The 144,179-nt window shown below is 39.4% G+C and overlaps 1 long non-coding RNA gene and 3 pseudogenes across 3 annotated transcripts in view; 1 reads left to right on the top strand and 3 right to left on the bottom strand.

Moving 5' to 3' along the window:
- Window positions 1-5,565, bottom strand: part of LOC646813 (DExH-box helicase 9 pseudogene) — an 11,485-nt pseudogene extending 5,920 nt beyond the window's left edge. Inside the window, exons 1-2 of the transcript NR_024504.2 lie at window positions 5,524-5,565; window positions 5,062-5,144 (exon numbers count right to left, since the gene is read on the bottom strand). The product of NR_024504.2 is annotated as a DExH-box helicase 9 pseudogene (transcript). The remainder of the gene's footprint in view (window positions 1-5,061; window positions 5,145-5,523) is intronic.
- Window positions 5,566-51,176: 45,611 nt separating this feature from the next.
- On the bottom strand, window positions 51,177-116,149 carry LINC02750 (long intergenic non-protein coding RNA 2750). Its single transcript, NR_183624.1, has 10 exons — window positions 115,795-116,149; window positions 111,450-111,579; window positions 109,690-110,131; window positions 108,171-108,276; window positions 106,985-107,097; window positions 99,116-99,297; window positions 93,714-93,798; window positions 60,637-60,727; window positions 53,644-53,737; window positions 51,177-53,173 (listed from the first exon to the last, which is right to left on the bottom strand). It is a non-coding gene; the product is annotated as a long intergenic non-protein coding RNA 2750 (long non-coding RNA).
- GTF2IP15 (general transcription factor IIi pseudogene 15) lies at window positions 99,109-99,297 on the bottom strand (annotated as a pseudogene).
- Window positions 116,150-116,249: 100 nt separating the features above from the next.
- SEPTIN7P11 (septin 7 pseudogene 11) lies at window positions 116,250-134,884 on the top strand (annotated as a pseudogene). The gene is made up of 6 exons (NR_003034.2): window positions 116,250-116,532; window positions 119,378-119,484; window positions 121,078-121,212; window positions 126,934-127,051; window positions 129,712-129,763; window positions 134,565-134,884. The product of NR_003034.2 is annotated as a septin 7 pseudogene 11 (transcript).
- Window positions 134,885-144,179: the final 9,295 nt, after the last annotated feature.

The following is a 144,179-nucleotide window of genomic DNA, read 5'->3' as shown; positions in this document are numbered from 1 at the left end:
CATTAATCTGAATTGAGATGTACTTTAAATGTAAAACACATTTGTTCAAACCAAATGTTGAAGACATCGTATGAGAAAAAATAATGAAAAATATCTCAAACATAACTTTTAAAATTAACTGTGTGTTGTAAATACTTTAGATATTCTGGGTTAAATATGTTTAATTTCACATTTTCACCTTTTCAAATGCATTATTAGAAAAATTTAAATTATGTGGCTTACGTATTTCTTTTGGACAGCACTGTCTAGAAGATGCTTATTTATATTTTTATATTTTCTACTTCAGTGTTTGAAAAACTCTTTCATGTGTCAACACATTTAAAGTTCTCAATCTATATGGAGATGATTTTTGTACTTAGTTATGAGGTAGGGAAGTTATTTCAAATACATTGAAATAACAATTAGTTTCCAGTTCCATTTACTTAAATGCTCATTCCCTAGCTCGCTGATATGGCATGCCACCATTATCTCATAACAACGTTGCATGTAACATACAACATACAATGTGTTTTTGTGCCCTGTCTTATCCCATCTATCAACCCATGTACCTCACTGTCTCGATTATTTTAGCTTCAAAACAGGTCTTGTTATCTGTAAGGCAAGATTCTCCATTCTGTTCTTCTTTAGAAATACTGGCTACTTGGGGCCATAAATCTATCTTATTAAGTATTTACAATCACCTCATCAAGTTGTATGGAAAACCTTGCCGGTATTTTAATTAGAATTGCATTCAAAATGTGGATCAACTTGAAAATAATTGATGTTATTAAATCCTACTATATATAAACATTGTCTGCTCTTTTTCAGTGTTTTGTAATAAAATTTATTTATCTTGTAAAGATCTTGCCTGTTTTTGTTGTTTATTCTTAGGTACTGAATACTTTGACTGCTGAAGTCTATTTTCTTTTTATTTTTTCTAGCTATTCTTATAAGTATAAAAAAAGCTACTGCCTTTTTTATATTAACCTTTTATCCAGCCATACTGTTAAGTTCTATTATTTGTAGTATTGGTCTATAAGTACACTTGGGTTTTCTATGTAAGGTGACAGAACAAGGTAAGATTTATCTTGAAAGAGAACATGAAAAGTTTCTTCAGGCTGGGCAAGGTGGCTCACACCTGTAAATCCCAGCACATTGGGAGGCCAAGGCAGGCAGATAACCTGAGGTCAGGAGTTTGAGTCCAGCCTGGACAACATGGCAAAATAGTGTCGCTACAAATAATACAAAAATTAGCCAGGTGTGGTGGCAGGCACCTACAATCCCAGCTACTCATAGGCTGAGGCAGGAGAATCCCTTGAATTCTGCAGCAGAGGGTACAGTGAGCTGAGATGCAGCAACTTCACTCTAGCCTGGGCTGAAGAGTGAAACTTCAATAAAAAAGAAGACAAACCTGGGCTGAAGTGGACAAGACAGGACCAGGCCTGAAAAGCCCAGACAGGACCATACCAAACCAGACCAGACCCAACAAAACTGGACTACACTGAAATGCACTGGACCAGACTGGACCAAAGCGGACAAGACCGGGCCAGACTGCATAAGACTGGGTCAGGACTGGACTAGGCCAAACCAGACAAGACCAGTCAGGACTGGACTGAACCAGACTGGACCAGAACAAACCAGACAAGACTGGGCCGAACTGGACAAGACTGGCAAGGACCAGGCTGAACCGGCCAAGACCAGACCAAACTGGACAAGACCAGTCAGGACCGGACAAGACTGGGCCAAAATGGATAAGACTGGTCAGGACCAGATGAAAATGGACAAGACTGGACCAGACCTGGCTGAAACCTGTAAAACTGGTCAGGCCTGGAGTGAACCAGACCAGACTGGACTGAACTGGACCAAACTGCATACGACTGGACAGGACTGGACAAGACCAGATCAAACCAGACAAGACTGGGCTGAACTGGATAAGACTGGTCAGGACTGGACCAAAACAGACATACTGGACCAGACTTGACAATACTGGATAAGACTGGTCAGGACTGGACTGAACCAGACCAGAGCAGACCAAACCAGTTAAGACCAGAAGGACTGGACAAGACTGGACCAAACCGGACAAGACTGTGCTGAACTGGATAAGACTGGTCAGGACCAGATGAAACTGGACAAGCCTGGACCAGACCAGTCAGGATTGGACTGAACCAGACCAGTCCAGACCGAACCAGATAGGACAAGACTGGGCCAGACTGGATAAGACCGGACAGAACTCAACAAGACTGGACCAAACCAGACAAGACCAGGCCAAACTGGATAAGACTGGTCAGGACTGGACCGAATCAGACCAGAATGGACCAAACCAGGTAAGACTGGACAGGACTGGACAGGACCAGACCAAACTGGACAAGACCATGCAGATCTGGATAAGACTGGTCAGGACTGGACCAAACCAGAGAAGACTGGACCAGACCTGTCAGGACTGGACAGAACCAGACCAGACCAGATCAAATCCGATAGGACAAGACTGGGTCAGAACAGATAAGACCAGACAGGACTGGACAAGCCTGGACCAAACCAGACAAGAATGGGCCAATCTGGATAAGACTGGTCAGGATCAGACCAGACCAAACCAGACAAGACTGGGCCGAACTGGATAAGACTGGTCAGGAATGGACCAAACTGGACAAGACCAGGCTGGGCCAGACAAGACTGGACCAAACTGGACAAGACCAGGCTGGGCCAGACAAGACTGGACCAAACTGGACAAGACGAGATAAGACTGGTCAAGACCAGACAGAACTGGACAGAATAAGACCAGACCAAACTGGACAAGACCAGGCCAAATATGATAAGACTGGTCAGGACTGGACCCTACCAAACTGGCAGGACAGGAGCAGACCAGACCATACTGGACAAGTTTTCACAGACCCTTCCACGTTGGCTTCCCAAAGTGCTAGGATTACAGGCGTGAGCCACTGCACCTGGCCCAGACTTACATCCTAAGTTGCTTAAGCTGACCCAAACCACTTACTGTTTTAGAAAAATACCAAGGATTATCCATGACATTATTCCAGTGTTTGGAATAATTTAAACCCTAAGAACATTGCTAGATTAACAAGCAATTAAAGATAATATAGAAACATTTGTCAATTAAGTTAATTAGGAAAAACCTGTAAAGTTTCCAAGAGAATATAAAGGACAAAAGAGCAAAAATTTTGTCCTACTGAAAACTTACATAATTTACAGTCATGATAAACCATCCAAACCAGTCTTATCTGCTTCAGCTTAGCTTTGCCAAAACTCAAGATGTTTAACAAAAACTGATATAAAAGTAAGAGGAGAAAGTTTTAAGAAATGCTTTGAGGAGAGGTGGATGGATCACCTGAGGTTAGGAGTTTGAGACCAGCCAGGCCAACATGGTAAGACCCTATCTCTACTAAAAATACAAAAAATTAGCCAGGCCTGGTGGCAGGCACCTGTAATCCCACCTACTTGGGAGACTGAGGCAAGGAGAATCACTTAAATCTAGGAGGCAGAGGTTGCAGTAAGCCGAGATTGCACCATTGCACTCTAGTCTGGGTAACAAGGGTCAAAATAAAAAAAAAAAAGAAAGAGAAAGAAAAAAACAAGAATTAAAAGAAGTGTTAGAGATTATCATGAGATCTAAAACCCAAATCCTTTTATTAACCTTATTTTTAGATTAATTTTATTATATCAAAAGTGCATTAAATAATGTCACATTTCAAGCATAACAGTTAATTTTTTTGACTGCTATGCTTGAAATTTGGAAATTCCCAATCCCTGGAAACTACTGATCTGACTTTTGTCACCACATACCAGATTTGCTTTTTTCTAAAATTTCATATGCATAAAATTATATGGCAGGTATTATTGTCTCCAGTTTATTTCTTTTAGAATAATGTTTTAAAATTTATCCATACTGATGGATGAATCAGTACTTTATTTCTTTTTGTTGCTGAGTATTATTCAATTTTATGACTTGTGATATTATGAAATATATATTTGGTCTTCAACCCCCTTTCCTGGCATACAACTCTTAAAACACTTAGAAACTTGGAAGTGATGTCTTGTGTTTGCTAATTATTGACTGAACTTATGGCTAGTGGCCTGTGGGTAACTTCAGAATGGGGGTTGGGAGAAGAAAAGAAAAAAAGAAAAAAAAAATCTTTGAGTCACTGGCGGCAGTTTAAAAAGCATGCTGCCCATGCACTGAAACCTTTGTAAGGCACTGTAATACTTGGCTTGGATATAATTTCACATCATTTAATTGCATAGCAGTTAATTTTACACCAGTTTTGCCAAGGGCTAAAAGAGGGATTGGTTGGAAATAAATTATAGTTTCTTCCCAATTTTGGCATGATTCTCATTAACATCTGAAAAGATCAGAGCTGAAAACATCTGAAAAAACTCTGTTAATTATTTTAAAATAAACACTATAGGCTGGACACAATGGCTCATGCCTGTAATCTCAGCATTTTGGGAGACTAAGACAGGTGGATCACCTGAGGTCAGGAGTTCCATACCAGCCTGACCATGGTGTTGAAACCCTATCTCTACTGAAAATACAAAAATCAGTCAGGCATGGTGACGGGCGCCTGTAGATCCAGCTACTCAGGAGGCTGAGGCAGAAGAATTGTTTGAATGTGGGAGGAGGAGGTTGCTGTGAGTTGAGATTGCACCATTGCACACCAGCTTGGGTGACAGAGCAAGACTCTGTCTCAAAACAACAACAAAAAAAGCCATTATAAAATCTATCATAAACTTCCAATCCAAAGAAAAACGAATCATAAAAATTCCATCAGCTATTTAGTCATAAATCATTAGTTCAATTGCTGAAATATGCCAGCTATTACTGATCACTGCAGTTACACTTTACGACATAGGTCTTCACTTCCAGAATGCTTTCTGTAAAGTTTAACAATAAAGAAAAAAAAATTTAACAATCTTGCTAAAAAAAGATTTTCAACATCTGAGTGATTGAAGTTCGTAGTTTTGATAATGATAAAAACAGGGGAAAGGGAAAACAAATCAAAGACATTCTACTGATTTCTCTTAGAAATAGTAGAATTAGTACCTTACTGTACCTCTCAAGTTACTTACATTAATGTCTCTTTCATGTATTTCACCTACAGTTACATGACTGATTCCTCAAATGCCTGATTCTAATTTTCTTAGGAGCAGACCTTCAAAAGAAAAACAATCAACAAACTGTAGAAAAGTTCAAAGAAGCAAATGTCTGGACAGTTATCTATATTTCAACTAAGATACCCCAGCATCAATTTAAAAAATAATCACGTGTACATTTAAACTACTAAAAAGGTGATAGTACACTATGAAATATAGTTTTTTTCACCAATTTTATGATTTCATTTTCTCTAAGCTACAAGATCTAATGGGTATATCATACTTACCATGAAGGAAAAAACTGCCAAAAGTTTTATTTAAACAAGAAATCTGAGACTGAATCATTATTTCTTTCCAGTCATTCTGTTCTGCTGTCAAGTTTTCTTCACAAACACCACAACATAAACCCCAAATGAAATTTGAAAATATATTACTGACCTACAGTACAAAACGTTATACTGGCATGAAAACGAGGGAGTACAGACTCAATTCGAACAGTGTATCCACAGCTTTTTCCAGTCTCTTCTCCTCTTTCAAATGCAACTCGCTCTGCCACAGAAACTGCACTGATTCTTCTGGGCTGAGACAGTAAAAAAGAAAAGTGACTTAACAACTACAAAGTTAGATACAATTGTTTATTAGCATTTTTGGATTATTGTAGTAAATCTGTCCTACTGCCAGCTGAATAATTAACAGAAACAATAAATGTACAAAAAATACTATTGGTTTCTATGGCAGACACTTTAAAAATGTTGTTTTTAATTTTCTACTTAAAATGATTCTATAATTTGTCATTGCCTCCAACTCTTAAATAGTGTTCACAGTGATTTTCCAGTAGGGAACAGGGCATAACATACGTAGGGAGGTTTGTCTTTGTAACTGATCACCACACTAAAAACATAGTTTGAGAAAATTATTTAACTGAGACCTATGGTAATCAGAAAGATAAACAATTGCCTTTTTGCCATCTGTACTGTGACCACCTTCTGCTCACTTATTAACTCAGTAATCAAACATTCAATGCACGTTTGCATCAGATGCTAGAGATAGAAAACTGAAATCACTGTTTTTGATAAGCTCACACAGCAGGAAAAACTGTGTGTATTGCTATTTCCGACAATCAGTCTGCAAAACTCTAAGGAGAATGCTATAATATTTAAGTGAAGGACGTTTTTATGAAATCTCTTCTGAGGTGTTCCATGTCTTCTAAGTACAAAAGCAATCTATGCTTGGTGGATACTATGAGGACATGCCTAATGTATAGCTAAAAGAGATACACAAAGATCTATATACTGTATGCTTCTAAGTTGACTTGGATTTGATTTTGTCTAAAAGTTCCTGATGACAGGGTAGATTTCAGTTCCTTGCTTGAGCAAACTTTTTCTGAGTTTCATATTTACTTAAGTACCTATTTGATATCTCAGGTTAGGACATGACTAGGAAACTAGAGGCTGATGATAGAATATTTAACATAAAACATGACTTTAATTTCTATTCTCCTAATACAAGAGTTAATTAGGGTATGAGGCTAGTAACATGTACAAGTCCACTATAACCTGGCTAATATTTATCTTGCCCACAAAGATAAAAGAGATTGAAAGCTACTTTGTTGAACACACTGTGTAGAATTTTGGGAGCTTTTACTGATCACTATCTTCTTTGTACTAAACAATTCTTTCAATAATCTTATTTAGCAATGGATAAGGAATTTTCCAGCTTGTCACCATTTTTTGAAAGAAGCTCCCAAATATCCATACAAAGAATGTACAAAAAGAGTGTTTCCAAACTGTTGAATTAAAAGAAAGGTTTAACACTGTGAGGTGAATGAACACATGGCAAAGCAATTTCTCTGATAGCTTCTTTCTAGTTTTTGTCTTACGTATTCCCTTCTTCACCATTGGCCTCAATGAGGTCAAAATGTCCATTCGCAGAATGTACAAAAACAGTTTCCAAACAGCTGAATCAAAGGAAACATTTAACTCTGTGAGCTGAATGCACAAATCACAAAGCAGTTTGGCAGAAAGCTTTTTTCTAGTTTTTATCTGAAGATATTTCCTTTTTCACCATAGGCCTCAATGTGCTCCCAAATGTCCTTTCACAGATTCTATTAAAACAGTGTTTCCAAACTGCAGTATCAAATCAAAGGTTTAACTCTGTGAGATGAATGCACACATCACAAACCGGTTTCTCACATAGCATCTTTCTAGTTTTTATTTTGAGATATTTATTTTTTCACCATTCACCTCAATGAGCTCCCAAATGTCCATTCTCAGAATGTACAAAAACAGTATTTCCAAACTGCTGAATGAAAAGAAAGGTTTAACTCTGTGAGATGAATGCACATATCACACGGTAGTTTCACAGAAATCTTCTTTCTAGTTTCTATCTGAAGATATTTTCTTTTTGACCATAGGCCTCCATGTGTTCCCTAATGTCCTTATGCAGATTCTACAAAAAAAAAAAAGTGTTTCCAAACTGCTAAATCAAAAGAAAGGTTTAACTCTGTGAGAAGAATGCCCACATCACAAAGTGGTTTCTCAGATAGCTTCCTTCTAGTTTTTATCTTGGGTATTTGCTTTTCCACCATTGGCCTCAATGAGTCCCCAAATGTCCATTCAGAGATTCTACAAAAAAAGTGTTTCCAAACTGCTGAATCAAAAGAAAGGTTTAACTCTGTGAAATGAATGCACACATCAAAAAGTGGTTTCTCAGATAGCTACTTCTAGTTTTTATCTTGGGATATCCACTTTTTCACAATTGGCCTCAATGAGATCCCAAATGTCCATTTGCAGAATGTACAAAAACATTGTTTACAAACTGCTGAATCAAAAGAAAGGTTTAACTCTGTGAGATGAATGCACATATCATAAAGGGGTTTCACAGAAAGCTTCATTCTAGTTTCTATATGAAGATATTTTCCTTTTGATTGTAGCCCTCAATGTGCTCCCGTGTCCATTCGCAGAATCTACAAAACAGTATTTCCAAATTACTGAATCCAAAAAAAGGTTTAACTGAGTGAGATGAATGCATACATCTAAAGCAGTTTCTCAGATAGCTTCCTTCTAGTTTTTATCTTGAGATATACAATTTTTCACCATTGGCCTCAATGAGCCCCCAAATGTCCATTTGCAGAATGTACAAAAAGAGTGTTTCCAAACTGCTGAAACAAAAGAAAGATTTAATTTCTGTGAGATGAATGCACACACCACAAAGCAGTTTCACAGATAGCTTCTTTCTAATTTTTATCAGAAGATATTTTCTTTTTGAGCAGATGCCTCAATACACTCCCAAGTGTAAATTCACAGATTCTACAAAAACAGTGTTTACAAACTGTTAAATCAAAAGAAAGGTTTAACTCTGTGAGATGAATGCACACATCACAAAGAAGTTTCACAGAAAGCTTTTTTCTAGTTTTTATCTGAAGATATTTTATTTTTGACCATGGGCCGCAATGCACTCCCAAATGTCCTTATGCAGATTCCACAAAAACAGTGTTTCCAAACTGCTGAATCAAAAGTAAGCTTTAACACTGTAAGATGAATACACACATTACAGAGCGGTTTATCAGATAGCTTCCTTCTAGTTTTTATATTGGGATATTCATGTTTTCACCATTGGCCTCAATGAGCTCCCAAATGTCCTTTTGCAGAATGTACAAAAAGAGTATTTCCAAACTGTCAATCAAAAGAAAGGTTTAACTCTGTGAGATGACTGCACACATCAGAAAGGAGTTTCATAGAAGGATTCTTTCTAGTTTTTATATGAAAATATTTTCTTTTTGACCACAGGCCACAATGTGCTCCCAAAAGTCCTTTTGCACAATGTACAAAAACAGTGTTTCCAAACTGCTGAAACAAAACATAGGTTTAACTGTGTGAGCTTAATTCACACATACCAAAGCTGTTTCTCACATAGGTTCTTTCTTGTTTTTATTTGGGAATGTTTGCTTTTTCATCATTGGCCTCAATGAGCTCCCAAATGTCCTTCCAGAGATTCTACAAAAACAATGTTTCCACACTGCTGAATCAAAAGAAAGGTTTAACTCTGTAAAATGAATGTACACATCACAAATCAGTTTCTCAGATGGCTTCTTTCAAGTTTTTATCTGAAGATAATTGCTTTATCACCATAAGCCTCAAAGCACTCCCAAATGTCCTTTCGCATATTCTACAAAAATAGTGCTTACAAACTGCAGATTTAAAAGAATGGTGTAACTCTGTGAGATGAATGCACACATGACAAAGCAGTTTCTCAGATAGATTCTTTCTTGTTTTTGTCTGGAGATAGTTGCTTTGTCACCATAGGCCTGAATGAGCTCCCAAATGTCCTTTCTCAGATTCTACACAAACAATGTTTCCAAACCACTGAATCAAAACCTAGGTTTCACTGTGTGAGCTGAATGCACACATAACAAAATTGTTGTTCAGATAGCTTCTTTCAAGTTTTTACTAGAAGATATGTGCTTTTTCAAGATATGCCCCAAAGCGCTCCCAAATGTCCTTTCGCAGATTCTTCAAAAACAGTGTTTCCAAACTGCTGAATCAAAACATAAGTTTAACTGTGTGAGCTGAATGCACAAACAACAAATCTGTTTCTCAAATAAACTTCTTTCTAGTTTTTGTCTGGGGATATTTTCTTTTTCACTATTGGTTTCAATGAGCTCCCAAATGTTCTTTTGCAGATCCTAAAAAAATAATGTTTCCAAACTGATTAATCAAATGAAGAGTTTAACTGTGTGCAATGAATGCACACGTCACAATGCAGTTTCTCAGATAGCTTCTTTCAACTTTTTATCTGAAGACATTTGCTTTTTCTCTGTAAGCCTCAAAGTGCTCCCAAATGTTCTTTCACAGATTCTAAGAATACAGTGTTTCCAAAGTGCTGAATCAAAAGAATGGTGTAACTCTGTGAGATGAATGCACACATCACAAAGCTCTTTCTCAGATAGTTTCTTTCTTGTTTTTGTCTGCAGATATTATTTTTGTCACCATAGACCTGAATGAGCTCCCAAATGTCCTTTCTCAGATCCCACAAAAACAGTGTTTCCTAATTGCTGAATAAAAACATAGGTTTAACTGTGTGAGCTGAATGCAAAGATAACAAAGTTGTTTCTCAGATAGCTTCTTTCAAGTTTTTATCTAAAGATATTTGCTTTTTCATCATAAGCCTCAAAGCGCTCCTACATGTCCTTTTGCAGATTCCTCAAAAACAGTGTTTCCAAACTGCTGAATCAAAATATAGGTTTATCTGTGTGAGCTGAATGCACACATAAAAAGACCTGTTTCTCAAATGGCTTCTTTCTAGTTTTTATCTGGGGATATTTGCTTTTTTACCATTGGCCTCAATGAACTCCCACATGTTCTCTTGCAGATTCTACAAAAACAGTGATTCCAAACTGCTGAATGAAAAGAAAATTTTAACTCTGTGAGATGAATTCACACGTCACAATGCAGTTGCTCAGATAGCTTCTTTCATGTTTTTATGTGAAGACATTTGCTTTTTCAACATAAGCCTTGAAGCGCTCCCAAATGTCCTTTCGCAGATTCTATGAAAACAGTTTTTCCCAACTGCTGTATCCAAAGAAGGGTTTAAACCGATGAGATGAATACACACATCCCAAAGCAGTTCCTTAGATAACATCTTTCTGATTTTTAACAGGAGATATTTGCTTTCTCACCATTGGCCTGAAGGAGCTCTGAAATCTTCTTTCTCAGATTCTACAAAAACAGTGTTTCCAAACAGCTGAATCAAAACATAGGTTTAATTGTGTTAGCTGAACGCAAACATAACAATGCTGTTTCTCACATACGTTCTTTCTAGTTTTTAATCGGGATATTTCCTTTTTCACCATTGGCCTCAATGAGCTCCCAAATGTTCTTTCACAGATTCTACACAAATGGTGTTTCCAAACTGCTGAATCAAAGAAAGGTTTAACTCTGTGAGATGAATGTACACATCACAATGCAGTTTCTCACATAGCTTCTGTCAAGTTTTTACCTGAAGTTAATTGCTTTTTCACCATAAGCCTCAAAGTACTCCCAAATGTTCTTTCGCAGACTCTGCAAGAACAGTGTTTCCAAACTGATGAATCAAAAGAATGGTGTCACTCTGTGAGATGAATGCACACATCACAAAGCAATTTCTCAGATAGATTCTTTCTTGTTTTTGTCTGGAGATATTCGTTTTCACCATAGACATCAAAGCCCTCCCAAATATCCCTTCACAGATTCTACTAAAACAGTGACTCCTAAATGCTGAATCCAAAGAAAGGTTTAACTCTATGAGACGAATGCACACATCACAAAACAGTTTCTCAGAAAGCTTCTTTCTGGTTTTTAACAGGAGATGTTCACTTTTTCACCAATGGCCTGAATGAGTTTCAAAATGTCACTTCTCAGATTCTACAATAACAGTGTTTCCAAACTGCAGAATGAAAACGTAGGTTTAACTGTGTGAGCTGAATGCAAACATAAGCAAGCTGCTTCTCAAAAGGCTTCTTTCTAGTTTTTATCTGGGTTATTTGCTTTTTCACCATTGGCCTGAGAGAACCCAAATCTTCATTTGTAGATTCTACAACAACATGTTTCCTAACTGCTGAATCATAAGAAAGGTTTAACTCTGTGGGATGAAAGCACCCCTCTAAAAAACAGTTTCTCAGATAGAGTCTTTCAAGTTTTTATCTGAAGATATCAGGTTTTTCATCATAAGCCTCAAAGCACTCCCAAATGTACTTTCGCAGATTCTATGAAAACAATGTTTCCAAACTGCTGAATCCAAAGAAAGGTATAAGTTTATGAGATGAATATCACAAAGCAGTAGCTGAGATAACTTCTTTCTGGTTTTGAACTGGAGATATTCGTTTTTCTCCATAGGCCTGAATGAGCTTCCAAATGTCCTGTCTCATATTCTACAGAAACAGTGTTTCCAAACTGCTGAATCCAAACATAGGTTTAACTGTGTGAACTGAATGAACAGATAACAAAGCTGTTTCTCACATAACTTCTTACTACTTTTTGTCTGGTGACATTTGCTATTTCACCATTGAACTCCATTAGCTCTCAAATGTCCTTTCGCAGATTCTACAAAAATAGTGTTTCCAAACTGCTGAATCAAAAGAATGGTGTAACTCTTTGAGATGAATGCACACACAATAAAGCAGTTTCTCAGATAGCTTATTTCTTCTTTTTGTCTGGAGATTCTCACTTTTTCACCATATACCTGAATGAGCTCCCAAATGTCCTTTTGCAGATTCTAAGAAAACAGTGTTTCCAAACTGCTGAATCAAAACATAGATTTAACCATGTGAGCTGAATGCACACATAAAAAAGCCGTTTCTCAAATATCTTCTTTCTAGTTTTTATCTGGGGATATTTGCTTTTTCACCATTGGCCTCAATGAGCTCCCAGATGTTCTTTCACAGATTCTACAAAAACAGTGTTTGTTTACACACTATTGAATCAAAAGAAAGCTTTAAATCTGTGAGATGAATACACAAATCACAATGCAGTTTCTCAGATAGCTTCTTTTGAGTTTTTTTGTGAAGACATTTTCTTTTTCACTGTAAGCCTCAAAGTGCAAACGAATGTCCTTTTGTAGATTCTATAAGAACAGTGTTTCCAAATTACTGAATCAAGAAAATAGTGCAACCCTGTGAGGTGAATGCATACATCAAAAAGCAGTTTCTCACATAGCTTCTTTCTTGTTTTTGCCTGGAGATATTTGCTTGTTCACCATAGGCCTCAATGCACTCCCAAATGTCCCTTTAGGGAATCTACAAAAACAGTGTTTCCACACTGCTGAATCCACAGAAATGTTTAACTCTATGAGATGAATGCACACAAAACAAAGCCATTTTTCAGGTAACTTCTTCTGGTGTTTAACTGGAGATATTCACTTTTTCACAGTAGGCCTGAATGAGCTTCCAAATATCCTTTCTCAGATTCTACAAGAACAGTGTTTCCAAACTACTGAATTAAAACATAGCTTTTACTGTGTGAGCTGAATGCACACATAACAAAGTTGTTGCTCAGACAGCTTCTTTCAAGTTTTTATCTGAAGATATTTGCTTTTTCACTATAAGCCTCAAAGCACTTCCAAATGTCCTCTCGCAGATTCTATGAAAACAGTGTTTCCAAACTGCTGAATTAAAACAGTGGTGTAACTCTGTGAGATAAATGCGCACATCACAAATCAGTTTCTCAGATAGCTTCTTTTTTGTTTTTGTCGAGATATTTGCTTGTTCAACATACGCCCCAATACACTCCCAAATGTCTCTTCATGGATTCTACAAAAACAGTGTTTCCAAACTGCTGAATACAAAGAAAAGTTTAACTATATGAGACGAATATTACACTGCAGTTTTTCAGGTAACTTCTTTCCGGTCTTTAACTGGAGATATTCACTTTTTCACCATTGGTCTGAATGAGTTTCCAAATGTCATTTCTCAGATTCTACAAAAACAGTGTTTCCAAACTGCTGTATGAAAACATAGGATTAAGTGTGCAAGCTGAATGCATGCACACATAACAAAGCTGTTTCTCACATAGCTTCTTTCTAGTTTATGTCTCTGGATATTTGCTTTTTCACCATTGGCCTCAATGAGCTCCCAAATGTTCTTTCACAGATTCTACAAAAACAGTGTTTCCAAACTGATGAATCAAAAGAGTGGTGTAACTCTGTGAGATGATATCGTAGGAACCCACCCCCACTATTTCAACATAGGTTCTTTCTATTTTCCATAAGTGTCAGTCAGTCTGAGATATAAAGAAAAAGAGTACAAAGAGAGGAATTTTATAACTGGGCCAACAGGGGTGATGTCACATATTGGTAGGACCTTGATGCCCACCTGAGCCACAAATCCAGCAGGTTTTATTAAGGATTTCAAAAGGGGAGGGGTGTAAGAACAGGGAGTAGGTCACAAAGATCACATGTTTCAAAGGGCAAAAAGGAGAACAAAGATGACATGCTTCAGAGGAAACACAGCAAGGGCAAAATCAGAAACTCCTGATAAGGGTCTATGTTCAGCAGTGCACGTATTGTCTTGATAAACATCTTAACAAAAGAAAACAGGGTTTGAGAGCAGAGAACCGGTTTGACCTCAAATTTACCAGGGTGAGGTTTTTCCCCACCCTACTAAGCCTGAGGGTACTGCAGGAGACCAGGGCATATCTAGTCCTTACCTCAACCGCATAGAACAGACATTCCCAGAGTGGCCATTTATAGACCTCCCCCAGAAATGGAATTCTTTTCCCAGAGCATTAATATCAATATTCCTTGCTAGGAAAAGAATTTATCATTATCTTCCCTACTTGCACATCCTTTTATAGGCTCTCTGCAAGAAGAAAAATATGGCTCTTTTTGCCTGACCATGCAGGTAGTCAAACCTTATGGTTTTCTTTCCTTGTTCCCTAAAATTCGCTGTTATTCTGTTCTTTTTCAAGGTGCACTGATTTCATATTCTTCCAACACACATATTTTACAGTCAATTTGTACAGATTACACAATTATCATAGTGATCCTGAGGTGATGTACATCCTCAGCTTATGAAGATAACAGGATTAAGAGATTAAAGTAAGACAAGCATAAGAAATTATGAAAGTTTTATTTGGGAACTGAATAATTGTCCATGAAATCTTCACAATTTACTTTCTTCTGCATGGCTCCAGCTGGTCCCTCCATTCAGGGTTCCTGACTTCCCACAACAAGATAAATGCACACATCACAAAGCAGTTTTTCAGAGACCATCTCTCTTGTTTTTGTCTGGAGATACTTGCTTTTTCACCCTAGGCCTCAGTGTGCTACCAAATGGCCCTTCACGGTTTCTACAAAAACAGCGTTTCCAAACTGCTGAATCCAAAGATAAGGTTAACTCTCTGACATCAATACACACATCACAAAGCAGTTTCTCAGATAATTTCTTTCTGGTATTTAACTGGAGATATTTGCTTTTTCACCAAAGACCTGAATGAGCTCCAAAATGCCCTTTATCAGATCCTACAAAAACAGTGTTTCCAAACTGCTGAATCAAAACATAGGTTTAACTGTGTGAGCTGAATGCACACATAACAAAGCTGTTTCTCTCAGCTTGTTTCTAGTTTCTAACTGGGGATATTTGCTTTTTCACCATTGGCCTCAATGAGCTCCCAAATGTTCTTTCACAGATTCTATGAAACCAGTGTTTCCAAACTTCTGAGTCAAAAGAAAGGTTTAACTCTGTGAGTTGAATGCACATATCACAATGCAGTTTCTCAGATAGCTTCTCTCAAGTTTTTATCTGAAGACATTTGCTTTTTCACCATTAGCCTCAAAGCAATCTCAAATGTCCTTTTGCAGATTCTACAAAAACAGTTTTTCCAACCTGCTGAAATAAAATAATGGTGTAACTCTGTGAGAAGAATGCACACATCACAAAGCAGTTTCTCAGATAGCTTCTTTGCTATTTTTGTGTGGAGATATTTGCTTGTTCACCTCAGGCCTCAAAGCACTCCCAAATGTCCCTTCAGGGATTCTACAAAAACAGTGTTTACACACTGCTGAACCCAAACAAAGGTTTAACACTATGAGATGAATACACATTTTGCAAAGCAATTTTAGATAACTTCTCTCTGGTTTTTAACTGAAGATATTTGCTTTTTCACCATAGGCCTGAAGTAGCTCCCAAATGTCCTTTCTCAGATTCTACAAAAACAGGGTTTCCAAACTGCTGAATCAAAACATAGGTTTAACTGTGTGAGCTGAATGCACACAAAACAAAGCTGTTTCTCTCATAGTTTTTTTCTACCTTTTATCTGGTGATATTTTGCTTTTTCACCATTGAACTCTATTAGCTCCCTAATGTCCTTTTGCTGATTCTATGAAAACAGTGTTTCCAAACTGCTTAATCAAATCAAAAGAATGGTATAATTCTGTGAGATGAATGCAAACATCACAAAGCAGTTTCTCAGATATCTTCTTTCTTGTTTTTGTTTGGATATATTCACTTTTTCACCATTGCCCTGAAAGCACTCCCAAATGTCCTTCATGGATCCTACAAAAACAGTGTTTCCAAAAAGGTGAATCAAAACATAGGTTTCACTGTGTGAGATGAATGCACACATAACAAAGATGTTTTTCTCATAGCTTCCTTCTACTTTTTATCTGGTGATATCTGCATTTTCACCATTGAACTCTATTAGCTCCCAAATGTCCTTTCACAGATTCTATGAAAACACTCTTTCAAAATGCTGGATCAAAAGAAAGCTTTAACTCTGTGAGATGAAAGCACACATCACAGATCAGTTTCTCATAGCTTATTTCTTGTTTTTGTCTGGAGATATTAACTTTTTCACCATAGGCATCAATGCCCTCCAAAATATCCCTTCACATATTCTACAAAAATTGTGTTTCCAAACTGCTGAATCCAAAGAAAGTTTTAACAATATGAGGTGAATACACATGTCACAAAGCAGTTTATCAGGTAAAATCTTTGTGGTTTTTAAGAACAGATATTTTCTTTTTCACCATAGGCCTGAATGACCTCCCAAATGTCCTTTCTCAGATTCTACAAAAACAGTGTCTCCAAACTGCTGAATCAAAAGAATGGTGTAACTATGTACGATGTATGCACACATCACAAAGCAGTTTCTCAAAGAGCTTCTTTTTAGTTTTTATCTGGGGATATTTGCTTTTTCACCATTGGCCTCAATGAGCTCTGAAATGTTCATTCACAGAATGGACAAAAACAGTGTTTCCAAACTGCTGAATGGAAACATAGGTTTAAATGTGTGAGATGAATGCACATGTCACAATGCTGTTTCTCAGATAGCTTCTTTCAAGATTTTATCTGAAGACATATGCTTTTTCACCATAAGCCTCGAAGTGCTCCCAAATGTCCTTTTGCAGATTCAATGAAAACAGTGTTTCCAAGCTGCTGAATTAAAAGAATGGTGTAACTCTGTGAGATGAATGCACACATCACAAAACAGTTTCTCAGATTACTTCTTTCTTATTTTTTTCTGTAGATATTCCCTTGTTCACCATAGGCCTCACTGCACTACAGAATGCCCTTATAGGGATTCTATAAAAACAGTGTTTCCAAACTGCAGAATCTAAAGAAAGGTTTAACTCTATGAGATGAATACACACATCACAAAGCAATTTCTCAGATAACTTCTTTCTAGTTTTCAACCAGAAATTTTTTATTCTGGTTTTGAACTTGAGATATTTGCTTTTTCACCATTGGCCTGAAGGAGCTCTCAAATGTCCTTTCTCAGATTCTACAAAAACAGTGTTTCCAAACTGCTGAATCAAAACATAGTTTTAACTGTGTGAGCTGGATGCACACATAACAAAGCTGTTTCTCAGATAGCTTATCTGAAGACTTTTGCTTTTTCACCATAATCCTCAAAGTGCTCCCAAATGTCCTTTCACAGATTCTACGAAAACAGTGTTTCCAAACTGCTGAATCAAAAACATAGTTTAATTGTGTGAGCTGAATGCACACATAACAAAGCTGCTCCTCAAATAAGCTTCTTTCTAGTTTTTATCTGGGGATAACTGCTTTTGCAACATTGTCCTCAATGAGCTCCCAAATGTTCTTTGGCAGACACTATAAAACAGTGTTTCCAAATGGTGTTACCAAACTGCTGAATTAAACATAGTTTTAATTGTATGAGCTGAATGCACACATAACAAAACTGCTTCTCAAATAATTTCTTTCTAGTTTTTATCTTGAGATAACTGCTTTCTCACCATTGTCCTCAAAGCGCTCCCAAATGTCCTTTCGCAGATTCTATGAAAACAGTGTTTCCAAACTGCTGATTCAAAAGAATGGTGAAACTCTGTGAGATGAATGCACACATCACTAAACAGTTTCTCAGATAGCTTCTTTCTTGTTTTTGTCTGGAGATATTTGCTTTTTCACCATAGGCCTCAAAGCACTACAAAATGTCCCTTCACATATTCCACAAAAACAGTGTTTCTAAACTGATGAATCCAAAGAAATGTTTAACTCTATGAGATGAATACACACATCACAAGACAGTTTCTCAGATAACTTCTTTCTGTTTTTTAACTAGAGATATTTGCTTTTTCACCATTGGCCTGAATGAGCTCCCAAATGTACTTTCTCACGTTCCACAATAACAGTGTTACCAAACTGCTTCATCAAAACATACGTTTAACTATGAGAACTGAATGCACACATAACAAAGCTGTTTCTCACATAGGTTCTTTCCAGTTTTTTTTTTCTGGGGAAATTTCCTTTTTCACTATTGGTCTCAATGAGCTCCCAAATGTTCTTTTGCAGACTCTAGAAAACAGTGTTTCCAAACTGCTGAATCAAAAGAGAGGTTTAACTCTGTGAGAAGAATGCACAAGTCACAAAGCAGATTCTCAGATAGCTTCTTTCAAGTTTTTATCTGAAGATATTTGCTTTTTCACCATAAGCCTCAAAGCGCTCCCAAATGTCCTTTCACAGATTCCATGAAAACAGTGTTTCCAAACTGGTGAATCAAAAGAATGGTGTAACACTGTGAGATAAATACACATGTCACAAAGCAGATTCTCAGATAGCTTCTTTCAAGTTTTTATCTGAAGATATTTGCTTTTTCACCATAAGCCTCAAAGCGCTCCCAAATGTCTTTTCACAGATTCTACAAAAAAAAGTTTCCAAACTGTTGAATCAAAAGAATGGTGTAACTGTGTGAGATGAATATACACATCACAAAGCACTTTGTCAGATAGCTTCTTTCAAATTTTTATCTGAAGATATTTGCTTTTTCACCATAGGCCTCAATGCACTCCCAAATGTCTTTTCACAGATTCTTCAAAAGCAGTGTTTCCAAATTGCTGAATGAAAAAAAACTTTTAACTCATTGAGATGAATGCACACCTCAGAAAGCAGTTTCTCAGATAGCTTCTTTCAAGCTTTTACCTGAAGATACCAGCTTTTACACCATAGGTCTCAATGGGCTCCCTAATACCCTTATGCAGATTCTATGAAAACAGTCTTTCCAAAGTGCTGAATCAAAACAAAGGTTTAACTCCATGAGATGAGGGCACACATCACAAAGTAGTTTCTCAGATGGCTTCTTTTAAGTTTTTATCTGGAAATATTTGTTTTTTCACCATTGGCCTCAATGAACTTCCAAATGTCCCTTTCCAGATACCAAAAACAGTGTTTTCAAACTGCTGATTCAAAAGAATGGTTTAACTCTGTGAGATGAGTGAACACACCACAAAGGAGTTTCTCAGATAGCTTCTTTCAGGTTTTTATCTGAAGATATTGGCTTTTTCACAATAGGCATCAATGCGCTCCCAAATGTCTTTTGCAGATTGTACAAAAGTGTGTTTCCAAACTGCTGAATCAAAAGAAAGGTTTAACTCTATGAGACAAATACCTGCATCACAAACCAGTTTCTCAGATAGCTTCTTGCTAGTTTTCATCTGGGGATATTTGCTTTTTCACCATAGGCCTCAATGCTGTCCTAAATGTCCTTTCTAGGATTTTACATAAAGAGTGTTTCCAAACTGTTGAATCAAAAGAAAGGTTTAACTCTGTGACATAAATCCCTGAATCACAAGCAGTCTCTTAGATAGATTCTTTCTAGTTTTTACATGGAAATATTCACTTTTTCACCACTGGACTCACTGCACTCCCAAATGTCCTCTCTCAGATTCTACAAAAGAAGTGTTAACAAACTGCTGAATCAAAAGAAAGGTTTAGCTATGTGAGATGAATATATACATCATAAAGCAGTTTCTCAGATAGCGTCTTCCTAGTTTTCATCTGTGGATATTCGCCTTTTCACCATAGGCCTCAATGTGCTCCCAAATGTCCTTCATCAGAGTCTATGAAAACAATATTTCCAAACTGCTGAATCAAAAGAAAGATTTAGCTCTGTGAAATGAATGCACACATCACAAAGCCGTTTCTCAGATAGCTTATTTCAAAGTGTTATCTGAAAATATTTGCTTTTTCACCATAGGCCTCAAAGTGCTTTCAAATGTCCTTTGGCAGATAATATAAAAACTGTCTTTCCAAGCTACTGAATGAAAAGTAAGATTTAAGCCTGTGAGTTGAATGAACAAATCACACAGTAGTTTCTCAGATGGCTTCTTTCTAGTTTTTTTATGGAAATATTCACTTTTTCACCACAGGCCTCAATTCGCTCCCCAACGTCCCTTTGCAGATTCTGCAGAAACAGTGTTTCCAAAGTGCTGAATGAAAACAAAGATTTAACTCTGTCAAATGAATGCACATATCACAAAGCACTTTTTCGTATAGCTTCTTTCTAGCTTTTATCTGAAAATATTTGCTTTATCACCATAGTCCTCAATGCATTCCCAAATGTCTTTTCCTAGATTCTACAAAAACAGTGTTTCCATCCTGCTGAATCAAAAGATAGGTTTAACTCTGTAAGATGAATGCAGACACCACAAAGCAGTTTCTCAGATACATTGTTTCAAACTTTTATGTGAAGATATTTGCTTTTTCACCATAGGACCCAAGGTGCTCCCTAATGTTCTTACGCAGATTCTACAAAAACAGTCTTTCCAAACTGCTGAATCAAAAGAAAGGTTTAACTCTGAGAGATGAATGAATACATCACAAAGCAGTTTCTCAGAGAGCTTCTTTCAAGTTTTTATCTGACGATATTAGCTTTTTCACTAAAGGTGTCAATGTGCTCGCAGTGTCCTTTGCAGGTTGTACAAAAATTGTGTTTCCAAACTAGTGAATAAAGAGAAAGGTTTAAGTCTCTGAGATAAATGCACACATCACAAAGCAGTGTCTGAGATAGCTTCTTGCTAATTTTCATCTGGAGATATTCACTTTTTCAACTTAGGCTTCAATGCTGTCCCAAATGTCCTTTCTAGGATTCTACATAAAGAGTGTTTCCAAAGTGCTGAATCACAAGAAAGGTTTAACTCTGTGAGATGAATGTACACATCACAAAGCAGTTTCTCAGATATCTTCTTTCTGCTTTTCATATGGAAATATGTGCCTTTTCACCATAGGCTTCAATGCATTCCCAAATGTCCTATCTCAGATTCTACAGAAAAAGTTTCCAAAGTGGTGAATCAAAAGAAACGTTTAATTCTGTGAGATGAATGCAAACTTCATTAAGAAGTTTCTCAGGTAGATTCTTTCAAGTTTTTCTCTGAGGATATTTGCTTTTTCACCATAGGCCTCAATGCGCTCCCTAATGTCCTTAACACAGATTCCACAAAAGCAATGTTTCCAAAGTGCTGAATCGAAACAAATGTTACCTCCATGAGATGAATGCAAACATCACAAATCAGTTTCTCAGACTGCTTCTTCTAGTTTTTCTCTGGAAATATTCACTTTTTCACCATAGGCCACAATGCGCTCCCAAATATCCTTTAGCAGATTCAAAAAAAAAAAAAAGTTTCCAAATCCTGAAAGAAAAGAAAGGTTTAACACTGTGAGACGAATGCACACATCACAAAGCAGTTTCTCTGATAGCTTCTTTCTAGTTTTTCTCAAAATATTTGCTTTTTCACTACTGGCCTCAATGAACTCCCGCATGTCCTTTTGCAGATTCTGCAAAAACAGTGTTTCCAAACAGCTGAAGCAAAAGAAAGGATAACTCTGTGAGATGAATGCACACAGCATGAAGCAGTTTCTCAGAAAGCTTCTTTCAAATTTTTATCTGAAGATATTTGCTTTTTCACCATAGGCCTTAAGGCACTCCCAAAAGTCTTTTTGCAGATTCTTCAAAAGCAGTGTTTCCAAACTGCTTAATCAAAACATAGGTTTAATTCTGTGAGATGAATGCAAACAACACAAAGCAGTTTCTCAGATAGCTTCTTTCCAGTTTTTATCGGGAAATATTCACTTTTTCACCATTGGCCTCAATGCGCTCCCTAATATCCCTTCGCAGATACAGCAAAAACAGTGTTTCCAAACTGCTGAATGAAAACAAAGGTTCAACTCTATGAGATGAATGAACACATCCCACAACAGTTTCTCAGATAGCTTATTTCTACTCTTCATCTGGGGATATTTGCTTTTTCACCATGGGCCTTGATGCTGTCCCAAATGTCCTTTCTAGGATTTTACATAAACAGTGTTTCCAAACTGCCGAATAAAACGATAGGTTTAACTCTGTGAGATGAATGCAAACATCACAAAGCAGTTTCTCAGATAGCTTCTTTCTAGTTTTTATATGGAAATATTCACTTTTTCACCATAGGTCGCAATGCTCTCCCAAATGTCCTTTCACAGATTTTACAAAAAAAGTGTATCCAAATTGCTGAATCAAAAGAAAGGTTTATCTCTGTGAGATGAATGCAAGCAACCCAAAGCAGTTTCTCAGACAACTTCTTTGAAGTGTTTATCTGAAGATATTTTCTTTTTCACCACAGGACTCAAACCGCTCCCTAATGTCCTTATGCAGATTCTACAAAAACAGTGTTTCCAAAGTACTGAATCAAAACAAAGGTTTAACTCTGTGAGATGAATGCACACATTACAAAGCAGTTTCTCTGATAGTTTCTTCATACTCTTTATCTGTAAATTATCCCTTTTTCACCGTTGACCTCAATGAGCTCCCAAGTGTCCCTTTGCAGATTCTGCAAAAACAGTGTTTCCAAACTATTGAATCAAAAAATAGGTTTAACTCTGTGAGATAAATGCACACATTACAAAGCAGTTTCTCAGATAGCTTCTTTCTAGTTTTAATCTGGGGATATTCAGTTTTACACTTTAGGCCTCAATGTGCTCCCAAATGTCCTTTGGCTGATTCTAAAAAGCAGTGCTTCCAACCTGCTGAATCAAAAGAAAGATTTACCTCTGTTAGATGAATGCACACATCACAAAGCAGTTTCTCAGATAGCTTCTTTCTAGTTTTTATCTGGAAATATTCACTTTTTTGCCATTGGCCTCAATGAGCTCCCAAATGTCCCTTTGCAGATACAGCAAAAACAGTGTTTGCAAACTGCTGAATCAAAAGAAAGGTTTAACTCTGTGAGATGAATGAACACATCACAAAGCAGTTTCTCAGATAGCTTTTTTTAAGTTTTTATCTGAAGATTTTTCCTTTTTCTCCATAGGCCTCAATGTGCTCCCAAATGTCCTTTTGCAGATTTTGCAAAAATGGTGTTTTCAAACTGCTGAATCAAAAGAAAGGTTTAACTTTGAGACTAATCCACAGAGCACAAAGCAGTTTCTCAGATAGCCTCTTTCAAATTTTTACCTGAAGATATTTGCTTTTTCACCATGGGGCTCAAAACACTACAAAATTTTTTTGCAGGTTCTACAAAAACAGTTTGTTTCCAAACTACTGAATCAAAAGAAAAGTTTAACTCTGTGAGATGAATGCACACTTCACAAAGCAGTTTCTCAGATAGCTAGTTTCAGGCTTTTATCTTAAGATATTTTATTTTTCACCATAGGTCTCAAGGCGCCAACTAATGTCCTTACACAGATCCTACAAAAACAGTGTTTCCAAAATGCTTAGCCAAAACAAATGTTTAACTCCATGAGATGAATGCATACATCACATATCAGTTTCTCAGACAGCTTCTTTCTAGTTTTTATCTGGAAATATTCACTTTTTCACCATTGGTCTCAATGACCTCCCAAATGTCACATCACAAATTCTGCAAAAACAGTGTTTCAAAACTGCTGAATTAAAAGACAGTTTTAACTCTGTCAACTGAGTGAACACATCACTCAGTTCCTCAGATAGATTCTTTCAAATTTTTATCAGAAAATTTATGCTTTTTGCCAAAGGCCTCAGTGTACTCTCAAATGTTCTTTCGCAGATTATACAAAAACTGTGTTTCTAAACTGCTGGATCAAAACATAGATTTAACTCTGTGAGCTGAATGCACACATAACAAAGCTGTTTCTCACATACATTCTTTCTAGTTTTTAATCTGGGAATACTCACTTTTTCAACATTTGCCTCAATTAGCTCCCAAATGTCCTTTTGCATTTTCATCAAAAACAGTGTTTTCAAACTGCTGAATCAAAAGAAAGTTTTAACACTGGGAGATGAAACCACACATCACAAAGCTGTTTCTCAGGTAGCCTCCTTCAAGTTTTTGTCTGAAGATATTTTCTGTTTCACCATAAGCCTCAATGCACTCCCTAATGTCCTTATGCAGATTCTACAAAGACAGTGTTTCCAAACTGCTGAATCAAAATAAATGTCCTAATCTATTAGGTGAATGCACACATCACAAAGCAGTTTCTCTTATAGTTTCTTCCTAGTTTGCATCTGGAGATATTTGATTTTTCACCATAGCTCTCAATGCACTCCCAAATGTCCTTTCTAGGATTGTACAAAAACAGTGTTTCCAAAGTGCTGAATCAAAACAAAGATTTTACTCTGTAAGATGAACACACACTTCACAAAGCAGTTTCACAGATAGCTTTCTTTTAGTTTTTATATGGAAATATTTGTTTTTTCACCATAGACTTTCATGTGCCACCAAATGAAAGCACACATCACAAAGCAGTTTCTCAGATAGCTTCTTTCCAGTTTTCAACTGGAGATATTCACTTTTTTACCACAGCCTTCAATGAACTCCCAACTGCCTCTTAGCAGATTCTACAAAAACAAAGTTTCCAAACTGCTGCATCAAAACATGGATTTTTTTAGTATTATACTTTAAGTTCTAGGGTACATGTGCACAACATGCAGGTTTGTTACATATGTATACATGTGCCATGTTGATGTGCTGCACCCATTAACTCATCATTTACATTAGGTATATCTCCTAATGCTATACCCTCCCCCTTCCCACACCCCACAACAGGTCCTGGTGTGTGATTTTCCTCTTCCTCTATAGAAGCGTTCTTATGGTTCAATTCCCACCTATGAGTGAGAACATGCGGTGTTTGGTTTTTTTGTCCTTGGAATAATTTGCTGAGAATGATGGTTTCCAGCTTCATCCATGTCCCTACAAAGGACATGAACTCATCCTTTTTTATGGCTGCATAGTATTCCATGGTGTATATGTGCCATATTTTCTTAATCCAGTCTACCATTGTGGACATTTGGGTTGGTTCCAAATCTTTGCTATTGTGAATAGTGCCACAATAAACATACATGGGTTTGTGTGTTTATAGCAGGATGGTTTATAATCCTTTGGGTATATATCCAGTAATGGGATGGCTGTGTCAAATGGTATTTCTGGTCCTAGATCTTGAGGAATCACCACACTGTCTTCCACAGTGGTTGAACTTTGTTTACAGTCCCACCAACAGTGTAAAAGTGTTCCTATTTCTCCACATCCTCTCCAGCATCTGTTGTTTCCTGACTTGTTAATGATCTCCATTCTAACTGGTGTGAGATGGTATCTCATTGTGGTTTTGATTTGCATTTCTCTGATGGCCAGTGATGATGAGCATTTTTTCATGTGTCTCTTGTCTGCATAAGTGTCTTCTTTTGAGAAGTGTCTTTTCCTATTGTTCACCCACTTTTTGATGGGGTTGTCTGTTTTTTTTTTCTTGTAAATTTGTTTGAGTTCTTTGTAGACTCTGGATATTAGCCCTTTGTCAGAGGAGTAGATTGTAAAATTTTTTTCCCTTTCTGTAGGTTGCCTGTTCACTCTGATGCTAGTTTATTTTGCTGTGCAGAAGCTATTCAGTTTAATTAGATCCCAATTTTGGCTTTTGTTGTCAATTTTGGCTTTTCTTGCCATTGGTTTTGGTGTTTTAGATATGAAGTCATTGCCCATGACTATGTCCTGAATGGTGTTGCCTAGGTTTTCTTCTAGGGTTTTTATGGTTTTAGGTCTAAAATGTAAGTCTTTAATCCATCTTGAATTAATTTTTGCATAAGGTGTAAGGAAGGGATCCAGTTTCAGCTTTCTACATATCGCTAGCCAGTTTTCCCAGCACCATTTATTAAATAGGGAATCCTTTCCCCATTTCTTGTTTTTTGTCAGGTTTGTCAAAGATCAGATGGTTGTAGATGTGTGACATTATTTCTGAGGGCTCTCTTCTGTTGCATTGGTCTATATCTCTGTTTTGGTACCACTACCATGCTGTTTTAGTTACTGTAGACTTGTAGTATAGTTTGAAGTCAGGTAGCGTGCTGCCTCCAGCTTTGTTCTTTTGGCTAGGACTGACTTGGCAATGCAGCCTCTTTTTTGGTTCCATATGAACTTTAAAGTAGTTTTTTCCAATTCTGTGAAGAAAGTCACTGGTAGCTTGATGAGGATGGTATTGAATCTATAAACTACCTTAGGCAGTATGGCCATTTTCCCAATATTGATTCTTCCTGCCCATGAGCATGGAATGTGCTTCCACTTATTTGTGTCCTCTTCTATTTCATTGAGTAGTGGTTTGCAGTTCTCATTGAAGAACTCCTTCACATCCCTTGTAAATTGGATTCCTAGGTATTTTATTCTCTTTGAAGCAATTGTGAATAGGAGTCCACTCATGATTTAGCTATCTGTTTGTCTATTATTGGTGTATAATAATGCTTGTGATTTTTGCACATTGATTTTGCATCCAGAGACTTTGCTGAAGTTGCTTATCAGCTTAAGGAGATTTTGGGCTGAGATGATGGGGTTTTCTAGATATACAATCATGTCATCTGCAAACAGGGACAATTTGGCTTCCTCTTTTTCTTATTGAATACCCTTTATTTCCTTCACCTGCCTGATTGCCCTGGCCAGAACTTCCAACACTATGTTGAATAGGAGTAGTGAGAGAAGGCATCCTTGTCTTGTGCCAGTTTTCAAAAGGAATAGTTCCAGTTTTTTCCCATTCAGTATGATATTGGCTGTGGGTTTGTCATGAGTAGCTCTTATTATTTTGAGATATGTCCCATCAATTCCTAATTTATAGAGAGTTTTTAGCATGAAGTGTTGTAGAATTTTGTCAAAGGTCTTTTCTGCATCTATTGAGATAATCATGTGGTTTTTGTCTTTGATTTTGTTTATATGATGGATTACGTTTATTGATTTGCATATGTTGAAACAGCCTCACATCCCAGGGATGAAGCCCACTTGATCACGGTGGATAAGCTTTTTGATGCACTGCTGAATTTGGTTTGCCAGTATTTTACTGAGGACTTTTGCATCGATGTTCACCAGGGATATTGGTCTAAAATTCTCTTTTATTGTTGTGTCTCTGCCAGGCTTTGGTATCAGGATGATGCTGGTCTCATAAAATGAGTTAGGGAGGGTTCCCTCTTTTAATATTGATTGGAATATTTTCAGAAGGAATGGTACCAGCTCCTCCTTGTACCTCTGGTAGAATTCGGCTGTGAATCCATCTGGTCCTGGCCTTTTTTTAGTTGGCAGGCTCTTAATTACTGCCTCAATTTCAAAGCTTCTTATTGGTCTATTCAGGGATTCAACTTCTTCCTGGTTTAGTCTTGGGAGGTTGTATGTGTCGAGGAATTTGTCAATTTCTTCTAGATTTTCTAGTTTATTTGCATTGAGGTGTTTATAGTATTCTCTGGTGATAGTTTGTATTTCTGTAAGGTCAGTGGTGATATCCCCTTTATCATTTTTTATTACATCTATTTTATTCTTCTCTCTTTTCTTCTTTATTACTCTTGCTAGTGGTCTGTAAGTTTTGTTGATCTTTTCAAAAAACAAGCTCCTGGATTCATTGATTTTTGAAGGTTTTTTTGTGTCTCTATCTCCTTCAGTTCTGCTCTGATCTTAGTTATTTCTTGCTTTCTGCTAGCTTTTGAATGTGTTTGCTCTTGCTTCTCTAGTTCTTTTAATTGTGATGTTAGGGTGTCCATTTATTATCTTTCCTGCTTTCTCTTGTGGGCATTTAGTGCTATACATTTCCCTCTACACACTGCTTTAAATGTGTTCCCGATATTCTGGTATATTGTGTCTTTGTTCTCATTGGTTTCAAAGAACATCTTTATTTTTGCCTTCATTTTGTTATGTGCCTAGTAGTCATTCAGGAGCAGGTTTTTCAGTTTCCATGTAGTTGAGCAGTTTTGGGTGAGTTTCTTGACCCTGAGTTCTAGTTTGATTGCACTGTGGTCTGAGAGACAGTTTGTTATAATTTCTGTTGTTTTACATTTGCTGAGGAGTGCTTTAGTTCCCACTATGTGGTCAATGAGCTCCCAAATGTCCTTTTGCAGATACTTTAAAAGCAGTGTTTCCAAACTGCCAAACCAAAAGAAAGGTTTAACACTGTGAGATGAATGCACATGTAACAAAGCAGTTTCTCAAATAGCTTCTGTCAAGTTTTTATCTGAAGATATTTGCTTTTCCACCATAAGCCTCAAAGCATTCCCCAATATCCTTTCGCATATTCTACGAAGACAGTGTTTCCAATCTGCTGAATCAAAAGAAGGATTTACCTCTGTGAGATGAATGCACACATCACCAAGCAGTTTCTCAGACAGCTTCCTTCTTGTTTTTCTCTGGAGATAGTCGCTTTTTCATCATTGGCCTCAACGTGTTACCAAATGTCGTTTTGCACATTCCATAAAAATGGCATTTCCAAGCTTCCTAATCCAAAGAAAGGTTTATCTCTAAGAGATGACTCTGCACATCACAAAGCAGTTTCTCAGATTGCATCTTTCTAGTTTTTAACTAGAGATATTTGCTTTTTCACCATAAACCTCAATGTGCTTCAAATGTCTTTTAGCAGATTCTACAAAAACAGATTTTCCAATGTGCTGAATAAAAACACAGATTTATCTGTGATAGCTCAATGCAAACATAACAAATCAGTTCTCACATCACTTCTTTCTAGTTTATATCTGGGGATATTGTTTTTTTCACCATTGGCCTCAATGAGCTCCCAAATGTCTTTTTGTAGTTTCTACAAATACAGAGTTTCCAAAACGCTGAATCAAAACATAGGTGTAACTCAGTTAAATGAATGCACTCATAACAAAGCAGTTTCTTACATAGCATCTCTAGTTTTTATCTGGGGATATTGGCTTTTTCACCTTTGGCCTCAATGAGTTGCCAAATGTCCTTTCACCTATTGCACAAAAACAGTGTTTCCAAACTGCTGAATCAAAAGACAGGCTTAGCTCTGTGAGACGACTGAACACATCACAAAGGAGTTTTTCACTGAGCTTGTCTTTAGTTTCTTTCTGGAGATATTCTCTTATTCACCATAGGCCTCAATGAGCTCCCAAATGTCTCTTACCAGATTCTACAAAAACGGTTTCCAAACCACTGAACCAAAAGACATGTTTAAATCTGTGAGATGAATGAAAACATCACAAAGCAGTTTCTCAGATAGCTTCTTTCTAGCTTTTAAGTTGAGATATTAACATTTTCACCATAGGCCTGAATGAGCTCCCAAATATCCTTTCTCAGATTCTACAAGAACAGTGTTTCCAACTGCTGAATCAAAACATAGATTTAAAGGTGTGAGCCGAATGCATAAATAACAAAGCTGTTTCTCACACAACTTCTTTCTAGTTTTTATCTGGGCATATTTACTTTTTCAACAATGGCCTCAATTAGCTCCCAACTGTTCTTTTGCAGATTCTACAAAAACAGTGTTTCCAAACTGCTGAATCAAAACATAGGTTTAACTCTGTGAGATGAATTCACACATCACAAAGCAGTTTTACAGACAGTTTCTTTCTTCTTTTTATCTGGAGATATTCCCTTCATCACCTTTGGCCTCAATGAGCTCCCAAATGTCCTTTTTCAGATTCTTCAAAAACAGTGTTTCCAGAAAGCTGAATGAAAACATATTTTTAACACTGTGAGTAGAATACACACATAATGAGCAGTTTATCAGATAGCTTCCTTCCAGTTTTTATCTGGGGATATTCACTTTTTCACCATTGACCTGAATGACCTAGGAAATATCTCTCAGTGGATTCTACAAAAACAATGTTTCCAAACTGCTAAATCAAAAGATAGGTATTGGGGAACCCACCCACAATATTTCAATGTAGGTTCTTTCTATTTGCCATAAGTGTTGGCCAGCTGAGAAATAAAGAGAAAGGATACAATGAGAGGAATTTTACAGCTGGGTTGCCGAGGGTGACAGCACATAATGGAAGGACTGTGATACCCACCTGAACCTCAAACCAGCAAGTTTTTTATTAAGGGTTTCAAAAGGGGAGGGGGTGTAAGAACAGGGAGTAGGTCCCATGCTTCAAAGGGCAAAAAGTAGAACAAAGATCACATGCTTCTGAATAAACAGGACAAAGGGCAAAAGTAGAACTCCTGATAATGGTCTATGTTCAGCAGTGTATGTATAGTCTTCATAAACATCTTAAACAACAGAAAACAGGGTTTGAGAGCAGAGAACCAGTCTGACCACAAATTTACCAGGGCAGAGTTTTTCCCCACCCTAATAAGCCTGAGGGCACTACAGGATATCAGGGCATATCTCAGTCCTTATCTCAAGCCCATAGGAGAGACATTCCCAGAGCAGCCGTTTATAGACCTCCCCCCAGGAATGCATTCCTTTCTGAGTATGAATATTAATATTCTTTGCTACGAAAAGAATTTAGCAATATCTTCCCTACTTGGATGTCCATTTATAGGCTCTCTGCAGTAAGAAAAATATGGCTCTTTTGCCCAACCGTGCAGGCAGTCAGAGCTTATGGTTGTCTTCCCTTGTTTCCTAAAAATAGCTGTTATTTTGTTCTTTTACAAGGTGCACTGATTTCATATTGTTCAATCACACGTTTTACAATCAATTTGTACAGTTAACACAATTATCACAGTGGTCCTGATGTGGCATACATACTCAGCTAATGAACATAACAGGATTAAGACATTAGAATAAAGACAGGCAAAAGAAAGTATAAAAGTATTATTTGGGAACTGATAAATGTCCATATTAAAAATGAGATCTTCAAAATTTATATCCCACAGCAACAGCTTCAGCTAGTCTTTCCTTTCTGGGTCCCTGAATTCCTGCAACAGATAGGATTAACTCTGTCAGATGAATCTGCACATCACAAAACACAGTTTCACAGAGAGCTTCTCTCTAATATTTATCTGGAGATATTAGCTTCTTTATCATAGGCCTCAATGAGCTCCAAAATGTCCTTTCACAGATACTTCAAAAACAGTGTTTCCAAACTGCTGAATCAAAAGAAAGATGTAAGTCAGTGAGATGAATGCACACATCACAAAGCAGTTCCTCAGATAGCTTCCTTCTAGTTTTGCTCTGGGGATATTCGCTTTTTCACCATTGACTTCAATGAGCTCCCAACTGTCCTTTTGCAAATTTAACAGAAACAGTGTTTCCAAACTGCCGAATGAAAAGATATTTTTAACCCTGTGAGATGAATCCACACATCACAAATTAGTTTCACAGACAGCTTCTTTCTTGTTTTTTTTCTGTGGATATTTCCTTTTTCACCATTGACCTCAATTAGCTCCCAAATGTTCTTTTGCAGATTCTTCAAAAACAGTGTTTCCAAACTGCTGAATCAAAAGAAAGGTTTAACTCTGTTAGGTGAGTGAACACATCAAAAGGCAGTTTCTCAGATAGTCTCGTCTCTTTGAAGTTTTTATCTGAAGATATTAGCTTTTTCACAATAGGCCTCAATGCGTTCCTTAATGTCATTACACAGATTCTACAAAAATAGTGTTTCCAAACTGATGAATCAAAAGAAGTTTTAACTCTGTGAGATGAATGAATACATCACAAAGCAGTTTCTCAGATAGCTTCTTTCAAGGTTTTATCTGAAGATATTAGCTTTTTCACCAAAAGAGTCAATGTGCTCCCAAATGTCCTTTATATATTATACAAAAACAGTGTTTCCAAACTGCTGAATTAAAAGAAAGATTTAACTCTGTGAGATAAATCCACACATCACAAAACAGTTTCTCAGATAGCTTCTTGCTAGTTTTCATCTGGGGATATTCGCTTTTTCACCATAGGCCTCAGTGCTTTCTCAAATGTCCTTTCTAGGATTCCACTTAAACAGTGTTTCCAAACTACTGAATCAAAAGAAAGGTTTAACTCTGTGAGATGAATGCACACATCATGAAGCAGTTTTTCAGGTAGCTTCTTTATGGTTTTCATGTGGAAATACTCACTTTTTCACCTTAGGCCTCAATGCACTCCCAAATATTCTCTTGCAGATTCTACAAAAAAAAAGTGTTTTCAAACTGCTGAATCAAAAGAAACGTTTAACTCTGTGAGATGAATGCAAACTTCACAAAGAAGTTTCTCAGATAGCTTCTTTCAAGTTTCTCTCTGAAGATATTAGCTTTTTCACCATAGGACTAAATGTGTTCCCTAATGTCCTCATGCAGATTCTACAAAAACAGTGTTTCCAAAGTGCTGAATCAAAACAAAAGTTACCTCCATGAGATGAATGAAAACATCACAAAGCCATTTCTCAGATTGCTTCTTTCTAGTTTTTATCTGGAAGTATTTGCTTTTTCACCGAAGGCCTCAATGAGCTCCCAAATGTCCCTTCACAGATTCTGCAAAAACATTGTTTCCAAACTGCCGAAACAAAAGGAAAGTTTAACTCTGTGAGATGAATGAGCACATCACAAAGCAGCTTCTCAGATAGCTTCTTTCAAAGTTTTATCTGAAAATATTGGCTTTTTCACAAAAGGCCTCAATGGGCTTTCAAACGTCCTTTCATAGATTATACAAAAACTTTCTTTCCAAACTGCTGAATGAAAGGTAAGGTTTAACTCTGTGAGTTGAATGAACACATCACAGAGTAGTTTCTCGCATAGCTTCTTTCTAGTTTTTATATGGAAATGTTTGCTTTTTCACCATAGGCCTCAATGTTCTCCCAAATGTCCTTTCTGAAACAATGTTTCCAAACAGCTGAATCAAAAGAAGTGTTTATGAGATGAATGCACACATCACAAAGCATTTTATCTGATAGCTTCTTTCTAGTTTTTATCTAGAAATATTCACTTTTTCACCATTGACCTCAATGGGTTCCCATATCGCCCTTCACAGACTCTGCAAAAACAGTGTTTCCAAACTGCTGAATCAAAAGAAAGGATAACACTGTGAGATGAATGCACACAGCACAAAGCAGCTTCTCAGAAGTTTCTTTCAAATTTTTATCTGAATACGTTTGCTTTTACACCATAGGCCTAAATACACTCCCAAAAGACTTTTCACAGATACGTCAAAAGCAGTTTTTCCAAACTTCTGAATCAAAAAATATTTTTAACTCTGTGAGATGAATGCTCACATCACAAAGTAGTTTCTCAGATAGCTTCTTTCAAGCTTTTATCTGAAGATATTTTTTTCACAATAGGACTAAATGTGGTCCCTAATGTCCTTAAGCAAATTCTACAAAATCTGTGTTTCCATGGTGCTGAATCAAAACAAAAGTTTAATTCCATGAGATGAATGTCCACATGACAAAGCAGTTTCTCAGATAGCATCTTTCTAAGTTTTTATCTGGAAATATTCACTTTTTCACCATTGCCATCAATGAGATCTGAAATATCCCTTTTCATATTCTGCAGAAACAGTGTTTCCAAACTGCTAAATCAAAAGAATGGTTGAACTCTGTGATATGAATGCACACATCACGAAGTAGTTTCTCAGATACCTTCTTTCTAATTTTTAATCTGAATATATTTGCTTTTTCACCATAGGCCTCAAGCCACTTTCAAATGTCCATTCACAGATTATACAATAACTGTGTTTCCAAACGGCTGAATTAAAAGAAAGATATAACTCTGTGAGATGAATGCACACATCACAAAGCAATTTCTTAAATAGCTTTTTCTAGTTTTCATCCACAAACATTTCGTTTTTCACCATAGGCCTCAATGTGTTCCGAAATGTCTTTTCTAGAATTGTACAAAAACAGTATTTCCAAACTACTGTATCAAAAGAGAGGTTTAATGCTGTGAGATGAATGCACACATCACAAAGCAGTTTTACGGATAGCTTTTTTCTAGTTTTTATATGGAAATATTCACTTTTTCACCTTAGGCCTCAATGTGCTCCCAAATGTCCTTTTGCAGATTATGCCAAAACATGGTTTCCAAACTGCTGAATCAAAAGAAAGTTTCAACTCTGTGACATGAATGCACACATCACAAAGCAGTTTTTCTGATGGTTTCTTTCAAGTTTTTATCTGAATTTATTTTCTTTTTCACCATAGGCCTCAATGTGCTCCAAAATATCCTTTCACAGGTTCTACAAAAATAATGTTTCCAAACTGCTGAATCTAAGCAAAGATTTAATTCTGTGAGATGAAACCACACAACACAAAGCAATTTCTCAGATAGCTCCTTTCAAGTTTTTATCTGAAGACATTTACTATTTCACCATAGGAATCAATATGCACCAAAATGTCCTTTTGATGATTGTACAAAAACTGTGTTTCCAGTCTGCTGAATCAACATAAAGCTTTAACTCTGTGAGATGAATCCACACATCACAAAGCACTTTATCAGAAAGCTTCCTTCTAGTTTTTACCTGAAGATATTTTCTTTTTCACCATATGCCTCAATATACTCCCAAATGTCAATTCACAGATTTTACAAAAACAATTGTTCCAAACTTCTGACTCAAAAGTAAGGTTAAACTCTGTGAGATGAACACACACATCACATAGCAGCTTCTCAGATAGCTTCTTTCAAGCTTTTATCTGTAGATATATGCTTTTTCACCATAGGCCTCCATAAGCTATCTTATGTCCTTATGCAGATTCTACAAAACAGTGCTTCCAAAATGTTGAATGAAAACAAATGTTTAACTCCGTGGGAGAAAGCACACATCAGAAAGCATTTTCTCAGATACCTTCTTTCTACTTTTTATCTGGAAATATTCACTTTTTCACTGTTAGCTTCAATGTGCTTCATAATGTCCTTTCACAGATCTTGCAAAAACAGTGTTTCAAAACTGCCGAATCAAAAGAAAGGTTTACCTCTGTGAGACAAATGCACACATCACAAAGCAGTTTCTCAGATAGCTTCTTTCAAGTTTTTATCTGAAGATATTTGGTTTTTCACCATAGTCTCAATGCACTCCTAAATGTCCTTTCACAGATTCTCCAAAAACAGTGTTTCCAAATTGCTGAATCAACAGAAAGGTTTAACTCTGTGACATGAATGCACACATCACATGGCAGTTCTCAGATTGCTTCTTACCAGCTATTATCTCAAGATATTTGCTTTTTCACCATAGGCCTCAATGCACTCCCCAATATCATTATGCAGATACTACAAAAGCAGTGTTTCCAAAGTGCTGAATCAAAGCAAACATGTAACTCTGTGAGATGAATGCACACATGACAAGGAATTTTCTCAGATAGCTTCTTTCTAGATTTTATCATGAAAAATTTGCTTTTTTCACCATTGGCCGCATTGAGTTCCCAAATGTCTCTTTGCAGATTCTGCAAAATTAGTGTTTCCAAACTGTTAAATCAAAAGAAGGGTTTAACTCTGTGAGATGAATGCACACATCCCAAAGCAGTTTCTCAGATAGCTTCTTTCTAGTTTTCATCTGGGGTTGTTCCATTTTTCACCATAGGCCTCAATGTGCTCCGTAATGTTCTTTCTTAGATTGTACAAAAACAGGGTTTCCAATCTGCTGAATCAAAAGAAAGGTTTAACTCTGTAAGATGAATGCACACATCTCAAAGCAATTTCTCAGATAGCTTCTTTCCAGCTTTTATCTGAAGATATTGGCTTTGTATCTGAAGAAACTGTAGAATCAAAAGAAATTTTTAACTCTGTGAGATGAATGTACCCATCACAAAACAGTTTCTGAGATAACTTCTTTTAAGGTTTTATCTGAAGATATTTGCTTTTAGAGCATAGGCCTCAATGCACTCCCAAATGTCCTTTCACAAATTATACAAATACTGTATTTCCAAACTGACGAATGAAAGGTAAGGTTTGACTCTATGAGGTAAATCTACAGGTCACAAAGCAGTTTCTCAGATAGCTTCTTCCTAATTTCCTTGTGGGGATATTAATTTTTTCACCATAGACCTCAATGCAATCCCAAATGTCCTGTCTAGGGTTGTACAAAAATAGTGTTTTTTTGTACACACATTAGGAAGCAGTTTCTCATATAGCTTCTTTCTGGTTTTCATCTGGGGATATTCACTTTTTCACCATAGGCCTCAAAGCACTCCCAAATGTACTTTCACAGATTCTACAAAAACAGTGGTTCCAAACTGTTGAATCAAAACAAAGGTTTAACTTTATAAGACAAATGCACACATCACACAATAGTTTCTGAGATAACTTCTCTCAAGCTTTTATCTGAAGATATTTGCTCTTTCACCTTAGGCCTCAATGCACTCCCTAATGTCCTTATGCAGATTCTACAAAAACAGTATTTCCAAAGTGCTGAATCAAAATAAAAGTTTAACTCCATGGGGTGAATGCACACATCACAAAGCAGTATCTCAGATAGCTTCTTTCTAATTTTTATCTGGAAATATTTGCTTTTAAACTATTGGCCTCGGTGAGCTCCAAATTGTCCCTTCACATATTATGCAAAAACGATATTTCAAAACTGCTGAATCAGAAGAAAGTTTTAACACTCTGAGATGAATGAACACATCACAAAGCAGTTTCTCAGATACCTTCATTCAAGTTTTTATTTGAAGATATTTGCTTTTTCACCATACGCCTCAATGCACTCCCAAATGTCTTTTCACATATTATATAAAAATGTGTTTCCAAACTGCTGAATCAAAAGAAACGTTTAACTGTGTGAGGAGAATCCACATATCACAAAGCAGTTTCTCAGATAGGTTCTTTCTAATTTTCATCTTGGAATAATTGCTTTTTCATTATAGGCCTCAATGTACTCCCAAATGTCCTTTCTAGCATTCTACAAAAACTGTGTTTCCAAACTTCTGAGTCAAAGGAAATATTTACCTCTGCGAGATAAATGCACACTACACAAAGCAGTTTCACAGATAGCTTCTTTCAAGCTTTTTTTCTGGAAATATTTACTTTTCCACCCTAGGCCTCAATGCAATCCAAAATATCCTTTCACAGATTCTACCAAAACAGTGTTTCCAAACTGTTGAATCAAAAGAAAGGTTTAACTCTGTGAGATGAATGCATACATCACAGAGCAGCCTCTCAGATACCATTTTTCAAGCTTTTATCTGAAGATATTTGCTTTTTCATCAAGGCCTCAATGAGCTCCATAATGTACTTTCACAGATTCTACAAAAGCAGTGTTTCCAAAGTGCTGAATCAAAACAAAATTTTACTTCCATGAGATGAATGCACACATCACAAAGCTGTTTCTAAGATAGCTTCTTTCTAGATTCGTCTGGAAATATTTGCTTTTACGTCATTGGTCACAATGAGCTCCCAAATGTCAATTCACAGATTCTACAAAAACACTGTTTCCAAACTGCTGAATCAAAAGAAAGGTTTAAATCTGTGAGATTAATGCACGCATCACACAACATTTTCTCCAATAGCTTCTTTCTGGTTTTCATCTGTGGATATTTGCTTTTTCACCATAGTCCTCAATGTGCTCCCAAATGTCCTTTCTAGGATTGTACAAAAACTGTGGTTCCACTGCTGAATCAAAAGTAAGGTTTAACTCTGTGAGATTAATCCACACATCTCAAGGCAGTTTCTCAGATATCTTATTTCTTGTTTTCATCTAGGGATATTCTCTTTTTCACCATAGGCTTCAATGTGTTCCCAAATGTCCTTTCTAGGATCGTACAAAAACAGTGTTTCCAAACTGCTGAGTCAAAAGAAAGTTTTACCTCTGTGATATGAATGCACACATCACAAAGCAGTTTCACAAATAACCTCTTTCTCATTTTTATATGGAAATATTCACTTTTTCACCATAGGCCTTAAGGCGCTCCTAAACGTCCTTTTGCAGATTCCACAAAATCAGTGTTTCCAAACTGCTGAATAAAAAGAGGTTTAACTCTGTGACATGAATCCACACATCATAAAGCAGTTTCTCAGCTTCTTTATTGTTTTTATCTGGAAATTTTTGCTTTTTTGCCCAAGGCCTCAAAGCACTCCCAAATGTTCTTTCATAGATTTTACAAAAACAGGGTTTCCAAACTGATGAATCAAAAGAAAGGTTTAACTCTTTGAGATGAATGCACACTTCACAAAGCAGTTTCTCAGATAGCTTCTTTCAAGTTTTTATCTGAAGATATTTGCTTTTTCACCATAGGCCTCAGTGCACTCCTAAACGTCCTTTCACAGATTCTACAAAAAGAGTGTTTCCAAACTGCTGAAACAAAAGAAAGGTTTAACTCTGTGAGATGAATCCACACATCACAAAGCAGTTTCTCAGATATCTTCTTTCTAGTATTTATCTGAAGATATTTGGTTTTTCACCATAGGCCTCAATGCACCCCCAAATGTAATTTGCAGATTTTACAAAAACAGAGTTGCCTAAACTGATGAATGAAAAGAAAGGTTTAACTTGGTGAGATGAATGTAGACATCACAAAGCACTTTTTCATATAGCTTCTTTCAAGTTTTTGCCTGAAGATATTCAGTTTTCTATGTTAGGCCTTAATGTGCTCCCTAATGTCCTTAACGCAGATTCTACAAAAGTAGCGTTCCCAGACTGCTGAATCAAAAGAAAGGTTTAACGTTGTGAGATGAAAGCTCACATCACAAAGGGCTTTCACAGACAGCTTCTTTCTAATTTTGATCTGGAAATATTCCCTTTTTCACCATTGGCCTCAATGAGTTAGCAAATGTCAATTCACACATTCTACAAAAACAGTGTTTCTAAACTGTCAAATCAAAAGAAAAGTGTACCTCTGTAAGATTAATACACACATCACAAAGCAGTTTCACATATAGCTTCTTTCTAGTTTTTATATGGAAATATTTGCTTTTTAACCATAGGCCTTAATGCACTCCCAAATATCCTTTCACAGATTCTACAAAAAGAGTGTTTTCAAACTACTGTATCAAAAGAAAGGTTTAACTCTGTAAGATTAATCAACCCATAACAAAGCAGTCTCTCAGATAGGTTCTTTCAAGTTATTATTAAAGATTTCCTTTTTCACATGAGGACTCAACCCTTAAAAATGTCCTTATGCAGATTTTACAAAAATGGTGCTGTCAAAGTGATGAATCAAAACAAAAATTTAATTTTATGAGATGAATGTGCACATCACAATGCAGTTTCTCAAAGAGCTTCTTTCTAGTTTACATATGGAAATATTCACTTTTTCAGTATATGCCTCAATGTGCTCCTAAGTGTCCTTTCTATGATTGTACAAGAAGTTTTTCCAAACTGCTGAATAAAAAGAAAGTTTTAATTCTGTTTGATCAATGCACAAATCAGAGAGCACTTCCACAGATAACTTCTTTCTAGTTTTTATCTGGGGATATTCACTTTTTCACCATAGGCCTCAATGCGCTCCCAAACATCCTTTTACGAACTGATTTGATTTTGATTCCAAACTGCTGAATCAAAGGAAAGGTTTAACTCTTTGAGATGAGTGCATATATCACCAAGCAGTTTCTCAGATATCTTCTTTCCACTCTTTATCAGAAGATATTTGCTTTTTCACCATAGACCTCAATGAGCTACAAAATTTTTCTTTTGCAGATTCTACAAAAACAGTGTTTCCAAACTGCTGAATCAAAAGAAAAGTTTAACTCTGTGAGATGCATGCGCATATCATGAAGAAGTTTCTCAGATAGGTTCTTCCTAGTTTTTTTCTGAAGATATTTGCTTTTTCACCATAGGCCTCAATGTACTCCCTAATGTCCTTACACAGATTCTACAAAAACAGTGTTCCCAAACTGCTGAATCAAAAGAAAAGCTTATTTCTGTGAGATGAATGCATGCATCACAAAGCAGTTTCTCAGATAGCTTCTTTAAAGTTTTATCTGAAGATATTTTCTTTTTTACCATAGGCCTCAGTGTGCTCCCTAATGTCCTTAAGCTGATCCCACAAAAACCATGTTTCCAAAGCCCTGAATGCAAACCAAGGTTTAACTCTGTGAGATGAATGCTCATATCACAAAGCAGTTTCTCAGATATCTTCTTTCTTGTTTTTATAAGGAAATATTCACTTTTCACCACTGGCCTCAATGAGCTCCCAAATATCCCTTCACAGATTCTGCAAAAACAATGTTTCCAAACTGCTGAACTAAAAGAAAATTTTATCTCTATGAGATGAATACACGCATCACAGAGTAGTTTCACAAATAGCTTCTTTCTAGTTTTTATATGGAAATAATCCCTTTTTCACCATAGTCCTCAATGTGCTCCCAAATTTCCTTTCTAAGATTGTACAAAAACAGCGTTTCCAAATTGCTGAATCAAAAGAATGGTTTAACTCTGTGAGATGAATGTGCACATAACAAAGCACTTCCAAGGATAGCTTGTTTCTCTTTTTTGTCTGGGGATATTTTCTTTTTCACCGTAGGCCTCAATTGACTCCCAAATGTTCATTCACAGATTCTACAAAAACAGTGTTTCCAAACTGCTGAATCAAAAGAAAGGTTTAACTCTTTGAGATGAATCCACACATCACAAAGCAGTTTCTCAGATAGCTTCTTTCTAGGTTTTATCTGGAAATATTCACTTTATCACAATTGTCCTCAATGATCTCCCAAATATCCCTTCACAGATTCTGCAAAAACAGTTTACAAACTACTGGATCAAAAGAAAGGTTTAACTCTGTGAGTTGAATGCTCACATCACAAAGCAGTTTTTCAGATAGCTTCTTTCAAGTTTTTATATGAAGATATTTGCTTTTTCACCATAGGCCTCAATTTGCTCCCAAATTTCGTTTTGCAGATTCTACAAAACCATTGTTTCCAAACTGCTGAATGAAAAGAAACATTTAACTCTGTGAGATGAATCCACACATCACAAAGCAGTTTCTCAGATGGCTTCTTTCTAGTTTTCATCTGGGAATATTTGGTTTTTCACAATAGGCCTCAATGTGCTCCCAAATGTGCTTCTGCAGATATTACAAAAACAGTGTTTCCAAACTGCTGAATGAAAAAGAAAGGTTTAACTTTATAAGATGAATGCACACATCACAAAGGAGCTTCTCAGATGGATTGTTTCAAGTTTTTATCTTAGGATGTTTGCTTTTTCATGATAGGTCTCAACGCACTCCCAAATGTCTTTTTGAAGATTCTATAAATACAGTGTTTTCAAACTCCTGAATCAAAAGATAGGTTTAACTCTGTGACATGAATCTGAACATTATAAAGTAGTTTCACAGAGAGGTTCTTTGTAGTTTTTGTCCAAGTATATTCACTTCTTTACCATGGGCTTCAATGAGCTCCCAATGTCCCTTTGCAGATTGTATAAAAACGGTGTTTCCAAACTGCTGAATCAAAAGAAAGGTTGAACTCTGTGAGATGAGTGCATACATCACAAAGCAGTTTCTCAGATAGCTTATTTCAAGTTTTTATCTCAAGATATTTGCCTTTTCACCATAGGCCTCAATGTGCTCTGAAATGTCCTTTTGCAGATTTTACAAAAACAGGGTTTCCAAACTGCCTAATCAAAAGAAAGTTTTAACTCTTTGAGATGAATGTACACATCACAAAGCAGCTTCTCAGATAACTTCTTTCAAGTTTTTATCTGAACATATTTGCTTTTTCACCATAGGGCTCAATGCATTCCATAATGTCCTTACACAGATTCCACAAAAACTGGTTTTTTTTTCTTTTTTTTTTTTGAGATGGTGTCTCACTCTGTCACCCAGGATGGAGGGCAATGGAACAATCTCAGCTCACTGCAAAGTGTTTTCAAAGTGCTGAATCAAAATAAAGTTTTAACTCCCTGAGGTCAATGCACACATCACAAAGCAGTTTCTCAGATAGCTTCCTTTGAGTTGTTATCTGGAAATACACACGTTTTCACCTTTGGCCTCAATGAGCTCCCAAATGTGTCTTTGCAGATTCTGTAAAAACAGTGTTTCCAAACTGCTGAATCAAAAAATAGGCTTATCTCTGTGAGATGAATCCAAACATCACAATGCAGTTTTACATAGAGCTTGTTTCTAGTTTTTATCTGGGGATATTCACTTATTTAACATAGGCCACAATGAGACTCCCAAATATCCTGTCACAGAGGATATAAAAACAGTGTTTCCAAAGAGCTGAATAAAACGAAATGTTAAACAGTGTGAGATGAATCCACACATCACAAAGCAGTTTAACAGATAGTTTCTTTCTAATTTTTACCTGGGGGGATATTTGTTTTTTCACCATAGGCCTCAATGCACTCCCAAATGTTCTTTCACAGATTTTACAAAAACAGTGTTTCCAAACTGCTGAATCAAAACAAAGGCTTAACTCTGAGGGGTGAATCCACACCACACAAAACCGTTTCTCAGATAGTTCTTTCAAGTTTTTTTCTTAAGATATTTACCTTTTAACCATAGGCATCAATGCACTCCCAAATGTCTTTTAGCAGATTCTACAATAACAGTTTTTCCAAACTGCTGAATCAAAATATAGGTTTAACTCTGTGAAATGCATCCAAAATTAACAAAGCAGTTTCACAAAGAACTTCTTTCTACTTTTTATCTGGAGATATTCACTTATTTACCATAGGCTTCAATGAGTTCCCAAATGTCCCTTCACATATTCCCATAAAAATGGTGTTTCCAAACTACTGAATAAAAGGAAAGGTTTAACTCTGTGAGAAGAATCCACACATCACAAAGCAGCTTCTCAGATAGCTTCTTTCTAGTGTTTTTCTCTGGATATTCACTGTTTCATTATAGGCCTCAATGAGCTCTCCAATGTCCTTTCGCATATTCTACAAAAACAGAGTTTCCAAACTGCTGAATTGAAAGAAAGGTTAAACTCGGTGAGATAAATCCAAACATCACAAAGCAGTTTCTCATATAGGTTATTTACAGTTTTTATATGAAGATATTTGCATCTTCACCATAGTCCTCAATGAGTTCTCTAATGTCCTTATGCCGATTCTACAAAAACAGTGTTTCCAAAGTGCTGAATCAAAACAGAATTTTATCTCCATGAGATGAATGCACACATCACAAAGTAGTTTCTGAGACAGTTTCTTTCTAATTTTTTTCTGGAAATATTCACTTTCATCACTGGCCAAAATGAGATCCCTAATGTCTCTTCACAGATTCTGCAAAACATTGTTTCCAAACTGCTGAATCAAAAGAAAGGTTTAACTCTGTGAGATGAATGCACACATCACAAAGCAGTTTTTCAAATATCTTCTTTCAAGTTTGTATTTGAAGATATTTGCTTTTTCACCATATTCCTCTTAGTGCTCTTAAATGTCCTTTTGCAGATTATATGAAAACTATTTTTTGAAACTGCTGAATCAAAAGAAAGTCTGAACTCTGTAAGATGAATCCACAGATCACAAAGCTGTTTCTCATATTGCTTTCTTCTAGTTTTCATCTGGGGATATTTGCTTTTTCACCATAGGCCTCAATTCACTCCCAAATCCCCTATCTAAAATTGTGCAAATCCAGTGTTTCCAAAATGCTGAATAAAAGAAAGGTTTAACACTGTGAAGTGAATCCACACATCACAAAGCAGTTTCTCAGATAGCTTCTTTCAAGTTTTTTTCTGAAGATATTTGCTTTTTCACCATGGCCCTCAATGTGCTAATGTCCTTATGCAAATTTTACAAAAAAGGGGTTCCATAGTACTGAATCAAAAGAAATGTTTACATCGGTGAGATGAATGCACCCATCACAAAGCCTTTCATCAGATAGCTTCTTTCTAGTTTTTATCTAAAAATATTTGATTTTTCACCTTTGGCCTCAATGAGCTCCCAAATGTCCCTTCACAGAATCTGAAAGACAGAATGAAAGATAAGTTTTACTCTGTGAGATGAATCCAAACATCACAAAGCAGTTTCACAGAGAGCTTCTTTCTAGTTTTTATCTGGGGATATTCACTTCTTTACCATAGGTCTCAATGAGCTCTCAAATGTCCCTCCACAGATCCTATAAAATCTGTGTTTTCAAACTGCTGAATGAAAAGAATGGTTTAACTCTTTGAAACGAATCCACACATCACAAAGCCATTTAACAGATAGCTTCTTTCTAATTTTTAACTGGGGATATTCCTTTATTTGCCACAGGCCTCAATTTGCTACCAAATGTTCTTTCACAGATTTTACCAAAACAGTTTTTCTAAACTGCTGAATCAAAAGAAAGGCTTAACTCTGAGGGGTGAATCCACATATCACAAAGCAGTTTCTCAGTTAGCTTCTTTCAAGTTTTTATCTGAAGATATTTGCTTTTTCACCATAGGCCTCAATGCACTCCCAAATGTCCTTTTACAGATTATACAAAAAACTGCATTTCCAAACTACAAAATCAAAAGAAAGGTTTAACTCTGTAGGATAAATGCACATATCACAAAGCCATCTCTCAGATAACTTCTTTCTAATTTTCACCTGGAAATATTCACTTTTCCACCAAGGGCCTCAATCCACTTCAACATGTCTTTTGCAGATTCTACCAAGACAGTTTTTCCAACCTGCTGAATCAAAAGAAATGTTTAACTCTGTGAGATGAATCCACAAATCACAAACAGTTTCAGAAAGAGGTACTTTCTAGTTTTTTATCTGGGAATATTAACTTCTTTACAATAGGCCTCTATGAGCTCCCAAATATCACCTTGCAGATTCTACAAGAAAAAGTGTTTCTGATCTGCTAGGTCAAAAAAAAAAGGTTTAATTCTGTGAGATGAATGTGCACATCATGAAGCAGTTTTTCAGATAGCTTCTATCATGCTTAATCTGAAGATATTTACTTTGTCCTTTTGAAGATTCTACAAAAACTCTGCTTTGAAACAGCTGAATCAAAAGATATGTTCAAACCTGTGAGGTGAATTCACATATCACAAAGCAGTTTCTTAGATAGCTTCTTTCTAGTTTTCATCTGGAAATATTCACTTTTTCACCATGGGCCTCAATCCACTTCAAAATGTCTTTTGCAGATTCTACAAAAACAGTTTTTCCAACCTGCTGAAACAAAAGAAATGTTTAACTCTGTGAGTTGAATCCACAAATCACAAAGCAGTTTCAGAGAGAGGTACTTTCTAGTTTTTTATCTGGGAATATTCACTTTTTTACAATAGACCTCTATGAGCTCCGAAATATCACCTCACAGATTCTATAAAAAAAGTGTTTCTGATCTGCAAGGTCAAAAAAATGTTTAATTTTGTAAGGTGAATGCACACATCACAAAGCAGTTTTTCAGATAGCTTCTTTCATGTTTTATCTGAAGATATTTGCTTCATCTTTCTGAAGCTTCTACAGAAACTCTGCTTCCAAACTATTGAATCAAAAGAAATGTTCAACTGTGAGATGAATCCACACATCACAAAGCAGTTTCACAAATAGCTTCTTTCTACTTTTCATCTGGGGATATTCGGTTTTTCACCATAGGACTCGATGCCCTCCTAAATGTTCTTTCTAGGGTTGTACAAAAACAGTGTTTACAAACTGCTGAATCAAAAGAAAGGTTTAACTCTGCGAGATGAATGCACACATCACAAAGCATTTTCTCAGATGGCTTCTTTCTAGTTTATATATGGAGATATTCACTTTTCACCATAGACGTCAGTGTGCTCCCAAATGTCCCTACAAATATCCTAGAAAAACAGTGTTCCCAAACTGCTGAATCAAAAGAAAGGTTTAAATCTGTGAGATGAATCTATGCATCACAATGCAGTTTCTCAGAGAGCTTCCTCCAGTTTTTAACTGAAGATATTTACTTTTTCACCATAGGCCTCCATGCGCTCCCAAATATCCTTTCTAGGATTGTAGAAAAATAATGTTTCCAAATTGCTGAATCAAAAGGAAGGTTTAACTCTGTGAGATGAAGGCACACATCACAAAGCAGTTTCAAAGATAGCTTCTTTCGAGTTTTTATATAAAAATATTCGCTTTTTCACTGTAGGCCTCAATGGGCTCCCATATGTCATTTCACAGATTCTACAAAAACAGTGTTTCCAAACTGCTGAGTCAAAAGAACTGTTTAACTCTGTGAGATGAATACACACATCACAAAGCAGTTTCAGAGAGAGATTCTTTCTAGTTTTTATCTGGGAATATTCAGTTTTTTACAGTCGGCCTCTGAGAGCTCCCAAATATCCGTTCATAGATTCTACAAAAAGATTTTCCAGTCTGCTGAGTCAAAAGGAAGGTTTAACTCTGTGAGATAAATACACACACACATCACAAAGGAGTTTCACAGTTAGCATTCTTTCCAGTTTTTAAATGGAATTATATGCTTTTTCACCACAGGTCTCAATGTTCTTCCAAATGTCGTTTCACAGATTCTACAAAAACAGTGTTTCCAAAGTGCTGAATCAAAAGAAAGGTTTAATTCTGTGACATGAATCCACACTTCACAAAACAGATTCTCATATAGTTTCTTTAGGTTTCCATTTGAAGGCATTTTCTTTTTCACCATAGGCCTCAATGAGCTCCCAAATGTACTTTTGCAGATTTAACAAAAACAGTGTTTCCAACCTGCTGAATCAAAAGAACATTTTAACTCTATGAGATGAATCCACACATCTATGAGAAGAATCCACACATCCATCTATGAGATGAATCCACACATAAAAATCCAATTTTTATCTGGGGGTAATTGGTTTCTCCCCATAGGCCTCAATAAGCTCCCAAATGCCCCTTTGCAGATTCTATTAAAAGAGTGTTTCCAACCTGCAAAATCAAAACAAAGGTTTAACTCTATGAGATGAATCCACACACAAGACAAAGCAGTATCACTGATAACTTCTTTTTAGGTTTTATCTGGGGATTTTTGTTTTTTCCCCATAGGCCTCAAAACCCAAACTGTCACTTTGCAAATTATACAAAAAATGTTCCAGCCAGCAGAATGAAAAGGAAGGCTTAACTCTGTGAGACAAATCCACACTACACAAAGCAGACTCACAGATACCTTTTTTCTAGTTTTTACCTGGGGATATTCTGTATTCCCCTTAGGCCTCAATGGGCTTCAAAATATCCCGTAGCAGATTCAACAAATAGAGTGTTTCCAATGTGCTGAATCAGTAGAGAAGTATAACTCTGTGTGATGAATCTACCCATCACAAAGCAGTTTCACAGATAGCGTCTTTCTAGTTTATATCTGGGGAAATTCTGTTCTTTCCCATCAGCCTCAATGGGCTCCCAAATGTTCCTTCACAGATTCTACAAAAAGAGTGTTTCAAACCTGCTGAATCGAACAAGAGGTGTAACTCCATGAGATGAATCCACATATCACAAAGCAGTTTCACAGATACCTTCTTTTAAGTTTTTATCTGGGGATGTTAGGTTTTACTACATAGACCTTAATGGGATCCCAAGTATCCCTACACAGTTTCTACAAAAAGAGGGTCAGGAGATTGAGACCATGGTGAAACCCTGTCTCTACTAAAAATACAAAAAATTAGCCAGGCATGGTGGTGGGTGCCTGTAGTCCCAGCTACTTGGAGAGGCTGAGGCAGGAGAATGGCGTGAACCCAGGAGGCGGAGCTTGCGGTGAGCCGAGATCACGCTACTGCACTCCAGCCTGGGTGACTGAGATTCTATCAAAAAAAAAAAGAGGGTCTTCAACCTGTTGAATCAAAGGAAACCTTTAACTCTGTGAGATGAATCTGCATATCACCAAGCAGTTTCACAGATAGTTTTATTCTAGCTTTTATTTAGGGAGATTCTGTTTTTCCACATAGGTCTCTATGTGCTCTGAAATATCCCCTCTCGGAATTTACAAAAGGAGTTTTTCCATCCTGCTGAATCAAATGAAACGTTTAACTCTGGAAAATGAATCCACAAATCACAAAGCAGTCTCACAGACACTTTATTTCAAGGTTTTATCTGTAGATATTTGTTTTTTCCCCATAGGCCTTAATGGGATTGCAAATGTCCCTTTGCAGATTCTACAAAAAGAGTATTTCCAAGCTGCCAAATCAAAAGAAAGGTTTAACTTTGTGAGACGAATCCACACATCACTAAGCAGTTTCACAGATAACTTCTTTCTAGTTTTTATTTGGGGATATTCAGTTTTTCCCCTTAGGCCTCAGGGGGATTACAAACGTCCCTTCACAGATTCTATAAAGAAAGTGTTTCCAAACTGCAGAATCAAAGAGATAAATCCACACATCACAAAGCAGTTTCACAGATAGCTTCTTTCTAGTTTTCATTTGTGGATATTTGGTTTTTCCTCGTTGAACTCAATGGGCTCCAAAATGTCCTTTTGCAAACTCTACAAAAAGACTGTTTCCAAAGTGCTGAATTAAAAAAAATGGTTTAACTCTGTGTGATGAAGCCAGACATCACAAAGTAGTTCCACAGACATCTTCTTTCCCGTATTTATCTGGGGATATTGGGTTTTTCCCTATAGGCCTCAATGGGTTCCCAAATGTCCCTTTGCAGATTCTCCAAAAAGAGTCTTCCCAACCTGCTGAATCAAAAGAGAGGTTTAACTCTATGAGATGAATCCATGCATCACAAAGCAGTTTCACAGACAGATCTATTCTCTCTAGTTTGTATTTGAGGATATTTGTTTTTTCACATAAGCCCCAAAGGTCTCTCAAACGTCCCTTCACAGATTCTACAAAAAGAGTATTTCCAAACAGCTGAATCAAAAGAAAGTTTTAACTCTGTGAGATGAATCCACACATCACAAAGAAGCTTCACCGGCATCTTCTTTCAAGGTTTTATCTGGGGATATTGGTTTTTTTTCCCATAGGTCTCAATGGGATCACAAATGTCACTTCTCAGATTTTACAAAGGAGTGTTTCCTTCTGTTGAATCAATAGAAAGGTTTAACTCTGTGAGATGAATCCACACATCATTAAGCAGTTTCAAACATAGCTTCTTTCTAGTTTAAATTTGGGGATATTCAGTTTTTCCCCATAGGACTCAGTGGGCTCCCAAATGCTTCTTTGCAGATTCTACAAAAAGGGTGTTTCCATCCTGCTGAATAAAAAGAAAGGTGTAACCCTGTGAGTTGAATCCACGTATCACAAAGCAGTTTCACAGATAGTTTTTTCTAGTTTTTATCTGGGGATATTTGGTTTTTCACCATAGGCCTCAAGGGGCTCCCAAATATCCCTTCAGAGAGTCCTCAAAAATAGTTGCTAACCTGTTGAATCAAAAGGAAGGTTTAACTCTGTTACATGAATCCACTCATAACCAAGAAGTTTCACAGACAGCTTCTTTCTAGTTTTTATCTGAGGATATTCAGTTTTTCCCCTTAGGTTTCAATGGATTAAAATGTCCCTTTGCAGATTCTACAAAAAGATTGTTTCCAACCTGCTGAATCAACAGAAAGTTTTAACTCTGCAAGATGAATCCACACATTACAAAGCATTTTCACAGATAGCTTCTTTCTAGTTTTTATCTGGGCATATTCAGTTTTTTTCCACAGACCTCAGTGGGCTGAAAAACATCCCTCACAGTTTCAACAAAAATAGTATTTCCAACCTGCTGAATCAAAATAAAGGTTTGCCTCTGTGAGTTGAATCCACGTATCACCAGGCAGTTTCACATAGCATTTTTTTTTTTTTACTTTTTATCTGAGGATATTCGTTTTCTTCCCTTAAGCATCAATGGGTTCCCAAAAGTCCCTTCACAGATTCAATAAGAGTGTTTCTAACCTGCTGAATCAAGACAAAGTTTTAACTCTGTTAGATGAATCCACACATCACCAAGCAGTTTCACAGATAGCTTCTATTTTTTATCTGGGGATATTCATTTTTTTACCCATAGGCCTTAATGGGGTACCAAATATTCTTTTGCATATTCTTCATAAAGAGTGTTTTCAAAATGCAGTATCAAAAGGAAGTTTTAACTCTATAAGGTGAATCCACATATCACCAAGCAGTTTCACAGATACATTTTTCCAATTTTTATCTGGGGATAATTAGTTTCTCTCCATAGGCCTCAATAAGCTCCCAAATGGCCCTTTGCAGATTCTATTAAAAGAGTGTTTCCAACCTGCTAAATCAAAACAAAGGTTTAACTCTGTGAGATGAATCCACACATCATCCAACAGTTTCACAGATAGCTTCTTTTTAATTTTTATTTTGGGATATTCAGTTATTCCCCATAGGCATCATTGTGCTCCCAAATGTCCCTTTGAAGATACTACAAAAACAGTGCTTACCACCTGCTGAATAAAAAGAAAGGCTTAACTATTGGGTTGAATCTATACATCACCAAGCAGTTTCACAGATAGCTCCTTTCTAGTTTTTATCTCAGGATATTCGGATTATTCTTAATGCTTCAATGGGCTCCGAAATGTTCCTTTGCAGATTCTACAAAGAGAGTGTTTTCAACCTGTGAATCAAAGGGAAGTTTTAACTCTGTTAGATGAATCCACACATCACAAATCAGTTTCACAGATAGCTTCATTCAAGTTTCTATCTGGGGATATTTGATTTTTTCCCACAGGCATCAATGGACTCCAAAATGTCCCTTCACAGATTCTACAAAAAAATATTTCCAAACTGCTGAGTCAAAAGGAAGTTTTAACTCTGTGACATGAATCCACACATCACCTAGCAGTTTCACAGATAGCTTCCTTCTAGTTTTTATCTGGGGATATTTGGTTTTTTTTTTCCATAAGCATGAATGGGCTCCCAAATGTTCCTTCACAAATTCTACAAAAAGAGTGTTTTCAACCTAGTGAACCAAAGGAAAGGTTAAACTCTGTGAGATGAATCCACACATCACCAAGGAGTTTCACATATAGCTTCTTTCTAGTGTTTATCTGCAGATATTCGGTTTTTCACTATAGGCCTCAATTGGCTCCCAAATGTTTCTTCACATATTCTACAAAGAGAGTGTTTCCAACCTGCTAAATCAAAAGGAAGGTTTAACTCTGTTAATGAATCCACACATCACAAAGCTGTTTCACAGATAGCTTCTTTCTATTTTTTATCTCAGGATATTCGGTTTTTCCTTGTAGGATTCAATGGGCTTTAAAATGTCACTTCACTTATGCTACAAAAAGAGTGTTTCCAACCTGCTTAATCAAAAGAAAGGCTTAACTTTGTGAGATAAATCCACACATCACAAAGCAGCTTCACATAGGGCTTCTTTCTAGTTTTTAGCTGGGCATTTTCCATTTTTCCCCATAGGCCTCAATGGGTTCCCAAATGTCTCTTCGCAGATCCTACAAAATGTCTGTTACCAACCTGCTGAATCAAAAGAAAGGTTTAATTATGTGAGATGAATCCACACATCACAAAGCAGTTTCACAGATAACTTCTTTCCAATTTTTATTTTGGGATATGTGGTTTTTCTCCATAGGCCTAAATTGTCCCCCAAATCCCTTTCAGAGATTCTACAAAAAAAAGTGCCTACAATCTTCTGAATCAAAATAAAGGTATAACTCTGTGAGATGAAATGACAAATCACAAAGCACTTTCACAGATAGCTTTTTTTCTAGTTTTTATCTGGGGCATTCAGTTTTTCCCCATAAGCCTCGTCAGGCTCCTAAAAATCCCTTCACACAATCTACAAAAAGAGTGTTCCCAATCTACTAATCAATAGAAAGTTTTAACTCTGTGTGATGAATCCACTCATTGCTAAGCAGTTTCACAGATAACTTCTTTCTTGTTTTTATCTGAAAATATTCAGTTTTTCCTCATAGGTTTTGATGGGTTTTGAAAATTTCCTTCTCAGATTTTACAAAAAGAGTGTTTCCAACTTGCTTAATAAAAAGTAAAGTTTAACACTTTGAGATGGATCCACACATCACAAAGCAGTATCACACATAGCTTCTTTCTAGTTTTTATACGGGATAATCGTTTTTTCCCCATAGGCTTCAATGGAATCCCAAATATCCCTTTACAGAATCTACAAAAAGAGTGTTTCCAACCTGTTGAATCAAAATAAAGGTTTAACTCTGTGGGCTGAATCCACATATCACCAAGCAGTTTCACAGATAGCTTCTTTCTACTTTTTATCTGGGCCTATTCGGTTTTTCCCTGTAGGTTTCAATGGACTCCCAAATGACCCTTCACAGATTCTAAAAAAAGAATGTTTCCACGCTGCTGAGTAAAAAGAAGGATGTAATTCTGTGAGGTGAATCCACAAGTCACCCAGCAGTTTTACAGATAGCTTCCTTCTAGTTTTTATCTGGGGACATTTGGGTTTTTCCCATAGGTCTCAATGGGCTCCCAAATGCCATTTTGCAAATTCTACAAAAAAACTGTTTCCAATCTGCCGAATTCAAAGAAAAGTTTAACTCTCTAAGATTAATCCACACACCAAAAAGCAGTTTCACTAATAGCTTCATTATAGCTTTTATCTGGGAATATTCAGTTTTTTTCCATTGGACACAATGAACTCCCAAATGTACCTTCACAGATTCTACAAAAAGAGTGTTCCAACCTGCTAAATCAAAAGAAAGATTTAACTCTGTGAGATGTATCCACACATCACCAAGTAGTTTCACAGATTTCTCCCTTCTAGTTTTTACCTGGGGATATTTGGTTTTTCCCCATGGGTCAAAATGGCCTCCCAAATGTCTCCTCACAGATTCTACAAAACGAGTGTTTCCAACCTGCTGAAACAAAAGGAAGGATTAACTCTGTGAGAGGAATGCACACGCCACAAAGGAGCTTCACATATAGTTTCTTTCTACTTTTATCTGAGGATATTCATTTTTTCCCGACAGGCCTTGACAAGCTCTGAAATGTCTCTTTGCAGATTCTACAAAAAGAGTGTTTCCAACCTGCTGAATCAAAAGAAAGTTTTAACTCTGTCAGATGAATCCACACATCACCAGGCAGTTTCACAGATGGCTCCTTTCTAGTTTTTATCCGAGGATATTCTGTTTTACCCCATAGGACTCAAAGGGCTCCCAAATGTCCCTTTGCAGATTCTACAAAAAGAGTGGTTCCAATGTGCTGAATCAAAAGAAAAGTTTAACACTGTGAGATGATTCCACACATCACAAATCAGTTTCCCAGATAACTTCTTTCTAGTTTTTATCTGAGGATATTTTGTTTTTCCCCATAGGCCTCAATGGACTCCCAAATGTCCATTGGCAGATTCTACAAAATGAGTGTTTCCAACCTGTTGAATCAAAAGAAAGGTTTAATTCTGTGAGATGAATCCACACATCACAAAGCAGTTTCACAGATAGCTTCTTTCTAGTTTTTATCTGGAGATATTTGGTTTTTCCCCATAGGCCTCAAAGGGGTTTGATTTTCCCTTCACAGATTCTACAAAACGAGTCTTTCCAACCTGGTGAAACAAAAGAAAGGTTTAACTTTATGAGATGAATCCACACACAACAAAGCAGTTTCACAGATAGCTTCTTTCTAGTTTCTATCTGATGATATTTGTTTTAACCCCAGGCCTCAATGGGCCTTCAAATGTCCCTTTGCAGATTCTACAAAAAGACTGTTTCCAGCTGTTGAATCAAAAGAAAGGTTTAATTCTGTGAGATGAATCCACACATCACAAGTAGTTTCACTGATCCCTTATTTGAAGTTTTTTTTTCTGCGGATATTCTGTTTTTCCCTATAGGCCTCAATGGGCTCCAAAATGTCCCTTCACAGATTATATATATATATATATATATATATATATATATATATATATATATATATATATATATATAAAAGTGTCTCCAAACTGCTGAATCAAAAGAAAAGTTAACTCTGTGAAATGAATCCACACATGACCAGGCCATTTCACAGATAGCTTCTTACTTGTTTTTTTCTAGGGATATTTGGTTTTTCCACATAGTCCTCAATGGGTTCCAAAATGTTCCTTCATATATTCTGCAAAAAGCGTGTCTCCAACCTGCTGAATGAAAAGAAAGATTTAACACTGCGAGATGAATCTGCACATCACCAAGCAGTTTCACAGCTTCTTTCTAGTTTTCATCTGTGGATATTTGTTTTTTCTTGTAGACCTCATTGGGATCCCAAAAGTTTCTTCACAGATTTGACAAAAAGAGAGTTTCCAACCTGCTGAATCAAAGGAAATGTTTAAATCTGTGAGATGAATACACACATCAACAAGCACTTTCACAGAGGCTTCTTTCCAGTTTCTATCTGGGGAAATTCACTCTCTCCCCATAGACATCAATGGCCTCCCAAACATCCCTTTGCAGATCTTACAAAAAGAGTGTTTCCAACCTGCTGAATCAAAAGAAACATTTAACTCTGTGAGATGAGTCCACACATCACCAAGGAGTTTCACAGATAGCTTCTTTCTAGCTTTTATCTGGGGATATTCACTTTTTCCACATAGGATTCAACAGGCTCCCAAACGTCCCTTTGCAAGTTCTATAAAAAGAGTGTTTCCAACCTGCTGAATCAAAAGAAAGGCTTAACCCTTGAGGTTAATCCACACATTACAAAGCAGTTTCACAGATAGCTTTTTTCTAGTTTTTATTTTGGGATATTGTGTTTTTCCCATAGACCACAAAGGGCTCCCAAATGTCCTTCCACAAATACTACAAAAACTGTTTTTCCAACCTGCTGAATTAAAAGAAATCTTTAAATCTGTGAGATTAATCGACACATCACAAAACAGTTTCACAGACAGTTTTGTTCTAGTTTTTATTTGTGTATATTCAGATTTTCCCCAAAGGCCTCAATGGGCTCCCACATGTAAATTCGCAGATTCTACAAAATGAGTGTTTCCAACCTGTTGAATCAAAAGAAAGGTTTAATTCTGTGAGATGAATCCACATATCACAAAGCAGTTTCACACATAGCCACTTTCTAGTTTTTTCTAGGGATACTCTGTTTCTACCCATAGGTTTCAAAGGGCTTTCAAATGTCCATTTGCAGATTCTAGAAAAACAGTGTCTTCAATCAGCTGAATCAAAAGAAAGGTTTAACTCTGTAAGATGAATCCACACATCTGGCATTATATGTGAATGCTTATTATTTCAGAAATGCAGATTTGTTTATATGGTTGGAGTTTCTAAGTCCTCTGCACTATCCATTAGTGCTGTCTGTCTGGATGTGTTTCCTGATCTTTGTGTGAGGAAGTTGCCCCTGTTCAACATGACTCAAAAAGAAAATAATAGACTCATTGGAGTTTTGTCATGATGTGCCAGGGGCATCATGAATGATGTCTCCCACGAAGAATGACAGCAGCTGCCAAAGGATGCAGTAGGCAGGCACTGGCCCGATTACAGAGCAGTGAGTCAGTTTCAGGAGGCTGTGTGGAAATACAACTGATTCCTGAGGCAGTGAGGAAGGGGGAAGAGCCGGAAGAAGTTACAGGGAGAAGCAGAGGATGCTGCCTTCATTGGAGGATGCTTCGGTCCTGAGCAAAGTGGAGAAGAACTAAAGGCCATAGCACTCCCTTTGGTGAATGGTTGAATGGTTTGGAAAGGGGAAAGAGTGAAAGGGGAATGACAGTGTTACATGGGACACATTAGAAGGCAGCTGAGAAAGATGAAGAAAATTCCTCAGATTAGGGAGCCACAGAACTGGCTTCTAGCACTGGAACTCTCTCTCACTGTGTGACTTAGACAAATTATCTCCACTTTTCTTGTGGATCTTGTGTAAAATAAAATGGTCTGATGTCTTCTAAAGGTCCTTCCAACCAGAAAATGATCTGAGCAAAACAGTCTTATATGACACTGCTTCTGAGTCTATAAACACACACATTTAACTCAGACTATTTCAACTGCATGCCTGGCAAAAAGAGAAGGAGTAGGTGGAGTGGAAGGGAGAAGAGAGAGAGCCCAAGACCAAGACAGAATAAACCCATAAATGAAGCAATGATGATAATGCTGGCCCATCTTCACATCTATGAAGTGACTTAGCCAGAGTGACTTAGAAGACACTTGATTCTTCACCCCTCACATTTCATCTCAGCACCTACTGTATGAGCATCTCACCCTCTTGAAAAACACTGGTGTTTAAACATATTACTCTTATGATGAAGGAAGAAAACCTGTTTGGGTTGGGTTTAGAGAAAAATGGCACATTGAACTTTTATGTAGTGTCTTCCTAAATAATCTTCAATGACAATTCATAATATATGTGATTTTTTTCTTACCTCATGTGCTGACTCCAGAATTGTAGAATGCTACACCTACTTCCTTTTACTGTTCTGGGAATCGCAGTTGTAACTTAGGGAGTGTATTAAAGAGATCCACTAAGCCATGAAGACCTGGATGAGATCATAGTCATCATTCTTAGAGTATCTGTCTAAAAGTGATGACAGTAACAAAAATAACTAATTTGTGTCAAGGGTCTTTGTGCCATGTACCGTGTGGAACATTTTATACATATTCTCAGGTTTTCCACAACGATCTCATGGTTCGCTCAACAACTAACTTACTTTATTGCCCACTTACTACATGACAGAAAGTCTTCTCAGCTCCAGGGAGATAGTAGCAAACAAAATGAAATAAAGTTTCTGTTCTTATGATGTTGAATTCTGATGAGAGAGAGATGATAAACAAATAAATATATACAGCATCAAGTGATGAGAAGCCGTATGGAGAAAAATGAAGCAGGATAAGGATAGAGAATGTCAAAGGGAGGCTTACATCTGTAATCCCAGCACTTTGGGAGGTTGAGGCAGGAGGATCACATGAACCCAGGAGTTCAAAACCAGCCTGGGCAACATAGTGAGACCCCGTCTCTACAAAAAACTTTAAAAAATTAGCTGGATGTGGTAGCATACACCTATAGTCCCACCTACTTAGGAGGCTGCCTTGGGAAGATTGCTTGAGCCAGAGAGGTTGTGGCTGTAGTGAAATGTAATCACACCACTGGACTCCAGCCCGGGTGGCAGAGCTAACCTGTCTCAAAAATGTTTATATATATAAACATAAAAATATGATATATATAACTATATAAAAAAGACAGAGGATGCCAGAAGGAAAGGTGGGTGCAATTTAAATAGGGTGGACAGAGATGTCTCTCTGGTAAGGGTGAGCAAGCAAGGGAATGAGTCCTATGCCCAGGCCAAGAAAGCACTGGGATTGCCCTGTCTGCACATGGGGAAACCAAGCTTCCAAAGCCTCTTATTTAATAAAAGATGATGATCTCACTACATCTCAACACAGCCTCTGCTTCACATATAACCAGATACAGGTCAGAAGAGGGCTGTGACTATACGAGATTAGCAAGTCCAGTGGAAACACGAAACTCCACACGTCTCCTAGCACATCATTGCTTTGTCTGTGTAAAGCTTGATCTGGTTGATTTCTTCCTATTACATTGAAATAACAGAATGGAAAGTTGCATTGGTGTTACATAGAAAATTTATAAGTTTTCCTGATTGTTTTCTCCCTTTTACTCAATCCAGGAATAAAGAGTCAATGCAGCATGGATTCAGACATGCTCACAGAGGGTCAGGGGACTCCTCAAAGAGGTTGCAGGGACTTCTTTGTCAGGTGACAGAGATGTTCAGTGGTCAGAGCTCCAGGTTGACAACCCCTGCTTTAACCAGAGCATCAGTGACTCTGTATTATACACTGTGGCTCTGAAAATGAGATTTCTGGGACCCGCACAAAGCTTGAAAATAGTGTGCATGCGATGGCTCCTTGTGAAGAGGAAATAAAGATGTTCTTTGAGTCATCTTAAAAAACTGGCTTTAAAGTCAGGAAACAACAGGTGCTGGAGAGGATGTGGAGAAATAGGAACACTTTTACACTGTTGGTGGGACTGTAAACTAGTTCAACCATTGTGGAAGTCAGTGTGGCGATTCCTCAGGGATCTAGAACTAGAAATACCATTTGACCCAGCCATCCCATTACTGGGTATATAACCAAAGGACTATAAATCATGCTGCTATAAAGACACATGCACACGTATGTTTATTGCGGCACTATTCACAATAGCAAAGACTTGGAACCAACCCAAATGTCCAACAATGATAGACTGGATTAAGAAAATGTGGCACATATACACCATGGAATACTATGCAGCCATAAAAAATGATGAGTTCTTGTCCTTTGTAGGGACATGGATGAAATTGGAAATCATCATTCTCAGTAAACTATCGCAAGAACAAAAAACCAAACACCGCATATTCTCACTCATAGGTGGGAATTGAACAATGAGATCACATGGACACAGGAAGGGGAAAATCACACTCTGGGGACTGTGGTGGGGTGGAGGGAGGGGGGGAGGGATAGCATTGGGAGATATACCTAATGCTAGATGACGAGTTAGTGGGTGCAGCGCACCAGCATGGCACATGTATACATATGTAACTAACCTGCACAATGTGCACATATACCCTAAAACTTAAAGTATAACAAAAAAAAAAAACTGGCTTTAAATGTAAAATTTCCTTAAAAGTTTCCAGTGGAATAAAAATCATAGGTGGTAGCTTGTATGTTTTCAAAAATAAATGTTTTTTTATGTGTTTCTTGGCTGCATAAATGTCTTCTTTTGAGAAGTGTCTATTCATATCCTTTGCCCACTTTTTGATGGGGTTGTTTGTTTTTTTCTTGTAAATTTATCTGAGTTCATTGTAGATCCTGGATATTAGCCCTTTGTCAGATGAGTAGGTTGCAAAAACTTTCTCCCATTCTGTAGGTTGCCTGTTCACTCTGATGCTATTTTCTTTTGCTGTGCAGAAGCTCTTTAGTTTAATTAGATCCCATTTGTCAATTTTGGCTTTTGTTGCCATTGCTTTTGGTGTTTTAGACATGAAGTCCTTTCCCATGCCTATGTCCTGAATGGTATTGCCTAGGTTTTCTTCTAGGGTTTTTATGGCTTTAGGTCTAACATGTAAGCCTTTAATCCATCTTGAATTAATTTTTTATAGTGGCACTATTCACAACAGCAAAGACTTGGAACCAACCCAAATGTCCAACAACAATAGACTGGATTAAGAAAATGTGGCACATATACACCATGGAATACTACACAGCCATAAAACATGATGAGTTCATGTCCTTTGTAGGGACATGGATGAAACTGGAAACCATCATTCCCAGCAAACTCTCGCAAGGACAAAATACCAAACACCGCATGTTCTCAGTCATAGGTGGGAATTGAACAATGAGAACACATGGACACAGGAAGGGGAACATCACACACTGGGGACTGTTGTGGGGTTGGGGGAGAGGGGAGGGATACCATTAGGAGATATACCTAATGCTAAATGACGAGTTAAAGGGTGCAGCACACCAACATGGCACATGTATACATATGTAACAAACCTGCACGTTGTGCACATGTACCCTAAAACTTAAAGTATAATAATAATAAACTAAATAAATAAATAAATAATTAATTAAAAATAAATTATGGTACAATGGAATGTTCACCCAGACAAATTAATTATTCATTCCCTTACCCTAATTCAACAGTATTCCATACACAGCACTTATCACAGTGCTTACTCATATTTATATGTTTGTCTGAGTTTCCCTGAAAACTAGGGATTCATAAATAAATAAATAAATAAATAAATAAATAAATAAATAAATAAATGTTGTATGCAGGTATGGTATTGGGTGAGAAAGGATTTTAGGCAATTCTAATCAAAGATTTGAAGAAACAATTAAAGATCACTGCCTGACTATGCTTTTCTCTCTCATCTTTTCTGATGGATGTAATGGATATGACAGGCTCTATTTAAATACACAAACATGGGTACTTATCTATAGACTAGAGCTTTATGGGTTTTTTTTAAGGTCAGTTCTTTTTTAAATATAAACATTGAATGAGGAGGGACTTCTTCAACTCCAAACATTTCAGGAAACGTCTAATTTTCATACTGATTAAATTAGAAGTCTTACCCATTATGTGAATAAATAAAAGGAAGAACTGTAAAGAGGCATTGAAAGCCAGAGTTTCTTGTCCAATGAAGTTAATAAGAAAATAATTTCCTCATAATTTCACTGTTTGTTGCAGTTTGGTTTAAAAAAAATGGTGAATATTCAGGGCATATAGATAGATGTTGTTGGCTGTGGTGGTTATGTGTGTGTGTGTGTGTGTGTGTGTGTGTGTGTGCGTGCGTGTGTGTGCGTGTGTGTGTGTGTGTATATATGTTCAAGGGTTTGCTGAGAAAAAAAGGCCTGTCTCCCCTTTTTTCCCCCTAAAGGACCATTAAAGCAGGGAACAGCAATTATTCTCCAGTTTGCATTTGCTCTTTTCTCCTTTGAGTGATAGCCCCTCACTGCTTTTTGGCAGGTCACATGGCTGCCTATTAGAAATATTAGAAATGCTTCCCAGGAGCTAAGCGATGCTTTGTGACTAAGCTCTCACCAATGGAGCAAGAGTGGAAGTGACAGGCAGACCTGCTGAGCCACCTCCTTAAATACAATTTGTTTCCTCTTTACTTTCTCTCTTTCCTCCTCACCATGAACAGGAACTTGGATACATAGTGTGAACCATTCTTACCTAGGTAGGTGAGAAACACACTGGAGGGTGACAGAGCACCATGGGAGAAGGAAGAAGGAAGAAGTATCCACCCATGGATGCTCGGGTAATTTAGTGGAGAGGAGCTACCTACAGCATGCATCACATGCCTAACGGATCTGAGGAAAAATTAGAAGTTGACCTGGACCCAGAATACTGAATTTTTGAATCCCATTCTTTACCAGCCATCTATTATCCTTTTAGGTGCACAAGAAAATTGTATATGTAAATGAGGATTTAGTTTCAAACTCTAGTTCTCTGCTCCACTGGATCACGCAGAGCAAATGTTGCAAACCTGGTCACCAACAGGGGCTGGGCAGGTAAGTGCAAAGAAGCAAAACTTACTGAGTAGAGCTTGGTGTAGTGGAGAATGTGTGATCCACCTAAAGGACTGTTGTTCTGGGACATGGGCCTCAGCATTTCTTGATATTTTTACCTGTTTAAAAGAAAATAGAAATCCAGATTTTTTAAAAGTAGAATCCACAGACTTTTTAATTAACAAGCTAAGTTTCACAACATTTTAAAGTAAAAATACTATGCACACTGTGATACTTAATTTTATATGTCAACTTCTCTGGCCCCCAGGGGGCCAAATACCTGGTTAAAATATCTGGGAGTGTCTGTGATGGTGTTTCTGGAAGAGATAGCATTTGAACTGGTGGACTAATAAAGCAGATGGCCATCTCTAATGTTGAGTGTGCATCATCTAACCCTTTGAGGGCCTGAATAGAGCAAGAATGTAGAAGTTTGAATTAACTCCGCCTAACTTCCTGAATTGTGACATTTATCTTCTCCTGCCTTCGATACTCCTAGGTCTCAGCTGTTCAGCTCTAGACTGGAATTTACATCAGTGGCTTGCGTTTGGATCATAATCCTGAAAGACACAATTCCAAATGCCATAATCCTGAATGGTGAAATTCCAAAAGATCAAAATTCCAAAAGTTTAAATCCTGAAAGATCAAAATTCCCAATGTCTAAAATTGTGAAATTCACAATCCCAAAAGATTAAAATCCCAAATGTTGAAATCCTGAAAGCCAAATTCTGGGAAGCTGTATGCAGGATAGTTACATCATGTAGGCAAAATTATTATCTTCTTATTGTCTTTATTTGCATTTGGTGGAAAAGTCAAATGAGTGGATTAGCCACAGCATACAGCAACAAATAAAACTTCAGTTTAAAAATGCATCATTTACCTTCCTACTAATGACATTTCAGGAGGTTTTAATGAATTAAAGCTGAATTTGCTTGAAGAAGCCAGTAAAGCTTACTGACTGGTTCAAAAATTATTATGTGCACAGTAGGATAAGAAGATGTAATGTTCACAATGGCATTGCTGTTCGATCACCAGCACTGTTTCTGCCAAACTTGTGTTCTGTCTATGAGGGCACGTGAAATGGATTTCTGTGAACCCTAAACAACGTAGAAGCATGGCACAGAAGGTAGAAAGCTTTAATAGGAAATGCTCATATCAGTATACATAGAATCATGGAAGAATTTTGAAAAGAGCAGTGCCACATAGGAAATGAACGTAAACATATTATCTGAAGAGAGCCATGCCCTAAAAGAAAAAAGCAGATATTCATTGTGATGAAAGACTTCAAAATATAGTTAATGACCATGAAAGTCCGCCAGTTCTTAGGGATTGTCTCTGTGCAATTGCCCACAATCTGTCCTTGTAATAATACACTTTTTCATATGTCAAATTTTAGTTTTAGTTTTCTTTCTTAGTATATTTTTTACTATTTTAAATTGTACTATTTTTACAACTTACTATGCATTTCATCTTTGTATCATTTTCAATACTGGAGGTGTAAATGGTGTAGAAACTTTTAGACAGTTCTGATACTTTTTATGCGTTTTCAAATTTGATTCCATGAAGTACATTATCACAATGTGGACTGTGTTTAAACATTATGCATATACATAAAAATACTGAAACTTCTTCAATAAATAAAGAGATATCTTTTCTGTACATCTACATTGTGAAAGATAGAATTTCTCAAGATCTTAGCTCTTTGGGGTATGGTGTAAATGATGGTTTTGATTGGTCCCATCAAAAGACTTAGGTGGTTGGTCATGGTATTTCAGATGACCTCAGTTATAAAGCTAGGTGCACACAATTACCAACCATAGTGATATGTGTTTATACATTTCCCTTTTTGACCTCTTTATGAATACAGTACATCTGCTCATAACTGTTATACCCATGTGACTGTTGTTAGCATATCTCAGTGTTTATACTTGCAAACATATGCATATTATTGCTTATTTTATCACATAAAGTGGCCTATGAAGTATTCATTCATGTTTTTATGTTTCTTAGATAAATCCTCCTTTAAAAATGTAAATAAATATTTTAGATAATTTTAATTTTCTCCAGAAGTACATTTTGGGGATTTTGATCTCTTGGGATTTCAACATTCAGGATTCTAGTGATGGGGCTTGTGCCTTTCGGGATTATGATTGGCTCCCCATTGGCTCTCTTGCTCTCAGGCCTTGGAAGTACATCAAAAGCTTGCCTGGGTCTCCAGTTTTCAGGTGGCAGAATGTGGGGCTTCTCTGCCTCCATAATTGCATGAGCCAATGATTTATAATAATCTCTTTTATCTACCTTTCTATCATTCAATCCATCAATCATGTATCTATCCATCTCCTATTGATTCTGTTTCTCTGGGCAATCCTGACTAATATATGCACCAACAAAAATATTTCTGCATGGTAAGGCCCTAAGGCCTAAGAGAAATTTCCTGTTGCTTGAGCTAAAAATTAATCTAGGATCTATTACCAAAGCTATGTGGTTGGCGGACATTTTGAGTCACTCTGTGAAGTCTCACAACAAAATCCTGGATATCTAATCTGTTAGTAAGATAAATCTGTTTTAGGCCAAATGTATATAGGGAGCAAAAAGATTCAAGTCCAAATGAAAGAGAGAAAATTAGCCTAATGTCTTGAGCAGATATAGTATGGACATTTGATCAAACCTTTCTTGGCCAAGCCAGTAGTTCTGGAGACTATTTTCCTAGCCATTGGAATTAGTTAGGTTTTCCTGGTTCAAACAAAATAACTTGCTAACAAGCAAAGTGAACAATTTATTGGAATGCCACAAACATCTGGGAATTTGGGCAGAGCAGCAACCAATGAAACTTTTAGAATCTTGTCTTCTTGTCTTTTTTTGCCAATGAGAAGACTCAGCATCTAGTACCTTTGACCTTGTCTTTACATCTTAGCTGGAGCTCCATACCCACAACTAATAGCTGCTAAATGTCTCGAATCATGTCTGAATAAGGGACCAGGTAACTATGCCATAGTACACATAGTCAATGGACTGGGATGAAACCATCAGAAAGGATGTGGTAGATCTGTTTGCTACTTGCGGAAGTGGGGCACCAAGGTTATCAGCCACACAGAGTGGGAAAGGGAAGTTCCACAAACAAAAACCACAGTGCTCCTTCTAAAAGAAGGGGAAATTATTCTTGGTTAGGCCAAAACAATAGATATTCATCATCATAACAGTTTCCATGGGAGGGTTCCCTTCTGGCATTTCTTGGGAAAATTGTATATTTTTTTCTGAGTCCCATATCCTGAGAAAAATGGGTTTTAGAAATCAGAAAAATGGAGAGGGGGAAGTATTGCAATTCTCTTGTGAGAATAAAAGATTAACATTCAACTTAGAGACATTACTTCTGAAAGGAATGCAGTAACGTCAAGAAGAAAGCAAGAGCAGGAAAAGCTGACATGCAGAGTTGAAGGTCGAAGTCAACATTTCAAGTAACTGGGAAAGGGGCAAGAAGAGGAGAAACAATCACTGTCTCACCACTTTTGCTCATAGCTGTAGCCATGTAATAAATGCACGTTCATGATGCTGTCTGTCACTAATGGTAAATTTTTACAATTAAAGTGAATGTTAAGGTTCTTCACATGTTATCCTTTATCCTCTCTACTAAACCTATGGGTGGTGTTCCAAGAAATAAAAAGTTTTGAAAACAAAATAAGTTATTCAATTGATCTCTACACATGGTTCTGTGTAGAGCTGTTAATCTTAAAAGATTAGAATGTTACATCATTTAAAAGCCACTCAATAATATTCAACTTTTCTAGTACTTATATATTCAATCTAGACTACATTCTTTGTAAATAGTCTTACTAAACCAATGTATCTTACCTATTGAACAATTTTTTGATCTTCCTAATGAACTAGTACATGAGGAATATGGGAAGTATTTTAATCACAATTTATGATTTAGGGTATTCTGGAGAATTTTGATCTTATTTCCAAATCCCTAATATTAGTATCTGTCTGGAGTTTGGAAACTACACCAGCCACAGGGATGAGAGAGTGTTCAAAGAAAAAGCAAGAGAGGGAAACAAGGAGAAGGAAAGCTGGCTGAGTCTTCTTAAAAGGGAGAGCTGAGGCAGGTTTTACACTGTCATCCCTGAGAAGCAGAGAGAGACCCTTATGAAGGAAAACCAAGGGAGACACAGAGCAGGCGACTCTATTATGGAGATGTGAGAGAGGCACAGGGACAGCGCGTGCACGCGCACGTGTGTGTGTGTGTGAGAGAGAGAGAGAGAGAGAGAGAGAGGGGGTGGGGAGACAGAGAGAGACAGAGAGAGGCAGGTGATGGTAGGAGGAAAGGAAGAAAGCAGAAATAAGTTCTTTCTAAGGGGCTAAGGAAAACCATTAGAAATTCAACTTGTTTAAGTATTTAAGATTAGATAATTGTCTAAATGTGGCTGTGAGAGCTCAGTCTGGGCTGACCAGGCAAGGACCAGGTGGACCCGAGGAGGACCTCTCAACCCTCATTGGGAGGGGATGCACCTGCATATGGTTTCTAATGGAGTTGGGGTATCCCTTCTGTCAAGGAGTAACTGTAAGTCCCATTTGGCCTCAAGGTCTCCAGAACCTTGAGGTGGACCAGCTGGTGTTCCCAGACAATTGCTACAAATGGTGGGAATATATTATAGAATTTGTCCCCCAAACTCCACTGGCGATCCAAAAGGACTCACCTACAAGGACAAAGACCAGCTGACAGTGTTTAGAAAGAGATCTGTTTTATGAATGACTTGAATGACAATACAGAAGACATGCTTAACACTAACTGTACAAGTATAAGAAGTGAAGAGACTTCAAGGTTTAGACTGAGGGGAGACTCAGTGTGAATAATTAATAGGCAGGGCTGCAAAAAATCTAATGTGATCTGTGATGAACAAACAATAATATTTCTCGTGAGTATCAAATGAGATACTGCATGTGGTGTCAGGAATGCACTAAGTGCTCAAAAAGTGTTAACTACCACTAATGCTGTGGTTACTGTTTGCTATTGTTAACATGAGGGTGAAAAGAAGGGAGAAGAACGGTGACTGCTCCAGGGCCTGTGTCCTTGCTCTGCCCTCCTGTTTCCTCTCTTTTCTTTTCTTCTACACTCTCCCTTAACTCTACTTCAGCGTTGCTGGGGATGGCAAAAATGGAGTTAGGAAATGAGGGGAGATGGGAACTAGGATCAGTAGTCAACCTGAAATTCCTCATACCTAATAGGCCCATGTCAGGAGCTTTCTGTGGATCATGTGACTGAATCCTCACAACACCTCCAAAAGTTAGAAATTATGGCTTCCTCATTTTCCAAACAACAAACCAAGGCTCAAAAAGTGACTCTTCCAATGTTATAGAGCTAAGAGGAGGCAGAACTGGGATTTAAAGCTACATCCTTTCATTTTTCTTCATGGCTTTCTCTATGTGACTAGAGACCCATTGTAGCAGCTGCAATTTTCTGAGTCTGCAGCAGGGGTGGTGGGGTTTGGGGGTGGAAATGAGGGTGTGTGTGGAAGGGTTCTGGGGGATTCTGGATTGGGGTAGGAGAAGAAAGAGGATTCAACAAACATAAGTATGTCTATGTTGTATTTCCAACCAATTCAAAATGTCTGTTCCCCTAAGAGTGGCTCAACAATAGTATCTTTGCTTTTTAGTTCCAGAAAAATGGTTGGATTTTAGACTTCTAAATTTGCCCGCAGCCCCTGATGGGTTAGATGAAACACCTCCAATTTGAAGTGGCTGTACAAGGAAAATCGAGCTGTGAGAGTCATTGGCAAGTTTTTATTTTCCTTTCACCTCAAAGCTCTCATACTCAATTTGGATAAAAAAAATTACAGGATGAAAAAAAGCTCTCCCTTTGGAGATAAAAATAGCACATGCCACATCACTTCTAAGAGCAAGCTAGCAGCTGAAACAAATTATTTATATCGTATCCCTGGCCCTTTTCTAAGTTTGTTGGTCACCTTTCTGTTTAATTACTCTTGCCATTATGATTTAAAGCTCTCACATTTATGGCATTCATTTCAGTAGCACCTGCTTGCATGGATTTTTTTTTTTTCTCAGCTTTACAGTTTAGCCAAGTCACACCAAATAGCAGTTTTAGAAGTTCATTACCCACTTCTGAGCCCTTTACCCTGAAAACAATAGCTATAATTTTAGAAGAAAAAGATACTGACTAGTCAATGACTTTACTTATACTGCAAAATTTTCACAAATTATCTTGTTCTGTATTCAGCTACCAGTTCCCAAATCTATGTAGAAAAATGATCAAGTCTGGGGGGGGTCTATCTTTGTTTTCTCTTTTCTTCTCTCTTAGTTGAAAGTAAATAATAGTTTAGGGGGCATGGAGAAGAATATATATTTAAAATGTTATTTTTTTCATTTACAGAAACATTTTCTGGTACCCGGTGGACTTGGGATAGGCAGAAACCTTATTAACTAAAATTTGAGAACTCTTTAGTTTGGTAACTTTGGAGTGGTTCTTTGTTGTGGTTTGAATTCTAGGATGGGAGCAAAAGCTGTCAACAACCTTGGAGAATTACTGAACTTTTCCTGCATTTGTTCTTCACCAATATAAGAAATTGCTCTCTTCAGCATGGGGACTAGTGGAGCTTACTTTAAAAAAATAAGGACAGGGTGATATTTCTCTTCCTTTGAACTGAAGGGGTGGCCTGCCCCTACACACTTGTGGGTATTTCTAGTCAGGTGAGACAAGAGACTGAGAAAAGAAATAAGACACAGAGACAAAGTATATAGAAAGAACAGTGGGCCCAAGGGACCAGCACTCAGCACACCAAGGACCTGCACTGGCACTGGCCTCTGAGCTCCCTCAGTTTTTATTGATTATTATTTTCATTATTTCAGCAAAAATGAATGTAGTAGGAGAGCAGGGTGATAATAAGGAGAAGGTCAGCAAAAAACATGTGAGCAAAAGAATCTATGTCATAATTAAGTTCAAGGGAAGGTACTATGCCTGGATGTGCACGTAGGCCAGATTTATGTTTCTCTCCACCCAAACATCTCAGTGGAGTAAAGAATAGCAAGGCAGCATTGCCACAAACATGTCTCACCTCCCAACACAGGGTGGTTTTTCTCCTCTCAGAATTGAACAAATGTACAATTGGGTTTTATGCTGAGATATTCAGTTCCCAGGGGCAGGCAGGCGACAGTGGCCTTCCTCTATCTCAACTGCAAGAGGCTCCTCTTTTACTAAACTACCTCAGCACAGACCATTTATGGGTGTCGGGCTGGGGGGTGGTCAGGTCTTTCTCATCCCACAAGGCCATATTTCAGACTATCACATGGGGAGAAACCTTGGACAATACCCCGCTTTCAAGGGCAGGGGTCCCTGTGGCTTTCCGCAGTGCATTTTGCCCTTGGTTTATTGAGACTAGAGAATAGCGATGACTTTTACCAAGTATACTGCTTGTAAATATTTTGTTAACAAGGCACGTCCTGCACAGCCCTACATCCCTTAAACCTTGATTTTATACAACACATGTTTTTGTGAGCTCCAGGTTGGGTCAAAGTGGCTGGGGCAAAGTGGTTGGGGCAAAGCTACAAATTAACAACATCTCAGCAAAGCAATTGTTCAAAGTACAGGTCTTTATCCAAATGGATTTTCCTATGTCTTTCCTTTCTATATAGACACAGTAACAGTCTGATTTCTCTTTCTTTTCCCTACATGAACTATCTTATCCTTGGGAAGAAGAAATAATTTGTAAACAGAACTTTGTCCCCCTATCCATGGTGATTGAAATTTAATGATACTGAGGAGAAAACACACAAGCAGGGATGACAAAATATCGAAGGGGGATTTGGGAAAGGCCTGTTTCACACCATTCACACATTCAGATTAGAAGGCTAACAATTATTTATGAGGTGGTCAAGTCATGAATTATTAACTATAGAGTGATGGCTTTGCTAGTGATAGAATTTTCTTAGCACTTTGTTTATTTTAGCAAACATTAGCTTACCACACTACATTAAGAGTGAACATTTAAAAGAACTGTACCAAAATATTTTTGTCAGCGTGTTTGTCATTGACAATTTGAAAGGAAACAGAAAGCTTTGTCCTCGTGCAGTGAAAGCTCTCACTTGCAGCCTACACAAAGCCAGAGAGGTAGGGCCAGATTCGTATCTGCACTTGTGTGGGGCAGAATGGGGGTTGCTGATTGGCAGGGGCCCTAGCCCTGTGAGAACATAGTTATTAGGAACAAATCAGGGCAGAGAAACGCCTCACTTTTCTGGACTGTTCAAGTTCAAATTAACTTTGGGGAATGGAAAGCCAGTCTCACTGATTGGAGAGTGGAATCTTTCAGGCAGAGTGAGTCTCATGAGGTCAACCTGGCCAGCATCCTGCTTTTGGGCAGGATATACATAAAAGACACTGGAAAAGTGACCATCCTATGGCAGATATCCCTCAAAAAGGCATATTTAACTTTAATGAAATAACAGTTCAGGGCTGAACTTACATTGAAATTGACAAATGTAATTTTGAATCTCATTAAGGCTGTCAAATTTTTGAGTTAGACATAAAGTAAAAGAATGCTGCAATTCCCAACTTCCTGTTCATAAAGTAAAAACTAAAAATTGTAAATTTCTGATTTATATTTTACCTTTTTGATACAAAATGCAACGACCTAGCTCCATAACACACATTTTAAAATTTTGTTCCTTTCCTTCTTAATTGACCACCTAAGAGTAAAATTAATCCTTCTGGGGTTAAAAGTAGTTCGCATTAGGCATGCCTAATAACTTCTTTCAAACTTACGGTTTTCATTAATTTTCAACACACTTGATCATTAGAATCAGTACTCTTGCTTTCCAATTTGTACTCATTTAATAATAAAAGCATAAAAGCTAAATTCAATATGTTGGTTGTACAGTTTGAGGATCACATGCAAACAATAACGCCCTTTATTTAGAGAGTAGTTTACTTTTTTCAGAGCATTTAGACAGTCTTGCAAAAGGACTAGTTTCTCTGAGAATACACATTTGAAAGAATATCCATCTATCAAAGGACAAAATGAGGTTATTAAAATGGCTTTCTTAACTGCAATGATTGTGGCATCAGAAACTAGGGCTTGCATTTCTTTTATGAAAGTGGAGAAAATTAATTTTCTTTGAATGCTATGTTTGCCTGATTCAGGAACAGCTGCTCCATTTCCGACTTTTGAATCTTTTCTTTACAAGACTAAATAACCCGATGACAAGTTTTATACTTAAAAGTTAACAGGAGATAATTCCTTGTCTTTTTTTTTTTTTTTTTTTTTTTCACCACTCCTATTCAACATAGTGTTGGAAGTTCTGGCCAGGGCAATTAGGCAGGAGAAGGAAATAAAGGCTATTCAATTAGGAAAAGAGGAAGTCAAATTGTCCCTATTTGCACATGACATGATTGTGTATCTAGAAAACCCCATTGTCTCAGCCCAAAATCTCCTTAAGCTGATAAGCAACGTCAGCAAATTCTCAGGATACAAAATCAATGTACAAAAATCACAAGCATTCTTATACACCAATAACAGACAAACAGAGAGCCAAATCATGAGTCTTGTAAATTGTGGTACAACAGCAAAATAGGCTAAACACAACAGAAAAGCCTTGTGAAGAAATGTTCCATAATGGTCATGAATGTGGGCTCTGACATTGGGCAGACCTGAATTGTACCCTGGCACTGCCACCGACTAGCTATGAGACTTTGGGGCAAGCCACAACAACTTTGTACCTCAGTTTCTTTACCTGTAAAATGGGGGATAGCAGTACTTGTTCATAATTGCTGCATGAATTAAATAATAGGATGCATGAAAATATTTTACAATAGAGCCTGGCTTAAAAATATATTAATATTTTGTTGTAGTCACATATTAATAATTACTATTATTTTCCTTTTAGCAGTCATTATTCTTTTACTCATCCACTGCAAACCTTCATTTATTATTTTACAGGTAACCTGGCTACTTTCCAAATAATTTTAGTCAGTTTAAAAGAAAACCAGAGGTATAGTAAGACCCAAACCAATTAATATAAAAGACAAAAATCTGAAAGAGAAATGGAACAACTGTGATGAGAATTCCTGGTTGAAGAAAGACACAGCAATGAACACGCAACTTAGCTCTGAGATTCTTACCAACCAGGGCAAAGAGGGAAACACAAAGGATTCAACAATTGAGTAGATTGCCATCTAGATGAAAATATTCCAGTTTGTTTTAATTATCAATAGCAGCATAACAAGCTACCCAAAACTTGTGGTTTAAACTATAATGATTTATATTTTTTCAGGGTTCTGTGGGTTGGCTGAGTGATTGTTCTGCTGATCTTGCTCGGGGTCACACATGTGACTTAGGATCATATATGTAGTTGATGGATCACTGGAGGCTGGGATCAGCTGGGGATGTTTATCATGATATCTTATTTCATCTCCATGTGGTGAACTTGAACTTCCTAACAGCATGGCAGTCTCAAGTTAGCACTGCAAGAGGGAGAGTTCCAAAAGGACATTCCTTAATATACAAGTGCTTATCAAGTCTCTGCTCATTTGATGTGTCTCATGATGAAATCAAATCATATGACCAATTTCAGAGTAACCCAAAGTTGGAACGCCAGAAGTCATGGGTTATGGGGTCCACAGTCCACCACAGTTTCTTATGACAGGCTGAGTTAGAAATAATCTGGAACTCATTGGCCCCTATAACTACTTTTTTTAAAATTTTTTTGTTTTTTTTGAGCTGGAGTCTCGCACTGTTGCCCAAGCTGGAGTACAGTGCTGTGATTTTGGCTTACTGCAACTTCCGCTTCCCAGATTCAAGTAATTCTCCTGCCTCAGCCTCTTGAGTAGCTAGGATTACAAGCATGTGCCACCACGCCCAGCTACTTTTTGTATTTTTAGTAGAGATGGGGTTTCACCACGTTGGCCAGGCTGTTCTTGAACTCCTGACCTCAGGCGATCTGCCCGCCTCAGCCTCCCAAAGTGCTGAGATTACAAGTATGAGCCATCGCACCCAACCCCCTATAACCATTTTTAATATTTGCCTCATATAAACAGCTGTCTTCATGCTTTAAATGCTTTTAATTATTAAATCTTGCTTCTGTGTGTTACACTCTTCTTCCCTTTACCCCCTTTATAGTGAGACCATCAGTCTGTGTCTTATCAACCCCTATCAGCCAGAAACTACAAAAATTTTGTTAGCCTTCTACTTCCAGCAGCCCTGGAACAATTTTCTTTGCCCCTTTGCTGATGATCCCCCCACACCTTCTTTACCAAAATGAAGTTCAGCAATAGTCCTGTGCATGCTGTCGATGGATGCAAACACTTCAGCACATCTCCTTGAGCTATGATGAATCACCGTTCTTGTGTGAGTTAGACCAACTGAAGAAACATTCGAAGTACAGATTCCTGGGCCTATTATAGCCTTACAGAGAGATAATATGGGACATTCTATAAGCACAAATAAGGATTGCCCTCTGAATTATACTCTCTTGCCCTTCTTTTGCCTTCTGACATCATTTTTCTTTTAGCATTTTATGTATCCTTGGCCTACTTTACCTCTGAGTACATAAGTATGGGCAAGAGTGTGGGAGCTACAAGCAAACGGCCTTGGATACAATTCTTTCCATCTCTTTTGATCACGGTGTAACTTTGGATAAATCATGTTGCCTCTCTGAGCTTGCTTCATCATTGCTGAAGTGGAAATAATACTTCCTACCTCATATTATCTTCATAAAAACTAAATGTGACAATACAGGTAAAGTGTGGTGCCTCAAACATAGTAAGAATTCTATTATTGCTATGATTGTACTTTCTGTGGTGCATAAGAATAAAGCCAATGCAGAAGAAAGCAGAGTTCACAGGTAGGGAAGCTACCTAATCTCTGATGTCATTGTTTGAGCCTTTGGATCCAGTTGTGCCTGAAGCCTATTCTCGTTGAGCTTCTCAGTTACTAAGGTTACTAAGGTTTTTGGTTTAAGCCAGCTGGGGTTAGATATCTGTCACTTATAACGGAGAAGTTCTGGCATATGTAGGACCAAACCTATACTGTGTCAGTTTCAGCTGATGAATATGTTTTAAATGCAGATTCTTGATCCTACCATTAGATATTCTGATTTTGTTGGCTTGGAATGGGGCCCAGGAATACGTACTTTTGGGGTTCTCAAGATGACTCAGATGTCACCAGCCTACACATCCACTTTAGGAAACTATTGCCTTAAATTAGGAGTCTTTTTATTTGGCGGTCCTTCAGGGCTTTGTAAGGTACCTTGCAAATAAAAGGACCATTAGCCCATTACATATTTGTTGACTTGAACACACATTTTCAAGAATATGGGCAAAGAGACAGCCCAGATTCCTTTTCCTTTGAAGGTATTATTTTTAATAGACAAATAACAGTTATATATCTTTATGGGTTACAATGTGATGTTTCAATACATGCGTATGTTGTGGAATGATGAAAGTAGCCTAAGTAGCATATTCATCACCTCAAATATTTATTTTTTCTTTGTGGAGAACATTCAAAATTATTTTTTTCTTAGCTATTTGGAACTACGCAGTAATTATTCTTGACAGGAGGATTGCATGAAGTTGGCCAGACAGCCAAAAAGAATCAGATTATCTCCAGAAATTTCTATGTACCTTTGGGTATGACTGCATCTTGCGGTAGCTACCTTAAATTAATGTAGCACAGGTTTTAAATGCCATTTAGTTTTACCTTTCTAGTTTTAAAGTTTTGGTTATGACTCATTCATCCTATGACCTTGGACCTGTTTCCTGACATAATTGAATTCTGCACTTTATTGTTTGTTTCAAATTAAGACCTCTTTGCTACATATAAAGATTTCCTGTTAGGGTTGCCCTTTATGTAAATTTTATTACCACTGAATGATTGTTTAATAAAAATTTCAGTCACATTCCAAACACATCAAGGAGTTCCCAGGGACCAGTTTCATATACTCAGGATCCCGATAAATGCAGTGGGAACCCTCCTTATTAAAGACAGGCTGTAAAACATGCTATTGATGAAAGTATTAACAGCATATGCTATCAAAGTGGGAGAAAAATCAGAGTCCAGCTGGAGTAGAACTTTGCTTCATTTATTTGATGCTCACTTGGGTGATTTCATGCTCTTGGCCCCACAAATATTACAATTGCTCCCTCTGAAGGCCTATCTGGATGTATTTTTAAGGGTTATAGACTGAAGCTGAGAATGTGACCACAGAGATTTATTCTAAAGACTTTCTGTGGAAACCACTCATCATCTGCACTGAGAGAGAGGCAGTTTGGATATGAGTTTGGAAAGATTGTTTTTAAAAGCAGCAATACATTTGGTTTGAATTACAAAGCTGAAGGAGGCCAAATATAACTAAATTAGAAAAACTGGAATTAAATTGGAACCTAGAAATTCATAAGCCAGAGGAATATAACCAACATATCTACTCACATATTAGGTCTCCCTCTGATTAGATGATGCACAATAGTGTACAAGGGTGGGAGGTGCCATCCCATTTTAAACATCATGATAAAACCTGTAGCCCCACCTTTTTATGCGGAACACAAGCAACTATAACATCAGAGCCGTGTAGAAGCATGTCTCTGATGTAGAAGCCGTGTAGAAGCATGTCTCTTCTAGTAGAAGACATGCTAAGAATCTCCAGCAGGGAGAAAAATATCCCATTCCTCCTGATAAACTGACATTGATAAAATGATATTTTCAGATGGATGAAAACTTTGGCATTATATAGCCCATATTTCTTAGACTTGATTTCATGGATCTATTGTGGGGAGGGGTAGTCAGGGGTTGAGGTTTATCCCATCATTGGAAATCATGAATTATGTAAATAAGATGGCATGTTTATGTGTATATGAGATTTTATTGTGCAGAATTATCCGAGAAAGATAAAGAATCATCTGTTTTCTCCCACGGACTCATTTTACAGATGGAAGTACTAAGGACCAGGCTGACATCCACAGTGTCCCACAGCAAGTAACTGACAGGACTGGCTCTAAATCTTTGAATTATGGCTAATAGATGGGAGCCTGCTTGAGGCAGAGGGTCAGGGGATATAAATTGAAAACCCTGGCATGAAATTAACCTGCAGTTCAGTTTTGTTTGATCTGCATAGTTTTTTATCCATTAGGAAAAGTCACACAAATATCCAAATTCTTCTGAAAAATTGCAAGATTTAGCAACACGGATCCCACATTTCCTTGGCATGTGCTCACCAGTTTGATCTAGTCCCTCCCACTTTCTGCTATCATGTGCTCAGCTGCTTTCCTTAGTTACCTGCCTTGCCTGATCCCTGTAACACTTGAGTTTATGATTCTGAGTGTAGAGAGTTCTAACACCTGCTGGGTCTCTTGGGAGGTTTACAAAGCTCCTTTGGGTCTGGTTCTGTGTCAGTCAGTGTAGGCTAGTTTTGTTTGTAGTTTATATTAAAAATACCCTTGATATTGTCTGGCTGTGTCCCCACCCAAATCTCATCTTGAATTGTAATCCCCACATGTTGAGGGAGGGAACTGTAATCCCCACGTCGTGGGAGGGGGTTGATTGGATCATGGGGTCAGTTTCCCCCACGCTGTTCTCATGATAATGAGTTCTCATGAGATCTGATAGCTTTATAAGGCAATTTTCCCTGCTCTTGCTGGCTCTTCTCTTTCCTGCCACCATGTGAAGAAGGTCCTTGCTTCCCCTTCACCTTCTGCCACGACTGTTAGTTTCCTGAGGCCTCCCCAGCCATGTGGAACTCTGAGTCAATTAAACCTCTTTCCTTTATAAATTACCCAGTCTCAGGTGTCTCTTTATAGCAGTGTGAGAACAGACGGATACAGTCCCCAAATTACAATGGCTTTAAATAACAGACATTTAATTATTGCTCATGAAACATACCCATCAGGATTGCTGTGATAGTCATTTAGGTATCCAGACTGATGGAGCAGCTGCCATCTCAAATGCTGTGGGCAAGAGCTCTGGATGGTGTCAAATTGGCAATTAAATGGTTGAGACCAAAAGTGACACGTTGCATGTGCTCATAGCTCATTGGTCACTAACACTCACATGGCCTCATCCAACCTTAAGGGCTTGGAGGTGTGATCCTATTGTGTGTGCAGAAGGCAGAGGCTGATGAATACTTAGTGAGCACTACTGATTCCTTTTGTCAGCCTTGTGGAAACTGAGTGGTGGGATGTAATTCCTGCATATGTGAGATTGCCTTGGGTCACCTGTGAACACCTTATCTATGATAAAAAAGCACTCTGTGTCTGAGGAACATGGAAGCAGCAAAGTCCATGTGAAGTTCAGGATGTTCTGTGGATATAGAAGCCTGCCATCTGGCCTGAATTCGAGTCCCAGATTTCTGTGTGGTACTGGGAAAATGCTCTGTATATTTGAGTCTCAGTTCTCTCATCTATAACTTAGCATACTAATATCATCTGTCTTTATTAGCATAGCAGCCTAAACTGACTAAGTACTCTAAGTTATAGATGACAGAAATTTCTCACAGCTGTGGAGGCTGGAAGCCTGTGATCAGGGTACCAGCATGATTGAGTTCTAGCGAGGGCCCTCTTCCGGGTTACAGACTGCCAACTTCTCATTGTATTCCTCTATTTCAGAAAAAGGGTCAAAAATCTCCCTGGGGTCTCTTTTATGAGGGAACTCATCTCAGTCATGAAGTTCCCACCCTCATGACCTCATCACCTCCCAAAGGCTCCATCTCCTAATACCATCTCATGGAGATTAGAGTCTCAACATATGAATTTGGAGGAGACAAGGACATTCAGTCAATTGCACCATCTTCTGAGTTTTTATAGATAATTACATTAAACAAATTCAGAGAGTAGGTATGAAGCCCAATATTGTATCTCTATCAGTAGTAGTTGCGATTTTTGAGGGTGCTACATTGTAGTGGCTATAAAATGGGTTCACATGTAGCTATAAGACTTTGGGAAAGTCATCAAACTTCTCTGTGCCTTAATTTACTGACCTTAAAAATGAACAGTACTATGCCTGTGCCTTAAAATCATTATGATGATTCAATGAGGTTTTGTATGAAAAGCATTTTACAAAAATTAAGCACTTGATATATATAGCATACTAGTATTTTAAAAATATCATGTGGATTAGTATGCAGATACACAAATTCTTTCATTTCTTTTTAAAAAAACTCAAAAATACCACTAACAATTCTAGACCAAAGAGGTCTAAAAAGCTCTCTAGGGTCCCTTTTATAAAGATACTAATCCCAGTGATCTCATTAGTCTCATCTACTCTGCTAACCAACATTACTATCATTTTATTGGAGCATGTTTCTGTCTGAAAATGTTTTTACTTTATAACCTTCTTAGGTATAAGACTCTCTGTTGTCCAGACTACAGGACTTCCTGGTGTTTTCTAATGAGGATGAACTCTATTCTGAGAATTTGGCAGCTCTGCTTGTCTTTGTCCCACGTGGTACATTTGTGCAGCAGTCAGAAATTTATAACACAGTTCAGGGAGCTGCTGCCAGTACTCATCAGTGCCAAGCTGCTTAGGCAAAAATGTGGGGAACATTTTGTCTTATCTATTCAACTCCTTCCCTAAGAACCCAATGAACAAACTGACCCTAGAGAATCAAGCAATCAAGGAGATTACTATTGCCACAGATCCTCTTGTGAGTATCCCAGACAAGCATAAGAGAAATGGAAGATATTAGAGGCCAAAAGAAAAAAAAAAATCAAGAAATACAGAAAAGGGTGGTTGTCTGTACCTGAAACTTGAATCTCAGTTCTCCAAATATGAAAGTCTTTAAGAACACCACCAAAGGGCAAGCAAGCACACTTTTTGGAAGACTATCAAGAGCTTTATTATTTTAATTCTCCTGACACTACTCTGCAAGATAGTTTTATTTGTCGCCCTCCCCCCCCCCGCTTTTTTTTTTTTTTTTTTTTTTTTTTTTGGTTTTTGAGACAGAGCCTTACTTGTCGCCCAGGCTGGAGTGCAATGGCACAATCTCGGCTCACTGCAACCTCCGCCTCCCAGGTACAAGCAATTCTCCTGCCTAAGCCTGTCAAGTAGCTGGGACTACAGGTGCGTGCCACCCATGCCTGGCTAATTTTTTGTATTTTCACTAGAGACAGGGTTTCCCCATGTTGGCCAGGCTGGTCTCGAACTCCTGACCTCAAGTGATCCACCCGCCTTGGCCTCCCAAAGTGCTGGGATTACAGGCATGAGCCACCACACCTGGCCACTTGTTCGCCTTTTATAGATGGGGAAAGTGAGGCCCAGAGAGGTTAAGAAATTGTCTAAGGTCAAGTGGACACATGGTGAATCTTCAATTTATATCAGACCTAACTAGTTCTTTCCACTATACCATGTTGACATGGTTTCACTGTGTTCCCATAAAAATTTCAACTTGAAATGTATCTCCCAGAATTTTCATGTGTTGTGGGAGAGACCTAGAAGGAGGTAATTGAATCATGGGGGCTGGTCTTTCCCATGCTATTCTCGTGATAGTGAATAAGTCTCATGAGATCTGATGGGTTTATCAGGAGTTTCTGCTTTTGCTTCTTCCTCATTCTCTCTTGCTGCCACCCTATAAGAAGTGTCTTTCACCTCTCACCATGATTCTGAGGCCTCCCCAGCCATGTGGAACTGTAAGTCCAATTAAACCTCTTTTTCTTCCCAGTCTTGGGTATGTTTTTCTTAGCAGCGTGAAAATGAACTAATACAGTAAATTGGTACCAGTAGAGTGTGGTGTTGCTGAAAAGATACCCAAAAATGTGGAAATGACTTTAGAACTGGGTAACAGGCAGAGGCTGGAACAGTTTGGAGAGCTCGGGAGAAGACAGGAAAATGTGGGGAAGTTTGGAACTTCCTAGAGACTTGTTGAATGGCTTTGCCCAAAATGCTGATAGCGATATGGACAATAAGGTCCAAGCTGAGGAGACCTCAGATGGAGATGAGGAAACTTGTTGGAAACTGGAGTAAAGGTGACACTTGTTATGTTTCAGCAAAGGGACTGAAGGCATTTTGCCCCTGCCCTAAGGATCTGTGGAACTTTGAACTTGAGAAAGATGATTTAGGGTATCTGACAGAAGAAATTCCTAAACAGCAAAGCATTCAAGAGGTGTCTTGGGTTCTTTTAAAGGCATTCAGTTTTGTAAGGGAAGCAGAGCATAAAAGTTTGAAAAATTTGCAGCCTATGTGACAGAAAAGAAAAATCCATTTTTGGGGGGAGAAGTTCAAGCCAATTATAGAAATGTGCATAAGTAGCATTGAGCCTAATGTTAATCCCCAAGACCATGGGGAAAATGTATCCAGGCCATGTCAGAGACCTTCATGGCAGCTGCTCCCATCACAGGTCCAGAGGCCCATGAGGAAAAACTGGCTTCATGGGTCGGGCCGAGGGTCCCCGTGCTGTGTGCAGCCTAGGGAGTTGGTACCCTGTGTCTCAGCTGCTCCAGCCATGGCTGAAAGGGGCCAGTGTACATCTCGGGTTGTGGCTTCAGAGGGGGGAATCCCCAAGCCTTGGCAGCTTCCATATGGTGTTGGGCCTGTGGGTGCACAGAAGTCAAGAATTGAGATTTGGGAACCTCCGCATAGATTTCAGAAGATGTATGGAAATGCCTGTATGCCCAGGCAAAAGTTTTCTGTAGGGGTGGGGCCCTCATGGAGAACCTCTGCTAGGGCAATGTGGAAGGGAAATGTGGGGTTGGATCCCCCACACAGAGTCCCTACTGGGGCACTGCCTAGTGGAGCTGTGAGAAGAGGGCCACTGTCCTCCAGACACCAGAATGGTAGATCCACTAACAGCTTGCAATGTGCGCCTGGAAAAGCCGCAGATGCTCAAGGCCAGACTGTGAAAGCAGCCAGTAGGGAAGCTGTATCCTGCAAAGCCACAAGGGCAGAGCTGATGAAGAACATGGGAACCCACCTCTTGCATCAGCATGACCTGGATGTGAGATCCGGAGTCAAAGATGATGATTTTGGAGCTTTAAAATTTGACCACCTCACTTGATTTTGGACTTGCAGGGGCCCTGTAACCTCTTTGTTTTGGCAATTTTCTCTCATTTGGAATGGCTGTATTTACCCAATACTTGTACCCCCATTGCATCTAGGAAGTAACTAGCTTGCTTTTGATTGTACAGGCTCATAGGAGGAAGAGACTTGCATTGACTTAGATGAGACTTTGGACTGTGGACTTTTGGGTTAATGCTGAAATGAGTTAAGACTTTGGGGGACTGTTGGGAAGGCATGATTCCTCTTTAAATGTGAGGACATGAGATTTGGAGGGGCCAGGGGTGGAGTGATACAGTTTGACTGTGTCCCCATTCAAATCTCAACTTGAATTGTATCTCCCAGAATTCTCAAATGTTGTGGGAGGGACCTAGGGGGAGATAACTTAATTATGAGGGCCGGTCTTTCCCGTGCTAATCTCATGATAGTGAATAAGTCTCATGAGATCTGATAGGTTTATCAGGAGTTTCCACTTTTGCTTCTTCCTCATTCTCTCTTGGTGCCACCATGGAAGAAGTGCCTTTCACTTCCTGCCATGATTCTGAGGCCTTCCCAGCCATGTGGAACTGTAAGTCCAATTAAACCTCTTTTTCTTCTCAGTCTCAGGTATATCTTTATCAGCAACGTGAAAATGGACTAATATATGTGTATTTTCTCCTAGCAGGGGAAACGTTAACTCCCAAATGTCAGCTTTAGAGTCCCCTCAAGATGTGGCCTAGAGAGGTTAATATGTTTCTCAGAGAGATAAAATAATTAGCTGAAGATTTCAGGGCTGGTAAGTTGGGGTACTGGCTCAAAAGCTCACATTCTCTTCCTGGTTCCTGGTTCCATACAGCTCTTCAAATCAGGTAGGGCTGGGTGCAAATAGACTACTTCAAGCTTCCCCAATCACCGGGAATTTTAGGGACTCGTTCAGGGATTTCCCCAACGCGCTTTAGTGCAAAAGGATAAATGCCAAGCCTAGCCAGTTTCTGCTGGCTTTGGAACAAAGAGCTGTGGTGAAAGCCTGCATTCTAATCTACCACATGGGGGCTGTGCCATACTGTTCCTACACTGCTGAGTGGATTTGCATTTTAAATGAATCTGCTGGCCAAAGATCACTTTAAGTTTTCATCTGCCTTTTGCAGGCAACTCTGCACTTTCCTGTGCTGACTGAAACAAAGTATAACACCAGTCCTGCCCAGGCAAGCTGCTTCTAGTGAATAGGAAGTGAGCAACACTGGATTCCAGCCCAGGGGGAGAGAGGTGAGAGGTGAGGTCAGCACATCTGGTTTCTGCCCTCAGACTTCTTTACAGATGAGGGAAAGGTGCGCTCTTCAAAAGGACAGTCAAGCAGGTCCCAAGACACCCCAAGAGATCTCAGCTGTCCCCTACCTGGGGGATGTCAGGCTTCTTCAGCATCAAGCTGGCAGAGGCTCCAAGGCCTGGTGTGGAAGGGCAGAGCAGTTTTCCCATGTGATGGGGAACTTGTTTCAGAGGTGTCAAGAGATCCACACTAAGCCTGGTGCTATAAACTCCAGCTGGTTCCCAACTGAAGTTTCGGGGGGAAGGGGAAGGAGGGTGATTTCTAGGATAGGGGAAATATGCCATTGGTTGAATATAGGATTTTACTTATCTCGATATGTCTTGGAAAATTTCCTTAGGTTTCGGGAGACTCAGAACCCTCCAGAGTTTCAATTTCAGAGGCTAAGTCTTTGAGGGTCCCATCAAGAAATATAAACAGTACAGCCTGCTGGTGATAAAAACAATGGTGGTAGTGAGGAGAGGAGGATACTGAGGGAAATGTTTCTTCTTGACTCACGATAGCTCCTTTCTGTGAAAGGGTGCAATTGACAGAAACACTGGGGCTTCACCTGTGGCATCACTTTCTCTACCTTAGCAAGGAGGAGGGAATTATCTGGTTGGAAAATTTCAGAAAAAAAAAAAACTAGCTCTTCCTTTTTGTCCTCTCAGATGTTAACTCATCAGTAGAAATGTGAGTTCTTGCCAGCTTCTCCATGCTGTAAGTCTTATGTGGCACAACTGCCTGAGTTGGTTGTGTTAATCTACCTGCCAGAGGGTTGAGGGTGGGAGTACCTGAAACCGTTGAATCCTGCAAATACAAACCACAGCTTCCATTCTAGTCTTTATCTGTCATACAGGTTAGAGTTGCACTTTCCAATCTGCAACTTTTGTGTCTTGTTTCTGTGCGAAGAATGTCGGTGTGGATGGGCACATTTATTGTGCCCCTGTGATAGTTAATTTTATGTGTCAACTTGGTGAGGCTATGGCACCTAGTTGTTTCATCAAATGCCAGTGTATATGTTACTATGAAAATATTTTTAGATGTGATTAACATTTAAATCAGTTGACTTTAAGTAGAGCATATTTGTGTCCATAATGTGGGTAGGCCTCATTCAATCAGTTGAAGGCTTTCAGAGCCAAGACTGAGATTTCCCAAGAAAGCAGCAATTCTGACTCACGACTGCAACATACAAACCCTGCCCGAGTTCCCAGCCTACCAACTCAAGACTGCAACACCAACACAACCGAATTTCCAGCCTGCCAGCTTGCCCTACAGATGTAGACTGGTTAGCTCCCACGGTTGCATAAGCTAATTCCTTGAAATAAATCTCTCTCTCATATATGTCTCCTAATGGTTCTGTTTCTCAGAAGAACTCTGGCTTATACAGTCGCTCATGATCCCCACACATAATGACTAGTAACTGTGGCTGATATCATTGAGTCCTCAACTAATCCTCACAATTACTTACAAGGTAGGCAATAGCATTCCTCCCATTTTAAAGATGGGGGAGCTTTGATGTGAAACAGTTAAGTAATTTGCTCAAGGCTGTGCAACCAGTAAGTGGAGATGCAGCATTTGAATTCAAATTTTCCTGAAACCATAACTTACGTATTTAACTATTATTGCACACAGCCTCCACACCAGAAAAGGAAGTCCTACTCAAAGTTATGATATAGTGCATAGTTAAGTTGAATACACCCATTTGATCATAGTCAAGAGAGGAAAGTCTTTGTCTGTTAGTCTTATGCTCAGTGTTTGTATTTTGAGTGTCTCTCTGTTTCAGTGCTGGATGAAAGAAGTACATGTTAAAGCTGATAGTAATAACCCAATGCTTACTTCTCTGGCCAGCCTCATTAGTGCTTCCATCCCTTAGTTTGGGATGTGATCTATGGTTCTGAGTGTTCTTTTTGTATTTGTTACTCTAATATTTAACATAATCAACAACTCTCAATGATGGCTATACGAAGCACACATACCAGCAGGGATAGTGGCATGAAGAAATCAAAGAATCCTCATTGATAAAATTCACCTTTGAGGATTTATTCATACATTCATCTGTCTCTTCATGCATTTATCTGGTAGTCGACCAGAAAAGTTTATTGAGAAGTTATTCTGTGCATGTATTTTTATTTCATTCATTTATTCAGAAATGAAATTATTATTACATACTCTGTCTCGGTAGGTGGATTCTCCCAAATTCACCCTCATTTTCACACCCTGCTTTCAACTTCTCTCTCATCTACCTCTTGGAAATGTACCTAACCCGTTTCTATTCCCTCAGAGCCTCGCTCTATATTTTCCATGATGATATTTGATAAATACAGAGAAATGGATTAATGGAATTGAATGGCATAATGGTTAACACATACTCACTTTAAGTGAGATTGTTTTAAAAGCACATCATCTTCATGCAGAAGCAATAACTTTTATGATGGACACTTTAGGCAATACATTATGAGTGGTTTTGGTCTGATGAGCCTTCCCAGTGTCCATTCAATCTCACTACCCATGTTGAGGGTAGCACTACCATTTTATCAGAAGCCAGCAATATGTCATCTTGCATGACATATTACTTGTTCACGGGATGATTTTATCATAAAATAAAAAGAACCAAATAAGTGTTTGCATTAAGAAAGTATTTATGTAAGGAAAAGACAATGATTGAAAGAGGCCGACTTCAAAGTGTATCCTCTCTGGCTTCACAAAAATACTACTTTACTCCTTTGACAGACACTGAAGCTGCTTAATTAATAGCCATATTCCTGAACCAACATTTTGGTTAGGATGTAATTCCCACCAATATTTTGGTTAGGTTGTCTAGGTAAAAGACTGTATTTTCCATGCTCCATGTATCTAGCTATTAGGGTGTTTCTTCTAGAAAGGTTCTACAAGTAATGCTGACTCAGCTAAGAGGTGTTTCCTTTTGTTTTTCCCCTTCTTCCTGCCTGCAAAGCAGACATAAAGGCTGTAGATTCGGCAGCCATTTTGGAACATGAAGCAATGTTAAGAATTGAAGACATATAATAGTATTGTAGAGTGTAAAGATACGGAGAGTTTGGGTCCTTGGTGAGTAGGGAATTATTACCTCCATATTGGACTACCAACATCCAGAATTCTTTGATGTAAAGAAGATATACATTTCTGCCTCATTTCAAACTTCAATTTTTGTTTCCATGTATGTGTTCTACTCACCTGAATCTGAAGGCAACTAACACATCCCCCAAGTTTATCATTAAAACCTATGAACTATATTATTCCAATAATAATGTTTCATTGGCCAGGTGTGGTGGCTCACGCCTGTAATCCCAGCACTTTGGGAGGCCGAGGCGGGTGGATCACAAGGTCAGGAGATCGAGACCATCCTGGCTAACACAGTGTAATGCCATCTCTACTAAAAATACAAAAAATTAGCCAGGCGTGTTGGCAGGTGCCTATAGTCCCAGCTGCTTGCGAGGCTGAGGGAGGAGAATGGTATGAACCCAGGAGGCGGAGCTTGCAGTGAGCCAAGATCATGACACTGCACTCCAGCCTGGGTGACAGAGTGAGACTCCAACTCAAAAGAAAACAAAACAAAACAAAAATAATGTGGGCAGCGGTTCCAAGATGGCTGAACAGGAACAGCTCCAGTCTACAGCTCCCAGCATGAGTGACACAGAAGATGGGTGATTTCTCCATTTCCAACTGAGGTACAGGGTTCATCTCACTGGGGCTTGTCAGACAGTGGGTGCAGGACAGCGGGTGCAGCGCATCAAGCGTGAGCCGAAGCAGGGTGGGGCATTGCCTCACCCAGGAAGTGAAAGGGGTCAGGGAATTCCCTTTCCTAGCCAAGCAAAGATGTGACAGCACCTGGAAAATCAGGTCACTCCAACCCTAATACTGCGCTTTTCCAATCGTCTTAGCAAACAGCACACCAGGAGATTATATCCCGTGCCTGTCTCGGAGGGTCCCAAGCCCACGGAGCCTCACTCATAGCTAGCACAGCAGTCTGAGATCGAACTGCAAGGCAGCAGTGAGGCTGGGAGAGGGGCACCCGCCATTGCTGAGGCTTAAGTAGGTAAACAAAGTGACCGGGAAGCTCAATCTGGGTGCAGTCCACCGCAGCTCAAGGCCTGCCTGCCTCTCTAGACTCCACCTCTGGGGGCAAGGCATAGCTGAACAAAAGGCAGCAGAAACCTCTGCAGACTTAAATGTCCCTGTCTGACAGCTTTGAAGAGAGAAATGGTTCTCCCAGCATGGAGTTTGAGATCTGAGAATGGACAGACTCCCTCCTCAAGTGGGTCCCTGAATCCTGAGTAGCCTAATTGGGAGGCACCCTGCAGTAGGGGCTGACTGACACTTCATATGATCAGGTACCCCTGAGACGAAACTTCCAGAGGAACAATCAGGCAGTGACATTTGCTGTTCAGCAATATTCGCTGTTCTGCAGCCTCCACTGCCGATACACAGGCAAACAGGGTCTGGAGGGGACGTTCAGCAAACTCCAACAGACCTGCAGGTGAGTGTACTGACTGTTGGAAGGAAAACTAACAAACAGAAAAGACATTCACACCAAAACCCATGTGTACGTCACCATCCTCAAAGATCAAAGGTAGATAAAACCACAAAGATGGGGAAAAAACACAGCAGAAAGGCTGAAAATTCTAAAAATTGGAGTGCCTCTCCCCCTACAAAGGAACGCAGCTCCTCACCAGCAATGGAAAAAAGCTGGACAGAGAATGACGAGTTGAGAGAAGACAGCATCAGATGATCAAACTTCTCCGAGCTAAAGGAGGAAGTTCAAACCCATCACAAAGAAGCTAAAAACCTTAAAAAAGATTAGACGAATGGGTAACTAGAATAACAAGTGTAGACAAGTCCTTAAATTCTCTACACCGATGGACCTGATGGAGCTGAAAACCATGGAACGAGAACTACATGATGAATGCACAAGCTTCAGCAGCTGATTAGATCAACTGGAAGAAAGGATATCAGTGACAGAAGATCAAATGTATGAAATGAGGTGATAAGAGAAGTTTAGAGAAAAAAGAGTAAAAAGAAATACATGAAGCCTCCCAGAAATATGGGAGTATGTGAAAAGACCAAATCTACGTCTGACTGGTGTACCTGAAAGTGATGGGGAGAATAGAACCAAGTTGGAAAACACTCTGCAGGATATTATCCAGGAGAACTTCCCCAACCTAGCAAGGCAGGGCGACATTCAAATTCAGGAAATACAGAGAACACCACAAAGATACTCCTCGAGAAGAGCAACTCCAAGACACATAATTGTCAGATTCACCAAAGTTGAAATGAAGGAAAAAATGTTAAGGGCAGCCAGAGAGAAAGGTCGGGTTACCTACAAAGGGAAGCCCATCAGACTAACAGCTGATCTCTCAGCAGAAACTCTACAAGCCAGAAGAGAGTGGGGGCCAATATTCAACCTTCTTGAAGAAAAGAATTTTCAACCCAGAATTTCATGTCCAGCCAAACTAAGCTTCATAAGTGAAGGAGAAATAAAATACTTTACAGACAAGCAAAGGCTGAGAGATTTTGTCACCACCAGGCCGGCCCTGCAAGAGCTCCCGAAGGAAGCACTAAATATGGAAAGGAACAACCGGTACCAGCCACTGCAAAAACATGCAAAATTGGAAAGCGCATCGATGCTAGGAAGAAACTGCATCAACTAACGAGCAAAATAACCAGTTAACATCATAATGACGGGATCAAATTCACACATAATGATATTAACATTAAATGTAAATGGGCTAAATGCTCCAATTAAAAGACACAGACTGGCAAATTGGATAAAGAGTCAAGACCCATCAGTCCGCTCTATTCAGGAGACCCATCTCACGAGCAGAGACACACATAGGCTCAAAATAAAGGCATGGAGGAAGATCTACCAAGAAATTGGAAAACAAACAAAAGCAGGCGTTGCAATCCTAGTCTCTGATAAAACGGATTTTAAACCAACAAAGATCAAAAGAGACAAAGAAGGCCATTACATAATGGTAAAGGGATCAATTCAATAAGAAGGGCTAACTATCCTAACTGTATATGCACCCAATACAAGAGCACCCAGATTCATAATGCAAGTGCTTGGAGACCTACAAAGAGACTTAGACTCCAACACAATAATAATGGGAGACTTTGACAACCCACTGTCAACATTAGACAGATCAATGAGACTGAAAGTTAACAAGGATATCCAGGAATTGAACTCACCTCTGCACCAAGCAGACCTAATAAACATCTACAGAACTCTCCACCCCAAATCAACAGAATATACATTCTTCTCAGCACCACATCGCACTTATTCCAAAATTGACCACATAGTTGGAAGCAAAGCACTCCTCAGCAAATGTAAAAGAATAGAAATTATAACAAACTGTCTCTCAGACCACAGTGCAATCAAATTAGAACTCAGGATTAAGAAACTCACTCAAAAGCTCTCAACTACATGGAAACTGAACAACCTGCTCCTGAATGACTACTGGGTACATAATGAAATGAAGGCGGAAATAAATATGTTCTTTGAAACCACTGAGAACAAAGACACAACATACCAGAATCTCTGGGACACATTTAAAGCAGTGTGTAGAGGGAAATTTATAGTGCTAAATGCCCACAAAGGAAAGCAGGAAATATCAAAAATGGACACCCTAACATCACAATGAAAAGAAATAGAGAAGCAAGAGCAAACACATTCAAAAGCTAGCAGAAGGCAAGAAACAACAAAGATCAGAGCAGAACTGAAGAATGTAGAGACACAAAAAACCCTTCAAAAAATCAATGAATCCAGGAGCTGGTTTTTTGAAAAGATCAACAAAATTGATAGACCACTAGCAAGACTAATAAAGAAGAAAAGAAAGAAGAATCAAATAGATGCAATAAAACATGGTAAACGGGATATCATAACTGATCCCAGAGAAATACAAACTACCATCAGAGAATACTATAAACACCTCTATGCAAATAAACTAGAAAATCTAGAAGAAATGGATAAATTCCTGGACACATACACCCTCCCAAGACTAAACCAGGAAGAAGTTGAATCTCTGAATAGACCAATAACAAAAACTCTGAAATTGAAGCAATAATTAATTGCCTATCAACCAAAAAAAGTTCAGGACCAGACAGATTCACAGCAGAATTCTACCAGAGGTATAAGGAGGAGCTGGTACCATTCCTTCTGAAACTATTCCAATCAACACAAAAAAAAGGGAACCCTCCCTAACTCATTTTATGAGGCCAGCATCATCCTGATACCAAAGCCTGGCAGAGATGCCACAAAAAAAGAGAATATTAGACCAATATCCCTGATGAACATCGTTGCAAAAATCCTCAATAAAATGCTGGCACACCGAATCCAGCAGCACATCAAAGAGCTTATCCACCATGATCAAGTGGGCGTCATCCCTGGGATGCAAGGCTGTTTCAACATATGCAAATCAATAAATGTAATCCAGCATATAAACAGAACCAAAGACAAAAACCACATGATTATCTCAATAGATGCAGAAAAGGCCTTTGTCAGAATTCAACAACTCTTCATGCTATAAACTCTCAATAAATTAGGAATTGATGGGACATATCTCAAAATAATAAGAGCTATCTATGACAAACCCACAGCCAATATCATACTGAACGGGCAAAAACTGGAAGCATTCTCTTTGAAAACGGGCACAAGACAGGGATGCCCTCTCTCACCACTCCTATTCAACATAGTGTTGGAAGTTCTGGCCAGGACAATCAGACAGGAGAAAGAAGTAAAGGGTATTCAACTAGGAAAAGAGGAAGTCAAATTGTCCCTGTTCACAGATGACATGACTGTATATCTAGAAAACCGCATTGTCTTAGCCCAAAATCTCCTTAAGCTGATAAGCAACTTCAGCAAAGTCTCAGTATATAAAATCAATGTGCAAAAATCACAAGCATTCTTATACACCAGTAACAGACAGAGAGCCAAATCATGAGTGAACTCCCATTCACAATTGCTTCAAAGAGAATAAAATACCTAGGAATCCAACTTACAAGGGATGTGAAGGACCTCTTCAAGGAGAACTACAAACCACTGCTCAATGAAATAGAAGAGGACACAAACAAAAGGAAGAACATTCCATGCTCATGGATAGGAGGAATCAATATCATGAAAATGGCCATACTGCCCAAGGTAATTTATAGATTCAGTGCCATCCCCATCAATCTAGCAATGACTTTCTTCACAGAATTGGAAAAAACTACTTTAAAGTTCATATGGAACCAAAAAAGAGGCTGCATTGCCAAGTCCATCGTAAGCCAAAAGAACAAAGCTGGAGGCACCACACTACCTGACTTCAAACTATACTACAAGGCTACAGTAACCAAAACGGCATGGTGCTGGTACCAAAACAGAGATATAGACCAATGGAACACAACGGAGCCCTCAGAAATAATGCCGCATATCTACAACTATCTGATCGTTGACAAACCTGACAAAAACAAGAAATGGGGAAACAATTCCCTATTTAATAAATGGTGCTGGGAAAACTAGCTAGCCATATGTAGAAAGCTGAAACTGGATCCCTTCCTTACACCTTATACAAAAATTAATTCAAGATGGATTAAAGACTTACATGTTAGACCTAAAACCATAAAAACCCTAGAAGAAAACCTAGGCAATATCATTCAGGACACAGGCATGGGCAAGGACTTCATGTCTAAAACACCAAAAGCAATGGCAACAAAACCCAAAATTGAGAAATGCGATCTAATTAAACTAAAGAGCTTCTGCACAGCAAAAGAAACTACCATCAGAGTGAACAGGAAACCTACAGAATGGGAGAATATTTTTGCAACCTACTCATCTGACAAAGGGCTAATATCCAGAATCTACAATGAACTCAAACAAATTTACAAGAAAAAAACAAACAACCCCATCAAAAAGTGGACGAAGGACATGAACAGACACTTCTCAAAAGAAGACATTTATGCAGCGGAAAAACACATGAAAAAATGCTCATCGTCACTGGCCATCAGAGAAATGCAAATCAAAACCACGAGATACCACCTGACACCAGTTAGAATGGAGATCATTAAAAAGTCAGGAAACAACAGGTGCTGGAGAGGATGTGGAGAAATAGGAACACTTTTACACTGTTGGTGGGACTGTAAACTAGTTCAACCATTGTGGAAGTCAGTGTGGAGATTCCTCAGGGACCTAGAACTAGAAATACCATTTGACCCAGCCATCCCATTACTGGGTATATACCCAAAGGATTATAAATCATGCTGCTATAAAGACACATGCACACTTATGTTTATTGCGGCACTATTCACAATAGCAAAGACTTGGAACCAACCCAAATGTCCAACAATGATAGACTGGATTAAGAAAATGTGGCACATACACACCATGGAATACTATGCAGCCATAAAAAATGATGAGTTCATGTTGTTTGTAGGGACATGGATGAAATTGGAAATCATCATTCTCAGTAAGCTATCGCAAGGACAAAAAACCAAACACTGCATGTTCTCACTCGTAGGTGGGAATTGAACAATGAGAACACATGGACACAGGAAGGGGAACATCACACACCGGGGACTGTTGTGGGGTGAGGGGAGGGGGGAGGGATAGCATTAGGAGATATACCTAATGCTACATGACGAGTTAATGGTTGCAGCACACCAATATGGCACATGTATACATATGTAACGAACCTGCACGTTGTGCACATGTACCCTAAAACTTAAAGTATAATAATAATAAAATTAAAAAAAAGATCAAGACTTATGGCCCAAAGGGCCTATAGCTGGTCTGACCATCTATCAAAAAATCTGAATTTAAATGGAGACACATTGGATTGTGACATGAAATAAAATAACTAAAGCAGCAGAGGGTCTTGATTTGGGTTTCCTTTCCACCCTACACAGCTCCAGTGAATGGAAGAGTGAGCATGCCTGTGGTGCTCCTGACACATCTGGGGTGGTTCCCATTGACAGTGGTCAACCTTTGGGATTTGCTACACATTGCAGGGTCATTGTCCATCTATGCTAACCTAGAATGTCCAGATAAAAGCTCCTGTTTAGAGACTGGAGAGAAAATTGTCAAACCTGAAGGCCCATGAACTGTCTTAGTCTGGGGAGAACACATGTAGGAAAGACTACAGAATCTGATGTAAGAAGCCTAATTTCAGATTGACCCATATAGCTTTATGATTGTGAGTAAATTACCTTACTTTTCAATGCTCTGTTATTCTCTCATCCATGAGAAAAGTGAACCAAATAGTCTCCCAGATCCCTTCCAATCTTAACATCCTCTGACTTTATGATTAAAGAGTGATACTCGCTGGGTGCAGTGGCTCACGCCTGTAATCCCAGTACTTTGGGAGGCTGAGGTGAGCAGATCACCTGAGGTGGGGAGTTTGAGACCAGCCTGACAAACACGAAGAAACCCTGTCTCTACTATTTTTACAGAATTAGCCAGGTGTGGTGATGCATGCCTGTAATCCCAGCTACTCTGGAGGCTCAGCGAGAACTGCTTGAATCTGGGAGGCAGATTTTTTGGTTAGCGAAGATTGCACCATTGCACTCCAGCCTGAGCAACAAGAACAAATCTCCACCTCAAAAAAAAAAAAAAAAGTGATACTAGTAAGGCTAAAACTGTGGCTTAACCCCAATAGGAGCCTGCTGGGATTATGCTAAGCAAAACTATTCCACACAGAGCCATTCTGACCATGTCCCTCCCTACACCAGCTATCATACAGATATGGACTACTGGTATGAGAAGTCCCTGCTACAGAGGACATTGACTGATTCAATAACAGACTGATTTAGTCATTCAACCAAAAAATATTTACTGAGCACCTTCTAGGTATTTAGGTATACAACAGAGCAAAACAGACAAAAATCCCTTCCCTCATAGAGCTTACATTTTAGTGAAAGAGGAAGAGGAGTCAGGTATCAAATAGGAAATATGAGTCGAGGATATATTTTATGCAGAGCAGCCTGGAGGCCCTTGATAAGCTGACTTTTCAGCCAAAATCCAAAGCAGTGAGAGTTAGCCATGAAGACATTAGGTGAAGAATGTTCCAGGCAGAGGGAACAGCAAGGTCCAGAGACAGGACAAGGTCAAGCATGCCTGGCATGTTAAAGGAAACACCATGAGCTCAGTGTTTATAAAGAGGAGTAAGAGCAGGAGAGTAGCAGGAAGCACAGTGAGACAGGTAGTAGGGGACCAGATCATGTAGAAAACAAAGCCGCTGGAGAATTTGAACAGAGGGGTAAACATGATCTGAATTACACTGTAAAAGGATTGTTCTAACTGTTGTACTGAGAGTAGACTGGGAGGGAGTGGTGGCTCATGCCTGTAATCCCAACACTTAAGAGGCCTGCCTTAGGGAGACTGAGGCAGGAGAATCACTTGAACCAAGGAGGTGGAGGTTGCAGTGAGCCAAGATCACAACATTGCACTCCAGCCTTGGCGACAAAGCAAGACTGTCTCAAAAAAAAAGAGAGAGAGAGAGAGTAGACTGAAAGAGGCAAGCATGGAAACAAGGAAACCAGTTAGGAGACTATGGAGATAATCCAGGTGAGAGACGATGGCAGATGGTTCCAGGGTGGCAGCAGTGAGGAGTGAAGGACAGACTCGGATATATTCTGAAGTTGAATCAACCAGACACTGGAGGACAGGATGATCTTGGAAAATCTTGGGACTACTGCAGAATCGAATGAAGCTAAATGGCACTAAATTCCAAAATCCACTGTGAAATCCTGGGATCAGGGATTTGTTCATCTCTGTCACCTATTGTCCCCACCCAGTACTTGGCATATAATGCGGATGTAAAATGTCTTCAATTCTTGAATGAATAAATGTGGAACTGAATATATTAAAAAGCCAAAAACGCTGTAGTTTGATAGGTCATTAGGAGACCAAAAAGCATGTGGTACTAGATATGTTTTACTAATAATGGATCCTCTCCCCTGAGTAAATCTATTTCTCTTTTTTTTTTTTTTTTTTTTGAGACAGTCTTGCTCTGTTACCCAGGCTGGCAGTGGCACAATGTTAGCTCACTGCAACCTCCACCTCCCAGGATCAAGCAATTCTCGTGCCTTAGCCTCCTCAGTAGCTGGGACTATAGGCACCCACCACCATTCACCATTCCCAGATTTTTTTTTTTTTTTTGTATTTTAGTAGAGATGGGGCTTCACCATGTTGCTGAGGGTTGTCTCAAACTCCTGAGCTCAGGTAATCCACCTACTTTGGCCTCCCAAAGTGCTAGGATTATAGGCATGAGCTACCACGCTCAGCCTGAATCTATTTCTTTTTATAAAAAAATTTCCCTTTATAACTTATTTCACAGTAGTAAGCAATGAAGCTGACAAACAACTTCATATAATACAGTTGAACATCTGAACAACTTGGCCATTTCCCTGAGAGGCCAGATGTAGTCACCAAACCTCAAACCACCTCATTAACTTCCAACTAAAATACAGGGATAAATTTTACACAAGTAGTAAGCTCATGTTCTTATAAATAGCAAATCATGTGCCAGGCACCGTAGCTCACACCTGTAATCCCAGCACTTTGGGAGGCTGAGGTGGGTGGGTTACCTGCGGTCAGGAGTTCAAGACCAGCCTGGCCAACATGGTGAAACCCCATCTCTACCAAAAACTACAAAAATTAGGTGTGCGTGGTGGTGCATACCTGTAGTCCTAGCTACTTGTGAGGCTGAGGCATGAGAATCCCTTGAACCTGGGAGGCAGAAGTTGCAGAAAGCCGAGATCATGCCACTGCACTCCAGCCTGGGCAACAGAGCAAGACTCTGTCTCAAAAATAAAATAAAATAAAATAAAAATAAAGGCATACAGGATGTCACTTACATGGACAGGTGTTCAGAGCTTGTGTGGAGGCGTTGTGGATGAGGACAAAAGCCGGCTTGGAGACAATGGAGGCTAACTGGAGTTACTGGATGAAGAGAGGAGGGAAAGAGAGACAAAAGGAAAAGGGTAAGGGGAGTGGAACATTCGCCTCAGTGTGGAGGTCATCTCTGATTGCTGACAAAGGTCATCTCTGATTGCCGACAAAGGAAAATGTTGGAGAATGTCTGAAAATATTGCTAAAGGTTGGCAGTTTCAGAAAATCTTGTAATATTTCCTTTACTTTAAAAGAAAACTCAGCATCTCAAAGGGTTAGTAGGAGTTGTTCCCCACCCCCGCATTGGATTTCACAGTAGTTGAACCATTCAGCCACAGAAAATAACTCCAGTATGAACCACATTAGAATACTACCAATAAAGACATGGGACTCTCCTCTTCTGAGGTCGAGCGCTTCTATTCACTTGCTGCTCAGCCTCCTCTTCTGCCCATCCTCACCTCCTTTGCTGGCATCTCTTCCTCCCATGGAGGACTTCACACCCTCCTCACAGAGCCAGGTGCCACCTTCCACTCTTCGAGGCTCCATCATGTGCCTGGCTCCACCGCCTTCTCACGTGTAACTTCTACCTTTCACCAAGCTGAGGACACAGTGCACCCATGGTGTGTTTAAGGAGACAATTCTGATGGCCACAAAATTCTTTTGTCATGTGCTCTGTGATTTTAATTGTCCTGTCCAAACACTAATGCATGGTCCACGGTCAGGCCAAGTAAGGTTATGTTAAAATTAGGAACCACCAAGCACCTTTAATTCCTTCCAAGATCTTTTATGAGTGGGACAAAGTCAAGGGCTGTCAATGATGGCAAGAGTGGAGATTCTCCTTCTGGTGACACCTGCTGTACTCTGGTGACGATGGCAGGTCCAGCACTGCTCCAGCACCCAATCCTTGCAGTGTCTTCTACAACACTTGCACATTCTTTATATAATACAGGTTTCGCATTCTCACTTTCTGCAATAACTGTCACAACTGCCCCTAACAAAAATGGTGACTGCACTCCTCACAACCTTGAATTTGAGCTTTCTCTTCAGAAATGAAGTTTTCTACAGGTTTCATCATCTTCAGACTAATGCAAACTGAAGATCTACCTTCAGGAATATTTTTCTTTCTCTATTACTTCCCTTAGCAAGAAATGTGTAACTTCCAATCTTCAATTCTTCACCAATGCTTTGATTCTTCAGCTAAATCAAAAGCATGCTGAGGGCAAGGTGTGGTGGTTCACACCTGTAATCCCAGCACTTCGGGAGGCTGAAGTGGGTGGATCACAAGGTCAGGAGTTTGAGACCAGCCTGGCCAACATGGTGAAATCCCATTTCTTCTAAAAATACAAAAATTGGCCAGGCATGGTGGCATGCACCTGTAATCCCAGCTACTCAGGAGAATGAGGCAGGAGAATTGCTTGAACCCGGGAGGCAAATGTTTCAGTGAGCTGAAATCATGCCACTGCACTCCAGCCTGGGTGACAAAGTGAGACTCTGTCTCAAAGAAAAAAAAACAAAAACAAAAACGAAAACCATGCTTAACCTATGAGTTAAGCACTGAGTTTTGTCTTCTCCATTGCAGAACTCTTGGACAAGGATAATTTTGTTACCCTACTACAGAATTTCTCAACCACTTTCCATGCCATAATCCACACAAAATCTATTTGGCACACTGACTGACAAGTAATTGCCCCAAGGTACTGTGAAAGCTGAAGGAGCAGTATTTTAGGACACACCCATTAAGCCAACTTGAGAACATTTATTCACCTTAGTATTCATGAGAAGGATTAACTGCACAAATTTGTAAACACCTAATACACATACATAATTCATACTTGATTCCCAACACTTATTTCCTGACAATACAAAACTTCATACTAAATGGCCATTTATTAGTTCTTGGCAACATAAGTTCCTAAGGTAATGGATGATCTACAAATTGTGGTCACTTACTCTGACAATGCACAATGGCAAACAAAAAGATGGGAAATAAAGGTACACTTAGAGCTCTAATAAACTAGGTTGGGCACGGTGGCTCACGCCTGTAATCCTAACACTTTGGGAGGCCGAAGTGGGCGGATCACTTGAGGACAGGGGTCCGAGACCAGCCTGGCCAACGTGGCAAAACCCCATCTCTACTAAAAATACAAAATTTAGTCAGGCATGGTGGCATGCACCTGTAATCCCAGCTACTCAGGAGAATGAGGCAGGAGAATTGCTTGAACCCGGGAGGCAAATGTTTCAGTGAGCTGAAATCATGCCACTGCACTCCAGCCTGGGTGACAAAGTGAGACTCTGTCTCAAAGAAAAAAAAACAAAAACAAAAACGAAAACCATGCTTAACCTATGAGTTAAGCACTGAGTTTTGTCTTCTCCATTGCAGAACTCTTGGGCAAGGATAATTTTGTTACCCTACTACAGAATTTCTCAACCACTTTCCATGCCATAATCCACACAAAATCTATTTGGCACACTGACTGACAAGTAATTGCCCCAAGGTACTGTGAAAGCTGAAGGAGCAGTATTTTAGGACACACCCATTAAGCCAACTTGAGAACATTTATTCACCTTAGTATTCATGAGAAGGATTAACTGCACAAATTTGTAAACACCTAATACACATACATAGTTCATACTTGATTCCCAACACTTATTTCCTGACAATACAAAACTTCATACTAAATGGCCATTTATTAGTTCTTGGCAACATAAGTTCCTAAGGTAATGGATGATCTACAAATTGTGGTCACTTACTCTGACAATGCACAATGGCAAACAAAAAGATGGGAAATAAAGGTACACTTAGAGCTCTAATAAACTAGGTTGGGCACGGTGGCTCATGCCTGTAATCCTAACACTTTGGGAGGCCGAGGTGGGCGGATCACTTGAGGACAGGGGTCCGAGACCAGCCTGGCCAACGTGGCAAAACCCCATCTCTACTAAAAATACAAAATTTAGTCAGGCATGGTGGCATGCACCTAGAATCCCAGCTACTTGGAAGGCTGAGGCAGGAGGATCGCTTGAACCTGGGAGGCGGAGGTAGCGGTCAGCTGAGATCGCGCCATTGTACTCTAGTCTGGGCAACAAGAGCAAAACTTCATTCCCCTCAAAAAGAAAATGACATTATTTGCTCAACAGAGACTTATTAGATCTTTTTCTGTTAGCTGTGATATTCGTGTGCAGGCCAGAATGACAGTATTTGCCATTTTAGGAACAGGGCACACATGAATAAACATTAAGGTCTAAAGGCAAATAGTAACTGTTATCCCTGAACAGCTGAAATGTGGCTACTTCAAACTGAAATATCCTGTGAGTATGAAAGACACACCAATTGTCAACAAAAAGAATATATGCAAATGAAGAATGTGAAATACTTCATTGTGTGTTTATTTATAATGATTTCAGGTTGAACTCGAAAATATAAAATTATGTATGTGGCTTGCATTTGCAGCACACATTGTATTTCTTTTGGATACCACCGGTCAAAATTCAAAGCTTAATGCCAGGTGCGATGACTCACATCTGTAATCCCAGCACTTCGGGAGGCTCAGGCAGAAGGATCACCTGAACCCAGCCTGGCCAATATGGTGAAAACTCGTCTCTACACAAAATAAAAAACTTAACCAGGCATGGCTAACTTAGCCTGTAATCCCGGCTACTCGGAAGGCTGAGGCAGGAGAATTGCTTGAGCCTGGTTGCAGTGAGCCAAGATCACACCACTGCACTCCAGCCTGGGTGACAGAGTGAGACTCTGTATCAAAAAAAGAAAGAAAAAAAAAACCTTGGGTTATCCCTACACTGCATCTGTTCATATTGATAAATCACAGAGTGCCTATATTGAGCTTCTGCAAAAGATTTTTTGGGGAGGTGAAGGAAGGAGCAGTTCCATCATGTAAAAGATTAATTTTTAAAAGCTTCAAGATTAATCTGTGCTTTTAAAAAGGATTTCACAACTATTTTACTTGTTGTATTTGTTCTTGGCTGAGTAACTTCAGTTGTATTGTGAGTAAGAAGTTTTGGTCTGTAAAAAACAGTTGATATTAATATTATAATAAAACATTTAGAAGATATTTACAGGTCTTTCTCACACAGCTTTGCACTGCTAAATATTATTATTATTATTATTTGAGATGGAGTCTCATTCTGTCATCCAGGCTGGAGTGCAGTGGCACAATCTCGACTCACTGCAACCTCTGCCTCCCAGGTTCAAGCTATTCTCCTGCCTCAACCTCCTGAGTAGCTGGGACCGCAAGTTCACACCACCACACCTGGCTAATTTTTGTATTTTTAGTAGACACAGGGTTTTGCCATGTTGGCCAGGCTGGTCTTGAACTCCTGACCTCAGGTAATCCACCTGCCTCAGCCTCCCAAAGTGCTGGGATTACAAGCATGAGCCACTGTGCCCGGCCAATTTTTAAACATAATCCATTCTGCCTTCATTTTACAGTGAAAAAAAATCATTTTGGTGACTTGAATTTTGAAAATAGCAATTTTCAGACATTCAGGCGAGACCACCTGGATGTCTCCAAAGTCATCTTTTTTGTAAGATAAATATGCAAAAGTCACTTTTCCCCCAAACCAGCCCAATTATATTTCTGAATCTTAGATGAACTGTCCCACAGCACAGCCAGAAGCAGCTTGCTGTATCATCTTAAACCTTTCCTCTCCCTTATAACTCAGTCCCAACGAATACACAGATGCACAACCTCAATCAGTAAGCAAGACTCTACCCACTTCAACATTCCTTCTATGAGTAGAGAGAGGCCTTCTGTTCCTATCCCCAAACACTCAAACTATTCATGTGTTACCCTTCAAAATCAAGCCAGATTAACTTTTCTAAAGGGCAGATCCAAATTATTTTAAGAGGAAACTGCTATGAGACCAGTTAATGACTGCCACTGCTTTTGTAGGAGCCAAGACCTTCCTCCATTTGGCCACAAAAGTCTATCTAAGCAGTCCCACCATGCCCACATGGCACTCCTCACTCCACACAGAATGGGTAATGTATGTGAATATGTGAGCATATTTGACTCCTCTCTGCCTTTACTCATATTTGAAACACATTGCCTCCCTTCTGGATGCACAAGTGACTGATCTGGGTGTGCCAACCTTGCCTTCTCCCCCAAAAATGCTCAATAACTCTTCATTGCATTTTTCTGAGTATTAAGCCTCCCAAGGACAGGGTTCTTGCTAGAACCAATTTTGCACAACTGATGCTTATACTAAATAAATGTTTGTTCAATAAATGAATCTAAATGTTAATTTTAATATAAAGGAGTCATGATGAGAGGGGAACAAAAGGCCCATCTTGGTCAAATTAATCTCTCCTTAGGGAAGACAATGAATTTGTTTCTGCAGATTATCATCTTACCTCTTAATAACAAACTTAATTCAATTGCTCACTTGAAAGATGTTTTCGAGCCTTGGGATTTCATGCAATGAGGGGATTCTGAAAGGAGTGTTTTCCGGTAGTCCTTCCACATTCAGCTCATTCACATGTTTCAAATTTTTGGTACGGTGCAGCCTTGGCTTCAGTGCTCCCCAAGGCTTCAGCTGAAAAAACCAAAGTAATTCAGAAGATTATGTTTGTGTTGAAATCAGATTTTAGTACAATCCAAAGCAAGGTGCAGGTCAATTTTTTTAATTGGAAAAACTCTAGAAACATATTTACTAACTATTGAAACAGACTTAAAGCAAAGGCAAGTATAAATGACCCATCATTAGACAGATCAACGAGAGAGAAAATTAACAAGGATATTAAGGACTTGAACTCAGTTCTGGACAAAGCAGACCTAATAGACATCTACAGAACTCTCCACCCAAATCCACAGAATATACATTCTTCTCAGCACTTCATCACACTTATTCTAAAATTGATCACATAATTGGAAGTAAAACACTCCTCAGCAAATGCAAAAGAACGGAAATAATAACAAACAGTCTCTCAGACCACAGTGCAATTAAATTAGAACTCAGGATTAAGAAACTCACTCAAAACCACACAACTACATGGAAACTGAATAACCCGCTCCTGAATGACTAGTGGGTAAATAACAAAATTAAGGCAGAAATAAAGATGTTCTTCAAAACCAATAAAAACAAAGACACAACATACCAGAATCTCTGGCACACATTTAAAACAGTGTTTAGAGAGAAATTTATAACACGCAAGGCCCACAAGAGAAAGCAGGAAAGATTTAAAATTGACACCCTAACATCAAAATTAAAAGAACTAGAGAAGCAAGAAAAAACAAATTCAAAAGCTAACAGAAGACAAGAAATAACTAAGATCAGGGCAGAACTGAAGGAGATAGAGACAAGAAAAACCCTCCAAAAATTCAATGAATCCAGGAGCTGATTTTTTGAAAAGATCAACAAAATAGATAGACCACTAGCCAGAATAACAAAGAAGAAAAGAGACAAGAATCAAATAGATGCAATAAAAAAAATGATAAAGGGGCCATCACCACTGATCCCACAGAAATACCAACTACCATCAGGGAATACTATAAATACCTCTATGCAAATAAACTAGAAAATCTAGAAGAAATGGATAAATTCCTGGACACATACACCCTCCCAAGTCTAAACCAGGAAGAAGCCAAATCCCTGAACAGACCAGTAACAAGTCCTGAAATTGAGGCAGTAATTAATAGCCTACCAACCAAAAGAAGTCCAGGACCAGACAGATTCACAGCTGAATTCCAACAGAAGTACAAAGTGGAGCTGGTACCATTCCTTCTGAAATTATTCTAAACAACAGAAAAAGAGGGACTCTTCCCTAACTCATTTTATGAGGCCAGCATCACCCAGATAAAACCTGGCAGAGACACAACAAAAAAGAAAATTTCAGGCCAATATCCCTGATGAACATCGATGTGAAAATCCTCAATAAAATACTGACAAATCAAATCCAGCAACACATCAAAAAGCTTATCCACCACAATCAAGTCAGCTTCATACCTGGGATGCAAGGCTTGTTCAACATACGCAAATGGACAAATGTAATCCATCACATAAACAGAACCAATGATAAAAACCACATGATTATCTCAATAGATGCAGAAAAGGCCTTCGACAAATTTCAACACCCTTCATGCTAAAAACTCTCAATAAACTAGATATTGATGAAACATATCTCAAAATAATAAGAGCTATTTATGACAAACCCACAGCCAACATCATGCTGAATGGACAAAAACTGGAAGCATTCCCTTTGAAAACTGGCACAAGACAAGGATGCCCTCTCTCACCACTCCTATTCAACATAGTATTGGAAGTTCTGGCCAGGGTAATCAGGCAAGAGAAAGAAAGAAAGCGTATTCAATTAGGAAGAGAGGAAGTCAAATTTCTGTTTCCAGGTGGCATGATTGTTTATTTAGAAAACCCCATCGTCTCAGCCCCAAATCGCTTTAAGCTGATAATCAGCTTCAGCAAAGTCTCAGGATACAAAATCAATGTGCATAAATCACAAGCATCCCTATACACCAATAATAGAGAGCCAAATCATGAGTGAACTACCATTCACAACTGCTACAAAGAGAATAAAATGCCTAGGAATACAACTTACAAGGGATGTGAAGGACCTCTTCAAGGAGAACTACAAACCACTCCTCAAGGAAATAAGAGAGGACACAAATAAATGGAAAAACATTCCATGCTCATGGATAGGAAGAATCAATATTGTAAAAATGGCCATACTGCCCAAAGTAATTTATAGATTCAATGCTATCCCTATCAAGCTACCATTGACTTTCTTGACACAATTGGAAAAAACTACTTTAAATTTCATATGGAACCAAAAAAGAGCCCGCATAGCCAAGACAATCCTAAGCAAAAAGCACAAAGATGGAGGTATCACGCTACCTGACTTCGAACTATACTACAAGGCTACAGTAACCGAAACAGCATGGTACTGGTACTGAAACAGATATATAGACCAATGGAACAGAACAGAGGCCTCAGAAATGACATCACACATCTACAACCATCTGATCTTTGACAATCCTGACAAAAACAAGCAATGGGGAAAGGATTCCCTATTTAATAAATGGTGTTGGGAAAACTGCTTGAGCCATATGCAGAAACTGAAACTGGACCCCTTCCTTACACCTTATACAAAAATTAACCCAAGATGGATTAAAGACTTAAACGTAAGACCTAAAACCATAAAAACCCTAGAAGAAAACCTAGGCAATACCATTCAGGGCATAGGCATGGGCAAAGACTTCATGACTAAAAGGACACCAAAAGCAATGGCAACAAAAGCCAAAATTGACAGATGGGATCTAATTAAACTAAAGAGCACAGCACAGCAAAAGAAACTATCATCAGAGTGAACAAGCAACCTACAGAATGGGACAAAATTTGTGCAATCTGTCTATCTGACAAACGGCTAATTTCCAGAATCTACAAAGAACTTAAACAAAATTACAAGAAAAAAACAACCCCATCAAAAGTGGGCAAAGGATATGAACAGACGCTTCTCAAAAGAAGACATTCATGCAGCTAAAGAACAGATGAAAAAAAGCTCATCATCAATGGTCATTAGAGAAATGCAAATCAAAACCACTCCAGTTAGAATGGTGATCATTAAAAAGTCAGTAAACAGAAGATGCTGGAGGGGATGTGGAGAAATAGGAATGCTTTTACACAGTTGTTGGGCATGTAAATTAGGTTAACCATTGTGAAAGACAGTGTAGCGATTCCTCAAGGATCTAGAACCAGAAATACCATTTGATCCAGCAATCCCATTACTGGGCATATACCTAAAGGATTATAAATCATTCTGCTATAAAGATGCATACACAAGTATGTTCATTGTGGCACTATTCACAATAGCAAAAACTTGGAACTAACCCAAAAGTTCATCAATGATAGACTGGATAAAGAAAATGTGGCACATATACACCATGGAATACTATGCAGGCATAAAAAAGGATGAGTTCATGTCCTTTGCAGGAACATGGATGAAGCTGGAAATCATCATTCTTAGCAAACGAATACAAGAACAGAAAACCAAAAACTGCATGTTCTCACTCATAAGTGGGAGTTGAACAATGAGAACACTTGGACACAGGGAGGGGAACATCACACATCGGGGCCTGTCGGGGGGTTGGGGGCTAAAGAAGGGATAGCACTAGGAGAAATACCTAATGTAGATGAGGGGTTGATGGGTGCAGCAAACAACCATGGCACGTGTGTATAGCTATGTAACAAAACTGCACATTCTTCACATGTACCCCAGAACTTCAAGTATAATAAAAATAAAAATAATCACAAAATCCTGCCCCCAATCCAAGGCCACAATTTAATTAAAGCCTATAAAACAGGACAAACAAAAAAATCACTCTGTTTACTTCACTCCACAACTTGTATGTGTGGCTTACAATGCATTTACTTTAATATCAGTCTTGATAAACTCTGGAGCAGAAAGCCAGGGGTAACCCACCTAATCCTTTCATGAAATGTCTCCAACATGGCCTCGAGTGTGTGGGATCTTTCTCAAGCCACCATGCTTGAGTGCCATTTGCTGATGGCCCTTCCCCATGAGTGAAGAAGCTGTGTCACTAGTTGAACACTAGGTACGAGAGAGCATGAGAATCATGCTTGCAGCTGTAGTTAGCTGGGGGGCTGGTGGAGGGCACTGCTCCATGATTGTATATTCTGAGTTCTCCCATTTTAATGATAACTGTGTATGTTTTCTATCTTTGAAGATACTTGCATGTTTACATATCAGAATCCCAAGGCTGAGAAATAAAAATTTTAAAAATTAAAATAATAATAAGAAGAATAGCCAAGCACAGTGGCTCACGCCTGTAATCCCAACACTTTGGGAGGCCGAGTCGGGCAGATCACGAGGTCAGGGGATCGAGACCATCCTGGCTAACACGGTGAAACCCCATCTCTCCTAAAAATACAAAAAATCAGCTGGGTGTGGTGGCGGGCACCTGTAGTTCCAGCTACTCAGGAGGCTGAGGCAGGAGAATGGCGTGAACCTGGGAGGCAGAGCTTGCAGTGAGCAGAGATAGCGCCACTGCACTCCAGTCTGGGTGACAGAGCGAGACTCCATCTCAAAAATAAATAAATAAACAGATAAATAAATAAATAAATAAAAATTACCCATCATTAACAGCCTGATTTTGGCAAATTTAAGTGCCCTGGTCCCAAGACAATCTTAATAACTCTAAGATCTTAAAAGATTGAACTCTATTTTTCAATATCCTTAGGAAGAAGAGAGAGAAAGAAAATCATTATAGACAATAAAGAATACAACCTAAATACTATTTGTTTTGTTTTTTTTCTTTTTTGAGATGGAGTCTTGCTCTGTCACCCAGGCTGGAGTGCAGTAGCATGATCTCGGTTCATTCCAACCCCTGCCTCCTGGGTTCAAGTGATTCTCTTGCCTGAGCCTCCTGAGTAGCTAAAATTACAGGTGCCCGCCACCATGCCTGGCTAACTTTTGTACTTTTCAGTAGAGTCAGGGTTTCACCATGTTGGCCAGGCTGGTCTCAAACTCCTAACTTCAAGTGATGCACCCATCTCTGCCTTCCAAAGGGCTGCGATTACAGGCATGAGCCACTGCGCCCGGCCTGCAAATACTATTTGGAAGCAGCCTTTTGCTATGAACTGTTCATGACTGTAATAACCCTCCTCCATTGGCTGCTGCAAACTGGCACATTTCAGGCTAAACTTTCATCTACACTGAAACAACAAGATCAATGTTCTTTACCCCTTCAACCTCGTGAGCAAGATATATATATATATATAAAAACTCTGCACATAGAATTCATGAATTGGGAAATAAAAAAAGTAAGCAGAGGCCAGTTTAGATTACAAGAAGCATAACAACCAAAGTTAGCACGTGAAGATTTTTTGGATCCAGATTTAAAGCAAAATTTTTCAGATAATGAGAAAATGAGATACCGTCCAGGTAAGAGTGAGAAACTTGGCTGGGTGTAGTGGCTCATGCCTGTAATCCCAGCACTTTGGGAGGCCGAGGTGGCAGGATCACCTGAGGTCAGGAGTTCAAGACCAGCCTGGCCAATATGGCAAAACCCCATCTCTACTAAAAATACAAAAATTAGCCGGGTGTGGTGGCATGTGCCTGTAATCCCAGCTACTCAGGAAGCTGAGGCAGGAGAATCACTGGAGCACAGGGGGCAGGGGCTGCAGTGAGCCGAGATTACGCCATTGTACTCCAGCCTGGGCGACAGGACAAGACTCTGTCTCAAAAAAAAAAAAAAAAAAAAGAAAAGAAAAGAGTGAGGAAACTCAACTAAGGGCTGCATATGAGCTGACAACAAAAAAATCGTTGTTAATTTTGTCAGATGTGATGAGATACTGGCTGTGTAGGAATATGTAAATGTTGTTCGGGGATGCACACTGAACAGATAAAATGATGTGATGACTGATGTGCTTTACAATATTCCTGCAAAGGGAGGTAAAGGAATAGAACAAAATGTGGGACAATCTTAAAGATCACAGAAATTGAGGAATGGGTATTTTAGTGGTCATTGTACTATTTTCTCTACTTTTGAATAGGTATAAAAATTGTGATTTAAAAATGTAAAATAAAACAGCCAGGCGCAGTGACTCATACCTGTAATCCCAGCACTTTGGGAGGCCGAGGCAGGTGGATCACATGAGTCAGGATTTCGAGACCAGCCTGGTCAACATGGTGAAAGCCTGTCTCTACCAAAAATACAATAAACAAACAAACAAAAATCAGCCGGGTATTGTGGCAGGCACCTGTAATCCCAGCTACTCAGGAGGCTGAGGCAAGAGAATCCACGAGGCGGAGGCTGAAGTGAGCTGAGATTTTGCCACTGCACTCCAGCCTGGGTGACAGAGTGAGAATCCACCTCAGAAAATAAAAAAAGTAAAAATGAATTGACTAATCCCTGCTCTGAAGCCACATCCAAACAGAACTCTAAAAAAAAGATTCAAGCAATTTACATGGTGCTGCTTATATGCACATCTCCCTCGCATCTCTGTATGTAACATTTAAATATTTTGCAACATGATGGGTGGGAGTGGCTCAAAGCTGGACATGCTGGCATGTGCCTATAGCCCCAGCTACTTGGAGACTGAGGCAGGAGGATAACGTGAGCATAGGAGTTCTAGTCCAGCCCAGAGAACATAAGAAGACCCTGTTTCTTTTTTTTTTTTTTTTTTAAGATGCAGTTTCACTCTTGTTGCCCAGGCTGGAGTGTAATGGTGTGATCTCGGCTCACTGCAACCTCTGGCTGCTGGGCTCAAGCAGTTCTGCTGCCTCAGCCTCCAGAGTAGCTGGGATTACAGGCAAACACCACCACACCCAGCTAATTTTGTATTTTTAGTAGTGATGGGGTTTCTCCATGTTGGTCAGGCTGGTCTCAAACTCCTGACCTCAGGTGAACTGCCTTCCAAAATGCCGGGATTACAGGCATGGGCCACCGCACCCGGCCAACCCTGTTTCTTTAAAAAGAAAGGTCAGGGAGCTGTCAGGGAGCTCGTTGATGAATTATTTTGGCGATAGCAACAATTGCTATCAAAACACCACTATAAAATCCAAAATTATATCTATTGCCAGATCTTTCTCCTTACTTCCAAACTCATTTATCCAACTGTCTCCTCCACCTCCACACCTCAACTTAAATGTCAACTCAAAATAAATAAATTAATAATTACTTTATTTGTTCCTAGACTGGCTTTCCTCTAACATCTCAAGACTTGTCTTAAATTCTTACTTAATGTTATTAGCACCAAATCTGAAAGACTCTAGTATACAGACTCTTTGATATAAGAAACACATGTTTTTGAGAAACCACACAAAATGAAATAATTATCATAGCTGTAAAAACAAATATGCCCATAAACAAATAACAGTAAAGGATTAGAGGCTTTCAGTCACACTAGAGAGTGATGTTAAATAAAATTATCCTGTTAATTCAGCAAGAAAATATATAAACCTAATTCTAACAAACTTTCTATAAAATAAAAAAGAACCAATTGTTGAAGTTGAGAGTGAAAAAAGTGGAAGTTTCAGAAAGAGGTGAGACCAACTGCAGAATGTGCTCCTCACTTATCATCAAGGCTGCCCCAGTCACACCCCCTGCCTCCCCATCCCCTTATTCTACCTAATTCTATCCCAGACCTTAACACCTTATGTAGTAAATATCTCCTACTTACTACACCTTTCCCCACCAGATTGAATGCTCCAGAATGTATGGGGTAGTTCCCCCCACACCTGACTCACAGGTGCCAAATGACTGCAGGATTATGAGGCTGGAAGTAGTAAATATTTCTTCAATACTTGCAGTGGTTCACAGCCATGAAAAATCGAAGATTTCCTCTCTCCCTTTCAGGAACCTTAAAGAAAGCAGCAATACTGTCATAGGCATTTAAATGAGAGCAACTTGATTTTAAATAGGAGCTGGGTAAAATGAGGCTGAGACCTACTGAGCTACATTCCCAGATGGTTAAGGCTTTCTAAGTCACAGGGTGACGGAGGAGGTCAGCACAATATACAGGTCATAAAGACCTTGCTGATAAAATGAGTTGCAGTAAAAAAGCCAGCCAAAACCAAGATAATGACGAGAGTGACCTCTGGTCATCCTCACTGCTACACTCCCACCAATGCCATGGCAGTTTACAAATGCCATGGCAACATCAGGAAGTTATTCTCTGTGGTCTAAAAGGTGAAGCATAAAAATAATCCACTCCTGGCAGAGTTCGGTGGCTCTCACCTGTAATCTCGGCACTCTGGAAGGCCAAGGCGGGTGGATCACCTGAGGTCAGGAGCTTAAGACCAGCCTGGCCAACATGGTGAAACCCCATCACTACAAAAAATACAAAAAAAAAAATTAGTTGGGTGTAGTGGTACATGCCTGTGATCCCAGCTATTCAGGAGGCTGACACAGGAGAATCGCTTGAACCCAGGAGGTAGAGGTTGCAGTGAGCCCAGATCGCACCATTGCACTCCAGCCTGGAAAAAAAAAATAAAAAAAAAAATAAATAAAACAGTATGAGAGCCTGGGCGTGGTGGTTCATGCCTATAATCCCAGCAGGTTGGGAGGCTGAGGTGGGTGGATCACCTGAGGTCAGGAGTTCGAGACCAGCCTGACCAACATGGTGAAACCCCATCTCTATTAAAAATACAAAAATTAGCTGGGCATGGTGGCAGGTGCCAGTAATCCCACCTACTTGGGGGCTGAGGCAGGACAATAGCTTGAACCTGGGAGGTGGAGGTTGCAGTGATCCAAGACCATGCCACTGCACTCCAGCCTGGGTAACATGAGCGAAACTCTGTCTCAAAAACAAAACAGTAAGAGAAAACTGGAGCTGAGTCCTACTCATTGTATTTACTTTCCTAAATAAAACATCATTATAAAATACATTACTCAGTAATATAATTTAATTGAAGGGGAAAAAAACAGACTTACCAAATTTTTTTGCAAAAAGCTGATCTACCATCTTTCATAATTTAGTGATTCTGGTATACCATACTTCCTTCACTATCGAAATCACAGGAATACAAGTTTTCTCAATCTAATGGGTTTAATAACTTAGGTTATTAAATATTATTATTATAAAATGGCAGTATTTTTCTTTCCTGTGACTAATTTTTTTTTTTGAGATGGAGTCTCGCTCTGTCACCCAGGCTGGAGTGCAGTGGCACAATCTCGGCTCACTGCAAGCTCCGCCTCCTGGGCTCATGCCATTCTCCTGCCTCAGTCTCCCGAGTAGCTGGGACTACACGCACCCGGCTAATTTTTTGTATTTTTAGTAGAGACAGGGTTTCACCATGTTAGCTAGGATGGTCTCGATCTCCTGACTTCGTGCTCCACCCACCTCAGCCTCCCAAAGTGCTGGGATTACAGGCGTGAGCCACTGCACCTGGCACCATGACTAATATTATTTCTAAGATCCAGATTGTATTTATTACTGAAACAATGCTGACATACACTGCACAAAAAAAGAAAGAACCAGACATTCTTTAAAGCTAGGAAAAAGCAGAACTGTGTGCTCAAGAACCACTAGCAGACAGGATAGGCTGTCTCATGCCTGTAATCCCAGTACTTTGGGAGGCCAAGGCGGGCAGATCACCTGAGGTCAGCAGTTCCAGACCAGCCTGGCCAACACGGTGAAACCCAAACTCTACTGCAAATAAAAAAATTAGGCAGGCATGGTGGCAGGTGCCTGTAATCCCAGCTACTTGGGAGGCTGAGGCAGGAAGAATTGCTTGAACCCAGGAGGTGGAGCTTGCAGTGAGCTGAGATCATACCACTGCACTCCAGCATGGGCAACAGAGGAAAGCGCCATCTCAAAAAAAAAAAAAAAAAAAAAAAAAAAAAGAGCAGTGAACAGCTAGCAGGTGCCATTTGCTATGGGGAGACTAGGGATATGATCTTGCTGGCAATCCTTCCATTTTAGTAAATCTAAACAGTGTGATTCCATTCTTTTTTGTCTGCACTCCACTCCAGAACCAAAACAAGTAAGAAAATCAATTATATTTCTATTTCTTTCAAAACACATCTAACAATTAAGAGATGATATGCATGGCTCCATACTCTAAAAGGAACCTTCTTATGTCCTGGGTATCGTGGACATTTGATGAATGCTTGTTCAGTTGACTAGTGTAGACTTCAATAATAAACTGTTCAATGCATTATGCCAGATAAATCTTGCATCTCAAAAGTAGGACAAATATTGTGCTTTTAGTTATGTCTAACCATAAATGCAACATTTACATGTATTTATAAGGGGTTAATAAAAAGAAAATGAGTTTATTGTTCTAAAGAGTATTAGAATTTTGACAACATGAATTCTCCTGTCCTGGAACATAATTAAAAGTAAGAGGGATCTTATTTCATGTGAAAGCTACCATTAAAAAAATCATTGTTAAGCATTAAATAATTATTTCACATAATCTTCTAATCTGACTTAAGACTGAAGACCTACCTCCTGAAGCTGGTTTATCAAGTTGTAAGTCTTCATGTGTTGAATTCATAAGTTCATGTCTGAAAGGTGAGAATAAATACTTAATATTCACTAGGCAATATTCAGCAAAGTAATATTCACTGGTGCATATTTTACATTTCATCACCAAGGGTGGCTTTGAAAAGAAAAGAAAGGCTGGCCATGGTGGCTCATGGCTGTAATCCCAACACTTTGGAAGGCTGAGGCAGACAGATCACGAAGTCAGGAGTTCAAGACCAGCCTGGCCAACATGGTGAAACCCCATCTCTACTAAACATAGAAAAATTAGCCAGGCGTTGTGGCAAGTGCCTGTCATCCCAGCTGCTCAGGAGGCTGAGCTAGGAGAATCGCTTGAACTTGGGAGGCAGAGATTGCAGTGAGCCAGGATCACACTCCAGCATGGGCGACAAGAGCAAAACTCCAGCTGAAAAAAAACAAAAGAAATATCCCATTACTTTAAGGCAATGTAGATACAGCCAGAATTTCTACAGAAATCTGAACCACATTATAAAGCCAGAAAAACATACAAGCTAATATTATTTAATACAGATAGTACTCTATGGAAGAGGTAATTTTTTTTTTTTTTTTGAGATGGAGTCTCGCTCTGTCACCCAGGATGGAGTGCAGTGGCAGGATCTCAGTTCACTGCAACCATCGCCTCCTGGGTCCAAGCAATTCTCCTGTCTCAGCCTCCCGAGTAGCTGGGACTACAGCACTTGCCACCATGCCCTACTAATTTTTGTATTTTTGTAGAGACGGGGTTTCACCATATTGGTCAGGCTGGTCTTGAACTCCTGACCTCAGGAGATCCGTCCACCTTGGCCTCCCAAAGTGCTGGGATTACAGGCATGAGACACCATGCCTGGCCGGAAAAGGTAATATTTTCCAAACATAAACATTAGCATAACCTTATTGGACTTATAAAAATAATTTTTTTAGTAACAGAAGCAGAAGATTCTCCTGAACTGTACCATTTCAGCTAACATTTATTTACTTAAGATGAAAATAATATAACAGCTATAAAAAGTTAAAAGGTAGCCAGGTGCAGTGGCTCATGCCTGTAACCCAAACACTTTGGGAGGCCGAGGCAGGTGAACCACCTGAGGTCAGGAGTTTGAGACTGGCCTGGCCAACAAGGTGAAACCCCATCTCTACTAAAAATACAAAAATTAGCCAGGCATGGTGGCAATCGCCTGTAGTCCCAGCTACTAGGGAGGCTGTGGTGGGAGGATCACATGAACCTGAGTGGTGGAGGTTGCAGTGAGCTATGATCACACCACTGCACTCCAGCCTGGGTGACAGAGCAAGACTCTGTTTCAAAGAAAAAAAAGAAAAAGTCAAGAGCATGGGGAGTATTAAAATCAGACAGAACCAATGGTCTATCATCAGAACAGCTCCATTTTTTTGTTAACATTATGTGTTAAGGTCAATTTGCTAAACATTAATATTTGTACTAAAGTTTTACATGTACCATATAACACATTAGTGCTGACTTAGGTTTAATGTCCTTTGCTGTACAATATACTTGAATATCATACTTATATATCACAACAAAAGTATCTTTCCCTAAGGCAATTACCATTAATACTGCTTTAAAGTTATAAAATGTGGGCTGAGGGGTGGCTCACACCTGTAATCCCAGCACTTTAGGAGTCCAAGGCAGGCAGATCACGAGGTCAAGAGATCAAAACCATCCTGGCCAACATGGTGAAACCCTGTCTCTACTGAAGGACAAAAATTACCTGGGCAGGGTGATGCACACCTGTAGTCCCAGCTACTTGGGAGGCTGAGGCAGGAGAATCTCTTGAATCCGGGAGGCAGAGGTTGTGGTGAGCCGAGATTGCAACTCCAGCAACAAGTGTGAAACTTTGTCTCAAAAAAAAAAATTATGAAATGTGAAGATTGTTTTTATAATTTTACAACACCTGAGCATTACTGTCTTTAAATAATCTAATAAATCACCATCACAACAAAAGCCTCACAAGCTAATCTGTTTCACCTTATAAAAAGTACCGACATTTAGTGCGCAATAATTTGTTGCAGCAGCCACGGGAAACTAGTATCGTAGTAAAGCCTCAAAACCCACATGAAGGGGCTGGGCATGGTGGCTCATGCCTGTAATCCCAGCACTTTGGGAGGCCAAGGTGGGTGGATCACTTGAGGTCAGGAATTTGAGACCAGCCTTGCCAACATGGTGAAACCCCATTTCTAAAAAAAATACAAAAATTAGCCAGGCGTGGTGGCACATGCCTATAATCTCAGCTACTCAGGAGGCTGAGACATGGGAACTGTTTGAACCCAGGGTGGGGCGGAGGTTGCAATGAGCCAAGATTGTGCCACTGCACCCCACCCTGGGTGACAGAGCAAGGCTCCAGCTCAACAACAACAACAACAAAAAACCCCACCTGAAGAAGGTTTCCAGTTCTGTCAACAGTGCCCCACCAAACCCCTTAGAAGCACACATTCCTTTGCTGTGGGCCATGGACAAGAAGAAGGAAGCGCCTCCTCATGGCAGGGGCCTACACAGGAGAAACTCAAGGGAAGGCACGCCAGGCCGGTCCTTCTGCCAAGGCCATTTTCTTTTCTTTTCTTTTTTTTGAGACACAGTTTCACTCTGTCTCCCAGACTGGAGTGCAGTGACACAATCTTGGCTGACTTCGACCTCTGCCTCCCCAGTTCAAGTGATTCTCCTGCCTCAGCCTCCTGAGTAGCAGGGATTACAGGAGCATAGCATGCCTAGCTAATTTTTGTATTTTTAGTAGAGATGGGATTCTGCCATGTTCCCCAGGCTGGGCTCAAACTCCTCGCCTCAAGTGATCCACCTATCTCAGCCTCCCAAAGTGCTGAGGAGTGAGCCACCGCACCCAGCACTCACCATGGCCTTTGATGGCAGGCTTTTTCCAGGTGAGCACTCTTGTCTGGTCTGGCTCTCCCCCACTCTCCCTCTCACCAAGTTGGAATCCCTCACTACTTTTCAGTAGAGGAGAGTGTGTACCCCAGTCTCAGCTTGGTATGATTCAGGTCTGCATTGAACTCATGAAACCTGGCTGATCCTCAAGCCCTGGAGAAAAAAAAAGTGTCTCTCTGCAGGTATGATATGGGATGGGCCTGTCCCCAGGACCCTGGGAGAGGGAAGCCCAATGTCCCACCAGGTTGGCAGTGCTGGGGAAGGGAAAGTGTTATGGTAGCCCCAAGACTAAAAAGAGGCAGCAGAGGGAGCAGGGCATCACTCCTATTGAACTCATGCCGCTGCCTGAGTGAGGTGAGGGAGGAGTGCACCCGAGTGACGTGAGGCAGAGAGGTGCGGTTCCAGGATGGCCTTCACCCTCCCTTCCTGCCATGTTACTCTGATCCCCTGCAGGTGAGCCTGCCCACTTTGGGCTTAGGGATGCCGCTGAGGCGTGTACTCAAACGCAGCTTCCCATGCATCATGTCTCCAGGAGTGGGGCAGAGCAGGGAGGAGTCCTAGACAGAGGAGAGGCCAGGGCAGGAGGGAGTGGGCCTCAAACTCCAGGACGGGGCCCTTCTCATGGGTCCTCTTTTCCGGTCTCTCCTTCCTTACCCCTGGGCAGATCACCTGGGGAAGAACTGAGGCAAGGTTTCTCATCCTCAGGTCAGAGGGGTTCAATTACCAGGCCCAAGTAGCTGGGATTACAGGCAAGCACCACCATGCCTGGTTAATTTTGTATTTTTAGTAGACACAGGGTTTCACCATGTTGCCCAGGCTGGTCTCGAACTCCTGACCTCAGTTGATCCACCCACCTCTCCCTCCCAAAGTGCTGGGATTACAGGTGTAAGCCACCAAGACCGGTCAAGAAATCCTTTTTCAAAAACGAGCTGGGCTCAGTGGCTCATGCCGAAAATCCCAGCAATTTGGGAGGCCGAGGTGGGTGGATCACTTGAGGTCAGGAGTTTGAGACCAGCCTGGGCAACATGATGTAACCCCGTGTCTACTAAAAATATATATATATATATAAATTAGCCGGGTGTGGTGTTGGCCACCTGTAATCCCATCTTTTCAGGAGGCTGAGGCAGGAGAATCACTTGAACCTGGGAGACGGAGGTTGCAGTGAGCCGAGATCATGCCACTGCAATGCAGCCTGGGTGACAACAGTGAGACTCCATCGCAAAAACAAAAACAAAAACAGATTCCATCTCAAAAAAATAAATAAATAAAAATAAATAAAACAAAAAACAAATGTGGTATGGCAATGAAAATACTGTGTTAAAGTTTCATAGAAAATAAAAGACCACTCAGATACAATAAGCTGTCTTTTTAGATGAGTATATTTGTTATTCTTATTTTATAGCTAAGAAACCGGTTAGAAGAATGCTATTTGATTGGACCATGTTGCATTTCTGGACAGTGCAGCTGAGATCATACTTCATGTGTAACTCCACTAGCCTACCAGGGTGCCTCTCATAAAGGTAAGAAATGTAAATTTGGCCTAATATACAGTTTCCAGGGCAGCACTGGGTCAATTCTACATGCAGTACTTCTATGTTCATCAAGGGAAACCTTAAGGAAAGGTGAAAATGCTTCTAGAAGGCAACTGGACACCAGTGCCCTTGTTTGTTGCCTTTGGGCTCTTCCTCTAAGGCCAATAGTGACCTGAAATTACTAACTATTCCAATCAAGTGGACAAAATGGTACCAAGGTCGTCAACATCAGACAAATTCACTTGAGGACCTATGTGCTTTGAAAGACAAAACTGCTTTTGTAAAGGATACTGTATTTCAGAAAAACATAATCATATTACAACTAATAACACTGTAAAATGCTGATGTGTTGAATGCTACTTTAGAAAAACATGTTCAAATCTAGGAAAAAAATTTCTCATAGAAAACTACATATCGGCTGGGCGAGGTGGCTCATGCCTGTAATCCCAGCACTTTGGGAGGCTGAGGCGGGCATATCACGAGGTCAGGAGCTCAAGATCAGCCTGACCAACATGGTGAAACCCCATCTCTACTAAAGATACAAAAAGTTAGCCAGACGTGGTGGTGTGTGCCTATAATTCCCAGCTACTCAGGAGGCTGAGGCAGGAGAATCGCTTGAACCCAGGAGGCAGAGGTTGCAGTGAGCCAAGATCACACCACTGCACCCCGGCCTACGTGACAGAACAAGACTCTGTCTCAAAAAAAGAAAGAAAGAAAGAAAGAAAACTACGTGTCAATTATCTAGCTAGCTAGCTAACTATCTAGAGACAGGCTTTCATTCTATTGCTCAGGATGGAGAGCAGTGGGATGATCATAGCTCACTGCAGCCTTGAGCTCCTGGCCTCAAGTGATCCTCCTGCCTCAGCCTCTTAAGTAGCTAGGGCCACAGGTGGACACATTTACACCTCGGTTTTTTGTTTGTTTTATAGAGATAGGGTTTCACTACATTGCCCAGGTTGGTGTCAAACTGGAGTCTCACTGTGTCGCCCAGGCTGGGGTGCAGTGGTGCGATCTCGGCTCACTGCAACCTCTGCCTCCTGGGTTCAAGCGATTCTCCTGTATCAGCCTCCCGAGGAGCTGGGACTTCAGGCATGCACCACCACATACGGCTAATTTTTGTATTTTTTGTAGAGACTGGGTTTCACCATGGCCAGGCTAGTCTCGAACTCCTGACCTCAGGTGATCCACCCGCCTCGGCCTCCCAAAGTGCTGGGATTACAGGTGTCAGCCAGCAAGCCTGGATGAGCACTTTATGTTATTAAATAGCCTAATCCAAGCAGGGCGCGGTCCCTCACGCCTGTAATCCCGACAACTCTGATGGCCAAGGTGAGAAGATCGCTTAAACCCAGTTGTTCGAAACCGGCCTGGGCAACATAGCGAGACCCCCATCTCTACAAAAGGTACAAAAATTTGGCCAGGTGCGCACCGCGCCTGGCTAATTTTTGTACCTTTTGTAGAGACCGGGTTTCATCATGTTGCCCAGGCTGGTCTCAAACTCCTGAGCCCAAGCCATCCATCCTCCCGCCTCGGCCTCCCAAAACGCTGGGATTACAGGGCCCAGCCAGCCTCATGTTTTTTTTAAGCAGTCCCTCCCCTTGCACACTTGGATAGTTTTTTTTTATTATTATTATTTTAGACAGGGTTTACCTCAGTCTGGCAGGCTGCAATGCTGTGGTGGGATCATAGCTCACTGGAGCCTTCAACCTTGGGGTTCAAGTAGCTGGGGGTTGAGGTAGGACTACAGAGATCCGGTCGCGCCATATTGCTAGGTTGCTCTTGGCCTGAAGGGATCCTCCAGCCTCGGCTGCGCCCGGACATAGTTTTCCAGTTTTGACCGATATAAACACTGTGCTTGGTCTGAGTTTTCAACTACCCTTCTCCAGCTAGCAACACACAGGACCTGGCGGGGAGGTCGTGGTTACCAGGCTCCACTCTGATGATAAGACTGCCCAGCTACAAGCACCGTGCAGCCCCAGTAACGTCGCCGAACGCCCTCGCCTGTGACGTCGCCGAAGGCCCACCTCTATGGCGTCGCCGAGGAACGTCTCTCACGCGGAGCCAATCGGAACTCGCGGAGGGGCTGCTGGGGCTTCCAGGAGGGCGCATGTGCGGATGACTGGCCGCAGGCGGCCGGGCGGGCTGTAACCCGCCGCTGAACTAGCGCTTCTGTGTCCAGAGGCTTCGGCCTGGCCGCCGTCGCCTGTAAGCTACGAGGAGGAGATTTACGACTTGGCCGGGCGCAGCAAAGGCCAGACTCTGCGCGAACAGGCGCTGCGCACCAACCGGCAGGCACCTGGCGGGCACCATCGCACGGTGGCGCAGAAGCCCCTCAATGGCCAGCGCCAGCTGCAGCCGCGGCCGCGCAGTCGTCCCACCTGAGCTTGGGTACGTGCGCCCCACAACACCTCCCCCAGCCAGGGCCCGGGGACCCCCGGGAGCGTCCCCCCGCTACCTGGCGCCACTCATCCTGGGCGGGGTCGGTCCCCTCTCAGGCTGCCTCTCATTAGGGAGCTGCACCCCCGAGCTTGACCTCTGAAGGCCCTTTGCGATAGCATTAAGCCTTTGAAACTTTGTAGCGGGTTAGAAGGGGCTAGGAAACGAAGAAAACATCTTTTTAAAAATATAAGCAATCGGCCGGGAGCGGTGGCCCACGCCTGTAATCCCAGCGCTTTGGTAGGCCGAGGCGGGTGGATCACGAGGTCAGGAGTTCAAGACCAGCCTGGCCAGCATGGTGAAACCCCGTCTCTACTAAAAACACAAAAATTAGCCGGGCGTGGTGGCGGGCGCCTGTAATCCCAGCTACTCGGGAGGCTGAGGCAGAGAATTGTTTGAACCCGGGAGGCGGAGGTTGCAGTGGGCCGAGATCGCGCCACTGCACTCCAGCCTGTTGGACAGACTGAGATAACGTCTAAACAAACAAATATATGTATGTATTTATATATATGGAATCCAGCCCGGGAGGTTGAGATTACAGTGAGCAGAGATTATATAAGCGATCAAGCACGGGAGGTTGAGGTTACAGTGAGCCGAAATTGTGCCATTGCACTCCAGTCTGTGTGACAGAGGGAGACTCTGTCTCTAAAAAATTATATGTGAGAGCTTTTCTTCCAGCGCTCATGCTCAGATTGAAGAAAGTAATTGGGCCAGGACTGGTGACTCACGCCTGTAATCCCAGCACTTTGAGGGGCCGAGGCCGGCGGATCGCTTGAGCTCAGGAGTTCCAGACTAGCTTGGGCAACATGGTGAAACCCTGTCTCTACAAAAATACAAACAATTAGCTGGGCATGGTGGCAAGCGCTTGTAGTCCCTGCTGCTTGCGGGACTGAGGCGGGAGGATCTCTTGAGCCTCAATCCTCGCTGCAGCCTCCACCTCCTGGGCTCAGGCAATCCATTTCAGCCTCCCAAAGTGCTGGGATTACAGGAACGAGCCATCGTGCCTGGCCTTATGCTATATTTTAATGCTTTTTTTGAAAATGGAAACTTTTACAGGCAATTCACTTCTTCATACTAATGATAAGGAAATGATGCTGTTCTGTCCTGTTATGTGTTTTGTTTGTGTGTATGTGTGTGTGTGTTTTTCTTGAGACAGGGCCTTGCTCTATTGCCCTGGCTGGAGTGAGGTGGCGCAATCATGGCTCAAGGAATCCTTCCCCGTCAGCCTCCCCAGTAGCTAGGACTGACTACAGGTGCATGCTACCACCCTTGGCTAATTCTTTTTTTGAAATGGAGTATCACTCTGTCTCCTAGGCTGGAGTGCAGTGGTGCAATCTTGGCTCACTGCAGGCTGGTCTCAAACTCCTAACTTCAGATGGTCCACCCACCTCGGCATCCCAAAGTGCTGGGATTACAAGTGTGACCCACTGTGCCTGGTGATTTTGCTCATTTAGATACTAGAACTTCTTAATTTAATTTTGTTTTGTTTTGTTTTCCTGAGATGGAGTCTTGCTTTGTCACCAGGCTGGAGTGCAGTGGCGTGATCTTGGCTCACTGCAACCTCTGCCTCCTGAGTTCAAGCGATTCTCCTGCCTCAGCCTCCCGAGTAGCTGGGACTACAGGTGCGCACCACCACACCCAGGAGTTCAAGGCTGCAGTGAGCCATGATCGTGCCACTGCACTCCAGCCTGGGCAACAGAGAGAGACCCTGACTCCACAAGTAAATAAGTCAACATCATATGATCTGTACCAGGGTACAGGCAGGTGCTATTATCCCCACTTTTCATACTCGACTCTGAGTTGAGTCATACATCAACCTCTAGTAAAAAATGGCATGCTCTCAGTCAAAGGGGCAAGCCCAAACCACGTGGAAAGGATCTTATCTCTCTTGAGAGCTAATATAAAAAGAATTCCTCCTAGATAGAAGCATTGTGACATCAGTTACTTAGGCTAAACATGCCTATTATGCTAAGTGAATTATTAACAGTAAATACTTTGTGCCATGTTAATTATCATAATATGATTTATAATTTGTTTTAACCTTAGGTTATATGTACCTTGAAGCCATTTATATTTTGGTATACTTGTAATGGTTACTATACACTAGACTATGTGTATTGGACTAGACATGGAGAGTCAAAAAAGAGTATGTGATCAGAGTAGAAATCATGCTCTGGCTTCCTTCTTGTCTACCTCCTACCTCAAGTAGAAGCAGTAGAAAAAGTAATTACCTAAGATTTTTTGGATTCTGGTTTGTGGAGAAGCACCCTTATATTTAGGCTGATGGGTGGCTAAATTAGAAAGTATTTTTTGTGATTTAGAATTTTATACGGAGATGTTCATTGTGATTAATTATTCTTTGTATTAGCAGATTTTTGCTTTTTATAGCTGCATGATTTCTTGTTTATTATTCATTGATTATTATCTATTAATAAAGAAAAACTTTATTTCACTAAAACAGTGATATATAATCCAAGTTGGGTTTTTTAATAATGACTGACATTTTTCTTTGGGAATACATTACTGTTAACAATGTAGATTATTAGATACATTATTTTTAATGAATATAAGTGGTGTAATTAGAAGGCTGAAAAGAATCCTTGGAAACATTAGTTTAATTTGATAGCTAAGAAACTGAGGAGAAGATACTTATTCTTTGTAGCATATTTTCTAAAGTCATTTCATTGTCTCACCAAGAAGTACTTGCATAAAGCCAGTTCGATTCTAGCATCTGTTGAATATTTAAGGTTGAGTAAAGTGGGTGAGTTTAACAGATATTTTCCCTTATTTCTTTTAGGCGAATGTGGATTGGGAAAGTCGACATTAATCAACTCATTATTCCTCATAGATTTGTATTCTCCAGAGTATCCAGGTCCTTCTCACAGAATTAAAAAGACTGTACAGGTATGGATATTAGTATTGTTAATTGATGATAAGCTGGAATAATATTAATACACACAAAGCACATGTTGTAACTTTTATTATGCTTCCTTAGAGGTAAGATGCAAACTTGGGCTTAGCCAGTGTAAGATGATAAATATGACTTCATAAAATTTAAAAAAAAAAGAAGTACAGTTAATCAGAAGAATTATCTTTACTAGAACTTTCCAAATTTGTCCTAAGGACTCTCCTAGAGATGGCACTGTGACATAGTAACCAGTTCCCCTGGAGTTGTGCTGTCTAGTATGATAGTCATTTGCCATGTGTATAAATCAATTAAAATTAATTAAATTAAAAATGCAATTTCTTGTTTGCTCCAGATACATTTCAAGTGCTCAACAGCCACATGTGGCAAGTGGCTGCCATTTTGTGCAGCACATATATGAAGATTTTCATCATTGCAGGAAATTGCATTGGATGATGTAGAGAAAACATGATTTTTAGAAAAGCTATTGTTATTTAAATACAGTGTTCTATATTAGTCAGTGGGATAATACCATATCATAGTTGAATGGCAATTGCAATTCTGTAAGACTCCCAAGTTATATGTGATCTAATTTACTGCTTCTCAGTCTTTGCTATGCATTCCAATCCTAGGTATCCTGTGAAATTTAGTTCTTCTAGTAGGTCTGAGATGGGCTGTATTTCTACATTTCTAACAAGATTCCAGGTGATACTGATGCTGCTGGTTGGGGTAGATCACACTTTATAGAGCAAGGGACTAGACTCTAGATGTGCACTTCTTATTAAATGGTACAGCAGCCTGTAGTCACTTCTCATCTTAGCAAAGGTCACCGAACTTCAAGTAACATGACTTGGGTCTGTATACGAACTTTGCCACTTATTTGATAAAGTTGTTTAACTTCTTTAAACCCATTTACTTTTCTATAAAATGGAGATAATACCTATCATAAAATTGTTTTTAAGACGTACTCTAAAATAATGTAGCTAGATAGAAGAATTCTCATTATTGTAAGAAATTTAAAACTGTTTGCTTTAATTTTATCCATTTGTATAAATTCTATCTCAATCCTAATTTAAACCTGATATTTAGACCTTCAGTTTTTCCGTAAGTCCTAAGTGAAGAAAACAACTATGAAATTTTAGTCTGAAGTAATTATCTTAGTATTTTATAAATAATACTTTTATTTTTGTTTGAATTCACATTGTTTTTGAGGTATTTTTCTGTCAACTCTTAAAACTCCTAAGTTCATCATGAAGTTTTTATATTATTTAAAGTAATCTCTCATTTGAAATTTAAGACTGAATATAATTGTTTTCATATTATGAAGTGTGTTATTAGTGCAAATAATATGCTAATAATTTAGCTGTGTTTCGACAATAGTTTATTTTCTTTCATTTGAAACGTTTTGAAATAATGAATAAAGATTTATTCAACATAATTTATATTTTTGAATCTTTATATAGACTAACTGGACATGTCTTCCACTGGTAAATTCATTTTGCCTATTTGAAAATATTGATTATTGTCCGTTAACAGTCATCAGTTAATTCATATGTAGAATTGCAACTTAATTGTTTATTTGCATTCTATAGCTGGCAGCCTGTTATCGATTACATTGATAGTAAATTTGAGGACTACCTAAATGCAGAATCATGCGTGAACAGACATCAGATGCCTGATAACAGGGTGCAGTGTTGTTCATACTTCATTGCTCCTTCAGGACATGGGTCAGTACCTTGATACTTCTGATTCCTTTTTGTTGTTGTTGCTTACTGTTATCTGTATGTGCATATTTTAGTAATCTTGAAGTTTGTGAAGTACATACAACTATCCCATTATGAAGTACCAAATTTCATGTAGAAATGTCTTAGTTGAAAAGCCTTTTTAAGTCCTGTATAAGCTAAGTGATTTTACTCCTTAGTTCTTTATTCATAAGGATTTTCCCTGCTTCATGGAAATAAACAGTGTTGCCACCATGGTTTGAGGTCTCAATGTAGCAAATTTAGCTTTCATGTTGACCACTCTGCTACTAATTGAACTACCAAATGAAGACAAGCAGCCATACCAGTTAGATATATTCAAAATCAAAGATGCTATTTATTATAAGTCTCATAAGAGATGGTTATCAAAAGCACTTGCATGCCAATGTTTTCTTGTGCCATTTCTTTCTGCAATAAATCTATTTGGCTTCTGTTTCACCTTAGCTGTCATAGACATGTCGTTTAGGTATCATATTGTCATTACTAACTTTTTGTTTATTAAGGCATAAGACCTAAGAAACTAGACATTAATCTGATGTGATTGTTCTGTTATAGTTAGCCTGTACTCCCTTTTTTTGTTGTTTGTACTTCCCCTTTATTTTGAGTACATATATGTGTCATTGACAACTGCAGATTTTTGCAATTATTATTCCTCAGTCTTTTCCTTTGGGTAAGTAACTCAGCATACATAATTCAGCCACCTGATAATTGTAACTCCACCATCTCTCCACTGAAAGAACTGTAATATCATCAGGCTAAACAGCATTAAGTTATCTAATGCTCACATTACAGTAGTAGTGTAAACCAATTCCTTCAAGTATACCTTTCTCTTCAATTTTTGGCTTCTCACTCTCTCTTTTTTTTTTTTTTTAATGGATGGGTCAATGCCCATTATCACTCTAGATAGATAAGGCAGCCTTAATTATATACTTATATTTTTGCACTGTCAGATTGGAGTGGGGTAAAAATGTTTCTTCTTTTATGTCTAATACTCTTTTTTTATTTTTATTTTATTTTTTTGCTGTGCCCTAGACCATTACATAACTGAAGACTCCAACCTTCAGGCAGGATTGTGTAGTACATGTTTGTAACTACTTCACATTGCCTTTTGTTGAGGAAATTTCAGTTTTTATTATTGTTATACTTTAAGTTTTAGGGTACATGTGCACAACGTGCAGGTTGGTTACATATGTATACATGTGCCATGTTGGTTTGCTGCTCCCATTAACTCGTCATTTACATTAGGTATTTCTCCTAATGCTATCCCTCCCCCATCCCCCCCACCCCATGACAGGCCCCGATGTGTGATGTTCCCCACCCTCTGTCGAAGTGTTCTCATTGTTCAATTCCCACCTATGAGTGAGAACATGTGGTGTTTGGTTTTCTGTCCTTGTGATAGTTTGCTCAGAATGATGGTTTCTAGCTTCATCCATGTCCCTACAAGGGACATCAACTCATCCTTTTTATGGCTGCATAGTATTCCATGGTGTATATATGCTACATTTTCTTAATCCAGTCTATCATTTAACGGTGTTCTCAGTTTACATATTTAAATCACTAAACTGACTCTTTGACTTAAAAGGCTCAAAAAAAGTAATCTCAAAAATACAGCACACTGTATAACCTTTTATGAGTATTTATGTAGCTTCTTGAATTTATGTTTTTAAATCTTTCTCATTTAACTTGTCAGGGCCTTTTCCTGAAAGCCTTCTGAGTGAAATCTTAACCTGCAGTTAAGTCAATAAAATTTGTCAGCTTATAACCAATTTTATTATTTTAGATCTGGACTCTCTCCAAGTTTAGTAATTCTCATGAAATCACATTCCTCCCATCCCTTTGCGGAAAATTTTATTTCTTAAAATTGCATGGGAAATGAGAGCTTTTTTAAAAGAAAAGTTTTTATATTCAAATGATATCTAGTGGCTTTGCACCATTTCTTATTTGTCACAAGGGGTAAGATGTTTAAAATTGCTATATCTTATATATAAAATGTGCCTTTGAATAATTTCTCAGTTTAACTAGTTTTAGAAATGGAGCAAAGTTTTGCCCATTGGTACATGATATTGTGGATTAAGTGAAAGAATATGAGGCCGGGCACTGTGGCTCACGCCTGTAATCCCAGCACTTTGGGAGGCTGAGGCGGGCGGATCACCTGAGGTCGAGAGTTCGAGACCAGACTGACCAACATGGAGAAACCCCGTGTCTACTAAAAATACAAAATTAGCCGGCCGTGGTGGTTCATGTCTGTAATCTGAGCTACTAGGGAGGCTGAGTCAGGACAATCGCTTGAACCTTGGAGGCGGAGGTTACAGTGAGCCGAGATCACACCATTGCACTCTAGCCTGGGCAACAAGAGTGAAACTCCTCCTCCTCAAAAAAAAGAATATGACACAGAATTTTATGTATAGAGTTCCAGATACCCTGGTCCAACAGTGTACTTTCAGTGCCTCCTACCTCCCTCTACAAAGTATGAACTGCATGCATGGCTAATTTATGATTTCAGTTATTATTGCTTCATGTGCGTTGTTCCTTATTTTGTAACTATTATTAAAGTAAAAAACTGACTTGGAACATGAATTTTAAAATAGTGTTTTATCCTTCAAGTATTAATTACCACTTTTAGAAAAACTGGTGTCATCCAGTGAGTTTTATACAGGATTGTTTCCCTTAGAAATACATACATACACACAAAAAAATTTTTTCATTTACCCTGTAGTTTATTATGCTGTAGACTTTGAGGTTAAATAGTCTTTTCTCTCTAGTGTGGGTTTATCTTCTAGAAATGATAAAGGATTTTCTATTGCTTAAAAACAAGATTTACAAACTAAATTTGTTGGTGAAAAGACCAGCCAATATAAAACTAAAAGGACAGAAGAAAAAAATTCAACCAGAATGTAATATACATGTGAACTAAATGTTTTCTGTTGCTGACGTTTTGTAGGCTTCTGAAATTTAATGAGACTTTTACAAGGTTTATCATTTCTCCTAAAGTTTAATTTTTAAACTGACTTAAATGTTTTTTGACCCTTTGGTTATATTTAAGAAGTTGACTTCTCTAATTTCCTTGTCATGTTTATTTTTAAATATTTTTATCTTTAAAAGTTGGGATATTATAATAAGTATTCAGCAAGTATTGATTTGCGTTTAAATATAAAATCTTGTTATTTGGATTTTAATACTTTATATTAAATGCCTTTAAGATTTATTAAAATTTTAGATTAATTGAACTCTGCTTTTTTGTCACTGGATTAATAAGCAGGCTTGTATCTGACATAATAGCTTAATAAGGCAGTGACAATTTAAATTAGTCATGAGTATAAATTGAAAAACCATAACAATTTAGAAATCTGAGATTGAATAATTCATGGCATTTCTATTTAGTGTTTTATATAATGATTAATAAAAAGAAGCAAAACTTAATTTTTTTTTCAAAGATGGATAGGTTCAGGCCAGATGCAGTGGCTTACGCCTGTAATCCCAGCACTTTGGGGACCAAGGCAGGAGGATTGCTTGAGGCCTCAGACTAGGCAACATAGTGACATCCTGTCTCTACAAAAAATAAAAAAAATTAGTTGGGGCTGGGCGCAGTGACTCACACCTGTAATCGTAGCACTTTGGGAGCCTGAGGCAGGGGATCACCTGAGGTCAGGAGTTCAAGACCAGCCTGGCCAACATGGTGAAACCTCGTCTCTGCTGAAAATACAAAAATTAGCTGGGCTTGGTGGCGGATGCCTGTAATCCCAGCTACTTGGGAGGCTGAGGCAGGAGAATCGCTCAAACCCGGGAGGCAGAGGTTGCTGTGAGCCAAGATTGTGCCACTGCACTCCAGACTGGGCAATAAGAATGAAACTCAAAAAAAAAAAAAAAATTAGTTGGGCATGGAGGCACACTCCTGTAGTCCTAGCTACTTAGGAGTCAAAGTGGAAGAATTGGAGGCTATGGTGAGCTATGACTACACCGCTATCTTAATTCTCCATGTTTGCTTTCTCCCCCTCACTGTCTCTTTCTGCCTGTCAGCCTTACTACCACAGTGAAGTATATACAGTAATCTTTGTTAGTAAAAAGACTGGACTATCCTATTAGTCTTAGGACTCTGATCCCCCCAATTTTAGTATATATGTTTCTCTTTCTTCATTTTAAAATGTCAGTCAATTCAATTATTAGTATGTCAATAAAATTAATAACAGAATGAGACCTTTATTTCATTTTTCGCATGTTTTTGTAAAAATTAAGGAGTACCACTTTAGAATGGTAGTCCTTTTCAAAATATTTCTAGTGTCTTCATTTATTCTTGTGAAACATAAAATTTTAGTCCACAGTGTATTCTAAATTTGAGGACTTTGGTTCTCATTTAGAATTGCTAAAGGACACAAGGAAAATCACAGCAGCTTACTTTTTCCTCAACGGATATTTGGGCACCTTCACGAGTGTTAGATACCATGCTAGGTCCTGAGGATACAGATGAATGAGACAAGGCCCTCACTGCGAAGAGTATTTCAGTGAGAAGATGGGAGAAACAAATACAGATGCTCTTCGACTTGGGACAGGGTTACATTAACCCATCGTAAGTTGAAGATATGTTTGATACACCTTGCCTACTAAACATTATAGCGTAGCCTACAGTTGGACAAAATCATCTAACATAAAGCCTATTTTGCGATAACATTTTGAATATCTCATGTAATTTATTGAATAATATACTGAAAGTAAAAAACAATGGTTGTATGGTTTCTATTCAATGTGTATTGCTTGCACACTATCAAAAATTTGAAAAATTGTTAAGTGGAATCATAGTGAGGAAGCATCTGTATGCAGGCAGGCAATTACTGTACAGCACATTAAGTGTTGTGACCACATAGAAATATGCCTAGTATTAGGTTGGAAAAGGATTCCCAGTGGAAATTGGATCATAAACCAGTGTCATGAGGATGAGTAGGAATTAGCCAGGCCAAGGAGAAGCAGGATGATAATGGAGGGTGTTCCAGCCAAGGTAGTAGCCTGTGGCCAGATGTCAAAGTATGGTGCTTTCAAGGAATTGTAAGAAGTTCAAAAAGGTTGGCACATTGGAAGTAGGAGGCAAAGGAAATGCTAGGAATGCTAAGAGATGAGGTCAGCTGGAGAATCTATGTCTTCACAAGCTTTGTAGGCCATACTAGTTAAGGCATCTGGTCTTTAATAAGATTTTTGGTTAGGGCATAACTCAATAAGATTTGGATTTAGAAAGACCACTCTGACTTCAGTATGGATGGTTTGTATTACAGTTATTCATTCCAAAGGTCTTGGTGGCCTAGACTAAAGTAATGGAAATGGAGATATACATACATATATATATATTTACATCTATACACATACTATATATATGGGAAGAGGATTAGAGGAGGGGAGGAATCCTAGGTTTCACACTTGAGTAATTAGGTAGACTGTAGTGCCATTCACTGAGATAGGAAGCATAGAAGAGAGAAAATGAGGTTCAGATGAGCTTTTGATTTTAAGGAGCCCATGGAACACCCAGGTAGCATATCCACTGGGTAAACACAAATCTGGAACGTAACAGTGAGATATGGGCTGTGTATGAAGATTTGAGAGTCAGTTGACCAATTGAAGATAATTGAAATCTAACTGGGGATGTGAAGAATCTTGTTCTCCCAAACTGATCAATTCAGTCGTATTAAATACTGTGTATTTCAGACTTAAACCATTGGATATTGAGTTTATGAAGCGTTTGCATGAAAAAGTGAGTATCACCCCACTTATTGCCAAAGCAGACACACTCACACCAGAGGAATGCCAACAGTTTAAAAAACAGGTGAGCAGGATGTGTTAACTCAGGTTTCTTATACCATTCTCATAATTTGCAGTTTTTACTATTTTTAGTATAATGTGTTGCAATCCATTCCTCTTACTGCTTTACTGTGTTGTCATTTATGCTGTATTAAAAATAACTCTTGAATCTTCTGCCTTAGTTTTCCCCTCAAAGCTCTTACCCATTATCATAGTATCCTTATCCTTTGTCAGTTTTTAAATATGGCTGTTTTAAGTGTTTTTTTTTTTTTCTTTCTTTCTTCGAGACGGAGTCTCGCTCTGTTGCCCAGGTTGGAGTGCAGTGGTGTGATCTCGGCTCACCGCAAGCTCTGCCTCCCAGGTTCACGCCATTCTCCTGCCTCAGCCTCCCCAGCAGCTGGTACTACAGGCACATGCCGCACGCTTGGCTAATTTTTTGTATTTTTAGTAGAGACGGGGTTTCGCCGTGTTAGCCATGATGGTCTCAATCTCCTGACCTCATGATCTGCCCGCCTTGGCCTCCCAGAGTGCTGGGATTACAGGCGTGAGCCACCGCGCCCTGCCAAATTTCCTCTTTAAAGTTAAGAATATTCAAGAATATACTGGGCAAATTATTTACTAAAAATCACTACAGAAAGTTGTCCCATACTTGGGAGGAAAAAGGTAAAAAATATATTAGCATTGGCTGGGCGTGGTGGCTCATGCCTGTATCCTACTAAGTCAGGTAAGTATGTGTTAAGTCCTAAAGTTGTAGTATAGGTTGAACATTCTTTTTTTTTTTAGATGGAGTCTCCCTCTGTCACCCAGGCTGGAGTGCAGTGGCATGATCTCGGCTCACTGCAACCTCTGCCTCCCGAGTTCAAATGATACTTCTGCCTCAGCCTCCCGAGTAGCTGGGACTATAGGCGTGCACCACCACACCTGGCTAATTTTGGTATTTTTAGTAGAGACAGGGTTTCACCATATTGGCCAGGCTGGTCTCAAACTCCTGACCTTATGATCCTCCCGCCTCAGCCTCCCAAAGTGCTGGGATTACAGGCATGAGCCACCGCACCCCGCCTAGGTTGAACATTCTTAAAGAGAAAATTCAAAATGTGAATTGCTCCAAAATCTAAAACGTTTTGAGCACTGACATGCCGCTCAAAGGAAACGCTCACTGGAGCATTTTGAATTTTGGATTTTTGGATTAAGGATGCTCAACCAGTAAGTATAACACAGATATTCCAGAATTCCAAAAAAATTCAAAACACTTCTGGTCCCAAGCATTTCAAATAAGAGATACTCAACTTGCCCCACCCAGGCTGGCATCTCTGCCTCATCATTAAGTCTATTTCTGTTTTCTTATTTGAAAACATACCTAAAATTCAGGGGTTCTTTACCTGGGGCCCACAGTTTGCTCCCAGGAAATCTAATGAACCTCCTGGAATCAAACATTTTGGAGAGAAGGCCAGTCACTTTTATCAGAATGTCAGATGGGTCATGGACCCTCAAGAATTATTTTAAAAATGTATAAGTCCAGTTAAAACATTCACAGTCTCCTTTCCTCAATGCAAAAGTTGCCCTTTTTGACATTGCATATTTAGAGTAAAAAAATTTCATTAGTAGGAGATCCTCTTTACTAGTTTTGTAAGGAGTTTTTTGTTTCTTAACTTGCTATCTTAAATTATTAAGGGTTAAGTAAGGAGTTTTAAATACCAGTAAAATCTTAGTTATAACACCAAACCTCAGAAGTCCTTCCTCTTGGCAATAGGTTTATTGTATTTGTTTAATCTGATATTTAATCTTCTGTGTTACAGTAAGCTGAAACCAAAATTGAGACATGATTGTTTTATGTTTGTTGCTATGATTTTTGAACTTTGTTTTTTTTTTTTTTTTTTAAGAGACAAGGTCTTGCTGTGTTGCCCAACTGGCCTCAAACTCCTGAGCTCAAAGTGATCTTCCCACGTCATGCTCCTCCCATATCACGTCACTATAGGCACACACCACTGCCCCTGTTTTATTTTGAACAGTTCTTTAATTTTTAGGATATTGTTTCAAGTTACTGTCCTTATTGGCAATTTTCCCACCAGTGACCCCCGTACCTTGTTCCCAGTTCCCTCTGCCATGCCCAGGCAACTTTCAGTTGCTGAGCTGAGGCTTTAAAACTTACATACTGCTTAAAAATAGGCAACGGAGAAATTGATTTTCATCTCTCTTTTGTAGTTTACCCTTCTACTCTCAAGTAATATTCGTATTTGTGATACATTATTTAAAAATAAAAGTAAAGAACCTTAAAGTTCTTGGCTCCCTTTTTCATTTTGGTTACCTTAAGATTTTTTCTAAAGTGATTCTCCCTTCACTTACACCACTGAATTTTTTAAATGTATTATAGAATAAATATATTTTTTGCCAATAATGAGAAAATACATGGTTTCCCCTTACAAAATTTCAAAGTTGTTTCCGGAGAGCTCATTTGTTACGTTTATGTATCTATTTCTGAAGATTAAACTACAATAAGGCAATAATATAGTACACTTCTCTGTCATGCCCTTACGTTGAGTAGTATGTTAGTGTTAAATCTCAAAAAAATTGATCTAAGCTGTTTTGCATTTCCCCTCCTTGTTTTTACCCCCCAAGTTCCGGTGAAATATTTTTTGAAAAGACTGGGCTTAGTGGAAATATATGTGGTCTGTTTTTTTCTTACAGTTGAAAATGGTGAACATTGTTATTTTACAATTCTAAGAAATATGTTGATAAGGTAAGTGCAAGCAATCATGGAAATAGCATGAGATTTTCTTTCCCTAAATAAGAGTTGGACAGATTTACTTTTTGCCTTCTATAAATGTAGCTATTTAAATTTATATCTTCAGTCTAGCAATGAAGTAGGCGCTACATGTAGATGATTCTTTCTCCAAGGTTTTGAAGTCATGAGCAAAAGTTACAAAATAATTTGTGTCTAGGGATACATAGGAAAATTAGTCTCTGTACTTTGTCATTATACTTTGTATTGAGGTTTAATACTGAAATAACTATGGAAAGTGAAATAGAAGAGACTCTTTCTTAATGTAAAAACCGTGTGAAAAGTATATAATCCAAGGCTAGTTTTTGAGTCAAAAGCTAGAATTTGAATGTTAAAAGTTGCACAGCCTGGTAGCTGGTGAGTAGGGCACATTTTACATACTAGAACATAGTAAACAAAATCAATCTTCCTACCAGGTAAGAAAAAAATCCTTAAATTGTGTCTTGCACATCTGCTGAAAAAGAGACGGAAAGCCTATGGGAGCAGGACATTGAGACCATCCTGATTAGAGGACCAGGACTAGTAAAGAGGATCTCTTACTAATGAATTAGAAAAGCAGCAGCAGAGAGGAAATCATGAAGAAATAGTGTAATAGGACTAGAGATGTTAGTAGGTAAGGAACTAAAAGGGCATCAAAATGATCCTCAGTGTTTTCATGTTGAGGCACATTCCTTCCTCTCCCTACCTCACTCCTCATTTCCCACTTCTCTCTCTTGCTTCTCTACATCTTTACCACATACTCTCTTTATCCTCCAGCTTTAGATGTCTGTCTTAAGTTGATATCTATTCATTTTCATACCTCTACCCACTTTCCCAAAACATAAGAATCTCTTTAGCTGTGTAAAAAAAAGGTAGTAACATAAATCTGGATAATAATTAGAAATTGTGGAATAACAAGAAGGTCATTCTCACAAGTGAGAAGTGAGGGGGAAATTTTAAGAGAGTCAAACTTCTACCTTAAGAAATACAGTAGAAATGAGAGTGAATTTTGAAATTAAAGAAATTGGCATGTAATTGATCTTTATTTTCAAAGGAGCAGGTGTTTTTGGTAGGAACTACATGATAGGATTGATTCAGCAGTTGGGGTTACCAGGCCTCACTTAGTAGAGAAGAGCAAATGCATGAGAAGGTCATCCTCTGGGTTTTGAGAATCCAACACTTCAGGCTCTATTATGAACTATTCCCTTCCTCTTCCATTCTTAAGGTGTGACTTCAAAAGAATAACTATTAATAATATAATCTTCTATGACAGTATATAAGTAGAGAATGTTTAATAAATCCTAATTGCCATTGCATTCCTCTTGTTTTTAAATCTTCTATGGTACTTGCCCAGTGCTTGACATGGTGGTTTTCTATAACTTTTTCTTGTGTATTTTAAAAGTATACAATCAATAATTGCCTACATACCTAAAATGCCATAGAGGGGATATCTAGTTACTGAGCCAGAGGCTACTTTATTGAGAAGGAGTCTCGCTCTGTTTCCCAGGCTGGAGTGCAGTGGCATGATTTTGGCTCACTGCAACCTCCACCTCCCAAGTTCAAGCAATTCTCCTGCCTCAGCCTCCCGAGTAGCTGGGATTACAGGCGTGCACCACCACACCCGGCTAATTTTTGTATTTTTAGTAGAGATGAGGTTTCACCATGTTCGCCAGGCTGGTCTCAAACTCCTGACCTCAAGTGAGCCGCCTGCCTCGGCCTCCCACAGTCCTGGGATTACAGGCGTGAGCCACCATGCCCACCCGGCCCAGAGGCTACTTTGAATATTCAAAAGTTCACAGCCTGGCAGCTAGTAAGGGGCCTCCCTAGTGTAAGCATTCCAGAGCAAACCGACCATGCCTGCAGGAAGAATTAATATAGCAGACCAGCAAGACTTTTATGCCTAAAAATTCTAAAGTTATATATTGTTAAAAAGATGTATATTTAATTTAGCTCATGTCTTTATGACAAAGGCATCTAGTGGATATTTAATAAGTACTTGAAGGAAGGAAATACAATACCAGTATTGCAGATAGATGTCTGTAAATCCCAAGTAATTGAAATTTTGCAGGTCAAAGAAATAGTGTTTTCTTCTAAGAAAGAGGCAAGTTCAAAGAAGTCTTTGCTAATTAAGAGACTTAGGTAAACCAAGGAAGACAATGGAAAGGAGGAAAACTATACAAATATTTTCTGGGTGTGGAGATGGGTGTTTCAGAAATCAAATAGGGAAAGAAAAGAGGAGAAGAGAGAGTTATGGTATCAGTGATGGGAAATGGAAGAGACAAATTCCTGAAACTGTGGGGAAACTGTATTGCTAATTACCAAATTATTTTGAGAATGGAGGAGTGGGTTGAATCATAAAAGGATAAAGCATATTTAATTAAATGGAAATAAAGACTTTTATAACCTGGAAAAAATCAGAATTATGTAGTCATATAGAAGTGAAAGTGATTTTAGTGAAAGGGAAAATCATTCATTATCTAAAATGTTAGATGACACTAACAAAAATAGCTTAACAATTAGTAAATTCACCTTACTTTTATTTTACACATTCATGCAAACATTTCCTGTAAGTATTCTTCCTTAGAACCTTTAATGATTTTTCAGTGATGCGTGTAATATATAATAATTAAAATTAGGCCAGGCGCAGTGGCTCACACCCGTAATCCCAGCGCTTTGGGAGGCCAAGATGGGAGAATTGCTTAAGCTCAGGAGTTCAAGACTGGCCTGAGCAACATGGCGAAACCTCGTCTCTACTAAAAATACAAAAAATAGTTGGGCGTGGTGGTGCATGCCTGTAGTCTCAGCTACTCAGGAGGCTGAGGCGGGAGGATGGTTTGAGCATGAAAGGCAGAGGTTGTAGTGAGCTGAGATTGTACCACCGCACTCCATCCAGCCTGGGAGACAAAGTGAGACCCTGTATCAAAAAAAAAAAAACGAAAAAAATATCGGGGGAACCCACTCCCAATATTTCAACGTAGGTTTTTTTCTGTTTTCCATAAGTGTCAGCCAGCTGAGAAAGAAAGAGAAAGAGTACAAAGAGAGGAATTTTACAGCTGGGCCACCGGGGCTGACATCACATATCGGTAGGACTGTGATGCCTACCCAAGCCTCAAAACCAGCAAGTTTTTATTAAGGATTTCAAAAGGGGAGGGGGTGTACGAACAGGGCATAGGTAGGTACAAAGATCACATGCTTCAAAGGGCAAAAAGCAGAACAAAGTTCACATGCTTCTGAGGAAACAGGACGAAGGGCAAAAGGCAGGACTTCTGATAAGGGTCTATGTTCAGGTGCACGTATTTTCTTGATAAACATTTTAAACAACAGAAAACAGGATTTGAGAGCAGAGAACCGGTCTGACCACAAATTTACCAGGATGGAGTTTCCCAATCCTAGTAAGCCTGAGGGTACTGCAGGAGACCAGGGCATATCTCAGTCCTTATCTCAACCGAATAGGACAGACATTCCCAGAATGGCTGTTTATAGACTTCCCGCCCAGGAATGCATTCCTTTCCCAGAGTATTAATATCAATATTCCTTGCTAGGAAAAGAATTTAGCGATATCTTCCCTACTTGCACATCTGTTTATAGGCTCTCTGCAAGAAGAAAAATATGGCTCTTTTTGCCTGACCCCACAGGCAGTCAGACCTTATGGTTATCTTCCCTTCTTCCCTAAAAATTGCTGTTATTCTGTTCTTTTTCAAGGTGCAGTGATTTCATATTGTTCAAACACACATGTTTTACAGTCAGTCTTTACAGTTAACACAGTTATCACAGTGGTCCTGAGGTGATGTACATCCTCAGCTTACGAAGATAACAGGATTAAGAGATTACAGGTGTAATAAATTATGAAAGTATTATTGGACATAATAATGGACATATTAAATGTCCATATTAAAATGAAATCTTCACAATGTATGTTTCTCTGCCACGGCTCCAGGTGGTCCTTCCGTTCGGGGTCCCTGACTTCCCACAACAAACTCCCAAGAAATCCTATGCACTCAAGATACCTTTTAGGGTTTCCAATGGTGTATGGTTTCAAAACTGCTGTTCCCTCTGTACTTACTTCCTGTTGAATTAAAGTGTCTTTGAGAGGCAAGAGAGTATGATGTTTGTTCCTAGCCTACCAGCCTATCAGGCTGGCATGATAGATACACTCTATGAGGCTGACATGCCCTTACTTGATTCTTTTGTCCAGTGAAAATATCTATAACCAGCATCCAAGAGGGATACTGTTGGTGAAACCTGCTTAGCCGAGGACTGGCTGTGTGTGTGCCTCCAGACCAATCATATGTTTGTTTTGAGATACATTTTTTGGAGGAAGGTAATACACACATGCCATGTATTTTCTTTTTGTTTCATACTTTTTCTTCTTTAATTTCCTGGTATCCATTGGTTCTCTCCAGGCAATTGGTGGCATGTTAGCCACAGTGGACACTGCACAGGAGAGCAAGGGGTGGGGGATTAGGGTGCTGCAAGCAGAATAATAAATTTCAGGCCCAACCTTATGTCTGTTGAATCAGAACTGCTGAGTATGGAGCTCAGGCTCCCGTGTTTGAATAAGCCTTCAATTGACTCTGATGCTAAAGTTAGCGAAGCACTGCTCTAGAAGTTTCAGGAGGTCCCAGGGTCAGGCACCTGCTGAGGAGGAAGAATTGTTCCTGGGATTCCCTGCCTATTCTCAATAAAAAACTCAAACTTAGGAAAGCCAGTGAGGTTTGTATTCGCCTTACATCAGGGGTGGGTTGGATTTACCATTTCTTTGACTCCTTCAATCTTTTAGGTAACTTTTCCGGTCACACACAACAGACTGATTTTCCTGTGGAAGACCTCACAGGAGTTCTCTTGAACCAGGAGACTATTTTGAGCTGAAATACCTGGAGCCCTCTCAAGCTATTTGGGCCTTTCAATTTGAAACCCAGGTTTGGATGATTCTAAGCTCTATGGCAGAGACTGTAATCATTTTCTCTTCACCCTCAGGTTGGGGACTCACCCTCAGGGTTGGGAGTGACTGCTGTCTCTCCAGCCCCCACCAATTACACCATGTTCTGGTTGTTAAAATCCAGTGTATGCATGAAATGTAATAAAAGTATCTTCGCAGCACTAAGTAGAGAGTTCCTTGTTGTGAGCAGACCATTCCTCTTCCTCCTTGGAAAAAATTATCTATCCACTTTCTACATTTTCATGTTTGTCTCTTCCTCTACACACACCTCAGCTGCTGCTTTATTTCCACATGTCTCATGTAAGGATCTTTTTTTATGTGGTAACCTTGGCTTTTCCCACTGTTCATGCTTCCACGAGTTGGACGTAGGCAATATAGGAGCCCACTGCAAAAGTGTAGGTGATATTGTCCAGAAAGAAACCTGAATTTCAGAGGCTTGCTGATGTGGAAGAAAGCCAAGATATTAGACTCATAGAGCTTCACTCTGCTAGGTAGGTTGAAATGTGGACACCGTGAATTCCATAAAAAGGTAGTACTTCTGAAAACCATCTTAAGTTTAAAATATACTGGGACTGCCTTACCTTTCTTGTTTTTCATAACTTGTATTCCAAGCTTGAAAAGCTAAAACAAAAGCAAAGAACACTCTTCCTATCTGTAACAAAGGTGCTTAAGCAGGAGGGTGGTCTCTCTTCCCGGTTCAACACTCTCTCCCTCAGGAACAGTAGGGATTGGAAATAGGTGGTTTCTCTGTAGTTTCTCGGAAGCCACCAATACCACTCGCCTGTACCAAAACTCAAGGGTACCTGTGCTCCCCAGTGCCCCAGCCAGTAAAGGAGCTGTGACGCGTTCTCAACGCCACGACTGCCTTGAGCAAAAGGAGGGAGGTCTTGCGGGAAAGTGTTTTCAGCTCACTTCTCCTACAGGGAATGAGCCCTCTCGTTTATCGCAGACACCGAGGAAACGCAGCGATGGGCTTCGGGGCTGCAGTCAGCCTCCCTGCCCACCCAGATCCTCTGGCAGCCTCGGGCGCTCACCCACTTCGTTTCTCCTCCGCCTTTGCCGCCGCTACAGCAGGTGCACACCCCACCACGTCCCTGCTTCCCTCTCGAGCTCTTTTCGTAGGTGGTCCTCGTTCTTCTCTCCGTCTGTCGTTTCTTGAGTGTCAGAACTGGAACCACAGCATCCCCAAGATGAAATCCATGCTGGGTTTTGCGACCACAGTGCTGGCCCAGTCACCGGCGAGGGTAAGGATGGGCAGCGACCCACGCTCCTGGGTCTTCATTTCTAAGAGTTCGGAATTCCACTTTCTCACCTCCTCACCTGGACCTAAATCCCCTGAGGCGGTACTGACCCTTCTGTTTTAGTATCCATCTACGTTACTCTTGATGGAAGAGTACAGTCCTTGAAGGAAGAGGGAAAATAAATTTGAGAAGGGAGAATTAAAAAACCTTTTTAGTTTGAAATTATTTCAAGCCTACAGAAAAGTTGCAAAAATAATACAAAGAACTACCATACACACGTTACTCAGGTTTAGCAATTCCCAATATTTTGCCACAATGATTCTCCTCTCTCTTTACGCCTAAACACACATACAATGATTTTTCTCATGGACTTCATTATTTATTTATTTATTGAGACGGGTCTCGCCCTGTTGTCCAGGCTGGAGTGCAGTGGTGCGATCTCGGCTCACTGCAAACTCCGCCTCCCGGGTTCAAGTGATTTTCTTGCCTCTGCTTCCCAAGTAGCTGGGATTAGAGGCATGTGCCACCACGCCAGGCCAGTCTGTATTTTTAGTAGAGATGGGGCTTCACCATATTGGCCAGGCAGGTCTGGAACCTCAGGTGATCCGCCTGCCTAGGTCTCCCAAAGTGCTGGCATTACAGGCGTGAGCCACCCCGGCGCTTCTTTGTTCTTTTAAATCATCCCCATCATTCTGGCACAGCAAGATATCTTAGGTTCATCTTGTAGTTTCCCTGGCACTGTCCTGCTGGAGTCACTGTAGTTAACACTAGTAGCTACTTTCTATTAGTATGTCTGGTTCCTTTTAGTAGAGAATGGTGTTTGAAAAATAGAGTTATCTTGATCATTGTTTCTGAGGTATTTCTTCCAGGCCCAGTTAGCAGACAGATCTGTAGGGAAAATGTACTTTTTTTTTTTTTTTTTGAGACAGAGTCTCACTCACTATCCCAGGCTGGAGTGCAGTGGTGCGATCTTGGCTCGCTGCAACGTCCGCCTCCCGAATTCAAGCGATTATCCTGCCTCAGCCTCCCGAATAGCTGGGACTACAGGCGTGGCCACCACACCCGATAATTTTTGTATTTTTAGTAGAGACGAGGTTTCGCCATGTTGGCCAGGGTGTTCTCAATTCCTGACCTGAAGTGATCCACACGTCTCTCAGCCTCCCAAAGTGCTGAGATTATAAGTGTGAACCACCATGCCTGGCCTATACAATTACATATGTATAATTTCTTACTGATGCCTCCAATTCCCATAAACACCAACAGGACTATTCTTTACCTTCTTGCTCTTACAGTGACAGCCTGCTTACTCTCACACACTCATTTTCCCAATCCTAAAATTCTCACAAAATCTCAGAATTCCTACAGCCTTAGTTGTACAAAAAATAACCCTTATACATAGAGTTTAAGATTTGTTTCCTCTTCTTTTTGTACTTACAATTAGAACAACGAACTGTGTAAAGCATTTTCTTAAATCAGTTCTTTCAATGGGGTTGTTATTCTTTCACAATGCAGTTTTAATTTGCCTCTATTTGTATTGAATTTTAGGGTATTTTCACACACACTTGAGTCAGTTTTATTTTTTGACTATGTGAGACTAACATGCTTCGAAGAATCAAAAGAATACATGTGCAGGATTGTTACATGGGTATATCGCATGATGCTGGGGTTGGGGTGGGATTAATCCCATCACCCGGGTAGTGAGCATAGTATCCAACAGTTAGCTTTTCAAGCCTTTCCCCTTCCTGGCTACTCCCTAGTAGTCCCCGGTGTTTACTGTTTCCATCTTTTATGTCCAGTTTTAATATATGTAAATCGCCTTGTATAACAAAAACATTATTTTAAGTAATCCATCTTAAAATTATAAGTGAGTTATTTTATATTAAAAAGTGATATTTCATCTTTGAAATCTGTATGTATTTTATATTTACAACACATCTTACCTTGGACTGGGCAATTTCAAGCATTCAATAGCCAATGTGGTAATGGTAACCATATTGGACAGTGCAGATTTAAAAAGATACTTTATATATTTTTAGGTTTTCAAAACTGAATATGTATGACATGAGGGTCTTCTGTCTTCAAAATTAAATGTTTAATTCCTCAGAAGAATGCTGTGTTAAATGAGCTCATCCTACAGATTATATGCAAAAAGAAAAATGTTTCAATCATGTTGGTAGATAGTCTGAAGATAGATATGGATATTTAATTATTTTAAATTCCCCCCTTTTATGTGGCAAACAAAAAAGCATACTTTCTTATTGTGAATTCCCAAGAATCTGATAGACAGGCAGGTTTCTCTGGGTGTGACATGACATAAGGATGAAGGAGTGTTTCTGCAAACTGTCCTAATACTGTTTTTATGGCATCAAAGAGTCAAGATAATCCTCCCCAGCATTTACATGCACACACACACAGACACAGACAGGCAGACACACACACATGAATACACATCAATTTTGTGTGTAACGCTTCTCTAGTCTTTCCTTCAGTGAAACCTATTACTCAGTGTTTCCTATTTTTATTCTAGAAATCCCATCAGCCATCTGAAAAGTCTGGCATACAACTTGCAATCTGCCATTTTTAAAATGGATCAATGTTATTTTATTAATATTGGCAAAGGCTCATATGTGGGCAAACCAGAATGAGAAAGAGTTAACAGTCACTAGAAATTTGGTTCCGGGAAATGGGTTTTCTTCTCATCTTCTTATATAGTTCAAAGAACCCAGTCTCAACGTGATAAGTCCCAAGATTTGAGAACTATTTAGGAGCAAACTTGTTTGATGCCCACAAATATCACGAATAGGTTTGTAATTCCCATATCTCAAAGTATACTTTTTAGTCTTTATCCACCTCCGTGTAATGTGTCTCCTACTACTAATGCTTACAAATCCCAGGCTGGAGACGGAGTTAATTGCCTGAGTTCTCCGTGTAATATCTTCACAACCGTGCCCCGGAGATATTTTAAATTTAGTGTGAGCCAAACTAACTCATCTCCATCTTTCAATCTTTCTCCCATTCCTAAAAGAGTTGTTAAAACCTGCCCTTTTCTGTACCTGCTTGTCTTTGGCAATAGCATGTTTGTTTTTCTGAACTACTCTTCAATCCTGTTTCTATTTATCTTTCGTCTTACTCTCATAATTCAACCCTCCTCTCCACCCCCAAAGCTGTTTTTCATTTATGCCTTATGAATTCCCTCCCATCTCCTTTTCTCTCTCTCTCCCCTTTCCTTCCTTCCCTCCTTCCTTCCCTCCCTCCCTCTCTCTTTCTTCTTCCTTCCTTCCTTCCCTCTTTCCCTTCCTCCCTCCCTCACTCCCTTACTCCCACTTTGTCTTGCTTGCTTGCTTGCTTTTCTCACTACGTTTCCCAGGCTCGAGGGCAGTGGCACAATCATAGCTCCCTACAACCACCAACTCCCGAGCTCAAGCGATCCTCGTGCCTCAGCCTCTGGAATAGCTGTGAGTACAGGCGTTAAGACACCACGCCAGCTAGGGACCCATATGAAAAAATGCTGAGTGCACTGCTCTCAGGTTTTATTCTGATTATGGCTTTCCTCCACCAAATCTTACCCTTGATATTCCTATTGAGTAAACAACAAATATGAAGCATTTTAGTCAGGGAAAGGCTGAATTTCAATGGCTTTGTGTCATATCTGGAAGAAATCAAAAGAAACGAAAACCAGAACTTGATTCTTGCCAAGCATAATAGAAGGAGACCCTAAGAACTCAACGTCTTGAAGCCATAATGGAAACTTCTTGTGGTTATTATCTGACACTTTTCTAATCTTTTTTCATTTCAAATCCTACACAGTATTCTAAAGAATCTGTATCCCCCATTAGTACCAAATATCTCCTGCTCAGAGTAGCTCTCCATGCTCTATAGTTCTGACCACTACTACCCGCATGCTCACGGAGAGTCTCAGGAAATGAAAGTTACCTCCTGAAAATTATTACAAAGAGGCCTTTTAGGAAGGGGGTGTAGCTCAGTGGTAGAGCGGATGCTTTGCATGTATGAGACTTTGGGTTGGATCCCCAGCACCTCCAAGTGATGGTTTTACTCTGGCAGTTCTCTGCCTCCTCACATTTTTCTATCCTATTTCTGCACATATAGAGAGTAAAAAATGTACTCCAATGCATTGCCTTGAACTATCCCCAACCTCTATGCTGTGAGCCTCAACATCACGTAAGGCGATTGCGACAGCAGAAGGAAGACAAAAAAGTAACGAGGGGGAAAGAAGAACGGGATCACAACAGGGGTCTCTTGACCCCAAACAAATGCATGCACAGGCGGTTCGCGTTCGCTCCCTTTTATTTTTTGAGATGGAGTTTTGCTCTCGTTGCCCAGGCTAGAGTGCAGTGGCGCAATCTCGGCTCACTGCAACCTCTGCCTTCCGTTTTTAAGCGATTCTCCTGCCTCAGCCTGCCAAGTAGCTGGGATTACAGGCGTCCACCACCACGCCCAGCTAATTTTTTTGTATTTTTAGTAGAGACGGGGTTTCACCATGTTGGTCAGGCTGATCTCAAACTGCTGACCTCGTGATCCACCCGCCTCTGCCTCCCAAAGTGCTGGGATTGCAGGCATGAACCACCGCGCCCGGCCCTCCATTTTGTACAATGATTAAAGAGGCGCAAAGACGAAGAAGGGAGAAAAATGCCCGTGGGCATCTTTTTTTCTTTTTAGTTATCTTTGTTTTCTAGGCAAAAGAGCAGAGTGAAAGCATCTGTCTGCTGATTTCTCCACCAGTCTCTCCCTGTCGACCTGCACAGGGACACAAGTGCAATCCAATACTGAGACAAGGACTACTGTGGCTCTCTAGTCGCTTGAGATGGGAGTGGCAGGGCGCTGGATGGCCGAACGAAGACTGTCGGGGAATAAGAGGCCTTCAACATGCGAGAAGCAGAAACCAATACGGATCAACATTCCCTACGGATATTCCATAAGACTGATTCATATTCATATTCCTGTATTTCCTCAGTCCCTCCAATATTGCCTGGGAACTTCTGGTAACAGCAAACGGAGGCCCCATATGAAAAAAAACAGGAAAAGGTTTTGTCACAATGGAAAATACATGCAGAGTAAAAGGTAAGTAGATCACAGTTGTGTTGGGCACTTCCTCTGGTCGAAAAAACCAAACAAACATTTCATGTTCTTTCTCGATCCATCTAATTACAACTGTTTTGAGATACATTTTTTGGAGGAAGGTAATACACACATGCCATGTATTTTCTTTGTGTTTCATACTTTTTCTTCTTTAATTTCCTGATATCCATTGGTTCTCTCCAGGCAAACGGTGGCACGTTAGCCACAGTGGACACTGCACAGGAGAGCAAGCCGGGGGGGGATTAGGGTGCTGCAAGCAGAACAATAAATTTCAGACCCAACCTTAGGTCTGTTGAATCAGAACTGCTGAGTATGGGGCTCAGGCTCCTGTGTTTAAATAAGCCCTCAAGTGACTCTGATGCTAAAGTTAGCGAAGCACTGCTCTAGAAGTTTCAGGTGGTCCCAGGGTCAGGCACCTGCTGAGGGGGAAGAGTTGTTCCTGGGGTTCCTTGCCTATTCTCAATCAAAAACTTAAACCACCTAGGAAAGCCAGTGAGGTTTGTAGTTGCATTATGTCAGGGGTGGGGTTGGATTTACCATCTCTTTGTCTTTGTTTTGTTTTGTTTTGTTTTTTTTTGAGAGGGAGTCTTACTCTGTCACCCAGGATGGAGTGCAGTGGTGCGATCTCAGCTCACTGCAACCTCCGTCTCCTGGGTTCAAGCGATTCTCCTGCCTCAGTCTCCTGAGTAGCTGGGATAACAGGCGCCTGCCACTATGCCCAGCTAATACAAAAAATTTATTTTTAGTATTTGTACTAAAATACTGAAAATACTAAAATTGTATTTTTAGTAGAGACGGGGTTTTGACATGTTGGTCGGGCTGGTCTCAAACTCCTGACCTCAAGTGATCTGCCCACCTCAGCCTCCCAAAGTGCTGGGATTACAGGCATGAGCCATCGCTCCTGGAAAGGAGACCCTTCTTAACAAAATGCTAAACGAATTTCTCTTTGTTGCTCCCAATGTCAAGTTTTTTCCAACAAATCTTATCAAATCTTGTTGAGCAAACATAACCACAAAGTATTTAGCCAGAGAAAAGCTTACTTTTAATATCCTTGCCTCCTAGGGTAAGATATTTCTGAAGGAAATCAGAAAAGCCCCAAATCGAGACTTGATTCTTATTACTCATAAGAGAAGACTGAAGCTTTAACAATTAATCTGCTTAGAACTGCAATGTAAACTGCACGCAGCTATTACCTGATTTTTATTTCCACTACTTTTCTTCCATCACAAGCCCTATGCAGAAAAAAAAGTGGTAAGTCCATCTTTTACAGTTAATACTAATAACAAATCATGAAGGATTCAGAGCTTCAGAAAATCAAAGTGCTCTCAGTGAAGAGTTAGGGGTGTAGCTTAGTGATGACCAAGTGCTGGCCAAGGGGAAACCATTTCTTATTTTCTGCTTTGTTTTAACCAAACTTTAGTCAGGCCCCTAAACTTCTTCTGTTCTTCTACTGTTCTCCTTGCAGGCTCCTGAACTCTGCTTGCCCAAGCCTGGGTAAGCACTAAAAAGCAGACCCTGCCCCTTATCTGCTTATTCTCCTTGGCTAACCATAAGAGAGACGCTCGGTGTCAGACCCTGCTAGTCCTATCCCCCTTGCTTGCCCTATTTCCTTTAAAAGTTTTGCTAAAGTTTGCTAAAGTTTTGCCTAGCCCTCCCTACCTATAAAAGAAAAGGGTAGGCCTTTTTATCACCCCTGTAATCCCAGCACTTTAGGAGGCCAAGGCGGGTGGATCACGAGGTCAGGAGTTCGAGACCAGCCTGACCAACATGGTGAAACCCCATCTCTACTAAAAATACAAAAATTAGCCAGGCGTGGTGTTGCGTCTATAATCCCAGCTACTCAGGAGGCTGAGTCAGGAGAATTGCTTGAACCCAGGAGGCAGAAGTTGCAGTGAGCCAAGATCGTGCCATTGCACTCCAGCCTGGGTGACAGAGCAAGACTCCATCTCAAAAAAATAAATAAATAAATAAATAAAAGAAAAGAAGAGTGTTTTCTGTTTGATTTTGAGATGCTTAGATTGCTGAGTGCTCTCCTATTGCAATAGTCTTTCTTTTGATATTGTGTCTTCTTGTTTTAACTTGGATTTTTCTTTATATGACAGTGATAGAGGAGCTTGTGTTTTGCATTTTTGAGGCCCTGGGTTCAACTCTGTGTACTTTTATTTTTTACTTTTCTCTGACTCACTCCTCAAATCCACTCCTCAAAGAACTATGATTCAACTCTTCCAATTTTCTTTCTTTCATTTCTTCTCTCTCCTCCATTCTCTCTTTCTTCCTCTCTCTCTCTCTTTCTTTCTCTTTTTTCTTTCTTTTTATCTCATTTCTTGATCAAATAAAAAGTAAAAACAGGCCTGGCGTGGTGGTGCACGCCTGTAATCCCAGCACTTTGGGAGACAGAGGCGGTGGATCAACTGAGGTCAGGAGTTCGAGACTAGCCTGACCAACAAGGTGAAACCCTGTCTCTACTAAATACAAATAATTAGCTGGGCGTGGTGTCACATGCATGTAATCCCAGCTACTTGGGAGGCTGAGGCAGGAGAATTGCTTAAACTCAGGAGGTGGAGGTTGCAGTGAGCCAACATTGTGTCATTGCATTCCAACCTGGGCAAACAAGAGGGAAGAAACTCCGTCTCAAAAAAAAAAAAAAAAAAAAAAAAAAAAAAAAACTAAAGACACGACCCAATTAGTTGCCTTTAATGCTCTCCTATTTGCATTTCCTGTTTCCAGCCTCAGCATCACTCAAAGCAAATGATACAGCAGGAGAGAGAAGGAGGAAGAGAAGAACCAGCTTTACAAGATCTCTGGATCATGTTTCCATGCCAACTGTAAAATTCTTTGCCTTGCCCTAGATCCAAAAGATTTTCATCCATGTTTTTTTCCCAAAAGTTTTATACTTTTACATTTTATGTTTACATCCTTGATCCATTTTGAGTTCATTTTTGTATAAGGCATAATGTTGACATTCTTTTAATTTTTTTATTAAAAAAATTTTTTGTTGATAGCTGGGTGTGGTGGCAGGTGCCTGTAATCCCAGCTACTCAGGAGGCTGAGGCAGGAGAATCACTTGAAACCGGGAGGTGGCAGAGATTGCAGTGAGCTGAAATCGTGCCATTGCACT

The sequence above is a fragment of the Homo sapiens genome, chromosome 11, assembly GCF_000001405.40.
Source record: "Homo sapiens chromosome 11, GRCh38.p14 Primary Assembly".
In the NCBI taxonomy this organism is placed as follows: Eukaryota; Metazoa; Chordata; class Mammalia; order Primates; family Hominidae; genus Homo; species Homo sapiens.
This window is presented reverse-complemented; position numbering and strand designations above follow the sequence as displayed.